This window comes from Protopterus annectens, chromosome 4.part1 (genome assembly GCF_019279795.1).
Source record: "Protopterus annectens isolate FY-2018-M chromosome 4.part1, PAN1.0, whole genome shotgun sequence".
Lineage (NCBI taxonomy): Eukaryota > Metazoa > Chordata > Ceratodontiformes > Protopteridae > Protopterus > Protopterus annectens.
In genome coordinates this window covers 826,006,087-826,150,265 of record NC_056734.1, presented here as the reverse complement: position 1 = coordinate 826,150,265, position 144,179 = coordinate 826,006,087, and positions in this window count along the sequence as shown.

Genomic DNA, 144,179 nt, shown 5'->3' with positions numbered 1-144,179 from the left:
GTGTGTGTGTGTGTGTGTGTGTGTGTGTGTGTGTGTGTGTGTGTGTGTGTGTGTGTGTGTGTGTGTGTGTGTGTGTGTGTGTGAAGGATGACGTGTGTGTGTGTGTGTGTGTGTGTGTGTGTGTGTGTGTGTGTGTGTGTGTGTGTGTGTGTGTGTGTGTGTGTGTGTGTGTGTGTGTGTGTGTGTGTGTGTGTGTGTGTGTGTGTGTGTGTGTGTGTGTGTGTGTGTGTGTGTGTGTGTCTCTGAGGGATGTGTGTGTGTGTGTGTGTGTGTGTGTGTGTGTGTGTAAATGGGTATACTTTTTACATCATTGTGACCTATCATCTTTTATTTCCATATGAGTCCTCCCTTTTGGGTTCTGCTACATTGTCTCCCTTCAGCTGTGCAGGCATGTGGGCTTTTGGAGTTTAGAGCCTTGTCTTGTCTTAGTTATGTAGGTGTTGAGATTTTAGGTTTTGGGATGAATAAGCTAGCTCAAATACCTATACCTGCTGACTCATACCATCAAGGATACTTTTAGTTTAGGTTATGCAGTGATATGCTGAGTAATCAACACCATCCTGAACTATATGATACAGCAGTTGCGTGATAAGACACTCATCATCATCTTGAGATAGAGAAGCCAGAAATGAGTTACTGACCATCTTACAACTTCCTGAACCAAGAGAGCAAGCACCAGGGATACTATAGTGTCGAGAACTGGTAGAGATGACACTGAGCTGTTAAGAAGCCACTGTAATCTGGAGATGCAGAGCTTGCCTTGAGGAATTAGATACCTACCAGCATCTAGAACTGAAAAAACTTTGAGTAAGGAGTTGTTCCTTTGCCAACTTCTGGATGTGTCAAAGCTACTACTGAGAGGCTGCACCCCCATTAACACACTGTAGAAATACAGTTCTCCAAACAAACATCAGCCTAAACTAGGAAAGATGACAGTCACAATGCAAGGTATGCACTGAAATCCTAAACTTGAAAAGATTATTTTTATTTATATTTTGACTTTCTGGTTATATGACTGAGGAGGCCCATTTTAACAGATAGATCCCTCCTGGTGACAATACAGCCATACTGGAAGATATCCTATATTGTATATCCATAACAATTCCACAAGAAAAAAATACTATTAGGTGGTGTGAATGTCAGTTAGTTGGACATAAACTCAACTCCCCTACATCTATCATGAATGTATACGGTTTCACACAACTAATTAATAGCCTCACACATTATAGCAAGAGATCAAATTCACTATTAGACTGGATCTCAGTATCACACCCTAGCAAATACACCACCACAGGTACAATATCAGACTCTTTCAGTGATCATCTCCCAATCTATGCAACTGGACCTCACACATCCACTTAAACCGTTCCAAATTTAACCCAGAAATGTTCATTATTGCTCTATTGTCTATTAACTGGAACTTTCTAAAATCCTCCCCTTTAGATGATGCTGTAAATTAATTCAGTACAACTTTTCTGAATATCCTAAATAGCCTTGCACCTCCTTGAAGGAAAAGGTTAAAAACAAATAATGCAAATTGGCTATCCAAAAAGAGTAGAAGGCTAATGCAGGATAGAGAAAAAGCATGGATAGAATGTCAAAAATATAAAACATCTCAATATCTTGAAAACTACAGAATGATTTGCAATCATAATAAAAAGGCAAATAAATTTAGATAAAAATATAGTATAATAACTTTTGGAATAACTGTAACTACAACCCTAAAAAATTCTGGACAGCCTTTAAAGAAATCTTGCATCTTGGTCAAAAATTTGCATCTTGGCCAAAAATTCAACCCTAATGCCTCTCCCAATAACTCACCACTTGAAACTGCAACACAGTTCAACTCTTATTTTATAGATAGTGTAGCAAGCAACCAAGGTCTCCCCAACATCTTACCCTAACCCTGCCCAACAGCCACATATCACCACATCCACTTTCACCTTCAAACCTGTGCCCATAGACTATATAAAACTACTCCTAAGCAAATTCAAATAATGCCCTGCTTCAGATGGTGACCTTCCAAGCAAGCACCTTAAAACTGAGGCCAATAGCATTGCCTGTCCTCTCTCAATCCTTATAAATAGGTCAATCCAGGAATCCCAAGTTCCATCTCTCTGGAAAAAGTCGCACATTATCCCTTTGCACCAAGGAGAAAATTCAACGGATATTACTAACTTTAGACCTTAGTAATCTTAGCACCCATCTCCAAAATAATTGAGAAATGTGCTCAAAAGCAATTGCTAAATTATCTCCTGCAGGAAGAACTCATATCTCTCAGACAACATGGCTTTCATCATCACCATACTAACACTGCACTTCTAGCCAATACAGATACTGTCAATAAAGCTACAGATAATGGCAAAAGAGTCTCCTAATTATTTCTATACTTGCTTAAAGCTTTCAACACAGTTTGTTGCAGCAAACGTCTACTTCAAATGCCCTCATTAGGTCTCTCTTAGCCCACTCGTCTAGGGTGAAAAACTACCTACCCAATAGTTATCAGTCAGTAAAATGGCACTCCACCCTCTCTCCATACCTCTCAGTCACCACCAGTGTACCACAAGGCTCTATCCTTGGTCCCCTCATCTTTAACATTCTCACCAACACCCTCTACACATCCACACAATAGGCCTTCCTAATACAGTATGCAGATGACGCCGCACTTGTTTGCACATCTGACAACATGGCACATCTCCAGAATAATTACTCAGGAAGCTTTAACAGCCACTGAAACATGGCTTTGTAACTCACAACTCATGTTCAGCCTTAAAAAAAAAACAAAAAAAAAAAACTACTGTTTTTTTTCCCAAAATCCTTCTCTCGTGAAAAAAAACTAAATTTTAAAGTCCTCTGTCTTGATAATACAACCATTGAAGTCATTTCTCACAGCAAATTATTAGGAATGATAGAGGATGATAATCTTAAATTCGACCTGCATATACAAAATTGCATAAAAAAAAAACTAGGGCTGTTTTACAGATCCATTCATTCTCACCAATGCAACTAAAAACTACAATAGCCACTATTTATCTCTTCTTTGTACTTCTTTATAGCTCTCCCTTGCTTAGCCAACCTCCAGGCATCACAAAAATAAAAAAAAAACAATGCTAAATCTGCAGCAAATACCCTTTTCAGAACCCACAACTGTATAGCACTAAAAAGCCTAAATTGGTTAGAACTACCTCATCAACTAACATATACACAGCTTCTTACCACCTATAAAATTATCCAGCATCCATCTGCTTGTCCGGCACTAAATAACATTCTACACAACTATGTTCCCAGTCGGTCATTTTGATCTAATGACCAAAAACTCCTGTCTGTCCACAAATCTATCAAATCTGCTGGGTATTCTCTGTACTTGTAATATGTTGCTAAGGCCTAGAACTCCTCACCTGTATCCATCACGTCAATACCCTGCCTCTTATCCTGTAAAACCATTCCAAAAGACTTCCTAGCCAAAAGCTGGATCTGTTCTTGCACAACACCAGGATAAATTGCATCCCTAAATGTGAACAAGTACCTATTCATACCTCACATCTCCTTACTCTTCCTTCTTCACTCACATCCTTACTTGTATCAGATTCTCTCCTATGTTTTTCTCTAAATAAACCATAAGCTTGCTTTTCTCTCACTTCATATTGCAATTCCTGTTTGTATTATACTAACTTCCCTTTAATTTCTCTATAAACTAGCTCAACTTTCTCTATATATTAAATCTTTGCAATATAACTTGTATCTATTCTTAACCAATGTTTTCAAGTTATTTCTAATTTGGTATAATTTATTTAAACTGTAAATGTTCTTCTATATTATTTCTAAAGATTGTAAAATTATTGTTCTTAAAATGTTTGGTAATGCTTTGGAGCTTTTCTCCTTAGGGATCCGCTGTAAATGGGCTCCTAACCAGTCAAACTTTCCCGGTAATCAAATGTTAATAAATAAATAAACAGAAGCCAGGAAATACACACTCAATGATACAGAAGTAATTGTAATCATACTTAGAATAAATTATTACAGAATAACAACATTCTACACAACCACCCAGTCAGTCATTACGTTTCAGTTACCAAAAACTCCTGTCTGTCCACTAACCTATCAAATCTGCTGGGCACTGTCTGTATTTGTACCAGTTTGCTAAGGCCTGGAACTCCTTATAGATATTGATCAGGTCAATATCCTCCCTCCCATCATTCAAAACCATTCTGAAAGACTTCATAGCCAAGAGTTGGCTCTGTTCTTGTTCAACACCAGCAAAAACTATATCCCTAAATGTGAACATATACCTATTCATACCTTAAATCTCATTTCTCTCCCTTCTTCACTCACTTTGTTACTTCATTCAATTTCTATCACCTGGGTTTTTCTTTAAATACATCATAAGCCTGCCTTTCTCTCACGTCATATTACAATTCCTGTTTGTATTATACTAACTTACCTTTAATTTCTCTATAAACTGGCTAAAATTTCTCAAACTATTAACTCAGTCACTCCAGTGGAGCTCAGGGAGTTTGCAATGTAACCTCCAATGGGCGGAGCCTCAGCCTTTTGACAAAATCAAATTATGTCTTCACATTTCAAACAAATATTCATATTTCTGTAGCCATAAGAGTTATGAAAGAAGTATAAATGGCAAACTCTTCAGCATAAACTATTTTTATAGTGATAGTATTCTTTAGGTTTTAGGTCTTAATTAAATTTTATAAGTCACAGTGAACACAGTAACTATTACATTTGTAATATTTTGTAAACAACCTACAATATCTCAGCAACTACTCAAGTTACACACATACTTTCAGCAGCATTTTATTCCTCTAGCTGAGAGCTTTCATATGAGACTAAGGAGTTATGTCTGTGTTAACTTGTGTTTTGAGATATTTAGAAAAATTTGAAAATTATATCTATATACATTAATATCATAACAACAACAGTTAATATCTATTTACCTGCACTAGACAAAGGTCAAATATTAATGCGGCTGAGTTTGCCATTGTGTAAGCTTTAAGATGAAATCATTTAAAACCTTGTATATAGCATGGTTTTGGATTTATTGATGCAAATATGAACAAGCAATATTTGATGCCTAGAGCCATCAGTAGGAGTTTTTTTTTCAAATTTCGAATTTCTTTTCTCCCATCCAATCATCAAGGTTCCTTTTGAAGAGGGTCAAAGAGGCGCTCTGCTTGACATGTATGGGCAGTCTATTCCAGAGTCTGGGGAGTCTCTGGGTCAGGAACTTATCCCTCCAGCATTTTTTGTTTATTGTGATGACAAGGTTTAGATCTCTGGAGTGTGTGGCTCTGAGGAATTGGGATTTCTTTAAGTGTAGCATGTCCAATAGCTCTGGGTTTGACATGGCCTTGTATGTTAAGCAGAGATTGCCTCGGAGTAGACGATATGCGACAGAGTATAGCTGGAGTTTTGTAAGGCGGTCAGCATAGGGCATCTGATTTAGGCATGTGATTCTTTTAGTGAGGTATTTCTGCAGCCTTTCCAGTTGTTGCAGATGTCTTGAGAGGTACATACCAAATGGAACGTTGTATTCTATAATGGGTCTAATGAGGGATGAGTACAGTGGGACAATGACCTCCTTTTTTCTGGATGAAAAGCCCTTAGTGATGAGGTGTTCCACATAGAAGGATGTCCTGACTGTTGTGGCAATGTGGTTATTGAAGGTGAGACCACTGTCCACCTGTGTACCTAAGTCTCTTATCACACTTTCAGTGTTTAGTGTACTGCCACCTATGTGGTAATTCACGGGTACATGTTTTTTCCCAAAGGGGATAACTATACATTTCTTGGCACTGAGCTTGAGCCCATGGCTCTGGCACAAAGCATCTGTTTCTGTAAGGCCCTTTAGTAGAGTATCGACATATTTTGCTTATTATTTCCATAGTACTTTGAATGGAAGAATGTTCTATCTCACAGTGTTTAGACAGACTTGGCACTGTTATGTATCTTGAAGAAAGAGATCTGAGATTAGTACACTCCAAATGTACAGTGATGAGAGAGGGTGAAAGGGACACAGGGAATACATAGTCACATGAATTGAAAGGGGTAACATTTATAAAGTGTTGAAGGAATTCTCTGGGAAAGTAGAAAAACGCTGCTTGTTTCAGAGATTGAAGCCTTTACCATTTTATCCTCCCCATCACACAAGGTATCCTTACTTTGTGTTCATGAGCAGTCATAATGCTTACACATGACAGTCTGTCTGTGGCCCAGTTTCTTATAGGACAATGTATAGCAGAGAACACCCCTAGGTTATCAGTGACTCTGAATGGAATGAAATTTTACACTCTCGGCATTCTTTTACTATTTTGATGCATGCACATCCAATGTACCTATAACATTAGAAAAAAAAGATAAACAAATTACAAAACGACATTAGTAATAAGATACAACATTTTGCTACATAAGGCCAGTGATGGGTTGGGACAGGACCTGTCACAGCCTTGCACTGTCACATGACAGTAGTCCAAAGATGGAGGACTGTGTTTAAGTAAGACAGTTGTCCAAAGATGGAGGACTGTGTGCCGATGTAAACCATAAGATTTAAAAAAACAAAACAAGTTTGTTTTAGTCTATTACTGGTTTACTGAGTTGCAACTGCCCAGCACAAGCCATGCTGCTTGTTTCAGCCACCCACTGACCTCCTCAAAACTAAATGGACTGGCGGTAAGTTGAGTGTTTCTGTGGGGGTGGGGGAGATATGCCCTCTGCACCCTCAGTGTGCGGACTGAGTTTCCATAGCCCCAATCTCTAAATATACCCTCTTAAAGGCTTAACTCAGAGAAAAGAAAATCAATTTTTTTGTCTTTACTTTGAGGTGGTGTGACCTCAGAGGAAGTATATTTCAGGATTGAGAGTATGGGAGTTCTTTGCTGGATGCATGGACTACAAACTTCCTTCAGGAAACATTTCTGTTTAAAGTTTAATGCTTTAAAGATGACTTGATGTTGAGGTTGCAATACAGTGATGCACAGTATGCTAGTTGTGGCAAGTTGTAAACCAAAGTAAAACTGCTTGTTTTAGTGCTCTGAGCATAATGCTGAGAAGCTGAAGAGATATATAGTGACTGAAGCCCTGGTTGTCGAAGCAGAAATTACTCCAACCCCCCCCCCCCCACTTCCTTTAACTTATTTCTTGCATTAGCACATACATAGTGGGGTAAACTAACTGAGAAGTATAACAAGAATTTAATGACTAAAATCTTTCCTGCTGCTAAGTGAAGTAATATATAATAGCGCTCTGGGTGTGGGTAATGCTGGATTTACCCACGGCTGGTGGCAAACAAAGCCAACCGTGGGTAAATACAGCATTACCCACTGACATTATTTAAGAAAAGAAACTATTACTTTTCTTAAATAATGGCATAATAATGCCTGCTTGCTGCCCTTCCGCAGATGTCTGGCATCCACGGCAGTTCTGATGTACTGCGGCGCCTGCGCAGTACATCAGAGCAATGGAGAAAGCAAGATCTCCGTTTTTTTTTGGTGTTTAAGCTATGTTAAATGGGTTTAACATTGCGAGACAGCTTTAAAATAAGCAACGGAGATGTCCGTTGCTTATTTTAAAACTGTCTCGCTATGTTAAACTCATTTACCATGGCGAACAACAAAAAAAGCAGCGGAGATCTTGTTAAATGGGTTGAGATTTCCATTGCTTATTTTAAAGCTGTCTCACTATGTTAAACCCATTTAACATAGCGAGACAGTGTTTTAAAGAGTTTCCATTAGTATAACTACGCTGGCCAATCAGCGTGCACGTTTTGGAATAATAATGGGGGGGTCATGGTATAATATATAATAGCGCTCTTCCCTGACGTTCTTACACTGCATGTCATGGGGTGGGGAACAAAGTTCTTACACTAACACTACATGTCATGGGGTGGGGAACATCGCTATGCATTGATGGACTATTTTTCAGTCACTCTTGTGACACTTATAATAAGGGACTCATTTTTCATATACCGCCCCCATCGCCAGTGCGCGCATGCACTTACACACACACACACACACACACACACACACACACACACACACACACACACACACACACACACACACATACACACACACAAAACCACACACACACCACCACTTTACTGCATCCCAAATAGTTTGTAAACGCACATCATTTTCAGAAAAGCAGCATACAAGAATTCTTTTTTTAAAGTTTATTATTCTTGACTACTTTAAAAAATTTTGTTTTAATTTTCTGAAATCCATCCATTTTTCTCAGTCACTTGTCTGTCAAGATTCACACTAACTTTTATTTTATAAAATGTGTTAAGCTACTCCAGATCTTTACTACTAGGAACCAAATGGAAACTTGTGTTGTTGCAGCAAAGAACCAAAACATGTAACCAACCAGTATAATGCTCATGTAGTTGTGTATTGCTATCCTCCTTGATTTACAATGAACCATATTTGGATTTTGTGAACACGGATGATCACTTTATTCTACTACCAGAGTTTTTCTAAAGGTTTCACTGCATGAGCATTGTACTGGTTGGGTACGCCAGATCTTTGATTGTTGCCTGAAAACAACTTCTATGTCCACATGAAACACTTGACATGAGGGCTTTGGAGTTTGTACTTGAAACGTTTTATCACGCAGTAGTTACTCATCCATTCATTTTGATTAATTATTTGGCATCTGCTATTTTACTGCTTAACTTGTACTATTTTGCTGCAAACACCAAGACATTCCCAGTATAGTCAGGTTTGCTATTTCATTACTTTGGTTTCACTTCTGGTGTGTATGATTTATAAGTGTCTCACAGAGCAGTCTTCCCCTTGCTTTGTACACTTTTAGAGCTCCTTTTATGTGGACTATTTCATGACCTTTCTGGCCACCTGTGCTGCGACAAACCACACACATTGATTGTCCTCACTAGAGAACAGCTCCGTCACAGCCTTGTGTTTGTTACACATCACTGACCTGTTTTCTAATACTCGGCAACAGTAACTGTGCCACAGTATCAGACCTAATACTTTTACTTTTTAATTCCCTCACAATTCTGCAATGCACTCTCTGCAAAAGTTGAACATGCAAGTGCTAAATGGATTGCTGATAATCTGCAGACGGATCAGTTTGCTGTCCCTGAACAGTACTTGCCATCATAGAAGCAGTCTCAAGAGCCAGGAAGAAAGTTCACGTAGTGCCAAACTGTCTGACAGTCAATGGTTCAGCTGCAAAATAAAAATTCACTCAGGAAAAAAAGTAGTGAACAGGCAACAAAATCATAGATTACTCTAAAACTGTGAGAGAATGTTAGAAAAGAACTGAATCCAGACTGAATGGCAAAATAATAAAGCTTTTATTGTCCATGTAAAAAACATAGAAGTATTACTAATAAATACACTTCATACTTCCTTTGTACTTTCACTTAAATTTGTTGTTGAGTATAGGAAGGCAGAAGCCTGAATTAATTGATGTGTGTTAACCCTTTGTAGAAATTTAATACATTCAACAAATGCAACAAAATGTGAGTATATCTTTTTATGCCATCCACACAAATGAAACATGAAGAAACAGGTTGCTTAGCACTGCTTTTGAACTAGTTTATAACTTGGTCATAACTGGCCTATTCGATATTTGTCTTTATAAAATGTAATATAATGTGTTTCCACATTGAGCAAAAAGGAAATGTGGCAGGAAAGCTTTTCTGTTTAAATGAAGAACATAACTCCTGGATATGTTCTTTTATTCCATCATCTCACAACAGATGTGGTTGCAAATATGTATGAAATGAACTAACATGCAAAAAAAAAAAGTTAGGTAGCCTAGAAGTAATATACTTCAGCACTGACACAAATGACTGTTTTCTTTTTTTTAATCATTTTGGTTTTATTGCGATTAGAGATTTATTTTATCAGGGACATCCTGGAAGTAAATGTAATATCCGTACATGTAAGGATTTGTGAACTGACAGTGCTTGCATAAGAGACAAGAACTGCCATCTGTGTCTCTGTGTGTGCCTGAAAAGGGACAGTTTCTATCAGTCTATTAACCTGGGTGCCAAAGAAATAAATCAAAACTCATAAAGAAATACAGCATAAGAAATTTAAAGGGCTTGCAGGTAGATAGATGTGAATTTAAACTGTTTCTCCGATGTTTGGTCTTTACCAGTGCAATCTTCAAACCTGTTTGTCTAACAGTCAGAATAATTATTTCTAATCCTTTCTAGTAGGATCCTTGTTACATGGATAAAAGGTAGGCTATGATATAGAGCACGTAGCAGTCAGAAAGATAAACTGAATTTGACATGCAATATGCAATATATATGATTATAGTATTCAGATCCTACCATCATGTGCAAATCTAAAAATGCATTCCAAAAAAATCATTGTATCTATAATTTATTTTTATTTTTACTGTTTATTAAATGTAAAACTGAGTTACAAGGCACAAGCACTTCTTTACATTGATAATTCTGGCCAAGTGAATCAGATGATATCTTGCTCAATCTCACATTTTATGTAGACAGACATTTAGAATCAGACCAAGTCTGTCTGTAAAACAAAAACTGGGACAGTAAGCATCTCTTTTTTTAACATTATTACAAACAACACATTTACAGCAGTTCATGTATTTGTCACTGCCATGTTCAATTTATACACCTCCTCTCTGTGTTTCACAACTAATACATCTTACATTATCCACTTACATAAACAAGCTCAAGCACTGAAACATGGCCTTTTTATTACATCCATCTCAGCTATTTGTGTATTACATGCTTCCATTTTCTGTTATCCAGGTATCTGCAGATTATCTATTCCCTTCCATTTTTTTCATCCATGTACCCTTTGTTTCCCTGCTGCCACACTGTTTTCCTAATTATGTATCAGCCTCATTAATCTTTCTGTTTCCTCTACCTGTGGGGGAGGTCTTTTTGCTCCCATTTACATGTTGTTTATTTCTTTATTAAAAGCAAAAGCATAACACCTTATCCTTTCCACTCCATGTAGTATGTCTTGGGGTCCCCAAAAAGAATATCTTTCTGTCTACTGGCCTCTTATTAGGCCATGCATCCTCAATTGTGTCACGCAGATATTGTTTTATTTCAGCTAATTTAGGGTAGCCCCAAAACATATGTAACAATGACCCCAACTCCCATTACCGCAATGCCAGCAGTCACTATTTGTCCCTAGGAATATGTTTATTTGTCTCTCAAGTGTATAAAAATATTTATTTTGGCATTTCCACGCAAATATGTGGAATTTTCTTATTTAGTCACACTCCACAGAAAAACATAAATATCTTTCCAATATCCATTTGTGATCTGTTTTCCCAATTTTTTCCTAACTTTTTTCAAATTTCCTATCCAGAGGTTGCCTTATTTCCTTTATCACCTTGCAGACTTTTCTGTCATCTTTTTTGGTGGTTCTTCTACTTTTTGCAGTTTAAACAGTCTAATCTTTCTGCATTTAGCGGTCTTCTTCTAATTAATATGTGCACACGTTTCAATCTTTTATATATCATAAATACATTTGGGATTTCTAAATAGTCCTTTTTAAATCTCTCCCAAGTTATAAAAGCTTGAACCACCTCCAACTGCTGACAGTATATTATCTCCTGATAGTTCATAAGCCATCTTTGTAGAGTCTATGCTTCTTGCATATCCTATATGATAAATTTTATCAGAGCATAGCTTTGCAAATTATCTATGAGTTCTACCCGATATATCAGCCGACTTGTTCCTCTGATTTCTTTCCAAAAGCCCCTAATTGCATTATCTTGGGTATAACAGAATACAAAGTCTTGGTCATAGGGAACATGCTTTAATTGTAGAATTCCCCAGCTTTACACACCTAGGTTCCCCCTTTCATTTTCCATATCAAGAAAACTTGTGATGCCCTCCAGTATGCCCATAAATCTGGAATTGCCAGTCCTCCATCTTCTCTGGGCTTTGTCATTCTCTCCCAAGAGACTCTAGGCTTAGAATACCCTGATATAAAGCCTGGTAACATGGTTCTGCCATCTCCAAAACAGTGTCTCCCTGAATCTGAGGGGGGTTGAAAATTCTAAAACAGCATTGGCAGATAAACATCTATACTGCTTGTAACTTGTGAATTAACTCTAAATCCAACATCTTCCATTGTTTCAACCACTCCACCAATCTCTGTTTAATTTTACTATTTGCTCGATTGATGCCTTACCGGTTGGTGCTAATTGTACTCCCAGGTTTGTTACTACCTTGGTTTTAAATAATTGCAAGTATTTCCACTTTAAGATTGAGGAAATATAGTTAATGACTATCGCTTAGGTCTTCATTGTGTTGATTTTATAACCAGAGTATTTCCCAAACTCCTCTTTAAGTTGGAATAACTGATTCAATTAAGATTCTGGTTGAGTTAGATAAATTGACAAATCATCTGCATTTAAAGAACATTTTGTTTATTCTGTTCCTAATTTAATTCCTGGAATAACATGATTGTCTTATTTTGATTGCAGTTGGCGCTAGATAAATTGCAAAAAAAATAGAGGATAATGAGCAACCTTGACTGTTTCTCCTTTGACTGCAATTTATTTGAATAGTATCATTAGCGCCTGGGTAAATATCTCTAAATAATGTTATAATGTCTTTGGGGAAACCATTTTTAATGCCCAAAATAGATTATCCCACTTTGGTCTATTATGACTGCCTCCTGATCACTTTGCTGTGCTTCTTGGATTAATAGCAAGGTTTTAATCAAATAATCAAATGTCTGTCTTGGTTTCACAAAATTACATTGATCTTTGGTAATAATTTGTGGGATCATGTGGGATGGTCTTGATGCTAATATAGCCATGAATAGCTGATAATACTGATTTAGGACTGATATTGATCTATTTTGATCTGTATGAATGCAGATAAAAAATATTCTTCCTTAGTTTTAAAATGGCCACATTTACTGTCTCCTTCCATGATGATGGCAGTTTTTGTGCTTCCAATACCTCATTCATTGATTTTAACAGTTTTACCTTTAAATGTCTTGCTTCCTCTAGGTATATTTCTAGGAACTGACCATCTAACCCTGTAGATTTCCCTTTGGATTGTTTCCCATTATCTTGTCCAATTTGTCTAGTGCAATAGGTTGCATTAGTCTGTCGGACTGTTCTTAAATCAGCTCTGGAATGGATCCAAATATTGCTATTTTTCTTCCTTCCTCATCTGTTCTCCTCCTGTTCCAAGTAAAGGTGCTGAAAGTACTTTTAAAAATTGTTGAATACCCATTCCAGGTAATTTATTATTTCCTTATTACTCCTATCTCTTATGCTGAATACCCATCTCTCCACTTTGTTTTGCCAAAGCCTGAGTGCCAGAGTTCTCTTCAGCCTCGGATAGTTCCCTAAAATGTGTTTCTTGATGGCTTTACTTCTCAGCTCCCTTTTTTTTCTAATATCTTTTCTATTTGATCCTGGGACCTCATCATTTTATCTTCTTGCAGATCCCTTATACTTCCAGCTTAATTGTTCTGCAACCGTTCTTTTAACTCTTTCAAACAGAATCCCTCCTCCTCCCTTTTCTTCCTTATGTAATCAGCAAGATTTGGTTTCCATTCCTCTTTCTCTTCCATGTGGGGATTAACCTGTTTATTGTTTGACCGTCCCCTGTCTCCCGAAGTATCTGTTGCCACCATTGTCCAAACTGTGTGGACTTTCCATATATGTCTGGAAATTGCCTTTGCTTATGTTTGATCCTATAATCTGCCGATAAATCTGTTGTCGTTTGGGCATTATCTGATTTATTGTGGCTAAAATTTCTTTCTAGTTTGATAATTAACTATCCTCTCTATTAATGTAGATTCTATCATTTCTGGAGTATTTCTTACTTGCATTGGAGTAGTGTTTATAACATGTATGCTCTGTGTTATTTGTTTCCCAGAGGTCCGCTAGTCCCATTCATTTTGTAAATGTAAGAAAGTATCTCCCTGTACTATAAATTCTTAATGCCATAGGAGCCGCTTGTACATCTCTGTAACTGGTGACCAAATTAAAGTCTCCTGCCCATATTAATAACCCTTCCTGGTAGGCTGCTAACTTAATACAGACATGCTGAAACTTCTCTAGGGAAGTTTTGGTGGTCTGTGAAAACATATAGCTGTAACTGCCATCTCCCACATTCCTTTTAGAGCTACATACCTTCCATATTCATCTAAGTTCTCTGTCAACATGAAAAAATACCTTCTACTTATTAAAATTACCACGCACGCTTTTTAACTCCAGGGAAGGAGAAAGACCACACCTCATACCTATATCTCCATACTCTTTTATGTTGTTCTACATTTAAATGTGTCTCTTGCAGTCGTACTACTTTTGGCTTAATTTTCCTAACATTACTGATCATCTTCTCCCTTTTTATAGGCTGTACCAATCCATTCATGTTCCATGAGTGTATTCTCATTGAACTATTTAATTCACATTTCTTACTTCCCTTAGTAAGCCTTTCACCATCACTTCTCTATAGTAGTGAGGAAATTATTCTATGTTGTGCAACTTATAAACAAAGGTATGCTATCTATGTCCAAGGAAGTCATTGTTCCACTCTATTCAGCATTCATCAGACCTATCATTGAGTACAGTGCCCCCTTTGGTAAGTATACAACAAATGAAATGTCTTCAGAGGTTCCTCACTAAAAGAATACATTTATTTATTTTATTTTATTTATTTATTTCAGTTTGATTACCGGGGAAGTCCACTGGGCCAAGAAGTGCCCATTTTCAGTGGAGGCCCGGGGAGAAAAGCTCCATGAACAATACAATACAATAGGGTTACAGAGTGTTGAAGGTAAGTACAGGAGTAAAATTCATACAATTAGGAATTTCAAAAGCAATACAATACCTTAAGGGTTGTCTAGTGTTTAGGTAAAATGCAGGTATAAAATTCAAACAGTCAGGAAATACAATACATAAATGTACATCATAAACACAGTTAACAGATTTTTTTTTTTTTTTTTTTTACAATGGATACATGGCAATGCTGATATTTACAAAATTTACATACTTGGAGTTAAGTGAGAAATTTGCTTGATCAGGGACAGTCAGCTGAGTCTAATTTGGGAGAATAAAAATAGAAACTTGTGGGAAGAGTGGAGCAGGGAGTATAGAGAGCTCAGTGGGGAAAAAATTCCCTAGGTATTATGTAGGGTGAAAGCAGGAATATTTCCGTTTAGATGACAGGTATGAGAACAGTTGGGTCTTGAAGGATTCTGGGTTAGGTATTATTCTAAGTGAGGGAGGGAGAGAGTTCCATTTTTTACCTAGAGAGAAGGAGAGTAGAAGCTGTCCAGCAGGATGTTTGGGCTTGTGGATGGAGATTAGGTTTTGGTTTTCAGATCTCAGAGATCGATTTGGGATGTACAGTGGAAGGATGTTTGTTAAGGCTGGGCATTTATCTGGGTAGAATATTAGTTTGTGAGCGGTGGTAAGTTGGAGATAGTCTAGGTGGTTGGGGAGCTCTAGCCAGTTCAGGGATTGTAGGGTAAGGCAGTGGTATGTTGAGGTTTTGGATTTGGTGGCAAATTTGGAGATCTTATTATAACAAATTTCAAGTTTTGAGGTGTTGGAAGCAGACAGATAGGTTAGAAGAGGTGCTCCATAAAGTAGAGAAGGTAGAAAGTAGGTAATAGCCAAGGTAAGCCTAGAGGAGTTAGAGAGAAAGCGGTTATTCCTGTAGAGCATACCTAACTTTTGGTGGGTTTTCTTTATGTTTTGTTGTATGTGGATATCGAATTTAAGTTGTTTACCTATGGTTATGCCAAGAAATTTGCAGAAGGGACCACTTCTAAAGCAGTGTTCGCTTGGCTTAGGACTTTGAAAGCATTTCTGTCAAAGGAGAAAGCCCTAGAAGGAGAGAAAAGTAAAATTTAAATTTGTTAGAGTTAAGAGAGAGAGAGATGATTTTGGTGCATCCAGTTCTCCATAGTGGAAAAAGCTAATTGTGTTTTAGTCACAAGTTCAGGAAGGTTAGAGGCGGCACAGACTAAGGTAGAGTTGTCAGCGTATTGGATAACTGTGGTGTCAGGGATGACAGTGTAAGGTTATTAATAAAGATGTTGAAGAGCAAGGGTCCAAGGATAGACCCCTGAGGAACACCGGTGGGTGTTGGCAGGAAGGAGGAGGTAGAGTTCCTCCATCTGACAGCTTGAGAGCTGTCTGATAGGTAACTTGAGAAGGAGGATAGAGTAGAAGGGGCAAGATTAAGATCGGCGAGATGTAAGAGAAGGTGTGTATGGGAGATGGTGTCAAAAGCTTTAGCGAGATCTAGCAGTACTGTGGATACTAGAAGTCCAGAATCTCGGGCTTGATTGACTGTTTCAAGGAAGGATAGTAAGGCAGTTATGGTGCTGTGGCCGGGGTGGAAGCCGTGTTGGGTGGGTGTCAGTAGGTGATTTTGAGTTAAGAAAGGCAGATTTTGGTGGTGAACACATTTTTCTAGAATTTTAGATATTGGAGAGAGTAGGGCAATGGGGTGGAAGTTGGAAATAGTGGTGATTTTGCCTCCTTTGTGGAGAAGTATAATGTAGGCTGAATGCCAAAGTTTGAGTACATACGACTCTTTTAAGGATCTGTTAATTAGGATGCAGATTGGGAGGGCAATACCTTTGGCAGCACATTTGAGGAAGGAGGAGGGTATGTTATCAGGGGCATTAGAGCATGGCTTTAGTTTGGATAAGAGCCTTTTTATAAAAATAATTGAAACAGGTTTGAGCTGGAAATTACAAGGACAGTTATTATGGTTGTTGGGTGTTAAGGAAGGAGAGTTGGATGGATTATCGTTTGGGAAAGTTTTGGTTAGCTTAGCTATGGTTTCAGTAAAGAAAGTGTTGAAGTGAGAGCTCAGCTCCATGTCAGTTAAACTAGGGTCAGGGCAGGGATTATTCCTGGACCCTGGATGGAGAAGGGAGTTAACTGAATTCCAGAACTGTTTAGGGTTCTTATTATTGTTGGACTGGAGTTTATTATAGTAGTTTTTTTTGTCCAAGGTGATTAGTTTTTTTACTTGGTTGTGGAGTTGGGTGTATTGGAGCAAGGTGGAGGACATTTTATTTTTCTGATAAAGCTTCCAGGATTTGTCCCTGTGACGCATGATTTGTTTTGTTTCTTTGGTGAGCCAAGGGGCTGGATTGACTTTGACTCGTTTGTTTCTTGAGTATTTATGAAGACAGAGTTAAAATGTTCTACAGCATTGTCAAGGGGAAGTGTATTTAGGATTTGCCAGTTAATTTGTTTAAAAATGTTTGAGAAAATTGTAGGGTTAAAGTTGGTCAGATTACACATGGTGTACGTAACATGTCCTGTGCAGACCACCTCAAGATCCTATCCCTGCATTCTATCTTCTACAGGCTGTTGAGGGGAGATCTATGCCTGGCACACAAGGAATTGTCAGATCCCCACTCTGATGGACTTCCTGCATATCTACAAAACAAACAGCACCAGAGTTATCCATTCTAAAGACTTAAACCTTGCCTGTGATATAAATAGGACCTGCTAGAGAGACAGATATGTTTTCCAGAGATTACCCCCTTCTCTGGATTAGGCTCCCCATCCATGTAAAGCAGAGTTCCTTCCTAACCCAATTCAAGAATAACTTGGACAATTGGATGGAGAACAGGAAATTCACCCCTGGTTGGGTAGCTATGTCACTAATAGGCACAGACAGCCTGTAAATGGTTCATCTCCCAGGCCCTTTCTTGTAAATATTTAATCTCCCAAGCCCCTGCTTACACTTATCAAGGGTACCAGACCTTATGAAAGATTTGGAATGCATGACTAGGCTTAAAAAGGTCATTGTGGTTGTTAGCCTAGTAAACACCTATTAATGTATGTATTATCTCTTTTTTGACTGCAAACCTTTGCATGTCTTTTAATCAATCTTCAAAGCTGCTATTTACTGTGATTGCTCCAGCTTCCTGTATATGTACTTCTTAGATGCATGTATATCATTGTTAGTAAGTAACACACCAGCTAATATTATAACATTTTTACAACTAAATAACAACAAACTATTTACAATTTGTCCATTATCCACTTCCATGGTTAACTGACCCTCCTTATTTCGGATGTCAGGGTGAGAATCTTCATCACAGAGATACACCTGAGGTGGAGTAGCTTGATTTAAACTACTTCTTTGCTGTTTTTCTATGTATCTCCCCTCTCCTAATAATCAACAGTTATTTTTGTAGAAGATATAGGGGTAAGGCCATGGTGGCCCTGTCTTTCTCCATAGAGAAGTCCATGATATTCCCCCCTTTCCGTCAAGAGTTCAAGACACATATGTCCTTCATTTTTTCTGATTACTTTCTGCCCTAATTAGAATAGCCACATCTCATTTCCTGGTTGGTATTTCCTTCCTGTGCTGTCTAGCTGTGCCTTTAGTCTATCAGTGGTTACCTCCACATCACCTTGCATCTGGTTTACCTCCAGTCTGGTTTCTGTTCTCTAGGCATATTGCACTTATGTTTTGGCACCAGTCATTAAAAAGAATTTGGAGAAAGCAGGATATATCAGTTTAAATTTTAATTTTCCACCTCAGCAAACCCTCTTTGCCAGGATGAATTTATTTCTTTTCCATCTACTCTCGGACTATAATCATGATTCACATATATCCTCACTCTTCCACACAGCAACTCTTTCTCAAGTTGCTGCAGTTTCGATAATAGTTTTTCCTTCATCTCATAAGTTGTCAGCCTTACTATAAACTGTCTTGGGAAATATAATCTATGAATACTTTCCACTGAGGTTTCTTGCAGTACTTGGCCTGTCCATTCTGCCAGTTGTTTTCTGATGAACTCATGAAGATCTGCACATTCTATTTTCACATGGATAACTGAAAATTGTAAATTCTCCCTATGTGCCCTGTCCTCAAAATCTGTAAACATCATGTCCAGTCTTGCTATTGTCTGTCGTATAGGTAACAGTCTGCCTTGTGTCTTCCTACAGCTCAAAAATGACATCAGAATGAAGAGTGAGGGTTTGCTTCATATCCCCCAACATTTGTTTCTGTTTGGGGCACAGAAGTGTTTAGCTTTGCATCTACTGCACACCTCTTATTGAGTATTTGTTAAAGTGGCAGGTCTCCTGTTTTGGCATTGCTTCCATCCTTTTAGATGTTTCAGCCTCCACTACACAAGGGCCAGGACTTACTTGAACAGCCTTCACATCAAATTGCTCTGTTCTTTCTCCTCGCGATTTACTTATTTTTTTTTCCCAGTGCCATTCATCCACTGTTTGTATTAGGAACACAGTGAGCTATTTAAACTCAAAATAAAGTACGTATAACTTTTCTTTATATCGATTTTCGGTACTTACGTATTATCACAACCAGATTTTCGCGGTTGTGAAATTCCGAAAATTCAAGTGAAATGAGGGCATGAAACAGTGTAACATGTTCTTCAAAGTCCTTATTACTGATGAGAAAGTTTGGATTACCTTCAGGACAAACAATTTATAAAATCCTCTGCCTGATTTGGGGAATGTGTAAGTACAGATTGCTCCAGGTTGTAAAAAAGAGTGTAAGAGCCAGTGTTAAAATCCGTCCCTATATTATGTGGCTAAAATTTCACAAACCTGATTTATTAATAGCAAAATGCAGAGCCCAAAGGATGAAAGATGTTACAATGACCTTCTGTTGTTTCCTGGAGTTAGTATTTACCAGGATTTTTTTTTTTTGCTGTTACTTACCGACAGCCGTAGTCGTCCATGAGTCAGAACCATTACTTTTTGTGAAGTCTGGCATACCTTGTGGTCTGTGTTTATTTACTAATACATGACATTTGTTAAATGTAACCAGCACAATATAATAGGGGCACTTTGTCAAACTTGCTGTTACACCTGTTTTGCAGTCCTGCAGAATTCAGCGCGTACTATGCCAGCCCTGACAATTAATGCGTGCATCTGTACAGCACGTAAATCAGGAAGAGGATTTATAAACTTTCTGCTCTTCCTGAAGGTAACCCACACTTTTCCGTCAGCAGTAAGGACTTTCAATAACACTTTACAGTGTTGCATGGCTTCATTTCAGTTGAAGTATGCTGTTTTCGCAGCCGCGAAAATCTGGTTGCAATAATATGTAAGTACCCGATTTTCTTAACAGCAGCAGCTTGATTGCACTATGCTGACTTTGCTAACTGTGTCTTTTTAGGTAACTTTGGTCACATCTTCTGAATAAATGACAATCAGGTTATTAAGTTGCTAAAGCCTGTATATCTAACTGTGTCTTCTGCAAATGACTTCGATGTCTCCTTCCAAATGCTCTGCATTATGTATGACTTCCAAATGATCTTTTATAACTTGTAGTTAGCCCAACTTACACCTGAAAAGGACTGCATGCGACCAATACACAGAACTGCTGTGAAGTCTAATTTAATTAATTAAATGATGAAATATGCCAATCACACTAACGCCTAAGTTATACTGACTGCCACAAGAAAAGACAACCATCATATTGGATCTCACCAATGTCCCACAATCCATAGTAATTTTGTAGTGGAATGTTCCTCTGTTAGTTTGCCCTATGAAATCCATGAGACCCAATCTGCTACTGTGGTCCTCAGCTCACTACCATAGACCCAAGCCTATGGGCTGCAGTCTATTACTTGGCATCATGGCCTGCTATGTATTGTCTGCTCCAGTATCTGTTCCAAACATCCTTGAAACTGTGCACTACTCTGCACTTATCACCTCCACTCATAAATCCAAGTTTTTTTGACTATACTTTTCAAGAACTTTCTATCTGAAGACTCCAGACTGTACTCTCCTGTAGCTGCCATCATATGACCTTTACTTTTAAGCATACCTCAATCTGCAGATCCTTAAAATCTGGATAAGGGCTGTTGGAGTAGTTAGATTCAGTGAAAAATCTGGACAGCTATTATTAGCATAAAATGCACAGACCAAATTGCATAACTTCAACCACGTCCAAGAGGATTATGGGATACATTCCCGCTCAAAAAAACGCAAGTTTTTAAAACGTAACATTGCAATGCGACAGTACATTTTTTTTTTTGCATGGCGAGTCCCTATACTGCTGCTTGCACTGAATGGGGTTCAAACTGCATAAGGAAAATAAATATATACATATATACATACATACATACATACATACATACCTAAATAAGTTAATTAATTCAACCATGCATGTGACACCCTGATAACTGTCCTGGACCACATATCTTATTAACTTAACAACCTTCCTCCCTTGCTGGAGGAAGAAGTGGAAGCTGGACTAACTGTAATCATGTACAGCTGTGGAAGTGTAGCTGACTCAACCAGCACCCAGTATCAGTACCATGAAACAGGTCTCAACTCCATCATCTCTTCAAGTGAAGAGCAAAATAACTACTTTACTATATTAAGCCAATCATTTATTACAGATCCATGCCCCACACCCAAGATATTCCATTGAAGAAAACAAAAATCCCCCCCCCCCTCCTGCCTAGTCATTCAGGTCCAATTTCTGTGTTCTACCACCAACCCCACCCCATTTTATTAAAAAAAATAATAATAATTTCTTCTTCTTGTAAACTGTAACAAACAGTTGCTGCAGTTTATACCCTGCCTGCACTGAGCTCTAGGCATTCATGTTTTACTTAAAAAAAATTTCCATCTAATAAGTTGTAGCAAACACTTACTATGGTTCATACCCTGCCTGCATTGAGTGCTATAGTGCTCAGGTTTCAGTTAAAAACATTTTTTTTTTTTTTTATTTTAAACTGTAGCAGTACAGTTTACCCCACACACAGAGCACTACAGCACTGAATGACTGAAAATGCAATACCACTTTTAAAAAAAAATCCACTCTGATAGAATATGAAAATTCAACTGGCGGGGGAGGTGCAGTCCAGTACACACACACACACACACACACACACACACACACACACACACACACACACACACACACACACACACACAGACACACACACACACTCACAAAACTGTAATGGGATTTATATTACTTGAATATACTGCAAGGATTTACTGTTTGGTGGTAAGATCATTCACTGTCTACCGTAGATGGTGCACTGAAGATCAGTAAGTTAAAGTAAACATGCTTTGAAGCAGAAGCCCTTCCTGCACTCCACAGTGGTGGTGAATTGACCAAATCCCCCACTAATATATCCTTACTCTGAGCCTGCATAACCTCAGAAATCAGCAAAATATATCTGGTCCCACGGAAAATCAAATGTAGCACTATTGTCAAAATTGTATAAACTCCAAGTGAGAATAGAGCTTTAAATGGTTGGAGGGACGGCACAGTCCCAGAAGATGCAAAGAGAGAGAGAGAGACAGGGAGGCATTCCTCCATGTAAGAGCATACTTTTGATATTTGTTCTTTATGCCAGCTCTGACTCTTGTACCTATTTTCTGTACTCACATATATATGCAGGTTTTAATACTTTTTGGCAGTTTCTTATTTGATATTGACTGCATTTTGGGTGTTGTTATTTATCCTTTTTAGTTGACATTTAGCAAAGTGACTTGCATTGTTGCTCCAAGCAAGACATTCTCTGGTTTGACTGTCAGTTGGGATGCCTTCTGTGTGGAATATGATTATCCTCCCTATGTTCACATGGAATTTTTCTGGATACCCTGTTTTCCTCCAGCCTCCTTAAGGCATACAGTGGGAGAATCGGTGGCTCTAAATTGCTACTGAGCATGTGTGTGTGTGTGTGTGAATGTGTGTGTGTGTGTGAGAGAGAGTGATACAGAAACATTGTCTGACAATCTACTTCTATTCCTTTATTCCCTACTTGCCTAGTAAACTCTGTTCATGAGGTCACTAAAGCATGGATGACGTTTTCTCAAGTCACACTGTAGTGCAGTGAGTAACACTGTCAGCTCAAAGTAAGAGTTTCTCCTCTTCAGTTCTTGGCCGTGTTGCCCTCTGTGTGGAGTCTACATGTTCTCCATGTGTTTGTATATTTTTTTCCTCAGGTACTCTGGTTTCCTGCAACCTCCTAAAGACATACAACAGGTTCATTGGCAACTCTAAACTGCCCCAGGTGTGCATGCAGAGTGTGTGTGTGTGTGTGTGTGTGTGTGTGTGTGTGTGTGTGTGTGTGTGTGTGTGTGTGTGTGTGTGTGTGTGTGTGTGTGTTTCTGTGATACAAATGACAATCTACTTCTGTTCCCTACATACCAAGTAAACTCCATGGATAACTATTCACAGGGTTGCTATAAGAGTCAGACATGATTTATAAGGCATGGGTAGATAAAGTCAGTCTTTTTAGATTTATTTAAACAGGGTTTATTGTTTTGAAGTAAACCTATAATCTTTATCTTGTAAAAAATAATCTTTATCTTGTGAAAAAAACCCCAGAAAAAAACAGAAAAAATAGAGATGGATATAGATGCAGTATCCAGGGATAATGGATTACAGGATGTGAATCAGCATGAATGCACAGGAAATTATCATGCTAGGCAAACTTGCTTCATTTCCTTAACTAGATAACATTGCCAAGATATTTATGATACCAAAACCAAACAAGGCTGCCCTTGTCACTAGCTTGGATCACTTCGCAACAAAAAGTAAGGACAGGTATCCAGATATTATTCAAACCAGTCATGTTTTAACAAATACGTTTTTAATAAGCAAAACAACAAAATTAAAAAAAATAAAAAAGTAATAAAACAACCAGCTGCTGACCCACACCATTTTATTAAATTCTCTCATGCCTTGGCCACACAGCCTTCAAGGAGTAAAAAAAATTGTTAGACACAACCTTTACATGTAAAACATAAAATAACAATTATCCAATTAACCAATAAAACAATTAAATCAAATACTTCCAATTAACTTCACAGTTCAAGCCCAAAGGCATGAAAGTATTATATTTCAATATAAAACAGGTTCTTTATAAAGAAGTTTATCCTTAAATGTAAAATTTCCCCCATTACACATGAATCTTTTTCAACAACTGTTCCCTGCAATAACAAATAATCACTACTATGCTTTTCTTTAAAGTGCACAGAACGTTCCATATTTTGTTTTTTAATATCCCTAATATGCTCCTGCAACCTCATTCTGTACATTCTTTTAGTTTCACCAATATAAAATAAGTTGCAGGGGCGCCTGAGGGCATAAACAACAGCATCAGTATTGCATGAAAATATTCTGCTGGATAAAAACTAACTACTAATCTTAAAAGAATGCACAACAAATTGACAAACACCAGAATTATTATATGCAAAAATGCCCAACATAGATGGGCATCTAACAATGCTAAAATCTTGAGAAATAAAATTATCACACACTAACATATGTTTTAAACTACATCCACATTTATATGAGATAAAAGGAACACTGCATTCAATTTTTGACAGTTCCCTATTTCTAATAAGAAATTCTCAACAATATTTTAACATATCCCAAATCTTATTACTTAAAATATTATAAATTGTAACAAAATACATTTTTTCTTTAACACAACTCTTTGTCCTATTATTATTTTCATGAAAACTACTGATATTATTATTTCTTTGATTATTGCCAAGTCCCAGAACTTTTAATCGGGCTTACTAAATCAGAATCCTATCCCCTATTAATAAAAATGCTGACTGTTCTACAAACTTCATCATAAAAATCATTTTCATGACTACCAACTCTGTGCAGCACTGCAGTCTCAATAACTCTCCTTAAGGCAATGAGGAAATTAGATGGGGGGGGGGGGTGAGAGGTCCTCCCATGTAAATATTGGCCCCCATCTAAAAATGTTCCATGTTCAGAAGTATGTGTCTCCCCATTCTCAAGACCCTTTAAATGTAAATCCAAACATACAACTTCATTCATTCAACTTTATTTATTATATCTCTATTTTTATTTGTCAGTTTGAATATGTGATAATTAGCTGGGAAGTGATGTTTATATATTTAAGAGACTCTTTGAAGTTTTTATTTGTCTGATGAAGCATTTAATTTAATGCAAACGCGCTTACCTGTGTAATGTCATTGAATAAACGTATTTCTTTAAAATTTGTTCTATTTTTAGCTGCCATGTAGGTCGCAGTAAGTTGTATTGTTTGATTTTCTGCTTTTTTATGTGTGAGTGTAGCTAGCATGTTATATATGTTTGTTTCTGTTGTATCAGCAATAGCCAAACTGCCTATCCATATTAACAACCTCTCCCTTACTACAGACATTGCCCTACAATATTTCAAGCATTCACTTATAATTCACATTCATAAAAAATCGCCACAACACTCTAATGACTTCAGATGCATTTCCATTCATTGCTCTCAAGTGGAAACATTTGAAAAAAAATCTTACAGTCTCAGACAATCAACATGTTAACAAGTATGGTCTAATAATGAATTCCCAACATAGTTTCAAGGCAAGTAATAATATTCTTACACCAAGAGATAAAGTAAATGGCAAAACATACTTATACATGCAAGGGGATCATCTTAAAGAAGGCATATTTATCAATTTCAAGTTGGTATTCAAATGTGTTGTCACAAAATCCTATGTAAGCTAAAACTCAGCTCAGATATCATTAGATGGTTAAACAATTACCTTAAAACTAGGCCATTCAAAATAAAGAGTGGGACCATAGTCTCTGACATAGGCACCTTCATAGCCAAAGTCTCGCAGAGGCAAGTGCTGGGACCAGTATCTCTACATCTTATTGAGTGAAAATTGGGGGAGGATTTATCTTGAAGAATTCAACTCTCCAGTGCTGAATTCTCCTCTTTGTCTGTTTTGAATAGGAAATTAGTGTTGGATGAATCTGACTGTGCCCCAGCACTTATTCATTTGTTTCCATAACATTGTTTGTGTGTGTGTGTGTGTGTGTGTGTGTGTGTGTGTGTGTGTGTGTGTGTGTGTGTGTGTGTGTATGTGATTAGCTTTGACTGAACCACAAATCCTCGAAAAAATGACTGAAACTACATTTAACTGATGGTACATTTGACTGAATAGCCATTTTGTCAAAAACATTCTAGACAATATATGTTGTGTCTTTTGGCTTATCCTGGTTAGGGATCGCCACAGCGGAACTCCGGTCCACTAATTAGTTTGGTAGTGGATTTTTACGTGCCGAGTTACCAGCCCTGATGCACAGCCTTCAACAAAGGCACGCCCATTCATGCATGCCTCCACACAAAAGACGCTCTAGCTGAGAATCGAACGGGACAACGTCTTGCTGTAAGGCGACAACGCTACCGCAGCACCACTTTTTCAGGTGGGCAAGCCTGCCTGCACACCCCTAGTGGAGGGCTCTGCCCCTGCAACTCCTTTAATTATTTATTCTGACTCCATGGCTGTACATCAGTGAAGAAAAGAAAAGCACTGCAATCAGTGAATCTGTACTGGTGCACAAACCCAAATAGTTACAAATCTAAGAATGTAGGCATTGCTGATCCACACAAAATCTTCTAAATTATGTCCCTTAACAGTTCCAAAACAAAACAAGCCCAGAAATGCCATTTGTACACTTCTACACTTTTTGATACAATGGCTTTTAAGTCAACTGTACCTTGTTTCAAAGGTACTTCATGAGCTGTAATTCAACGTGTCATAGTGGAAGCATTTGGACCTCTCTAATATTCTCTTTTCACCAGTGACATTACTTCAGCCATTCTCCCACCTCTGTTACTCCCTGTGTAGATATTATACTGCACTCAGCTGGTCCATGTCCAGTGGTGTACAAAACCATCTACAAGCCGACTTTTCTAACATATACAGCTGGTTCACTGGAAATAGGCTTATTCTACACATAGCAAAACATCCACAGTGCTTTTTGGATCAAGCCTTAAGTTATAGGATAACAATCTATTAATCATTTATTACCCAACTGAAAGTAAAATCTAACTGCCGCAAAACTTTAAATATATATGAGATCTCTCAGATCCACTCTTTTTTCACCCCTCACAATGAAAAATGTCACAAATCAACTAACAGCACACTACAGCCTGTTATATTATTTCCAATCATCCTTCTCCTAAATCAAGGCCTGACCTTGCCATAAATGTACCTCCTAAGATTAATATGTTCTTCCCATAACTGCAGTAAGTACCATTTATAATAGCACAGTCAGTCAGTCTGACATTAATAAAATATGTACGAACATCTTCCTATCCTCAAGATATGAACATCACTGCTTAACTCTTGAGAGGGCTAAGTGATTACCTGAAATGTGATTGCTGTGCCATTATTCAAACATACTCATTTAAGCTAATAAATAATCACATCTGTTTTCCGTACACCCTTTATCAATACATCCCCATATGATATGTAGAATAGCAATGGCAAATCTCTCAGCTTACTAATCCTCTAGCTTGGGCTAGTCATAGAATAAAAATCTTCAGTTAATTAGTGCCTGCTAACTAAAAACACTTACTCGGAGAAGGTAGACTACCCATTATAAATGCAGCTGTCATGCTGATGATGGCCAATTAGTTGCTACAGATATAGTATTTTTCACTAGTTTCTAATAAACCAACTGCCTCATTATCTGGACCTCACACTAACTGTCAATAGTATTCATAAAGGTTTGACCCAGTTTGAAAGCCTCCTATTTGTAGGTTTTTGTAATGCATTTAGCATGATCAGCTAGTATGCAGAACATTGTTGCTAGCGAGGGGGAAGTGGGTAGAGCATAAAGTAAATAAAAAAATGATGAATACATAGACATGCCGAGCCACTAGGATACTCTTAGTATCCACAATTGACCCCAGCAATGCTAGAGGAGTCCAGGGGGTCAAGGAGATAGCTATTAAACCCAGCGTAGACATGTGCACTAGGGTGTTGAGCTGGTACTAATGATAGAAGAAGGGACAAAAAAATGCATGAAATAGTTCAACGCTAATGCCCTTCTACAAGGGAGTTAAATGAGTCAACAGAAAAACAATACTACTGTTTCATAGTAAGAGACATACTTGTCAGTATTAAGGATGTATGTATTGTTTATTTAGTAGAGCAGTGAGTATATATACTACACAGTAAATGGCCATGGGATGCAGTTGCCTTATCAAGCATGCAGTTAAAGATCATTATGTTCTAACCCAGTCAAATGGAACTGTAGAGGCAATGTGATGCATTATCCTGTGCAAGTCAGAAGTTATGAATTATGCTTTGCCTGTAAATAAGCTTCTGGAACTCTCCTTTTTCTAATTTAATTTATACTGTCAGACTGCGACATTCCTGTCTGATTAATCTCATACTAAACAGCACACTACAAACTGCAACATTAATGGAATAGCCAATCAGGATGTCTGTGGCTAGTTATGAGAGTGAGGTTAGAGAATTTAATGTCTGATAATAATTATCTAAAGGGGGGGGATTACTTGTATACAATTAGTGCCCTATATCAGCTGTGCTTGTAAACTATGTGGTGGTGTTATTTTCTCTGACAATGCTGTTTTCATGATATTTTAAGAATCTGCATTCAGTGTGTTCAAGAGGGTAGCTGAAAAAAATGTTACAACCACTATTTTATTTTAAAAAACCTCGGTAGGGGGAAGTGGGTAGAGCATAAAGTAAATAAAAAAATGATGAATACATAGACATGCCGAGCCACTAGGATACTCTTAGTATCCACAATTGACCCCAGCAATGCTAGAGGAGTCCAGGGGGTCAAGGAGATAGCTATTAAACCCAGCGTAGACATGTGCACTAGGGTGTTGAGCTGGTACTAATGATAGAAGAAGGGACAAAAAAATGCATGAAATAGTTCAACGCTAATGCCCTTCTACAAGGGAGTTAAATGAGTCAACAGAAAAACAATACTACTGTTTCATAGTAAGAGACATACTTGTCAGTATTAAGGATGTATGTATTGTTTATTTAGTAGAGCAGTGAGTATATATACTACACAGTAAATGGCCATGGGATGCAGTTGCCTTATCAAGCATGCAGTTAAAGATCATTATGTTCTAACCCAGTCAAATGGAACTGTAGAGGCAATGTGATGCATTATCCTGTGCAAGTCAGAAGTTATGAATTATGCTTTGCCTGTAAATAAGCTTCTGGAACTCTCCTTTTTCTAATTTAATTTATACTGTCAGACTGCGACATTCCTGTCTGATTAATCTCATACTAAACAGCACACTACAAACTGCAACATTAATGGAATAGCCAATCAGGATGTCTGTGGCTAGTTATGAGAGTGAGGTTAGAGAATTTAATGTCTGATAATAATTATCTAAAGGGGGGGGGTTACTTGTATACAATTAGTGCCCTATATCAGCTGTGCTTGTAAACTATGTGGTGGTGTTATTTTCTCTGACAATGCTGTTTTCATGATATTTTAAGATTCTGCATTCAGTGTGTTCAAGAGGGTAGCTGAAAAAAATGTTACAACCACTATTTTATTTTAAAAAACCTCGGTAGGATGTCAAAGGAAACCGGGCATCAGGATTTGGTTTCTCATTCAACAAATACCATTAAGAAATAGGAGACTGACAGAGATGGTGTTGCTGGAATATTCTAGCAATTCCAATGATCTTGATCCACAATAAGTAACAGAAATTCAACAACATTTTGAACTAAAAGAAAAAAGTTGTATTAAAAAAAAGTATAGCAAGGAATTCAACAGTCAATGGATTTGAGTTAATGCTAACTGCAATGTATACCTTCAAGACTGGCCCTTGGTCACCTCATGCCCTAGGCAAAAGGTCTTCACAGCACCCCCCCAAAACCACCCTGTGCCCCCATCCGGGTTTACCTACACCATCCAGATTACTGGAAAAGTGCCCCTGCTACAGCAGCGTCTTACGTGGGCGCCTATTTGGCCTATGCCTAAGGTCGACTATGTATACCTTACCATGCTAATTAAATCTTAGACAAAGAGAGATTACAACAGCAAAGTTAAAGAAAAATAGATGGCTGATATTCATAGTCACTTGCGCAAATACGACACGGGTATTCCTGATGCTTACAAATAAACGTAGCAAAGGCAAGATTCATAGAGGCCATTTAGGCTAAACTTAGAGACCTTAAAAATAATGAGATGCAAATGAGAAATGCTCAAAAGCTTAATATGTTAATGAGGCAGTTTTGCAATTCATAGTCCAACATCTGTATGGTACACAAATCCATTGGTAAAAGCAATGCTTCACCTTTGAAACTGGAGTTGCAGTCTGTGAACTTGTTTGTCCAAGTATTTACAAGTCCCCCCTCAGCAACCCCTTCATTAGTTTGTATTAAGTATGCACAAGCACTAAAATGACACACAAATTAATTATTTCCCCAAGTGACCCCTTCAGAAGTATGTCCAGGTATGCACAAGCACTGAAATGAAACATTCACCTAAGCAACCCCTTCAGTAACATGCACTAGAATACACAAGCACCAAAATGAAACATTTCCCCAAGCGACCCCATTCAGTAAAATGTCTAGGTGTGCACTAGTATCAACATGAAACATTTACCCAAGCAACCTCTTCAGTAGAATATCAAAGTATACACAAGCACCAACATGAAACCTTTACCCAAGCAACTCATTCAATTAAAATGTCCAGGTATGCAGAAATATCAACTCAACTCCCCTCACATCTCCATATTCTCCCTGAAAAAAAGTTCAGGGCTATTCACAGGCTTAGTATTCAAATGAGCTCATTATAGATTCCTGTCTATGAGTCAAACTCGTACACATGTGTAAATCTCCTTAACAGCATAGGAGCTGCCCCCTATCAGCTTATGTTACAGTTTTGCAATGGGGGTGTGAGTTTGCAGTTACTCCTTCACACCATTATATGCATGCTCGAAGTTTGATATTTGCATATCCAGGTAGCACTGCTCTTCATGGATCAGAACTACGAAAATGCAAAGGCCCGGACTGTGAATACCGCCAGATGTCAGCAGTGATTGGCAATTTTTTCAGCACTAAGACTAGACAGATAGTCAACAGACTAGGTAATCAGGTCTGGTCCACAACTGTGCTACACAAACTGCTAACAATGCAGCACAAGCAATCCATGATGTATCCCCAAAATTAACTTAACTGGAACAGTTAATGCAAATCTGTATTCAAACTCAGATCAAATACAAGTCAGGACAACAAAAATAAGAGATAGTAATTTGCAGACTATATTAATGTGGGTTCATGAGAAAGAATATGAGACAATTATTGGCAACACCAGTGCAGAGGTAACATAATACTATAGAAAAGTGCATATTCAATTATAAATAACATTTTGGGATAGACTCCCTGTAACTGTTCAGGTACAGAGACTGTACATGAGACATTTCAATAACTAATATTGCTGGAAAAGATTTCCAAAATTCTTTTTGCCTCAGACATGGTATTGTTTAGCAACAGTCCTAGTGTACTTGACAGAGAAAAGTTAAGGAGTTTGATCTCAAGTATCAATCAATAATGTAGCAAAGCTTCAAAAACTTAACTGTCCAAGTACTTCAGTGACATAAAAATACATGGCAGACATTTGTGAGCAGATGACAGATATATAAAACCATCTGAAAAAAGATCCGGCATGCCAACCAGTGGTAATGATATATTAAAAAGGAATGTTAACAGAAAGACTGAAGAGATGAATTTTATCCCAATTATTGGCTGTTCTAAATACTTGACATTATGAGGAAAACTGTCCAGAACAACTAAGAAAACAAGCTGGACTATTGGTGTTTTCTTAACAGAACCATAACAGCACAGAACTAAGAATATTCCAACTTGTACATTCTCAAATTGTGCCAGAAGCTGTACGTTCAAAAATCCTGAGACCAAAATCTTGAAAGATCAAAATACTGAAAACTCAAAATCCTGAAAACACACAGGATACCAACACTTACTATATTCCAGCACAAGTACATACAAAAACATATTACCCTGCAACTTAGTGTAGTGAAGTGTAATCTCGAAGTTGATATATTTAAGTAGCAGGAGGTGTGGGGGGCACAGCCTCCCACATGGAGGGTGGGGTGCAGGTGGGCTTGCCCCCCCTGCTTATACTTGGAAAAGAATAATATGGTTTGATTTTATTATGCAGCACCTATCCTAACCCACACTAAAAAAATCTGATCCAGATAAGATAGAAGCATGCTACAACAAAATAGCTAAATTTGCCAATAATTCTCCCTTTAGAACTCATCACTGCCAAGTACTAAAAGAAATTCAATGGCTGGAATTTTCTAACCTACTATCTTACCAACAACTCACCTACGCCTTTAACATCAGAAACCACCCAGACAAAACTCCAGCCCTCAGTCATCTAATAACCTCCCACTCTTCCAGTCGCCCTCAACGCTATTCCAGTAACCCCCCCCCCCCCCAATGCTACTACTGCTAACAACACTGCAGGAAAAGCCCTATATTCCCACATCATAGCCAAAAAATGGAACAATCTCCCCACCAATATAATTTATTTTATTTATTTATTTTACATTTGTTAACTAGGTTAGTCTGGCTGAGCTTTTGGCTCATTTTCAGCAGAGACCCGGGGAGAAAAGCTCCTCAGGACTAGAAAACAATTTATTAAATTTTAGTAACATAGTAGTAACAATCAGCTATAGGATCTTACAAGCAGAGACCTGGAGAGAAAAAAATCTCCTCAGGCAATTCAGTTATACAGGGTATTAACAACTGGCAGACAAGTATGTGAGTTGTTACAAACAAGGTTTTAAACAACTAGCAGAAGAAAATGTGACTAGTTACAATATTATTTAAGCTGCTTAGAGCAAAATGAGTTAATAGTTAGGCAGATGCTTATTTAAAGTGGGTAAGATCTAGTTGTATAGGAGTCTGGAAACAAGAAAGGAAAGTAGGAATGGCTAGTAGGAGATGTAGGGGAGGTAGAGTATAGGAGACGGACTAGACAGGTAGGTTGTTTTGAGACTGTAAGAGTTAAGAGTGGTTGGAGATAGAGGAAGGAAGAGGTAGGAAGAGGCAGGGGAATAGTGTTAGAGATACATTAAGAGTGAGGTGGGGAAATAGGTGAAAGGATAGTGGTTTCAGGGTGGTTGGCTACAGTGGCAAGACCACTTTGTTTTTAAGTATTTCCTTGTGGCTAATTTGAAACTTTTGCTATGCTGGAGGAATTTTATTTCCAAGGGGAGTTGGTTCCAGGATATAGCTGGGTCATAGTTATAGAGAAGGCAGCCTATTTTGGTTTTGGGTTTGTAGATGTCTAATAATTCTTGATTTGAGCTGCGTAGCATCCTAGGAGGGGAATAGCAAGTAGAGTTATTCTCCACAACAACAAATAACATCCACAACAACAAATGCAAACTTCAGTCACTCAAATCTCATCTCAGGACAACTTGGATTTGCCCATATATGACATGACAATCCCTGTACCTTTCTTCTATCTTCTGTCAATCTACTTCCGTCTAAACATCACACTACATCTATGCACATTGAAATACTGACTCATCATATATCATATTGTTCTTTCTGCTCACTTCTATATATACTTACTAAATCTGTAAGCAGTTCTTACTACCTTTGTAAACTATCTAAAACTGTAACTTTTGTCCTGCAAAACCTGGTAACTACTGGAAATCAAACTCTGAATATATCTATCTAAATCCTTTCACTGAACCCTTGTAATATTTCTCAAAACTGTATCTTAGTCCTGCACTGCAAGTTTAACTATAGTTAACAAAGTAAAGAATAACTCTACTTGTAAATATATTTTTCACTACTACCTATTTTGTACGTATATCTCAAATTGTATAAATATATGTATATATGTAATTGTATAAATGTCTTCTTAATTGTGAAGCTTTTCTCCCCGGGCCTCCACTGAAAATATATCTGGTCAAGTTGGATTTTCCCGGTAAACAAATGTAAAATAAATAATAAATAAATAAGTGTTGGTATCCTGTGTGTTTTCAGTATTATGAGATTCAGTATTTTGATCATTCAAGATTTTGGTTTCAGGATTTAGAAGTGAACCCATACATACATATCTATATCCATCTGTCTATACATATATATATACAAAATCTGTATCTATCTATGAAAATATACATACATACATATATATATATATATATATATATATATATATATATATATATATACTCTTCCCCTGGAAATGCTTGCATTAAGGTATTTTATGCAGCTGGGTAATTAGCACAACTGACTCTGTTAATGAACATGACCGATAAGTTGTGGTTCCCCCACACATAATAATTGACACATATACACCGAATGCTGTAAACCACGAATGGCCACGTCTGCAAATTTTTTCCTCGGGAAAAAAATTCAGTTGGCCATTATCGGGAATTGCCCTTTTCTTCAACACAGAGTGATCTCGGAGTTGGTATATTTAGTTAGGGGGTGTGGGAGGGTGAAGCCCCCTAGTTGATTAATGTTTTAAAGTATGTTTTTTATTTTATGGCCACGTGAATTTTTTCCCAAGGACATGGCCATTCGAGGTTTACAGCGTTCGCTGTAGATGTGTCGATTATTATGTGTTTGAAGAATTGACTCTTTGACCACATAATATAGACCCTATTTTTTGTGGTCTGACAGGAGCTGAATGTGTGTAAAAGCATTTGATCATTGGTACAGTGGTGCAATTATTTGGATTGTTATCTTACAGTGAATGGCTCTGACTCAGTTCTTCACTATGGCTGCTTCTGTGGGGAGTCTGCATGCTATCCCTGCCTATATATATAATATATATATATGGGGTCTACTTCATTTGATCGAAAGACCATTTGACCTAAACCCATTTGAAATTTTGTGCGATCCTGGAGTTGGTATATCTAGTTGGGGGGGTATGTGGACGAAGCCCCCCACCTATTTTTGTTTAAAATCTGTACTTTTTGTGTTATTTTCTTCTTTTGAAGGAAACTAGGCTGCAGCCCCCCCTAACTATATATACCAACTCCAGGGTCGCACGACATTGGGTAGGGGGACAAATCCTAGTTTTATGCCTTGAATACTGGTTTTCGATCAAATGAAATTTCGATCAACTGAGTTTACGTCAAATGGTCTTTTGATCAAATGAAGTAGACCCATATATATATATATATATATATATATATATATATATATATATATATATATATATATATATAGTTTATCTATCTGCTGTGGATTCCTCCAAAACTCCAAAGATATGACATAGGTAAAATGGTGTTCCTACAGTTTGGCTGTAGATAATCGTGCATTGTGGATGTGTGCTTCTGCATCTTGTGATAGACTTTACTTGTCAGAGGCAGTATCAGTGTACATTTGGGTTTTTTAAAGTGTATCACAGTTGTTATCTGTGAACATACGCACACAGTATTGCCAGACTTGCACATAAGTGAATCTTGTCACAGGCTTAACAGTGGCCTATGCCCTGAAGCCACCTAATCTAAAACTGGCCATGCTCAGAAGAAGTATACACAAAAGGTCAATGTAGTTTGTCTGGGGGAGCTGGGGATAGTGTGATCACTGGTGTGCGCAGATGGTCATTGTAAAGCTTGTCTATGGGCAGTGCAGCTGGATTTCACAACAAGGATCATTACTTTTTTCACTCTCCTTGCAGTCTAATATCAGATATGTATACAGATGGCTATATGTTTGGGGTTATGAGTAAGAAGGCATGCTGTTTATACAGGTCTGACAGCAACAGTTTCAAATTTGATCTAGTATTCTGTTTGTTCTTTCACTTTCATTCCAGTCTGACATCATAGTTTTACACAGCAGGAGGCTGTCTTTTGGGGGTAGGGGCAAGTAGATATGCTGCATATGACAGCAGCCACTTGAAATATAAATATATGACTGTCGAGATTTGTGCTTTGACATTCACCCAAGTCTAACACCAGAAGAGCAACAGGGAGGCTGGCACTATTCTGAGACATGATTTGTTTATCATCACAAGTATTTGCCTTCTGAGTTTATTGTGAACTACTATTTTGTCAGATATAAGATATTTCTTAATTTAAAGAAAAAATAATATTGAACTTTGCTTCCTTACTCATGACTTTTGTCTGGGCCTTCATAGGAATAAAAGGTTAGAAAAAAAGCTGTAAAATCTGCCTCAGAGCACCCACTGGCTTCTGTGGCTCTAGTGGCTTCAGACTTCTGGCTCACATCAACTATTCATTCCACAGTTATTATACTCTTGGCTAGTTAGGGTGTGTTGAAAGGATGTAGGTAAAAAGGAAAGTTGAACAGTAGGACTAGACTTCTTTCCTTTCATCAATCTTATTCTTGTCATTGGATGAAAAAAGTTGTTAAACAACAAAAAGCTTCTAAAAAGCACCTCAGAGCATCTAGAAACTTCATGGCTTCTGAAGGCCTAGCAGCTCCCAGCTCCCTGCTTAATTCAGTTATTTCTTCTACAGTTAATACTGTGCAGTCTTGGCCAGATATACTGTGTTGAAAAGAAGCAGCGAAAAGCTGAAGAGTAAGGGAAAATGTGAAAAAAAGTTGACAGTATACTGGATATGTGGGAAGGCCAAGATGGAAAGGTTTGTGGGAGGTTACCAGGTGATGTGCACTAGAAAGGTAGCAGTGGGCAACAGGGCACATTTCAACTTAAGCTAGGCCTGGAGCCAGACAGAAACATTTTGAACTACTATGGAGACATGGTCAAAAGATAAGCAATTATCAACAAAATGTAAAAATGAATCCCAGAAAATGTCAAAACCAGGTGTGCAGGACAAAACAAAACTAAGAAGTAGTAGAACACAACACCCAGATTCATGCAAACTATTTCCAAAGAAGTCCTTAAGTCTGGGATGAAAGCACTCTAATTAAAAGTCACTTTATAATACAGTTTGTATGAATGTGTGCGGTGTATTCTACTCATTAAAAACAAGAATACATAAATCCCTTATGACAATGTCTGATTGATGGGGTGAGTCGTCGAAGTGGTATTATACATTTATTATTATTTACCAAAATAAATTATAACATTTTTTTTAAACATTTAGTTCAAGACCCTTGTCCTCGCAACAACTATTAACACAGTAGTTGGTGTAATCGTGAGTCGGAAGAGAAGCCTATAACAGCACCAAATGTACAGTTATCTGCAATCTTAAATAATCATCAACCAGGTGTGTTGCTTGAAGAGGTCCCAAGACTAACCCTATGGTACACCACTTATAAGTTTTTGCTTTCGTAAGTGGCACCTTTCACTCTAACCATATGGGTTCTGTCAGACTAGTTACCTCTCTAATACAGTGTACTATAAGTGGGCATTGGGGTCTACTTCAAAAGGTCAAAATTTCACAACATCAAACCTCTGATCATCGAAGACCAGTTTTTCAAAGTTGTGAAATATCGAACATAAAAAAAAAATTTAACAGGTGAAAGATCTTCTTTCACATTTTTGCAGGGGGCAAGCCCCCCTGCACCCCATATACCCCCTGCTAATTAAATATACCAACTCTGAAATCACACTACAGTGAAGAGAACTGTAAATTTCCCGATTCTCACTGTACGGCAATCTCAGTTCACAACATTCGATATTTCACAACTTTGATCATCTGGTCTTCACTGTTCAGCGGTTCAATGTTGTGAAATTTCGATCCTTTAATGTAGACCTGGGCAGTGACAATGTATTTTTCTGTCTCCCACCATAGCGTTTCACACCATGTCCATCAATAACATGTAGGTCTGATAGGTATGAAAATATAAATAAGAGCAAGAGTGTGTACTGAGTACTGTAAAATAAATTTAAAAAATTGAGGTGGAATCTTTAAATGAAGAAGGAATTAAATGATATGTAGGCTTACTGCATACACATTGGTAGTCAAAAAGATGTGTGATGTGAGAGGTTTGAGTGTATTAAAAATATAAAGAATAACATGAATAAAGAAAATTTATAAAGAAAAATGTATAATGCGTAAAAATGACAATGAAAATTTTCTTGAAATACGAATCTATAAACTGGGTTTGTAGTTCTGGGAAATTCCATGCTGGAAGACAATGGTTATACTAAATGAACCCAGAGTGTCTCTTTGGTTGGTTAATAAGTTCATCTCCCCATTGTTTGCTCATACATCACACCAGAGTTGTTTTGCCTGTGCTGACTTGTAGGTGATCTAAAAAAAGTTGTCCTGAAAAACTACTAAAGCCCTGAATATCACTTTAATTTCTTCCACGTTGATGCACAGTGACTTTTCTTGTTGTTATCTCTTGCACTGACACACTGCTCAGATGAGTTCCTGAAGCAGAATCTTTAGAGTCTGCTGTCGACTGCTGTGTTAACAGAAGAAGGAATCAGATGCATTGCTTTGATACACCACGAGCATCCATCCACCAAAGAAGTTTTTTTCTTGCAAGCTGAGGAAGGTGAATCAAAGTTTCACATGAATCTGAAGCCTGGTTCCAAATGTTCTTGTGGAATTCTCACATGGAGCCTTGGATAATGGTCAATGACAATGCAGGATGCCATATATGTCAGGGATCTTAGATACTACATTGCTGAGGTTGTGTCATTCTGTGAAACTTCTGTCATTACACTCAGGATTTCCATCTGCTTCTCTTAGAGAAAAAATATTCATTTGGCAGAGTCTATTACTGCATCCAGAAATGTTACTAGAGATCAGAGATGATTTCATGTAGTGTATTGTGACCACCCCTCCCTAAAGACTTCATGAATGAAACCATGAGTCTGATGTAGTGAAGCAATACCATCTGTGACTGGCACCATCAAGTTAGGGTACAAACAACGGAAGTCAGTTGCATTTTGTACCCTGAGGTGTGGAAATACTGAAGTTAAACATTTGGTAAATACATTGTTGACATATCAAATGGTAGAGACATAGCTAGGGCAGAGCAATGGGGTGGTTTCCCTGAGTGCAAGGTATTAGAGGGTATGATTTGCAGATGACAGCCGGGCACTACTGCAGTACTGGTATACAGAAGTAAATGTCAGTCTTGCATTTGTGGTTAGGACTTCAGTATTTTGTGTGTGATATTTAGATATGTATCAAACCATATGTTACATTTATAGAAAGCAGTTCATTTGCAATAGAGAAGAGTTTTTTTTTTGTCCTCAACTGAGATAGAGTCTTTTTTGATCTTCAACTTTGAGTTAATGAGGACCCAGATTGCTGAACTGCACAAGGCACCAGAATTGCTATCTGTGGTTCTGTCAAATGATAAAACAAAACAGAAAATGATAACAGGCTATCTGAAACTTGAGATATCTCCTGTGAGATGCCCTTACCAGAGTGTTAAGGTTAGCAACTTCTACGTCCACTCCTTCCTCATAGGATCCCTTCTTTATAAGGCAGTGAAGTCTTTGGTATTAACATCCTGATTTTTTTTTTGCTTGCACCAAAATGTTCAGTGTTCTTGGAATCTGCAATAATCTGGAATAGAAATGTTAGTGACACCCAATGTACTTCCTTACTCAGTGACAACTGCTCCATCAGCCACCATGTCCAATGCCCAGTGTGAGAAAAGTGATAAGACTTGGGTTTCTACATATATTTTACAGCACAGCTTTATACCCATTTGTCCATAGCAATTTTTGATTATATATATAAATTATACTGAAAACTTTATTGCAGGGGTAAAAGTGGCAAAGAAGAACACCAGCATATAGTGACTTGTACAACTGCTGACAGTGTTTCTTCAGAACCTGTAGTTCATAGGTATTGCTTTTCCTTGTATTGAATTTAGCACAAGGTTGCTGGACAGGTCTACCCTTTCTATAAAAAGCCCTTCATTAGCGAAGTTGAAGGATTGGTGTATGTTATATTTCCTTAAATAATAAGCTGTTCTTATACTTGTTTTCCAAGTCAAGAACACAGCTCCATAAGAAAACACTAGACAAATAATCATGGAGACCATAAGATGTGTAGCCATAGAAACGATTAAAAGCTGCTGTTCTCATCCTTTTCAATCACTAAATAGTACTCAGGTACCAAATAAAGCAGGCCTGTACATGATAACCCTGGGATGAATGTGTGTCTACCTATCCAGTTGTCAAGATTACCCATAAAAGTAGATAAAAATAGCACTTTGTTTGACCTGTAATGGCAACTTAACCCATAGACTAGCAACACATTGAGCTAGAAACCATTTCCCTCCAGAAGACTTTTATTGTTGGTGTAGATCTGGGTAATTAATGTGGGTGTTTGTTAGGACTGGGTCTTACATAGCTCAAAAAAATGAGACATAGGCTTCCTCAGAGCAGTTGGTAGGCTACTGAGTTTAAGAAGAGTCATGCTACTCTACTAGAATAGAAGAAAGACTTAAGGTTTTTAATTTATTGGTTAGATATCTTTGAAGTCTTTCCATTTGTATGATATGCTTGAATTTGTATGGACCAAAGCAGGGATATTGTCTTTGTTGATAGGTATGATAAGGGGAGAGTACAACAGTATGAAGACTTCCTTGGATCTTGAGGATAGGTCTTTTAAAATTAACTGGGCCAGACAAAAGGATCATAGGCAGTTACTAGGCTAATGTCCCCAGGGCACTTACAAGCCTACCCAAGTTCAACTCGTGTTTCCAAGGGTGTCTGGTTCAAGTAAACACAAACATCAGTACCTATTGCCCCTGTCCAAGAGGGACATGGGTGGAACCCCCCAGGGTGAATTTCCAGTTACCCATCCAATCATCCAAATTGTGCTTAAATAGGGCCAATGGGATGCTTTGTTTAACATGAATAGGAAGCTTGTTCCAAAGGTGGGGCAACCTCTGTGAGACAAATCTGTCTCTCCAGCAAGTTCTGTTGATGTCCTATACCAGGTTACGGTCCTTTGAGCATGTGACTCATGTGCCATTTGACTTGTGAATGTGCAGCACTTCCATCAAAGGTGGGTCAGAGATTGCTCTATATGCAGGACACAGGTTGCCTCTGTCCATTCTGTATGACACAGAGTAAAGTGACAATGATTTCAGTCTGTCCACATAAGACAAACCTTTGTGGTCTCTCAGGTTGCTGCAGGTGTTTGGAAAGGAACATACCAAAGGGAGCATTGTATTCCATTATTTGCTTGATGAAAGAAGAATACAGGGGGGTTATAACCTCTTTTTTTCTGGAGGTAATGCCCTTACTTATGAGATGAGCAATATAAAATGCCATTCCTACCACTGTAAAGACATGGTGATCGAAGCTAAGGTTGCTGTCAACCTGTGTGCTCAGATCTCTTACCAATCACTGTGTACTTAGGGTATTGCTATCAATGTGGTAGTTTACAGGAATATCACTCTTGCCAAAGGGGATGTACCTACCATAACGTTCCATGTTAGTTGTCCTTCATCTCGCCTTCCTTCTTGCTGTTTGGATTGGAGCCGATCCTAGGCTCCGACTCGGCCTACTTCTATAGCTTGAGAGCTATTTACTGGCTCAAGGCTAACCCTTATCCCAGAATGCCCAGTGTCAGTTACCCAGATCTCATTTGAGATAGTGCACACTAGACATATAAAGTAACCAGTAACCTACTGATTTACCAAAATAAAAGATCAGAGTAAACTGTCATAAAATTACCTGGCAAGTGAACCAAGAAAAAAAGAAATCAGCCAGTGAAACCATAGTGAACTCCTCTCAATCCTCCAGGAAGGGGGAAGGAGGGGGGACGCAAGAAGGAAGGCGAGATGAAGGGCAACTAACATGGAATGTTATGGTAGGTACATAACTTCTTTATGTTATGTTGTCCCATCTCGCCTTCATTATTGCTGTTTGGGACAGCATCCATAGCACCTAAAGACTCATTGGAACAGACTCTTCAGAACAGTGGAACCAAAGGAAGCCCTGTTCCGGGAGACCACATCCACTTTGTAATGAGAGATAAAGGTATGAGGGCAGCTTGCCAAATTGAGTCTGTGGGCAATTTAGACTGAAAGGCTACAGAAGTGGCTAATGCTCTAGTAGAATGGCCTTTCAGTTTTGCTGGCAGATGTTTATGTCTTAACTGATAAATAAAGGCAATGGTGTCAGATAACCATTTGGATAAGGTCACCTTAGAAACTGGAAGGCCTTGCTCATTGTGAGCATAGGAGAGAAATAATTGCTCTGACTTTCTTAGCTCTTTGGTCCTATGGAGGTAAAAACGTAATTGTCTATGCACATCCACTTGGTGAAGACTGTATTCTGCCTTGTTGCTATGATTGGGAAAGAAGATGGTGAGATCAATGAATTGATTTAAATTGCTTTCTGAACAGACTTTTGGTATGAAGGATGGGTTGGTTCTCTGAGAAACTCTATCTTTGTGAAACACCATGTATGGAGGATGAACACAAAGTGCTTGGAGGTCTGAAACACGTCTAGCTGAGGTAATAGCAACCAGAAAAAGTGTTTCCAGGAAAGAAATTTTAAGGGACATGAAGCTGCTGGTTCAAAGGGAGGCAGAATCAAAGAACTCAAAACTAGATTGAAATCCCAAGGAGGTGGTGGATCCCTCACTGGGGGTCTAAGAAGAGATGTTCCTCTCATGAAGGCTTTGCAGAGCTTATGAGACATTATGCTAGAATTAAGAATTCCAATATGAAAATTAGATATGGCAGCCAGTTGTACCCTGATAGTAGCAGGAGCCACACCCGACTGAAAAAGCTCTGCTAGAAATTCTAGAATTTGATGGAATGGGGCTGAAAAGGGGTCTAAGTTTCTAGATTCTGCCCAGTAAGAAAATCTTTTCCATTTGCTAGCATAAGTCTTTCTCATAGTTGACTTATGGGAGGAAACAATAATATCACAAACTGCTGGGGAGATACTTGGAAGCCTGGCTAAGGTAGGAAGTGGAGAAACCAAGCTGTGAACTTGAGAGTCTGAAGGGACTGGTGTAACCTGCCTGACTGATGAATCAACAGATCCGGCACTGGGTCCAGAACCCAAGGCTGGTCTAGAAGGTGGAGGTGCAGGAACTGAAACCATATCTGTCGAGACCAGTAGGATCATTTTGCAACCCAATGATTTTGCTTTCTGTATGAGTCTTGGAATTAGGGGAAGGGGGAAATGCATAAAGGAGTCCCTGAGGCCAATCATGGATTACAGCGTTCCTGGGAGTTTGACCTGGAGGAGGAAGCAGGGAGAAGTAGCTGCTGCATTTTTTGTTGAGGGGGTGGCAAATAGATCGCAGCAAGGCTGGCCCCATTTGCGGAAGATAAGGTCCGCAACTTCCTGATTCAGAGACCACTCATGAGCCATTAGAATAGCCCTGCTGAGCCTGTCCACTATTACGCTGGATTCCCAGGGATGTGCGTTGCTGTCAGAAAACGTTGGGAGGAAATCGCCCATTGCCAATGCCTGAGGGCTTCTCAACACAAGGGGTAGGACCTGGTCCTGCCCTGCTTGTTGTTGTACCACACAACTGACATGTTGTCTGTTTGGATCGCAATAGTCCCAGAAGGAAGAGAGTCTTGAAGAGCTTGCAATGCTAGGAGCACCACTCTCAACTCTAGGACAATGATATGCAGATGGTACTCATGAGGTTGCCACATGCCTTGGACTATCCTGCCTAGATAATGCCCCCCGCCCTATCAGGGAGGCATCTGTGGTCACTGTGGCTACCGGAGGGGGTTGAATGAAAGGTCTTCCCTGAGTCACCAGTGGGGAGACCATCCACCAAGAGAGGTGTCTTTTGCATGTTTCTGTAATCAAGGTCATGTGAGACATGGGTAGTTCCTGGAAGGACCACTGCATGAAGAGAAGCCACTGAAGGAATGGTACAAATGGTGCAAGAAGTATGGCAGCTGCCATGCAGCCTAGAACTTGCAGGACATGTCTGACTTGGATCTTTCTGCTCTGCATTAGAAATGACACTTGTTGGCGAATAGAGAAAACTCTTTCCTGAGGTAATCTTGCAAACTTCTGTTTTGTGTTTAATTCTGCTCCTATATATGTAACAGATTGACAGGGCAACAAGGCAGATTTTTCAAAATTTGCTGTAATGCCTAGTTGGTGCAGGTTGATATTGTATAATCCTGTGCCTCTAAGAGTTGATGCCTGGTGGTAGCAGTTAGGAGCCAGTCATCTAGATAGGGAAACACCTGGAATCCTTGACGTCTCAGGTGAGCTGTGACTACTGCCATACATTTGGTGAACACCCTGGGGACTGTGGTGAGACTAAAGGGCAGAGCTCTGAACTGGTAATGACTGGCCCCTACCCAGAAGTGAAGAAATCTCCTGGAGCGTCTGTCCATTTTGATATGGTAGTACGCATCCTGAAGATCTATGGAGCACATCCAGTTGTCCTGACCCAGAAAAGGGAGAATGGACTGCAGTGTTACCATCCGGAACTTTTCTTTTTGTACAGATTTGTTCAATCTGCTGAGATCCAGTATTGGTCTCCAGTCCCCTGTCTTTTTTGGTACTAAAAAGAATCTTGAGTAAGTTCCGGATCCTAGCTGGTCTGCGGGGTCTTCCTAAATGGCTCTTTTTTCTAGCAGTTTTGAAACTTGAATAACTGCTTGATCCCATAGATTGGTTGGGACATCTGGAATGGACTTTTTTGACTTTAGAGGGGGTTGATGGAAGGGGATTTTGTAACCTCCGGATATGATAGATAGTACCCATTTGTCTCTTGTTATATTTTGCCAGGCTTTTGGGTACAGGGAAAGTCTTCCCCCGACTGCCTCCAAAGGTGAGCAGTCGGGCAACCCATCAGGGATGCTGGAAGGGTTTGGCAGAGAACGTTTCTTTGTCACCCTGATTTTGCGGTCCCGCTCTGCCATGAGGGTGGAGTCTGCTATTGTTGTTGTTCCCCCTCTGCCCCTGGGGGAAAATCACCACATGTGTCAGGCAAGGGTCCCTGGGACTTTCGAAACCACATCTTTCCACCCCTCTCACCTTTGGGATAAGGTCTGTTAGGAATGGAAAAACGGACTCCCATGGCAGAGAGAGTCTTGCCTTCCTGCTCACACCTGGTAAGCGTGTCTTTCAACTGAGGCCCAAAAAAGTGAGGAGCCATCAAAGGGAGTATTTGTGAAGGATGCTTGAAAGGGTTCCACAAATTGACACAGCCACAGCCAAGCATGTCTCCTGAGAGCCACTCCTGTACCTGTGGCTCTGCTCGCTCCATCGGCTGCATAGGAAATCAGCCTCATGGAGGAGTTGACTATTGAATTGAGTCACAAGCTGGGAAGCTATTTTGGCTGATGCTCCCTCAGCTGTAGGATCTTGTAGGGTGTCTCCAAGCACTTTTAGGAGATCCCTTTGAAGTCATGTAAAATGAGAGAGATAATTCAGGGACCTCATGGAGAAGGTCACTGAGGAAAACATTCGCTTCCCATATCAGTCCATCGTCCTAGACTCTTTGTTTAGTGGATGGACAGACGAAGAAGTTTCTGCTAACTCTTTCTTGGTGGGTGCTGCTACCACCATGGCATCAACTGGCACACCTTTAGTGAGAAATTATTTGTCCTGGGGGCTGTTAGAAATTTATTTGGCCTCCTCAGAGTAGTTTCCACAGAATCTGGAGCTGACCAAGCCTTTCGAGCCACTACAGACATGAGTGGATTGAAAGGTGGAGACACCCAGGAGGTGGAGGGTCAGGAAACGAATGCCTCCAGGTATACAGACTCGTCCTCAGTAGGGGCTAGGGAAGACCAGCCACCCCTCTGCCTAAGCATTTCAAGGATGTCTGAAAAGGAAACATCTTCTGAGGGGGACCTGGGGGACCCTTCTGATTCATCCAGGTCTGTATCTGAGGTGACAGACTCAGGGGAGTCTAGGTGCTTCCTCTTGCACTTCTTCCGGGGAGGATCCTCTGAGTGATCAGGGAAGAACTCGGAAGAAGAGGGGTCACCCAATGGAGTGTCCTGGGGCATAGGTTCCCTACACTTCTGGGCCGGAGGAGGAGCAGAGGTTGGCACAGGCACCACAAGAGAAGGAGCCGATGGGGCTGATAGTAGGGCTGTTTCAGGGGACAGCACACTCTGCAGGACCTCGAAGGCATACCGACCCCAAGGCAAAGAAAGCTCCAGCTCCGAAGAGGTGGGAGTCCTTCTCCACATCGAGGGTGATGGCTCCGAGGCCAGTGTGGGAGCAGAGCTCACCTGCGCTGAAGCTTCAAGCGAGAGAGCGGGGTCGGACAAGGGTCTGATGCCACTTCCCCCCTCGGAGCCGACGAGAGAGCTTCGGCACCCAGATCCCTCGATGGATGGAGCAATCAAGGTGATCGGAGCCGACGTCAGAACCGAAGATGAGGTGATCGGAGCAGTTGGTTCTACTATCAGCGCGTCCATGGTCTCTGGCTCCGAACTAAGTGTAGTCGGAGGAGGAATGGAGATGGAGGCAGATGGAGCCGCAACCTGCTAAGGTGGGCTTGAAAGTAATTTTGCAAGGGCCTGAGATTTAAGCAACCTGCTGACTACTCTCTCCATGTCATGATCCGATAACCTAGAGGATCAAGAGGAGTGGGATGAAGAACGATGACTGCGTTCACTATCTAATAAGGGTGACTGTGGCACTGAGCAGATCGGCTCCAATGAAGGAGACCTTGCTTGCTTGTGGCTCTAAGATGGCTCCGAGGTAGCAGTTGGAGCCGAGGGAGGAGTTGACTTGTCGATGCTAGTCGGCACCAACAAACTTGGTTGTTCAAGCCCAGGAATCGGTTCCGAGGATGGAGCCAATGGCTTGACAGACTTAGAGGAATTCACTGGCTGAGGTCCTTTAGCCGGGGATTCGAGATGGGTTATCCTCGAAGGATTAATTTGTTTTTGTGCTCCTGCAGGACCCTTGGACTAAATGCATGACAGATAGAGCAGGAGTCCTGCAGGTGCACAGCCCCTAAACAATAAACACAGCTAGTGTGCCCATCTGTCAGAGACATTTTCTGACAGCATGAGTCACACTTCTAGAAGCCAGAAACTTTGGCCTCTTTAGACATCTTACACTACTAAACTAAGAAACAAACAGTCTTTTTTTTTTTTTTTTACAGTTAAGGAAAGGAAAGGAGAGCCTCTAACTTAAACGGCTGTCCTAAGGGGGGAGGGAGAACTCTCTAATTAAAAATGAGTTCAGGGGAACAGAAAGGCCTGCGAGTATGGAGCTATGGCCAACAAAGCTACAACACACAAGAAAGGCGTAAGGGATAAAGTACGAAATCTAGACAAAAACTTGATAAATTTTGAAGAATAAACAACAATTATAATAATAGAAAAACTATACTAAGCCTGAGACAGTAACAAAGCAACCTCGCAGCTGAAGTGACAAATGAGATCTGGGTAGTTGACGCTGGGCATTCTGGGATAAGGGTTAGCCTCAAGCCAGTAAATAGCTCTGGAGCTATAGAAGTAGGCTGAGTCAGAGCCGAGGATCGGCTCTGAATCCAAACAGCAAGAACGAAGGCGAGATGGGACAAATTAACATTGCATTTTTTTTGCATTAAGTTTAAGACCATCTCTTTGGCACCAGTCATTAGTCTGTGTAAGACTTTCCTGCAGGATGCTGACATCTCTAGGGGTTTCAATGATCACTCCCAGTTTGCAGTCATCAGCAAACTTTGTCAGCCACAGTCCTTTAGTTTTAGCCTGCACTTCAGACAAGTAGATTCCAAACAGTAGGGATCCCAGAACCGATAACTGTGGAACACCACTGGTTACTGGTCTGCTGGAGGAGGTGAAGTCCCCTATTTTGACCATATGTGTTCTGTCAGTGAGCCTGTTCCTAACCCACCTGACAATATATGGGTTGATACCCAGCTGAGTGAGTTTATCAGTGATGCCTGAGTGGGGGATTGTGTCAAAGGCCTTGGCTAAGTTTAAGTAGGCTGTATGCACAAATTTGGCCCATATAAGGCTTTAGTGACTGTCTTGAAGAAGTCCACCAAGTTTAACAGGCATGATCTCCCCTTGACAAAGATAAACTGGGTAGAGTCGAGCATTTGGAGATTTCCTATATTTTTGTTAATAAGGACCATGATGAGATGCAGAAAAGGCTGGTTAAGCTAATGGGTCTATAGTTCCTGGGGTCCATGGATGCACCCACTTTGTGCAAAGGGATGACTGTAGCTGTTTTCCATTCCACTGGGACAAAGCCAGTGCTTAGGCTGTGATTGAAAAGGGTGTTCAATAGTTATGCTAATTCCTGTTTTAACCCATGTAGAACAAAGCCCAGGATGTTGTCTGGTCCTACAGAGGCTGTGTTTTTGACCTTGGAGAGGGCATTTAAGACCTGCTCCTCAGAGATACTAGGTGGGGGACAGAGGTATATTTATTTATTTATTTATTTATTTATTTACATTTGTTGACCGGGAGTGTCCGACTGGACGTAGGTCCATTTTCTGCGGAGGCCCGGGGTGAAAAGCTCCACAGTTAAAATAAACAGACAGTAGTTACATTGGATTACATAGTGATTAACAATTTAACATAGCAATTACTTACAACATATTTACAGATGAAGAACATTGTACATCAGTAGACAACTATAATTTTATCTGTGAAGTACATAACAGACATTAACAAAAGTTACAATAAGAAGTTCCTGCTGTATAATAAGTACTAGGCTTATGAGCATCTGAGCTTGTTATAATCAAGGTAGTTAGTGGAGTGGAAAGAAAGGTAGTGTTTGGATGGGGTGGGTGATATTAGAGTGGGAGTTGCAAGGGCATAGCCAGCATGTTTTTAGGTGCGCTTTTAGTAAAGTTTTGAAGTGGGTGCATGATGGTATGGAGGTAATTGTGGGTGGGAGTGAGTTCCATAATTTGGCTATGGTGCAAGAGAATAGTGCTTCACCAGCAGAGTTATTGGCTTTAGTGATCTGCAAGTGATTTTTGTTGCTGGATCTTAGTGGTCTGGTGGTGCGATAGGGTTGGAGTAGATTCTGGAGGGATGGGACATTTAGTGGATGGTTTACTAGTTTGTGGGCGAGTGAGAGTTGATACCATTGAAGGAGGTGAGGGATTTCAAGCCAGCCCAGTTCAGCAAGTGAAAGACAGTGGTGACTATGGTAGGATGCCCCTGTGGCGAATTTGGCGATTTTGTTGTAGCAGGTCTCTAGCTTGTTTAGATCGCATTGCCTTAGGTTGGTATATATATTGGAGAGGCATAAAGTAGGGTGGAGATAAGGTGGGAATTTGCTATTGAAATCTTTGCTGCTTTGGTGAGAAGTTGCTTATTTCTGTATAACACTTCTAGTTTTTTGTGGACTTTTTCTATGGTCATGGATATGTGAATGTCAAATTTTAGTTTATTGTCTATTTCCACTTCTAGCAATTTGGTGTGTTCAGTTGGGTATATAATGGTGTTGTCTTTTGCTGTGATGTTAAAGTGAGAGTTGTTTTGAGTATGTTTGGTGGGTTGGAAGATGAGTAGTTTAGTTTTGTTTGGGTTGAGTATTAATTGGGCATCGGATAACCAAGTTTCAACAGAGGAAAAGGCTTCCTGTGTGACTTTTTGCAGTTTGGGTAGGGACTGGGCTGAGCAGATGATGGTTGAGTCATCTGCGTATTGTATGAGTGTGCCATGTTTGGTGGCAGAGGCTAGATTATTGGTGAAAACAGAGAAGAGTAGGGGTCCAAGGATGGATCCTTGGGGAACCCCTATGGAGACAGGTAGATGGGGAGATATGTCATTCTGCCATACAACCGATTGTTGGTGGTCAGACAGGTAACTCTGAAACCAGTTGGTGACTGATTGAGAGATGGATAGGTTATTGAGGACAGAGAGGAGTTGTTTGTGTGGGACCATGTCAAATGCTTTAGATAGGTCTAGGAAAGTAGCAGAGGAGAGATAGCCATTGTTTTTATGCTGAAGGATAGTGTTTGTAAAGGAGAGTAAGGCAGTGGTGGTGCTATGGTTTGGTCGGAAACCATGCTGAGTATTGGAAAGGAGGTTGTTAGTAAGGAGGTAGTCTGAGACCTGAGAGTGTATGCATCTCTCTAGTATTTTGGAGAGTGGAGAGAAAATAGCTATGTGGTGGTAATTGGTTAGTTCTGTGGAGGGTCTGCCTTTGTGGAGGGGAATTATATGTGATATTTTCCACAGTGTGGGAATGTAACTTTCTGACAGAGATTGGTTAATCAAGATGGATACTGGGTAGGCCAAAGCATCAGCTGCGATTTGTTGGTATTCACTTGGGAGGTTGTCTGCTGCTAATTTGGTGGGCTTAAGTTTAGTTAAGAGTTTTTTTATGTTGGAGGTAGGTACAGGAGAAAAAGAGAAGGCAGTGGGAAGATTACTAGTTGAAGGTGTGGGTTGGAGGAGAGGGGGGTTGTGTTGTTTAGCTAGTGATAGTATGGTTTGTGTGAAGTGTGTGTTGAATGAGGTAGCAATATTTTCTGAGGAGTGAGGGATGTTAGGAGGAGGGGTACTAACTTTACTTGGGTGGAGGATGGAGTTTATGGAGGACCAGAATTGTTTGGGGCTGTGTTGTGAGGAGTCTAGGGCAGACTGGTAGTATTGGAATTTGTCCTGTTTTATTAGCTTTTTGACTCTATTGCGTAGTTCTAGGAATTTCTGTCTAATTGAGGAGGTTTTGGTTTTGCGCCAGTGCTCCCAGGCTTTATCCCTGTTTTTCCTTTCTGACTTAGTGGTTTTCTGTAGCCATGGGGAGGGTTGTGCTTTGGTTCTGGAAAATCTTATGGGGGCATGGTAATTAAGGATGCTCAGGAAGGTAGCATTAAAAAATTCAACTGCGTCATCAAGACTGAGGTACTTTAGAGGATGCCAGTTACATTCTTTGAGGGATGAGATGAATGTGAGTGGGTTAAAGTTTATTTTTTTACGTAGTTGATGGTAGATGACAGGTTTAGCTTGGTATAGGTATTTTTTGAGTAGGAATGTTGGGGAGTGATCACTGAGGCTATCTGATAAACAGCCTGTTATATATGACTGGGGGCTCTTACTGACTAGTATCCAGTCCAGGGTAGTGTGCTTGCTGGAGTTTTTATTTATCCTGGTTGGCGACTGGACTAGTTGGGTGAAGCCATGAAGGTTTACATGATGGGTTAGATGGTTGCCAGAACAGGATTGCCAGTCAATATTGAAATCACCTAAAATGATAGTTTCTTGGGGGAGATGGTGGGTAGACCAGCTGAGGAGGTTTTCTAGTGGAGGGATGTTTTGGCCAGGTGGGTAGTAGCTTCCAATTATGTTGATGGTTTTGTTTTGGTTTATTTTGAGGTTGGTATATATTATTTCTTCATTGCCTATTTGTGGAGCTGATGATTTTAAGATCTGGATGTTTAGATGCTGTTTAAATATTATAGCTACACCGCCTACTTTCTTGTTTAGCTGGTCTACTTTTAGTATACCATAACCTGTAGGGAGTATTTGCTCACTGGTAATGTGAGGTTTTAGCCAGGGTTCTGTTAGGATGACTATATCTGTGGAGTACAAGTCTATGGTGGCATGGAGTTCATGGACTTTGTTGGATATACTTCTAATATTTAGGCTTAGTAGAAGGAAGTCACTTGGCTTTCTATTGGCTATAATATGGGAGAAGTTGTGGTTTCTAGTCTGATTATGAGGATTGGGGTTGGAGATGGTAGGGCCAGGGTTGGGGTGGATGTCTCCACTTAGGGCTAGTTTTGATATGCATGAGGTTATTAGTTTTCTCAGTTTTTGAATGTGTTTGTTTATAAGGGAAACCTTATGATTGTGCTCTGTGGGTAATAGGTATGGTGGGAGGGTTACTATGTTAAGTTGTAGGGATGCTTTATGTTTGAGTAATATAGTTGGTAGAATATGTAGCGGGTGCATAGGGATGGTTCTTGAGTTGGTGGGAGGGGAGCTGAGTGAGGGTGAGACATGAGTGGTGGTGTGAGTAGTAGTACAGTGGCAGTGGTTGAGTGGGGGAATGATGGAGCTTTGGTAGGATGTAAGATATGCAAGGAGAGTGCATGCAGTGAGCATAGGCAAGGCATGCTTGTACATGTTAGTTGAGTAGGTGTGATAGTAGTGGGAAGATGGAGGAGGTAGTGTTGGGTTAGCACTGTGGTTGGCTATTGGAAAGATGGAGGGGTCTGTGAGTGTAATAAAGGTGGGACCACTGGGGGCGGGAGAGAATAGGGGCAGGGTGGGGAGTGAAGCAGGTAGAGACCCTGTTAGTTGCTCTTATGAGGGGGCTGGAAACAATCAGGTAACAGAGTTAACTGATAAATGAACATATGATAGTGACAAGGGTGGTTGTAGTTTTAAACATGGTGCCTGCCACAGGTAATATTTATTAACTTTGGGATTGTCTTAAGGTAATAAACAGGGAAGGGGGAGGGGAGAACAAGGGTGTGAGCAGGCAGTTCTTTGTACTGCTGCTAATGAGCCAAAGCAAAGACAAGTTTGTGTTTAAGAAACAATCACAATTGACCAAGGACTGCTCTGAAACTGTAAGTAATTTCTTAACCATTTCTCAGGTGGAAAAACAAGATAACCTTGTATCAGTAGGCTACTGCGGTCTTAGTTTAAATTAACAAACACACAGTATTGATCAGTTATGGATACTATTTGCTAACAGAAGGGAATAAGAGAGAAAGTGGAAGATGAGTGTTTGTGTGTGTGTGTGTGTGTGTGTGTGTGTGTGTGTGTGTGTGTGTGTGTGTGTGTGTGTGTGTGTGTGTGTGTGTGGTGGGGGGCTGCTTACAAGCCAAAGCAGAGTGCTTTCCAGGGGAAAATGAATATTGGCTCAAACAGGTAGACACATACTCAAAGTTAACTGTAGCTGTTTGCAGACAGTTCAGACCCGGACTGCGCTGTTCTTATAAGAATGATAAAGGTGGTACCGCAGTCGAATACTTAGAGTGGTGTTAGGTTCAAAGTTAACTGTAGCTGTTTGCAGACACTTCAGACCCGGACTGTGCTTTTCTTATAAAAATGATAAAGGTGGTACTGCAGTTGAATACTTAGAGTGGTGTTAGGTCTAGAAAAGAAGAGTACAGGGAGGAGTAAGCACTTTTGAGATGGTAAATATAAATTATAAAGATTATAAAAAACAAACTGAGCAAATAGCTACCGCATGCAGGACAATGTCTTGAACCAACTATTAATATATGCAGATACTGAGCCAATTGGAAAAACATCAGTTAGAAGAAACCTCAGACAGTTATGCAGTCACAGATAAAAATATAGCGAGCAGCACTCGTGGTTCTCTAATGTGATTCTATCCACCAGTAACAGCACAATTATATAGAAATAATATATATATATATTATATGTGTATGGGTATATGTGGCAGGGACAGGGGAGTGATGTTTTCATTAAACCTGTCAGCCAGCAGGTTTGCTATATCCACAGGTTTTATATGTGTAGTACCATTAACTACAAGTTCAGCGGAGATCTGGGCCTTACCTTTGAGGTTATGGATGTAACTAAAGAACGCCTTGTGGTTATCCTTAGTTAGGGAAACTAATTTGGATTTGTAGTTAGATTTGTTGGACTTCACTAGGAGTCTTATTTGCTTGTTTAAGTTGAGGACGGAGTGTTTCCAGTTTGAGACCTGGGATCATGGGAAATTCATAGAAACTAAGACTTGTGACCATTTAGGCCTTGCCAGTGCCTATATGTTGCACTCCATAATTTGGAGGATGTGTCTATTGTAGAAATGGGGAAGGTGCTATGCAGTGAACTCATCTCTCTCTCTCTCTCTCTCTCTCTAAACAGAAAGTTGCTCCTATTTATTGTGATATGAAGTTCAATAATTTCAGTGTGTGGGTCTCTAGGACTCTATCTAGAGGTGATATGGTCCTTAACAAATATGGAGACACCATCAGAGTTACCTTTGTGTCTAAAGACATGGTAGTTGCAAATCAAGGTATGGAGGGAGTACTTTCTAAACATTTAAACCAAGTTTCAGCAATTTTTAAGACGTATATGAGTTCCAAGTGCAAGGTGAGTAAATTGTTGTTGAGACTTCAGGCATTGAATTTAGCCACCTTAATGTGATCCTGATTTGGATATTATATTTTTATTACATTGGAATGTCCATTAGCTTGTATCTGCATAAAAGCTTTAGCCAGTATGCAGAAGCCTTAGAACAAGAGGTGTAGCCCATCCTTGCAAAATAAGTAGGATTATCAAGCATTTTATCCCATGCTGACACATACTGGACCCCCCAGCATGACACCAACTATTTAGCCAATTATCATTTCTTTGTACTTAGGCATCATTTTTGAAAAAGGAAGAACATATGACTATAGTGTTGCATGGAGAGTTCTGACATGCCTATCTGCATGTCCCTCAGGGTTTTGGGCCTAAGGTCATTCCTCCCATGTTGACCACCACTATGTTTTAGTCATATTTGTTAGGTGAAAGGGTCTTAAGGGCCTTTGAGATACGAGAAATTCTGCCATCTAAAGACAACTCACTGTCACCTTGGCTTTGTCTGACCTAGTGAGAGGAGAATCAGTGTGCCTGACTTCAGAGTCCCTAATCACTAAAAATGTTTATCTGTAGATTGGCCTAGTGTACTGGATGGAAAATAATCAAACTATTGGTGACTCTTTGTTAAGAATGTGCCTAAATGTGATGTGGAGTTGGATTTTTGCCAAGACCTAGTCATTATGAGTATAGGAGGCTTTGGCAATAATTTTTAACAGCCTCAGTGTAAAGCATTTTACTGAGGGTTGGTGTAGAGTGTTGGATGTGTGTTTTGCTCACAGTCTGTGTTTTTTTTTTTTGTGAAAGCCTCCATATTTGTGAAATATTTGTATCTCTCACAAAACAAATTTCTTGTGTTGACTAAGAGTTCATTATCAATGAGCATAAAGCAGTTATTATACTACCTAAGGACACCAAGTGCTATGAGGCTGGAAACAGAAGGGAAACAAGCAGGCTGACCTTCCATCTTGGCCCAGAGATTTTGACAATTAATTAGGTTTGCACAGAGTATTTACATGAAGTTAAAGGACAACAATAGGATTCTATTATTAAATGTTCAACTCCTCTGTCTTTTTTTCCCTACTTACTGTCCCTACTATGAATAAACAACAATATATCATTTAAAATATTTTAAATCAGCTGTTTCTATCCACTAGAACAGTAACTTACTGTACTGTGGTGGTTTCACTTTCAAAAAACTTTTATTCCACCCTGGAAAAGCTTGCTGCAGTCTCAAGTTCATTGATGTCATCAAGGCCACTGAATACGGGAAGTTTTCTGGCCAGTTCCCTCCCCAAACTGACATCACCATGACCATCTAAAAACCCACCTATGCTATGATGTCAAAGCTCTACCCATACAGAAAGTAAAGGCAGAACAAGGAAACAGTACACGAGGCAAGTCTCCTGCTGTGAGCGGTCAATCACAGCAGGTAACAGCTCAAACTGCCCTTAGCACTTTGACAGCTAGCGAAGTTAGGTGTGAAGGGGGATGAGAGATGAGTCAAAGCAGTATAATTTAGGAAGAAACAAAGCAGAGTATGTGGACAAAGGCTGAATATCAGTGAAAGTCAAAATGTCAAAGTAAAACAAAATATCGAGCCGCACAGCACAGGACACAAATTTTATTAACAGAGAGTAAGCACTTTTGCACACTGCTTCTTCAGACTACAACAATGCCTAACAAACTCATATTTAAACTACTATAACCCACCAAGTCGGCAGCTTACTTCAATTAACAATTAACATTCTTAAAGAGACATGTATTCCTTCCATCAAACTATCATATCACTCATACAAAAATGCTAAAAAGCATACAGCAACATAAACTTTAAAAAATATATAAAATATAAATATCAACAATAAATTTTAATGTGGTAACTTGCGTTCAGGTACAAAAGGCTTCAAAGTCACAGGATCATTAATACCAGGTGGTTTATACACTTTAAAATAAATAATCCATTTCTGTTCTGCTGCCTCAGTTTATTCTTAAAGTCACCACCCCTGATACTCTCTAATAAAATCTCTAAAATAAAAAATCTAAATGTAGGTCATGGACCCTCAGCCATCACATGTTTTGCTAAAGCATTACTCTCTTTGGAATTTCTTACATCCCTTAAATGTTCCATAATACGCTCTCTCAGTGAACGATCAGCCTTCCCAATATAGAAGACTGGGCAGTAGCTACAATAACTTAAATATATTACATTTCTCGTTTTACAATCGGCATAGAAGTCACATTCAATAGACACTCCTATACCTGTGTGGGTATAGTTACACCCTGTGTGAATGTATTTGCATGCCACACAACTTCTGCACGAATAAGTACCGTGCATCTGTGAGTCAACTATAGGCTTATGTCCTGAAGGTAAACTGCGAAAACTGCACTCTAAAACCACCAATAAAAGTCAAAAGAGCGCAGAAGGCAAAGAGGGAACACTCCAACCAGTTGAAAGTCACTCGATTTAATAAATAAAAATACGGAACAGCTTCACCAACAGTCAGCAAAAAGCATTAACGCAGTTGAAACACAGTACGCGTTTTCATCCACAAACAGCTTGGACTTCATCAGATAAACACTTAATCACGTTAATTACATCTTAAATAGTTAATAAAAAATATATTAACCAATAAACTTCATTAAAAGGCATTTAAACACACAAATCAGGCTCAACAAAAGGCTCATTAATATTAAATAGTACGTGTAATACAATGTCACAACTATATGTAAATACTAAGTAAAAAAACAGAAAATCCCTTATCACACCTTAAATAAACTATCATAATATACAAATATTAAAAATTGAATATATTCAAACTTAATTTAATAAATTCAACACTATATTAAAATATTTAAAATATAAATATCTGTTATAAGTATATACCAATGCATGCTTACCATGTAAGAATCAATAAATACAAGTAAAATAACGCCATCTGCTGGCATAATTTATCTTAGCACAATTTTACATTTTGGCAGCCCTTAGTTTTAACATGGGTAAAAGTGAAATATATTCATTTAAACCAGGTGTTTTTGCTGCTTCCAGAGTTATCTGCCACCACAGTTCCTTATATTCCAACCATTCTTCCCAAGGGCCACCTCTTATATCTCTCTTTACCTGTTCTAATACAAAAAAAAGGAATTTATACCCTACACAATCTCTAGAATGCTTGTATAGAGCATTTGTTTCTTTACCTTTAGAAATTTCATAAAGATGTTCATAAATACGCCTCCTCAAAACCCTCTCTGTTTTGCCAACATAAAATGATTTACATTTTTGACATACTGCAAGGTAAATTAATCCTTTTGTATCACAACCAAAATTTCCCTTACTTTTGATCCATCTATTTCTACATTCTAAATAGATTTCCCCTTTATTCATAATGTATTCACATTGATGGCAACTTCCGCATTTAAAAGTACCCAGTTTCTTTCTTCCACCAATAGGATACATATTTTCACTATAATTAGTATTACCTACATTACTGTTTGTCTCAAAGATTTTTTTCATATTAAATGAATTTTTATATACTACCTTTGGTTTTAATTTTGATATTTCATCTATGTCTGAAAATGACACAAATCTATCCCATTCCCTCTGAAAAATCTCCCTTACCTTGGAATTTGAAACATTGTATTCCAATACCAAGGCCTGCTGGTATTCATTAAAGGAATCTTTGTTATTTGCATCCCGTAAATCAGGTAATGGTTCCAATGTAACACCCTTGATGGGTCTAAATTTTGAACTTCTACCTTCCTCCACTTCCTTCCTAATATTTTCAACAAAGTTGCTAGGGTAACCTCTTTCCTTAAACATAGTTTCCAAGATGGCACATTCGTTATCAAAATCTGACTCCAAACTAGTCATACGGCAACCCCTCACAAATTGTCCTTTTACTATGTTCTTTTTACTATGTGAGGGATGTGCACTATTGAAATGGAGAAAGGAATTACAGAAGGTAGATTTTCTATAAATTCTAGTTTCAAAATTGTTATTCAATTTATAAATTTCTACATCCAAATATTGTAACATATCATTTGAAGTCTTGTATGTAAATTTAAGAAAATTAGTAGATTTACTAATATATATATTTGTTGAATTTATCATAACCTGCTGTCCAAAAAATTACAATGTCATCCAAAAAGCGACGATATAATGTCCAGCAGGTGTTAAATTTGGAATTTAAAATAAAATTTTCCTCCCAATGTGCCAAAACTAAATTTGCAAACGTAGGGGCACAAGCTGCACCCATAGAGACACCTTGTATCTGTTGGAAATATTCCCCATTAAAAATCAAAAAATTATGTTTAAGGACAATGTCCATAAGACCCATAATAGCAACTTTCTCATATTGGGGTAACTTATTGTCATGAAAGATCATATCCTCAAACATAAGTAAACCCATCTCGTAGGGTATACACGAGAATAAATCAACAATGTCAATAGTGACAAAAATAAGATCTTCAGAAAACAAATCTGGGGTAATAATCCTTAACAAGTCCCATGAATCCTTTAGTATCACCTTATTTTGCATACAAATATGTTTAGTTTTTACATCAATATATTTAGCCAAAGGTAGTGTCTTTGATCCATCTGCCGACACAATAGGTCTAAGGGGTGGGTCTTCAACATTTTTATGTATTTTTGGAATAACAAAAATAATTGGTATTCGAGGTTTAGGTACATGTAAATAATCATAAGTTTTACTATCTATTAATTTTTCATATAGCATATCTTTTAACAACATATCTATTTTATGGTATGCTAAATTAACTTCATTCTTAGACACACATGCGTATTTCACTTCATCCCTAAGAATTTCATTCATTTTACCCTCATAAATAATGTTCTCCATAAAGACAACACCCCCGCCTTTGTCGGGTTTCATAATTCTAACTTCTGCATTCTTTTTTATTGAGTTTAAAATCTCATTTTCAGTTTGACTAAGATTGTTTCTGTATGTTTTCTTCTGTTGTACGTTTCTAATTTCATTCTCAAGAATAATTTCCAAATTCCTAATCTGGGGATGCATGGGTGGGTTGTAAATGGATCTACGTAGCAGAGCCTTGTTGTCATAAGTAGGGTTGGGGGTCTTATTCTTAGCAAACAAAATTTCCAAATTTATTTTTCTTAAAAATAATTTTATATCCAATAAAGTTTTTGTTAGATCCCCTTTAACATAAGGTATATACTTTAAACCTTTGCTTAATAATCTAAAATGTTCCTTTGTCAAGATAGTATCACTAAAATTGTATATAGAGAAATCTTCATAACTGTTCTTAACACCAATAACTGAAATTTCATCATTCAATACATTTGGGGTTAGGTGGTAAAGATCTAAAACCTTCCTCTCCCCATCCCCCCCCCTTCTGAAAATTTCCATTTCTAAAATGTGGTGGATTATTTTCATAATTAATATCCCTATTAAGTGGTGGAAATTCATAATCATAATCATAATAATTCCATCTACTTGCATTTTCATCCTTATTGTTACCAGAGTCTTGTTTTGTATTTTTGTTACCAAAAAAAATCCCATTTCATGTAGGGAGGTTTAGGGTAACTAGTTTTGTTCTGGTATTCAACTAAATCCCTCTTCAGTTTATTCATCTTCCTATTAATTAAATCATTAGACTTTGTCTCAATATCATCCCTAACTTTAAAATACTTATCCTTTTCTTCCCTAATTCCATGTATTAAATCCTCCTTAATATGTACATCCAGTTCATCAATTTCCCCTTTTAACATATCCTGTTTTCAATCATTCTCCTTAATAATGAGCTTTAATATATCAATGCCTGCTTTATTAAATACTTCCAACAATTCTAAATGGAATTCTGAGCCAGCCTGAACATTATTAGGGTATTTCCAAACCCTTAACCCTTTCGGGACAATATTCCTATTAATGCATTCTGATAGATATGCATTTTCAATACTTAATGTTCTGTACTTCAACATCAGTTTATGAATTTTGTCCAGCTTTACAGCATAAGAATCACCATTGGGTATATCTGGATGATTACCCTTATCAAAATGAAAGCAAAAAGTTGCTTTCAACCATTCACTAGTGTCTTGATTATGTGAGGTAAATGGACCAGTACCTGGAAGTGCTGGAGCGCGGGTAAGCACTTTAGCTTTGTTACCATTGTCAGTACCACCAGTCTCTTCAACCTCGTTCCGTACATGTTCCTCAACAAAAATTCTTGGTGTGGCAGCCAGATTGAATGTACCACCATTCGGTTCGTTTACATCCCCTGTATCATAAAGTTCGTGAAGCATGCCTCTTTTTCTTTTGTGTGCACCAAACCCTTCGGTTCCACTTCGTTTTTCATGGCACATATTCCCGTTACTCGCAACCATAGAGTGACAAAGCGGAGTAAGAAGGTCAATGAGCTCAGTGAGTTGGCCAATCAATTTGCGTGATTGGCCAACCTCTTCCTGTCCTTTGAGACCCACCGGAGAAGCTCCCTCCATAGCCAGATCCACACAAATGCAACAACTCGGTAAACTGCGAAAACTGCACTCTAAAACCACCAATGTCCTGAAGACTTATAACACAATTGTCTCTTAAGAGACATTATTCTTAAAAGAAAAATAGGGTCTATCACCTACTATTCCCATAAGTTCCTCAGAATTCTTTTAAGAACAATATGTCTCTTAAGAGACAGTTGTGTTATAAATCTTCATGAATGAGGTTTATGAGAAGGCAAGAATTGCGGTGGTGGTGCTGCGACTGCGGTGGTGGCGCTGCAGTAGCGTTATAGCCTCACAGTTAGACGTTGCCCGTTCGATTCTCAGTTAGAGCGTCTTCTGTGTAGAGACATGCATGAATGGGCATTCCTTCGTTGAAGGTTGTACTTTAGGCCCAGCAAGCCAGTACGTAAAAATCTACTGCCAATCATTAGCGGACCGGAGTTCTGCTGTGGCGACCCCTAACCGGGAAAAGCCGAAAGACACAAACAAATGTAATGTTGCATTCATTATATTGTATAGAAGGATATATGTAATTATAAGGTTTGTCAATGTGAACTTGCTAATATTGTTTATTTACTTTTATATAAATATAAGTTTGCCTGTGCCACAAGTGATAATTCAATAAAGGTGTTTAAAAAAGAAACAATTATTGCTGTTCAAGATTTCATAATATAATTACATAAGTAAATATAAGACTTTGGAATATAATTACACATGCTTACATATACCTTTTCATATATGCTCCCCGACAAGCTACTGACTAATTTGTGATTAACTCACAGAAATATGATTACACAGCAAAAACTCCACAATGCAAAGAGCGTATGAAACCAAAAAAGACATAAAAGCACTTTTGTAGTAAGCAAGCTCTCCCCTGCATCCCTGATGTTATGTGGCAACCCATTCACATCCCTACTACTTATGAGATTTCACCAGCACAGGTAAAGTGGAAATCTTCAGCCTTCTACCGAAAATACTGGCATTTGCACACTATTGATCTCAGAACTGAGTGTAGATCAATAACCTTTCGTGGACATGTCTGGCCAAGGTTCAAATGACATATATATGTAAGTTCACATTCATATGTTCATATAAATCTATTCATAGGTTTGCCAGTACACACAAACTTTCACTTGTGTGTGGGTAAATGTGCATATACATACAAACACATAAGCATGTATCACCTGAAAATCACTATTTTGGTTATATCACTGAAGTTTTCACACATCAGTACTGCAAACACAGCTGCTAACATTTTATTGGAAATGTATCAGGTTTCAGCAAATCCCTGTAAGTAATAGCTGCAGTGTCTTAGTATTTAGAAAAAGGTGAAATCTTTTATTGAGACAAATCTGTTTTATACAAATCACCTCAGTCCTGTTCAATGTACAATTTATTGAAGTACAGTATTGTAAAAGGATATGTATAAACATCATTAGTAGCGGGAGTCTGATAATACAGCAATAATAAAATTCACAGTAAGCCAGGTCTATAAAATGAAGGTGTTATTGTAACTTTTTACTGCACAAAATATAAATGAGAATGACATTTCTTCAGGTACAGAATTCTTGAGAAAAAAGTGACAATATGATTTGCTATGGTAAAATATTAGATAATAAGATTTAAGAATATTTACTGTAATGCAGTGTTATTAGGATACATAATCAGCATTAGATACAACTTATAAATATTCACTTGTTTCAATACTGCCTGCACAAAATCAAACACAGGCACACTGTAGCATTTCACAAATTGATTGCAAACTATGGAGACATGAGGTAAACATTGATTTATTTATTGTACATTTGTTTACCGGGGAAGTCATGACTGACACATGGTTACAGGGCTGACTACACAGGGCCTATACCGCTCTTTTCTCCATGTATGTATCAGTCTCACTTCCTAAAGCATATCCGCTAATGCCGTAGTGTGTCCACAAGGCAAAAATTTTATATCATTTTTCAAAGGCATTTCTTTTTATGTGAAATTCCAATGCTGGAGAAGTTGCAGAATACAAAATCTTCAAGACTATCTGGAAACTATAATTGTCCTATGGAAAAAACTCATGTGATTCTGTCAAAGGACGAGCCACACTCTGGAAAGCCCACTGGAAGATTCCATCAATGGAACTCTGGAAAAGAAAGTTGGAACAGATTATAGATATATTTACAAAATCGTATGCAAAGCAATTTGGCACCACAAAGGGGGTGATAAATTGTACTAGTAACATCCAGGTAAATTCCGATACTGAAATTAAATTAGATTATATTGAAAAAGAACTATGCAAACTATCCAAATAAAGCACATGGAGGAGACAGAATTAGTAATAATGAGCAGACAACTCTCTGGGATGAAATTACAGTACCATTTTATTTATTCACTACATACCTCTCAACCTCTTAGAGCAAGAAATGTGGACAAAGCCATAAATATTTGGGGACAAAGGCCCCAATTTTTTTAAATATTGCTTTCCCAAACTTAGAAAGTTGATAGAATAACAAGTTTTGCATTAGCCTGAATTTTCTCAAGGGTATTAAGTCTGAAGCTCAAATGTCTGTCATTATTTTCTGACTTCAGTCTTTAATGATTAGCCAATGATTTGCAAGAAAACAGCACTTTTATGAAAAAAAGACCAAAAATATGAGGCAAAAATCTGGACAGGGTGGGAGGTTGGCATAATGGTTAAGGTGTTTACCTTACAAACATAAGGTGCAGGGTTTGATTCTCACATGGGGTAATTGGCTAGGCTGAAAATGGCCCACAAGGGCAGTTAGCCTAGTACTAATCTATGAATCTAATCTAAAAATTATCCTGTGATGTAATTTATGTAGATGCAACTTTAGCATTTGATAAGGCCCTACACAAAACATTGTTCAATAAATTAGAACAACTATTTATTGATGTAGTCTTGATAAGATAGATAGCTGCATGGCTTACAAATAGGACATGACAAGTATCATACAGTAATTGGACAAATGAAATTCTGGGTTGTAGTCAGGGTGTCACACAAGGCTCTGTCCTAAACTCATATTTCTTTAAGTTATATCTTTCAGATCTATTATTTTCATCTGAGGTGTTTTATAGTCTGTCTAAAGATAACTTGAAACTGGGTAAAATTATTACACGTGTTACAGACAATCATGTCTGCAAAATAACTTGACTAAATTGACCATTTGGGCACAGGAGAATAATATGTGATAAATACATTAAAAACTAAGCATGTGAGATTTGGGAGACATAGATTGAAATGTGAATATTTAATACAGCATACAGTGATTGAAACCACAGATTCATTAAAGGAACATAATATATGGGTAGACACAGCTTTGAGTTTTTCTAATCATATCAACCAATTGATTATACAATTATACAGGTCATTTAGAGACAACTACAACTGGGAATGTTTTGGGTTTTCTAAAAGTAGTAAAGAATCATCAGACAACCTATGCAGAATATTCTGTAGGAATTAGAAATGTACTAATTGGTTCTCTGACAGAGCAGCTAATGCATGGAACAGATTACCAAATTATATTAAAGTAAGTACTAGTTTAGGTATTTTTAAGAACAACCTTGACATTTATTATAGGAATAACTGTTTTGGCTTATTTGTAGACTAGAAGGGCATTATTGACCATGTCTGAAATATTTACATTTATGTATATATGCATGCATGTAAAAATTGTTATCAGCAAAAGCAGCCTAGCTGAAGAGCTCCATGAAGCCTCTCCCAATGACCACTAGTCCTTCCGGAAGCACACACAAATACACACACACACACACTTACTTGGTATCTACCCCAGTCTTTGCTCATCCCACATTTTAATGTTCAGATTTTTCATGCTAAAACTGGCCAAGACTACAATATAATAACTATGACATAAACAAATGAGTTAAGCTGGGGATCTGAGGGCTTGGTTGCCACAGAATCCATGTTTTTCTACATGCTCTGGAAGTGCTTTTTAGATTATTTCATTAACAACCATTTCAATCAATGATGCTGTGAACAAAAAGCATGACCATAGAAAGAAATTCCATTTTTCCTAAATCTTTTTAACCAACCCTCACTGACCAAGAGGGTACTGTAACAACTGTGGGATGAATAAATGAATTAAGCCATGGATATGGGGACTACCAGGCCCCATAAGTCATTGGGTTATATATGCTCTGAGATTTATTTTAAAGCTTTTTCCCCAACCTTTTGATCCAGTAATGACCCGAACAAATTATATGAGTACATAAAGAAATGTATTCTTAGTTTTATCTTTTAATGAAGAAATAAGTTGGGTCTGACAAAAGGCAGTTCACAATAAAATGAGAAAACTGAGGATACATAAATTTTATTTAGGAATAGTGCATATCTCCTTACTCCACACCCCCAGCACCACCACCAAAAAATAGTCACCTTCTGTGTACTCCTCTGCTGTTAGACTGGGATGAATATTAATACACAAAAGGCCTCATATATTTCAAGTGGCTGCCATCAAACATCTGTATAGCATCTTTCCTTGCCCCATCCCCAAAAGACAGCCATCTTCTGTGAAAGAAATAATAACCACACCACCCCCAGCCCCCCGTTAGAAGGTACATCAACCTTCTGTGCATACCTCTAACAGCTGTAAATCAGGTGGAGTTCAGGACAGAGGCCCTTACTAAATATGTGTCAAAATCCACTTATACAGCCTGGCCTGTGGGCGTCCCTTAGACTGTCTAAGAGTCTGTTATATGATGCAGTTAATGCCTCATTTTTGAAAAAATAATGACTAACTGTTCATTTTTATCTGCTACCCAGAATAATTATGTATATGTCCATCATTACTGTGTGGCTAAAGATAATAATGGTGATATTACACAGTCAACAACTCAACCAGAGACAAGTTGTATGAGATGGGAACACTACTCACAGCACCACTTTACTAATGACCAGTTGCTTTTCTACACATCCTGCTCTTGCCAGACCAACAAAGATAGCCATTTATCATGTGAAATGATGATGTTTGTGATGGAAAGTAAAATAAATTACAGCCAGCTTGTTACTCTTAAATACACTGCAATCCACAGACATATAGAAACCTACAATACCAGTTTTACATTCGTTTTAGCAGATATGTATGAGAGACTATGTCTGCCATACAAGATCAATGACTGTTGATATTAACAGTGATCAAAGAACAGCAGGAGAATGTCACTTTTATCTAGAGATGCCACCCTACCTACCACATGCAGCCACTATATTGACATTGTGTACCTCAAATATCTGAGGTAAAGAAGAACAAAACAAAAAAATGATAAAAGTCCCAACCACTGTAACATACTTTGCACAATGTATTCCAACTTATGTCACGCAAATTCACACTAGTTCTGCAAAGCCAAATTAGTAACTAGTCATGCAAAGCCAAATTAGTAAGTGTTTAATTCAGAAAACAATAAGAGAGTATGTTATTTTCATCTACAGACAGCCCTCATCTCACCCAGCAGTTATAGTCATTTTTGTATACACTTAATACATTTGATTACAATAAAAATGCTGACTGTGTAATGTATTTCATCTTTCTTCCATACAAATGGCAGCCACACACTAAAGTCCTGAAAATCACATCAGTCTTGAAAAGCTACAATAATGAGCAAACAGCAGTTATTTTCCTCCACAGACAACCCCAGCAATTTTAAAATTTGCATATATCTCAGATGTCGGGCTCTTATATCTGAAACAAAACTAAGCTAAACTAAATTAAATAACAGGCCACAGAGTGACATAACGGATTTATGTACTTTAAATCAAATAGCAAGTTCTGCATTTTCTGAAAGGTATGAAGTTTGAAATTCAAATGTCTGTCATTACTTTTCTGACTGCACTCTAGAAAACAACAAAATATACAACAAACAAAGCAAACAAAATATGCAGCAAAATCATCTTGAAAAACTCAGAGACATGAATATCTGAAGTACCTCTCAATTTCATTGCCCTAGCATCAGGGAAAAGGCTAAAAATCAAGGAGAATAAAATACCAAAATCAGGGATTGCATCCAGCACATTAGGAAGCTAGGGACAAAAAAACTAAATCTTGGAGTAACATATATGATGCTTGCTGTGCCTGAGCTCCTCTTCAGTTTCCTCTAAGTGACACCAACCTCACTATCACCATGGTAGATGAAGAGCTAATGATCTGTTACTGAAGCAATTTTGACCCAATGACAGGTGTAGACCTAAAGGAATAGGAATAAGGAAAAACACCAGGTGGTTGATGGGCAAGCTGACTTGGTATGAAAAACATAATGAAAAAGAAAGTAAACAAATACTACATATTTACCTCACGAAACACCAGACAAACAAAAATAGCCATAAAAAGACAAAATAATAAAAAATGAATGGCTAACAACACAAAATGACTTTATTACATAAAAATCCAACTGGTAGGTGCTTTCATTCCCTTCATGGAACTTCTTCAGACCAAGCTGTATAATGAACAAACTTATTTAAATACTTAATAACAATAACGTGTGACCCAAAGCACTTAATGCCTTAACCCTTTCCTTCTAAGAACAACTTTAATGTTTTCCCTATCATTTAAATCAGGGTATACACATGCATTCAGCCTGATTTGCCAGCAATATTCTCCAATCCAGTTCATCTTCTGCATCAAACCTATGATCAAAACCATTGACTTCATCAATTATTACAAATTTGAAGCATGCCTTATTTTTTTCTAGAAATGTTTTTGCTTAACATGTTTTGCCAAGGCATTGCTTACATCAATCTTGTCTACTGCTCTTTATGTTCCTTCACTCGCATGTAGAATTCTGTAATGGTTCTTCCTATATAAAATGCTGGAAATAATTCACACAAAGCCATGTATACCACATATTTGGACCTGCAATTATACAAATTATTCAACCTAATTTCAAAGCTTCTTGCTGTCACTACAAAATTCTTGACTTCTTTCATAGCTTGACATAACTTACAGCTGTTACATCTTTTCATCCCCACTTCCAAAACATCAGGCATACTTGAGCATAAATTCCTTTTCTTAAAAAAGTCTTTTAAACTCTTTCCTCTTTTAGAGACAAAGACAGGGTCTCCCCCATAACATTTTTAATTTCTTGAACATTCATTAAGAATCTCCAATTATTCTTGATTATTCATTTGAATTTACTTTCATCTACTGAATTTTCTAAAACACATGCTAAGGAAAAATCCTTTTCATTTTATTTTGACTTGCTATTTACATTTGCTACCTTATGTTCCCTTACATTTTTTACTTCCATCCAGGAATTGTTAATGATGTCCTTGGGGTACCCTCTTTCTTGAAATTTCCTTTTGAGTTCTTCACATTCTTTTTCAAAAAATCTTGCCTCATCTGTTAACCTGCTTATTCTAGTGAATTGCCCCTTCACTATGTTTTTTTCAGGCTAAACATATGCATGCTATTGTAGTGGAGATAGCTGTTACTTTGCACTTCCTTTTATAAGTCTTAACTTTTAAAGCAATGCTAGATCTGTACACATTCAGATCCAAAAAATTAATGTTGTCCTTCCTATAATTAAATGTCAGCCAAAGGTAACTCATGGATTTATTCACGTTTAATAAAATCTAAGAGTTCTTTTTCAGAACCTTCCCGAATAAAAAACAAATCATCAATAAAACATTTGTACGTGATGATATGTTTTGCAAAAACTGATTCTAAAATAACTTCTTTTTCCCAGTTCATCAGGACTATATTTGCATAGCTGGGGGCCATAGCAGCCCCCATAGCTACACCATTTTTCTGTCTATTTTATCATTATACTCAAAATAATTATATGATAAAATAACATACAACATTTCTGTGAACAACCTCACTTGTCTAGTGTTAAATAATCCTGAAATATGAAGCTCCCGGTTCACCATTTCCAACCCTTCTACATTTGGTATAACTGTATATAATGAGGCAATATCTGCTGTAACCAACCATATGGAATCATCTATTTTCACATTCTTCACTAAAGTTTTAAATTCAAAGGAATCTTTAATATAAGATGTACTATAAGATGTAGTTTGTTCATAGGTTCATAGGTGTGTACTAGGCTAATGGCCCTGGAGCCTTTACAAGCCTAACCAATAGGATTACCCTGGCATCGTGCCACCCAACCTTAGTTCCCAGTGTCTCTGTCGAGTAGAGCCACTGGAGTGATCCCCGAGGTGAATTTTCTGTTTCCCATCCACTCATTAAAATTTCTGTTGAAGAGAGCCAGTGAGGTACTCTGTTTCACATATATGAGAAGTCTATTCCATAGCGTGGGCAGTCTCTGGGTTATGACCCTGTCCTTCCAGCATGTTCTGTTGATTGTGGTAATGAGGTAGAGGTCTCTGGATCGTGTGGTGTGGATGGATCGGGATTTCTTTAGATGTAGCATTTCTAACAGAGCTGGGTCAGGCATGGCTTCGTAAGTCAACCAAAGATTGCCTCTAAGCAGGCGATATGAGACAGAGAACAGTTGGAGATTTTTGAGTCTGTACTTTTGCGGCCTCTCCAGTTGTTGCAGGTGTATAGTGAGGTACATGCCAAATGGGGCAATGTACTCGATGATTGGCCTAATGAGGGAACAGTAGAGGGAGACAATGACCTCTTTCTAACTGGATGCAAAACCCTTAGTAATGAGATGTACAACATAGAAGGACTTTCTGACCACAGTGGCAATATGGTGGTCAAAAGAGAGGTTGCTGTCAACCTGTGTTCCCAGATCTCTTATAACGCCTTCTGTGCTCAGTGGACTACCATCGATGTGGTAATTTATGGGAACTGGGTTTTTCCCAAAGGGGATGAAGACACATTTTTTGGCATTGAGCTTAAGGCCATGGTTCTGACATCAGTTGTTGGTCTCAGTGAGGCCTTTCTGTAGGATATCAACATCACTTGGGGAGTTAATAATAGCTCCCAACTTGCAATCGTCTGTGAACTTTGTCAGCCAGAGTCCCTTCATGCTGACCTAGACTTCAGAGAAGCAGATACCAAACAGGAGTGGACCCAGGACTGAACCCTGTGGGACTCCACTCATGACTGGTCAGCAGTCTGACATGGAGTCAGCTACTTTCACACTGTGGGTTTTATCTGTGAGCCAGTTTGCAACCCACCTAGTGATATACAGGTTGATGCCTAGCTTAGTGAGTTTTTCTATGATTCCTGAGTGTGGGAATGGTATCAAAGGCCTTGGCCAGATCAAAGTAGGCTGTATGAACCACCTTGCCTTCATCCACAGCTCTGGTGACTGATTCAAAGAAGTCAATCAGGTTGAGCAGGCATGATCTATCCTTCACAAAACCAAACTGCGTGGGATCCAGAGTTTGGAGATTCCCTAAATCCTTGTTTATTAGGTCCATGATGATGCATTCCATAGCTTAGCATATCAGATTCATCAGGCTAATGGGTCGATAGTTCACATTCTCTGTAATCATTCCTCCTTTGTGGAGATGGATGACTGTAGCAGTGCTCCATTCAGTAGGGACAAAGCCTGAGGTGAGGCTGTGGTTAAACAGGACACACAGGTGAGGTGCCAGTTCGCTCTGTAGTTCATGTAGGACACAGCCAGGGATATTGTCAGGTCTCATAGAAGCTGTATTCTTGGCCTCGGACAGTGCTGTTTTAATCTGTGCAGTAGTAATACTGGGTGCCTGGCAATCTACTGTTATTGTGATTGGTCCTTTGGGGAGAGAGAAGGGTAAGGTTGGCATTGAATCTATTGGCAATATCTGTTGGCTCGGTATAGGAGATACCATTGTGCAGTAGCTCAGAGCAAATCTGGGTATTGCCATGGAGATTCTTTATATAACTATAGAAGGCCTTGTGGTTGTCTTTACTATCTGCTGCAATCCTGTTTTCATAGCTAGCTTTAGAGGATTTGATTAGGGATCTCAACTTTTTGTTGAGGCTGATAAGAGAGGTTTTCCAGTCTTGGGACTTCACCTTATTCCGCATCAGTTTCCTCCTTCTGTTGTAGAGTTTGTTTATGGCAGGGGACCACCAGATTAACTTCCGTTTTTTGGAGGAGAACATCTTGGTTCTATTGGGTATGGCGAGATCCATGCATTTGTGTACGTGTTCATACAGTGCATTGGTGTATGATTCGGTGGTCATGCAACTATTCTCCATTTGCATGGGTGCCGTGAAGTTAGCCACCTCTATTTTTAGGAGCCCAAAGTTAGCTTTGGAGAAGTTTTTCATGGTGGTTACCTTTGCGGGGGGTGGGAGGTATTTGTATTTCCAAGGTGATTAGTTTGTGGTTGGATCTAATCAGGGAGGAGTTGACGATTGGTGTAGAGCAATGGTTCCTCATGTTAGTTATGACCAGGTCAAGGATGTAGCTACCTCTAGTGGGGGTAAGAGTGAGCTGGTCAAGGGCATAAGAATTAATGAGTTCCAGGAAACGTTGGAGAAGTGTATCGGTACATGAGCATTTTTCCCAGTTAATGGAGGGGTAGTTGAAGTCATCCAGTATGACAGCATTAGGTTGGACCCTAATATTCACCAGGGTGCTTAGGAATGTGGAGTGTGAGTCTTGGGACATGGTTGGGGACCTATAGCAGGCTACAACCTGAATCGCTGTCTTACCCAATGTTAGCTGTACCTAAAGTATTTCTGATTTGTTACATTGGGCTACCAGTCTGGAGGTGTGCATATCCTTTATGAATATAGAGACACCACCACCTTTGGAGCTTCAGTCCAAGTTCTGGGGCCAAAAGGTGTGGAATGAGTTATAGCCTGGTAGTGCAGGAATGCTTTCTGCTGCTTTAAACCAGGTCTCTGTTACAGCACAAATGTCGATGTTCTCCATTTTGAGGAGTGCTTTGAGCGAGTGCATTTTGAGATTTAGACTTCTAGCATTGAGCAGCATGACCCTCAGATTGCATTTATTTGTAGCTGTTATGGTGGTAATTTGGTCTTTGGAACACTGCCTAAAAAAGGGGTGGCAAGAGCCTTGGCCAGTATCCAGTAGCCCAGGGGTGACAGATGCAGGGCATCTCTGGCAAAGCATCGAGGTCTGTCAATCAGTATACTTGTTTTCCCACCTTTCTAAGCTAGTATAGTCCAGTTTTCAGGTTAGTGCTGAATTCAGAGATGTGTTACAAGTTTCTGTGTTTGCCCATATCTTAATTGGATAGAAGGAAGTTTCTCTGTTCACCTGTGAGAAAGGGGAGCTTTGAGCAGCATATCTGTCACTGGAGGAGTGGTTTCAGCCCAAAAATTAGTAGTTTATTGCCCATTTTGGGCTAATTTCTATCTCTTTCATTTCCCTGCCATAAAACCCACATTAATGCAGTTTTGCGCGCCGGGCAGGGCCGGTTAGCTAGGGTATAACTATTCCCAGCTCCTCAAAGTCTACTCTTCAATTTTCCCCTTGGAACTAGACAAACTTTCAACTTAAGCATTCAAACCATTCACTTCTCAGCCCGGCACTACATAGCAAGCACTAATAAACCTTAGCACTAGACCCTCCCTATACTGTAGAGAAGGACTAGGCTCTCTATTCAAACTTACCAGCCAATCAGTAAAACAGTTCACTGCACCTATCCAGGCATGTCCAAAGGGCAGTTTCAGGTGTACTCTCTGGTCCAACTGGTGAATCTGGGCATTTTGAGGCAATGTTACAACTGCCTCATGTTCACAGACAATCCTCTCCTCCTACACCAAACACTAATACATGCGAGAGATGCAATTATACAGCCAAACTGGAGGCTAAGCTCTCTCAACCCAAGACTGGACCAGGCAGTCAACAGGATAAGGCAATTACTTGCATCACACCACCAGTCTCACATAGACCTATGAAACCAGCACCGTAAAAGCAACAGAGACCTCCAGAGCAGACATCCAAGCAACCTCCACCCCCCAACACAAACCAGGAAACATATACTTCACAAAACCAGTGTGCCACGCAATCACAGCCCTTAAGGCAAAATAACATACTCAACACACTAGTAATAGGTGACTCTATAGTCAGGCACACTGACGTCCCACTCACTAGGCTGAACAAGGAGAAGGTTACTGTTAGCTGCCTGTCGGGTGCCAGGATCCGCCACATAACACAAGCACTCAGGTCACTCCAGAACAAGTACAAATACGACTGTCATTGTCCATGTTGGTGTGAATGACCTGAGCCAAACTTCCCTGGACTACATGAAAAGAGACATGGAGGAGCTCTCTGATCATGTAGTCCAGGCCGGTATGACCCTGACCCTGAGTAGCATCCTGCCCTCACCAATAATGATACCATGGTATAAAGAAATAATTATCAATTTCAACAATTGGTTAAGCTTCTGGTGTTGTTCAAAGGGGATCCAGTGTCTGTCAGCCTGGGATGACATGCTCAACATGCCACACTGCTTCACTAGAGATGGCTTGCACTTGTCACCCTTAGGCTTTTGAATACTGGCCAAGGCTCTTGCCACCCCCATAATGCCTTTTTCAGGCAAGGCTCAAAAGACAAACCCACCACCGTAAATAGCACAAGTAACAAAAAACTGAGGGCAATGCTACTCAATGCCAGAAGTCTAAACCTCAAAATGCACACACTCAAGGCACTTCTCAGTATGGAGAAAATTGATACATGTGCAGTAACAGAAACCTGGTTTAAGGCTCCAGAGAGCACCCCAGCACTACCAGGCTACAGCTCATACCACCCATTTTGGCCACAAAACCCAGACCAAAATACAAAAGGCAGGGGCGTATCCATATTCATCAAGGATACCCACACCTCCAGGTTAGTGGCACAGCACGATGCTTCAGAGATCATCCACGTGCAACTAACAACGGGAAAAACTGCAATTCAAATTGTAGCTTGCTACAGATCACCCACCATGTCCCAGGACCCCCACTCCACATTTCTAGAAACTCTGGGAAATATAAAGGTCCTACCAAACACCCTGATTTTGGGTGATTTCAATTACCCAAACATTAACTGGGAGAACTACTCGAGTACTAACTCCCTTGCTTAACATTTCCTAGAATTTATAAACTCAAATGCCCGGGATCAACTGGTCAACACCCCCACCAGAGGTGACAACATATTGGACCCAGTCATCACCAACATGGACGACCGGTGTTCCACACCGGAGGTCAACCCCTTGCTGGTTAGATCTGACCATAAACTAATCACTTGGATATCCACATTCTGCCCCCATCCCCAGTCAAAGGAAACCACCATGAAAAACTTTTCAAAAGCAAACTTCACGTTACTTAAGACCGAGGTGGAAAGTTTCAAAGCCCCCATGCTAAAGGATAATGCTGTCCAAGCTGCAAAATCCTTTACTAATGCACTCTACAGGCACCTACAAGAATGCATGGATCGTGCTAACCCAAGCAAAACCAAGACTCACTCCTCCAAGAAAAGAAAAGAAAACTGGTCTGGTGGACCCCTGCCATAAACAAGCTATACAATAGAAGGAGGAAACTAGTTCAGAAAAGAGTAAAATCTGAAGAAGGGAAGACATCTCTGATCAGTATCAACAAGAAACTATGATCCCTCATAAAATCATCCAAGGCTAGCTTCGAAAGAAAAATTGCTAAGGACTCCAAAGATAACCACAAGGCATTCTTTAGCTATGTCAAGAATCTAAGTGGCAATCCTCAGATCTGCTTGGTGTTAGTGCAGAATGGCACAAAATACATTGAACCAACCGATATAGCCAACATCCTGGCAGACAGGTTCAGTGCAAACTTCACCCCCCTATCACTCCCAAAAGGGCCCATAACTATACCAGAAGAATGTAATGCCCCTGAAATCACAGACACTCAGGTTAAAACAGCCCTATCCAAAGCCAAAAACACAGAATCAATGGGACTGGACGGTGTCCCAGGCTGCATCCTACATGAGCTCAAAGATAAACTAACCCCTCACCTAAACACACTGTTTAAACTCAGCCTCTCCACAGACTACATGCCCATAGAGTGGTTCACAGCAATGGTTATTCCACTTCACAAAGGTGGAGCCACAACAGATCCAGGGAACTATCGCCCTATAAGCCTGACTAACTTGGTCTGCAAGGCTATGGAGCACATCATCATGGATCTCATTAACAGAGACATTGGGAACCTCCAAACACTGGACCCTACCCAGTTCAGCTTTGTTAAGGCAGATCATTCCTCCTAAACCTGGTGGACGTCTTTGAGACAGTTACCAAGGCTATAGATGAGGGAAAGGTGGTCCACACAGCCTACCTAGACCTTGCAAAGGCCTTCAACACCATTCCCCATTCAGGTATTATAGACAAGCTCACCAACCTGAATATAACCCCCTACATCATGAGATGGGTTGCCAACTGGCACACGCACACAACCCACATGGTAAGAGTTGCGGGAGCTAGGTCTGACTCTAAACCGGTTACAAGTGGAGTTCCCTAGGGCTCAGTCCTAGGAACCCTCCTGTTCGGCATATAATTCTCAGAAGTACAGGCAAGCACAGGAGGACTATGACTGACCAAGTTTGCAGACGACTGCAAACTAGGGTCTATAATTGACTCTCTGGCTGACACAGACATCCTCTAAAAGGGTCTCACTGAGACAGATACCTGGTGTCAAAACCTTGGCCTCAAGCTAAATGCCAAAATGTGCATAGTCATCCCCTTTGGAAAAAGCAAAGTACATACTAACTACCACATAGGTGGTAGCCCCCTAAATACGGAAGACATAATAAGGGATCTGGGGACCCAAGTAGATAGTAACCTCTCCTTTGATAATCACATTGCCAAAGTGGTTAGAAAATCCTTCTATGTGGCCCACCTAATCACAAAAGGGTTTGCATCCAGATCAAAAGAGGTCATTGTGCCCCTCTATGCATCACTCATCAGACCCATCATAGAGTACAATGCCCCATTTGGGATGTACCTTACAAGACACCTGCAACAGCTGGAAAGACCACAGAAGTACCTCACCAAGAGGATCACTGGCCTCAAACAGATGCCCTATGCAGCTCGATTGAAGAAACTCCAGCTGTACTTGGTTGCATACTGGCTACTCAGAGGTGATCTCTGCCTGACATACAAGGCCATGTCCAACCCAGAATTGATGGACATGCTCCACCTAAAGAAAATCATATCCCCTCGAGCCACATGCTCTAAGGATCTAAACCTCACCACAACAATAAATAGGACGTGCTGGAGGGATAGATTCCTGTCCCAGAGACTTCCCATACTCTGGAACAAGATTCCAATCTACATTAGGCAGAGCTCCTCGCTAACCCTCTTCAAGAGAAACCCTGACGAGTGGATGGGAAACAGAAAGTTTACCCTGGGCATCACTTCAATGGCTCTGCTGGACAGAGGCACAAGGAACTAATCTAAGGGGGCAGCGAAAGCCAACACATTCTGGCTAGGCTTATAAATGCCTTCGGGCAGCTAGCCTAGTACCTACCTATGAACCTATGAACCTATGTCATCCCAGGCAGACAGATATTGGATCCCCTTAGAATGACACCAAAAACTTAGCCATTTGTTGAAATCAATAATTTTCTGCTTGTACTGTGGTATCATTCTGGGTGATGGTAGGATGCTGCTCAGGGCTAGGGTCATACCTGCCTGGGCTACATAATCCGAGAGCTCCTCTATGTCTCTTTTCATATAGTCCAGGGAGGTATGTCTCAGGTCATTCACACCCACATGTACAATGATAGAGTCATATTTGTACCTGTTGTTGAGGGACCTGAGTGCGTGCTTTATGTGGCCGATCCTGGCACCTGACAGGCAGCTGACTGTTACTTTATCCTTCAGCCTAGTGAGTGGGACATCAGTGTGCCTCACTATGGAGTCACCTATGACTAGTGTGATGAGCATGCTGTTTTGCCTTAGGGGCTTTGGTTGAGTGGCACACTGTTTAGGAGGGTTATGTGTCTCATGATTAGTGTTGTGTTGTGGTGGTTGAGTGCATTTCTGCCCTGGAGGTCTCTGCTGTTTGGGTAGATTTTTATTGAGAGCTTCCACAAAGGTGGGTGTGTGGTTTGTGTTTTTATGTAAAGACAGTGTTGGTGTGTATTCTGGAGGGCTATGTATTCCATGTGGTATGGTGTAAGTGCTGACCTTCTCCTCTTGACCAGCTATTCCATTCTTGGCTGGAGAGTGCGTGGATATATAAGTGCATCTCTCACAAGTCTGAGTGTTGGGAGGTAAGAGGAGAAGGTAGTCAGTGTATATGAGGCAGTTGCTACATTGCCTCAGGGTGCCCAAGTTCACTAGGTCAATAGGAGAAAACACAGGGAACTGACCTTTAGAAATGCCTGGAGGGGTGGGCATTAATAATAAGTACTGGACCTGTTTCCTTGTAGAACATTTAGTGCTGGTAGCACTTTGTGTGCTACATTAATTGCTACAAGAAGTCTCGTAAAGTGCTAGACTAATAATCTAGTAAAAGTGCTGTTAACAGGATTCACCCTTTCAGACTGGGGAGCCACTTTTTCCACCAAACCTCTGCCATTGTCCAACAATGAATCCTTAGTTGTGTCATGTAGAGTAAATACTGATGGTACCAGCAAAAAACATGAATTTAACTCAGATTGGAGAGCCAAATCTTTGTTTGTAAAAGCCATAAAATTCAATAATACCTCACGAAACTCCAAACAAACAAATAAAAATAGCAGGGTGGGTGCTCCTGGATATTCGAATTTGGGTGCTATTCCGAAAAGATTTAATAGCACTACAGCTGCATCTGAACCCAACATGTTGTTTGATTGTCTCAAAAGACCAGACAATCCATTTTTATTGGAACCTAATTTGCTGAATAACACTGCTGCTATTGAATTGTCAGTAGGTGATAAATTCAACACATTAGAAAAAATATGTGTTGAAATATGAGGGACTACAGTGCGACACTTTATTTTTGAAGCCTGTTTATCATCAAATAGTGTACGTAGGAGCTTAAGAGTAAAGTGTGCACCTTCAGGAGACAATTTTTCTAAAGAGCCCTTAGATGCTTGGCAAGCCCTGAATCAAAGTACAGGGCTTCACTATTTGAGGCTATTGTTGGAAGAAAACACAAAAAACTATGAATGCATTGAATAATATTATTATTTTGAGCTATAATAGGCTAAAAAATACTATTTCAGTCAGCAACTTTGAAGTTAAATGGTATAAGGTTCTAGATAAACTTTCAGCTGAAAATGAGAATCAAAAGAAACGTAAAATGAAAAAATTTGCTAGAGGCAGAAAGGATTATGAAGAAGGGGTGAACTGTTTCTTTAACAATAGCAATGAGTGTCCTGAATCTGCTGCCATTCAAACTAATGAAGAGAAGTAAGTGGGCAGGACCGAAGGAAGTGACAATGATGTTGCTAGGCAGAATAGCACAGCAAAATGCATGAGAATGAGCTCTGAAGTGGAGTCAGTGGATTATGTGACTGAAAACAGAGGAAAACTATTTGTAAAAGAAAGACAAGGAAATAATTATTATTGAAATACTAGCACCAAGTCCAACAAAGGAAATGTTCAAACGGTGGATGTATATCAAGATGGAGGGACAGGTATGAAATCATGGGCTCAGGTAGCAGCCCAGAAACTACAGCAACAAGGGGGGAATCAATCAACAAAAGGAAATTTCTTCTGGAAAAAAAAGAAGATGACAAGAGGGATTTCAGGGCAAAAAGAATTACAAAGGAAAGAAGTGGAACAACAATTACAACCATTGAACCAAGGTACTATGACTGACTCATTAAAAATTATTAATTTGTCAAATGTGGTATTAAACAAACACCATATTATGGTATTAAGCAGGGGACTGACTTTTGTGCCTTCTGCTAGGACTGACTTGATAAATACCATAAATGCACTTAGAGTTTGTAAGAAAATTAAATTTAAAATGCTTATTTAAAGACTGTAACAACTCAAATAAGGTTCAGGAAAAAGCATTATTTAGTAAACCTAGTATGTTTAATCCAATTCTCAGGCCAGAACTGGAAGCTTTTTTTGGTAATGTGAGAAAGATATGAGAAAATTATTGTATGACAAAAGTAAATCTGTATTTTATAATTTAAACAAAGAAGAAAAAAATGCATTGTTTGAGTTAAAAAAATGACACTACGCTGTATATTACAAAAGGAGATAAAGGCAATGCAGTTGTGGCGCTTAATACAATATTTTATGCAGAAAAAATGACCTCGATGCTAAATGATGACAAGTTTTACCAAATAACAACGTGGGCATCTGTTAAAAAACATATGGAGTTGTTGATGCTTATATAGAAGAATGTTTTTTAGATAATTTAATTGACAAAGAAACAGTGGAGTTTTTTAGAGTAGAAAAACCCAAACTGGAAAGGTTTTTTGGACTTCCTAAAATCCATAAAAACCTGAATTGCCCTAATTTTAGACCGGTAGTAGCCAGAGAAGGCAGTAAGGCAGAACCTCTAGCCATCTTTGTAGATAAATATTTACAGAAGTTGATCATACAAACTACATCTTATATTAAAGATTCCTTTGAATTTAAAAGTTTAGTGAAGAATGTCAAAATAGATGATTCTATGTGGTTGGTTACAGCAGATATTGGCTCATTATATACAGCAATACCAAATGCAGTAGGGTTGGAAATGGTGAATAGAGAGCTTTGTACTTCAGGATTATTTAACACTAGGCAAGTGAGGGTGCTCACAGAAATGTGTCCTGTTATTTTATCATATAATTTTTTTTAGTATAATGATGAAATATACAGACAGAAAAATGGTGTAGCTGTGGGGGCTGCTATGGCCTCCAGCTATGCAAATATAGACCTGATGAACTGGGAAAAAGAAGATATTTTAGAGTCAGTTTATGCAAAACATATCATCATGTACAGATGTTTTATTGATGATTTGTTTTTATTTGGAGGGTTCCGAAAAAGAACTCTTAGATTTTTATTAAACGTGAATGAATCCATGAGTTATCCTCGGTTAACATTTAATTATAGGAAGGAGAACATTAATTTTTTGGACCTGAATGTGTACAGATCTAGCATTGCTTTAAAAGTTAAGATTTATAAAAAGGAAGTGCAAAGTAACAGCTATCTCTACTACTTTATAAAAGGAAGTGCAAAGTAACAGCTATCTCCACTACAATAGCATACATACGTTTAGCCTGAAAAAACAGTGAAGGGGCAATTCACTAGAATAAGCAGATTAACAAATGAGGCAGTTCTTTTTGAAAAACAATGTGAAGAACTCAAAAGGAAATTTCAAGAAAGAGGGTACCCCAAGGACATCATTAACAATTCCTGGATGGAAGTAAAAAATGTAAGGGAACATAAGGTAGCAAATGTAAATAGCAAGTCAAAAGAAAATGAAAAGGATTTTTCCTTAGCATGTGTTTTAGACAATTCAGTAGATGAAAATAAAATCAAATGAATAATCAAGAATAATTGGAGATTCTTAATGAATGTTCAAGAAATTAAAAATGTTATGGGGGAGACCCTGTCTTTGTCTCTAAAAGAGGAAAGAGTTTAAAAGACTTTTTTAAGAAAAGGAATTTATGCCCAAGTATGCCTGATGTTTTGGAAGTGGGGATGAAAAGATGTAACAGTTGTAAGTTATGTCAAGCTATGAAAGAAGTCAAGAATTTTGTATTGATAGCAAGAAGCTTTGAAATTAGGCTGAATAATCTGTATAATTGCAGGTACAAATATGTGGTATACATGGCTCTGTGTGAATTATGTCCAGCATTATATATAGGAAGAACCATTACAGAATTCTACATGCGAGTGAAGGAACATAAAGAGCAGTAGACAAGATTGATGTAAGCAATGCCTTGGCAAAACATGTTAAGCAAAAACATTTGTTAGAAATAAATAAGGCATGCTTCAAATTTGTAATAATTGATAAAGTCAATGGTTTTGAACATAGGTCTGATGCAGAAGATGAACTGGATTGGAGAATATTGCTGGCAAATCAGGCTGAATGCATGTGTATACCCTGATTTAAATGATAGGGAAAACTTTAAAGTTATTCTTAGAAGGAAAGGGCTAAGGCATTAAGTGCTTTGGGTCACATGTTATTGTTATTAAGTATTTAAATAAGTTTGTTCATTATACAGCTTGGTCTGAAGAAGTTCCATGAAGGGAATGAAAGCACCTACCAGTTGGATTTTTATGTAATAAAGTCATTTTGTGTTTTTAGCTGTTCATTTTTTATTAAATATTACATATTTGATAACAAGCAACACACAATGGACATAAAACTGAAAGATAAGAATCAAAGGTAACAAAGGGAAAAAAGATGAATTTGTAAGGTTTGTGGAGTATAATGTGGATTAAGAAATATGGGCCACAGAAATTAGCAAGTGATGCAGCTGAATAGATCATGAGAAGTTTATTCAAATGAGAGAATTGTGAAAAGGTTTAGGCCATTAAATAAAGCTGGTGCTGTATAAGTCAGAGGAAAGAGGAAATAAGAGGAACTACCATACATTTTACTGTGATGATATTCTTTAAACATACCTCTCATCCCCTTTTTTCTCAATAATTCAGGGCTACACCAAAGCCCCAAAATAAAGGACAGTTCATAAATAGTATTGTAATGTACTTTAAATGTTAATAGAATGACAGGTTTTGCATTAACAGTAATTTCTGGAATAATAAAACATGGTTCTTGTAAACATGGAAGTTATGTCATGCCATTATAATAGCAACTATATAAATATATAAGCCATTACTATCAGGACACATTAATGACTAAAAAAACACAATGTTATCTAACTTCCTCCAAAATCTGCATTGCAAAAATAAAGCACATTGTAAGGTAATGACTTTTGTAGATACACAAAGGTGTTCATACTGCACGTTGTTGATATTGTTTCTTGTTGCATAATTCATCAAATAACAGGTAAAATAAGTCTTTATACTGGCTCACTCATTTTATGGTTGTTATACAGTGCAATGAAGTTCTGTCACTAATGAGAAGTGCACTGTGCAAGGGAATTACTTTTACAGAACTGGCTTTATAAACGTGTTCTACACATAACATTTAAGCATGTGCTATATTAGAAAATAAGAAAACATTTTAATGTGGTCTGCAGGAATGGGCCATTATGAGTTAGTCAACATATCTCTTTATGTGGTTGTACTATAAAGTACAGCTAATAAATTCCATACAGCCACTAAGTAGTGTCAACCCGTAGCAATAATTGCACAATGTTGTATCAGGAATGAGTGATCGTATTATATTTTACCATTCATTGCTGCTTGGTTTGGGTAGTTTTTTCCTACCAAAAGAGAGAGAGGGAAGGAGGGAGAGACAGAGAGAGAGAGAGAGAGAGAGAGAGAGAGAGAGAGAGATCTGTAGTAGGTTTGATGAGAAATCAGAGGAGGCTCTCTCTCAGTGAGGCTTAGTATGACACCTCAGTAAATGAGGCAGCCCTTTGACAGCAGCTATCTCCTACAAAATTGTAGGAGACCTAGGCAGCCCTATATAGGAGTTTGGGAACATGTTTACTTGTTAGCTACTGTGCACCCACCTGCCCGAGCACCATGAGGACACAGAGCACCAGCAGCCTATCAAACAGGCTCCTTCTGGGATACATAAACAGTCTAAGCAAGCTCTGAGAAAGGAACTGCAGGAGATGCTGGATCTGGAAGTAATTCAGAAGTCTAACAGTCCCTGGCCCCTACTGGTGGTACTGATGCCAAAGAAAGATGGTAGCATCAGGGTCTGTGTAGAATGTAGGAATGAACAGTCACACATAATGAGATGCTTAAGCCTTGTCCAGGATAGATGAAGCCTTAGAGCAGCTGGGTACGGCCAAACATCTAACTATTACTACTACTACTACTAACCTAAGTGTTACTGCCAAATACCCCTATTGCCTACAGTTAGGGAGAGGTGGATTTTGTGGCTTCTTTAGGGTTGTATGAATTCATCAAGGTGTCTTTTGAGATGAAGAATGTTCCTGCAACCTTCAAGAGGTTAGTAGACCACATTCTGGCAAAAGATAGGAACTATGCTGTTATTTCCCTGGCTGAGATTGCAATCTACAGCTGATTCTAGCAGGACATGTTCAATACATTAGGAAGATAATGGGCAGACTAAAAAAGGCAGGGTTAACTATTAAGGCCAACAAGTGACAGGAAGGAATGGCAGGGAAATTTTATCTGGGTCATAGTGTGGGTGGTGGTAAGATTCAACCAACGGCTGCCAAAGGAGGATGCCATTCTGCATGAATTACTGTACTACTAAAAACATGTTAGAGCATTCCTTGGGTCAGCAGGGTAACAGAGGAAGTTTGCTTCCAAATATAGTATGATAGCCACTCTCCTTACAAACTTTACAAGGAAAAAAATAGACCAGATGAAGGTTGTCAAGGACTGCACCTATGAGCAACCATTTAAAAAAATTAAAAAGGCTTTGAGTGATCCCCCAGTGTCAGTTCTGACTACAATCAGAAATTTATTGTGCAGGTAGATGCTTCAAATAATAGTGTTTAACAGGGTTTCCTTAAAGGAACAAGAGCACCCTATAGTGTATCTCAGCTGCAGACTTCAGCCCAGGGAAGAATCCTGTACTGTAGAAAAGGAGTGTTTGGGACATAGTTTCTGCTGTGCAAAAGATTTAGCCCTACTGCTGTATGGCAGAAAGTTCAAAATGGTTACAGACAACAATCTTTTTAAGTGGTTATACAGAGCAAACTGGTAAAGTGAAAACTTGTTAGAGATTTTAGCTTTGCAGTCCTAGAATACGACTATTTTGCACAGTAATAGTCTTGCTAATGGCAATGTATATGTTCTGTCAAGAATGGAAAAAAGGCATTTTCCCCAAAAGAGTCCACTCTTATCTCAAGCATCTTTTATGAGTATGCCCCAGTAAAACTTGATTGATTTATAGACAATGGGAAAAGATGTGATGTGTATGAATAAATCTGCCATTTACATCGCAGTGTAACAGATATGTGGGCTGCACTTAACCCTATAAAACCTGCAGCAGGTAAACTTAAGAACATGTGAGAACTTGTTATTGTATTTCAATGCAGTGTATATCTGGAATATGTATGGTTTTCAGTACCATGCAGAGATATGTGAACATGTGATCTTTTTCTGTGAAATGGATAAAAAAATATGAAGTCTGTAACTGAAGTCTGCATTCCAATTTGAAATGCGGTAATTTTACATGGGATGTGAACTGTAAGGCAGATGTGTCAAACAGGAATTGTAAGTGTTCAGCTTTTTGATTTCAGCTGCTGTGAATATTCTTACACTGGGAAGCTAAAGAGCTATAAAAGAAGGAGACAGCCAGCCAAAACTAGGTACACAAACTCAAAAGCATGTAAATGTGAAAGTTTGATTAACTTCATCTGTTGTTTCTGTACGGACAATACATAAACAGAATAGCTGAATGAACTACATTTGCAAGAAATATGAGAAAGATTATAAGAAACAGAAGAAAATTACCCTATATATATATACCAGGTATTAACTAGAATAAGCTGGGTCTGTAGGGCACAGATAACAGAAGGGCCGAGACTTAGCAATTGCACTCAATTTTCAGTTGTCTGCAAATCTAGTTAGACATATGTCCAAGTTAACAATTTGGAGGTCAGAAAAGTAAAGGTCAAAAAGGAGAGGGTTTAGCATAGACCCTGCGAGACTCCACTGGTTATATTACAGCATTATTTGAAGAGGCATTTGCCACATGAACTATGTGGGTTCTGTGTCTTAGCCAATTTGCTTTTTGTCTTATCACATATCTGTTTATTTATTTATTGACCTTTGATTTCTAGGAAAGTCCAACTGGGTAGGTACTTATTTTCACTGGAGGTCTGAGGAGAAAATCTCCAAAGTATTACAAAAACATTTTAAGAACAATAATTTTAGAATTTTCAAAAATAATACAAAAACAACTACAGTATAAATAATTACACCAAACTGGGCATAATGTGAAAACATTTAATTAAGAACAGATACAACTTATATGACAAAGATTTAATATTTGGAGAAATGTTAGCCACTTTAAAGAGAAATTAAATGTAAGTTAGCATAATACAAATAGGAATTATTATATGAAGAGAGAAAAACAGGCTAATGGCATATTTATTAAGATAGTCAGAGGAGAGAAATAGACTGAACTAAGGAAGTGAGTGAAGAAGGGAAAGTAAGGAGGTGTAAAGTATGCATAGATGCTTGTTTGTATTTAGGGATGTAGTTTATCCTGGGGTTAAGCAAGAACAGAGACATATATTGGCTAGGAAGTCTTTCAGAATGGTTTTAAAGGACTGGAGGGAGGGTATTGACCTGATGGATATAGATAAGGTGTTCTAAGCCTTAGCAACATGGTATGAGTACAGACCATGCCCAGCAGAATTCATAGGTCTGTGGACACAGAGGAATTTTTGGACATTGGATTTCAATGACCAATTGGAAACCTGTAGAATGGTATTTACTGCTGGATAAGCAGATGGTTGCTGGATAATATTATAGGTCTTAAGAAGCTGTGTATTTGTTAGATGATGGGGTAGTTCTAACCAATTTAGGCTTTTTACTGCTTATATAGTTGTGGGTTCTGAAAGAGGTATTTGCTGCAAACTTCACCACTTTATTATAGCATTGTTCACTTTTTGATCTTTGTGATACTTGGAGGTCAGTAAGGATGGGATTCCTTAAAGTACTGAAGGTAGAAGGTAATTAGTGGCGAGTGTAGTTTTAGCGTTGGTCAGGAAGTTTTTGGATCTGTAAAACAGCTGTAGTTTTTGGTGATTTTTTTTATAAATGCAATATTGTATATGCTGGTCAAATTTAACATTATTAAACACCATCATTCCTAATAATCTGCTATGAGAAGTGACTTCAATGGTTGTATTATTAACAGTGAGGATTTTAAATTTTGCTTTTTCGTGACAGACAGAGATTTGGAAAAAAAAGAAGCAGTTTTTTTGAGGGGTTCAGCATCCGTTGCAAGTTACAAAGCCATGTTTCTTAAGTAATTTTTTGGAGATGTGCCAAGTTGTCTGATATGCATATGAGTGGAGTAATTTGTGTATTGTATTAAGGAGGCCTGTTGTATGAATGTCTGAAGGGTGTTGGTAAGAATGTTAAAGAGGAGGAGACCAAGGATAGAGCCTTGTGGTACCCCGGTGGTGATTGGGAGATATGGAGAGAGGGTGAAGTGCCATTTTACTGGCTGATACCTATTGGACAAGTAGCTCTTGAACCATAGAATGGTGGGCTTGTTTATAGAAGAGGGAAAATTTAAAAAAATATATCTTGAACAAGGAGTTTGTAGGGACAACAGTAACAGAACAAAGAAAGTTATGTTTAAATGTGGCTGATGTCTCCGACGTAAATACATTTTTCAAGGAAATCAGGTATTAATAAATCAGAAGGATTTGATTACAAGTAATAGTTATTATGCATGTCTATCTAGGGGTGTAGTATATCTGGTTATTTGTCTGCTGGGTGGTTAGCCAGTACTAAAAATGTTAAATAACTAACAAGTTATCTCTTTCCTAACTGCCCTACTTGACTAGTCTAGTATCCTTAACTTCATACTCAGCCTAAATACTCTATCACCTATATAAAAATAGCTACATTTATTTATTTATTTGTTTGTTTGCTTTATATTTGATTGACCATATTAACCCTACTAGACCAGTGGCCTATTTTCAGGGGAACCTGAGGAGTTATTCACAGCGACTCAGGATAATTTGTCCAAGACACCAGGTAAATTCCCCTACTCTTTCGAGCAGTGTCACTGGATTTTTTCCATCAACTTGTGCTACCAACAACTCAGGCAGATGAGACCTCAGTTTAACATCTCATTGAAAGGATGGCACACTCAGTACTGCATCACTCCGTTATGCTGAACTACAGTATCAGGTTCATTAATGGAAAACTAATCTAGACCTGGTGTGAGAGACAGAACCCAAAATCTTCTAATCTGTAAGCATCAAGGAAGTACGTGCAGAGTATAGCAGCTGAGAAATCATTGTAAATAATAAATTCTTCAAGGAGTAGATTAATGAAATTGCATTGGATGGATTAGACACAGCAGTACTAATGATGAATGAACTAGCTGAAAACAAGGTGATCCTGTGGAGTGAGGAGGTACACAGGTACCTCAGTGAAATAAAGATTCATACAAAAGGTGAGTCATTAGTTATTGGAGATGAAAGGATGGAAGAGAAGTATGAATATAGACTTCATGGAGAAACCATGCTCAACCAGTGAAGTAGGTGGGTGTAAGGGCTAAAAGCAACAAAGATGACTTTTCAGAGAAAGTAAGAAGAAAAAGCACGGACAAAGAGACTGTACCGCAGCAGGAATATTTGTATGCAGAAGCTATTAAAATGAGATTGACTAAAACCAAGGAAATCATAACAGATGAAGACAGATAGAAAGAACAACCTGGGGAAACACTATAGTTTCACAAAGGACCAGTGATTTATTTATTTATTTATTATTTTATTTTACATTTGTTAACTGGTAAAGTCCAACTGGATATAGGTCCATTTTCAGCAGAGGCCCGGGGAGAAAAACTCCAGACATACATTACATGGATACATAAGTGAAATATTACAAAGTGGACATTTGTTCAACAGTAAATACACACATATTCAAGATTTTCTAGAATACACACAGGAAATATTTAGAAATTATTAACTTTTAAGGGAGAACACATACATTATTAGTAGTTAACATAGATTTTGGTAGTACATGGTTCTGCCACGTTATCATTCTTACCTTAGTACTTTCCAGTAGGTAAGAGACATGTAATCAGTTTTTGACTCAGTTAATGAATCAGAGTAATACAATGAAAGTTTCTACATGTACTGAGGTTTTCATTTATAGATAGTATTTTGAGGCGGGATTAGTCAGGGTTTGTACAGGGACAAAGCCAATGTGTTTTTAGGTGTTTCTTAAGAGATATTTTGAATTGGGTTAAGGAGGGAACTGTAGTAAGTTCCGCAGGAAGTAGGTTCCAGGTTTTGCCAACAGAGTTGATAAATAGTGATTCACCAGCTGAATTGTTGGATTTAACAGTTTGTACTAGCATTCTGTTAGATGAGCAGAGTGTTTTGATGTTACTGGGTGATAATATTTTTCAGTATGGGTGTGCTGTCTGGTTGGTAGAGAACTTTGTGAACAACTATTAATTGGTTATATTGAAGTTGGTAGGGTAGTTCTAGCCAGTCTAGCGATTTAAGGTTTAGACAGTGATGTGTTCTATATGTTGATCCTCTGGTGAATCTGGCAATATTATTGTAGCAGCTAGTAAGTTTATTGAGGTCATATTTGCTTAGGTTTGCAAAGATGGGTGGAAAATAAAGAAGGGTTGATAGCAAATGTGTCCGGGCAATCACAGTTCTAGCTGATGGGGTTAGGAATTGTTTAAATTTTTATAAAGAGCCTAGTTTCTAATTAACCGTTTTAATAGTTTTGTCGATGTGAGCATCAAATTTAAGGTTGTTGTCGATTATTAATCCTAGTAATTTAGTACTTGGTTCTGGGAAAATTATGGTCCCATTGTTAGATGTTATGGTGAGAGATGGTAAAGGGACCTTATGCGTGGGGGTGAAGAGTAACAGCTTAGTTTCATTTGGTGACCAGTGAGCCAGTTCTCTACTTTGTTGAAGGTGTTTTGGGATAAAGATTGTAAGTCTGTGGGGGAGGTGGCAGCACAGGTTAGGGTCAAGTCATCTGCATACTGAATACAAGTTGCATCTGGGATGACTTTATGCAGATCATTAATGAAGATGGAGAATAGGACAGGGCCTAATATAGACCCCTGGGGGACTCCAAGGGTGATTGGTAATAGGGAAGATAAGTTATCTTAAGTTATCTTTCCATAGTATAGCTTGTTGTCAGCCACTTAGATAGGAATGAAACCAGCTAATTACAAGGTTATATGTGGAGAGTGCCTTTAGTGTCCCTAAGAGTATCTGGTGGTTTACCATGTCGAATGCCTTGGAAAGGTCTAGAAAGAGGGCTGAGGAGAGCTTGTTGTTATCACGGTTTTGATTTATTGTGTGAAAGAAGGATAGAAGGGCTGAGGTTACACTGTGGCAAGGTCTAAATCCATGCTGGGAGGGGGCTAGGAGATTGTTCAGATTAAGATAGGCTAGGAGTTGTTTATGGAGACATTTTTCCATAATTTTAGCCAAGGGAGACAGAATGGCTATAGGCCTATAATTTGAGTGTTCAGTGGAATTTCCCCCTTTATGGAGAGGAATAACATGGGAGATTTTCCAGATAGAGGGGATATAAGCTTCAACAATGGATCTGTTTATTAGTATTGAAATAGGATAAGCTATTTCATCAGTTAGATGAGAGGTGGGGTAGTAGCTGATTAAAGTTATTTGTTAGATTAGAACTGCTGGTTTTGGATTTGGGGTAGTGAGAGCCTGGGAGGTATTGATATTCATAGGCTGTGAGAACATAGAGAATTATCAGTGGGGGTATTAGGCAGTAAAAAGGTTTTGATTTTGGAGGTGTGATGGAACTTTGTGGAGGCATTGTAGGGGTATTTAAGTAATGCTTGTTTAAAAATAGAGTTGGGGTGCTAGTATACTATCTTTTAATATTGTACTATATAAGAATTAAATCTAAAAAAGAAATAACTGCTGATTATATACTGGACAATATTATCTTGCCTTTCGGGATTAGTATAACAGACTACAGAGCCTTAATACATTTAAGAAATGAACTATTTTGTGAAGTCACTTGTGAATATTTTTATTATCTAAAAATCATATAAAAGATTATTAGTCCATGGAAATATTACATGTTCAGAATTTACATATGCAGTTAAAAAGGAAAATGTTGGTGCAATTTAGAATTACTGAAATACAGGAATGGGAACAAAAATGTTTTTGAAAATGATTGTGAAAATCATTGTGAAAAGGTGCATGATATTAAAAGAGTTATGGATAAGAGAAACATTTGGGCAGGAGCATGAAAGTATGGATTACTGTGAATGTTAAAACAAACATATAAAAGATTATTAGTCCATGGAAATATTACATGTATAGAATTTACATATGCAGTTAAAAAGGAAAATGTTGGTGCAATTTAGAATTACTGAAATACAGGAATGGGAACAAAAATGTTTTTGAAAATGATTGTGAAAATCATTGTGAAAAGGTGCATGATATTAAAAGAGTTATGGATGAGAGAAACATATGGGCAGGAGCATGAAAGTATGGATTACTGTGAATGTTAAAACAAGTAAAATACAATGTATCTCAAATGTAGTAATGGTTATCTGAAAGAAAGGAAATCTTAGACACTCAGTTCAACCCAAAGGTTTTTTTTGTCTTGGGGTGATAGGTTGCACCTAGTACAGGAATATAATCAAAGAAGGTGTGGGCATTGTGTAGAATGTGTCCATTCTTGACAAACCTGTAAACCAATATGTAGGAAGCATAAGTCCACTACAGTTGTTCATACTCTATTAGCTCTTGGTACACATGCTCGCTGACACTTGCTCGAACAAGCAACTGTTTTAACTCCAACTAGCCCAGTCTCCTGTTTCTACATGTCCCTCACAACACCCAGTCTTGTAAACTATATAGAACCTCCAGAACATAGACACATAACCTAAAATTCCCACCCAGTTCCTAACTTGACTTCATAGGACCTTATCCTAAAATTCACTTCCTCCTCCCTAACCATAAAGTCCACGATTGCTTCCTAAACCTAAATTCTCCTGATTGCTCCCTTAACCTAAAACTCTCTTCTCATTCCCTAAACCTAAAACTCCAACTCCCCTCCCTAAACCTAAAACTTCCTTTCCACTCCCTAATCCTAAAACTCACTTCCCACTCCCTCACCCTAAAATTTCCCTCTCACTCCTGCTCCCTATTCCTAACCCCCTACCCTGTCCTTCCCCACAGCTGCTTATTGATCTCATATTTTCTTTTTCAAACACCTTTATTGAATTATCACTTGCGACATAGACAAATCTGCATTCATATAAGAGTAATCAAACTATATTAACATAACAAGCATTATACTTCACATATATCGCTATATATATATATATATATATATATATATATATATATATATATATATCATATAACCTAAGCAACATTACATACATTATTCAATTCCTGCCTTTTTTTTAAGCAAGAAACATCTTTATTAAACCAACATTTACTACATAGGCAATCATATATTTATATAAATAAAAACAAACCCCACCGACACACTAATAGGTGCAAGCATTTCACATCACTTATAATCTACCCAATCTTTCTCACTCAAACATTACATAGCTCATTTAAGTCCTGCTGCCTTTTAAACTTCATTCCTCTCTTGTATGTGTTGTCTCCACAATTCCCATTTTTTCCGTATGTGGTTTGCTCCTACCCGTTTCTGAAGCTCTCAAGTTCCAGTTGTTTTATCTTTGTTACTATATTCAGTACTTCCAGTTTAGTTGGTTTAGATTTGATTTCCATTTTCTAATAATTGCATTTTTGGCAGCCACCATTATTAGACACAGCAAGGCCTTAACATGCCTAGGCAATTCTGATTCTGTATCATAGCTCAGAAAAATCATCTCCCTTGTCAGACCAGTCTGCTTATATATCATCTCCGACAATGCGTCCCGCAGGCAGGGGCGGCCTGTGCTATTGGACTGCCGGACTGCAGCCCCCCCCCCCCAGCTGTAAAACAGAAAGAAAATAAAATAAAACAGAAAAGAAGAAGAAAAAAATAAAAAAAGATCGTACATAGCGGACCTTCACGCATGCGCACTAGCAGCATTTCCGATACCCGGACTGCTGTTGACACAGTCTGGAGCATGCGCAGACTGTCTCAGCAGCAGTCTGGATTAGGAAACATTCAAGAGCAGAGATCCCAGAAGTCTATGCAGTTGTAACTGCATAGACTGTCACTGGAAAGGGATCGGACTTGGACTGCAATGTCGGCAGGCTGGGAGTTTCATCGGGGGAAGAACATCCCCTGGGCTGTGGTGGATTTAATGCTCCAACGGACGTAGGGAAGATGTAGTGTGTGGGCAGGCTTGTAGTGCTCCAACGGCTGTGGATTTAATGCTGCTCCAGCAAAGGGATCTACATCTATCCAGGTAGTGTGCGTGTGTGTGTGTGTGTGTGTGTGTGTGTGTGTAAAATGCCCCAGGTGGTGGGTAGAGAATAAGACTTGAACCCTGCACCTTGGGCCCAGGTGGCAAGAGCTTGAATTCACTATCCACCACCATTTGTAAAAATGTTGCAGATTTTTTCCCTCATACCTGTTCTGTTCCTCATAAAATCTGTGGTTTCTGTATTTTTGTGTCCTTGCAAAGCCAGCAGTGCATTGGTGCAGTGGTAGCATTGTTGCCTGACAGATACATGTTTTCTGGTTTGATTCTTGGCTGGGGTACCTTACCTTCTCTGTGGAGTCTGTATGCCCTCCCTGTTTTTGTTTCCTGTAGTGTCCTCCCATCTTACAAAGACATGTCTCTGTCTGGAGTGTTTCTCCCTGGGCCTCTGCTAAAAATTAGCTTTTGTTCCAAGTCAGACTTTCCTGGTTAACAAATGTTAAAAATGACACGCATTTGAATATCAGACTTCATATTCTTCAGAAAGTGCATGGTAACACAAAAGCTTTAATTCTAGCAATTTTCTAAGTGTATAAGATGGATATTTGAAATTTGTCCCTATTTTTGGGACTGTATTCCCCCATTATTGGCTTCATCCAGGTTTTGTGCTAAGGTTGAGAGCTATGGTAAGAACTGAATTCACTGAATATGTTTGGGGGCTATATTCCCCCATTACTGGCTTTGTCCAGGTGTTTTTGCTAATAGGTTGAGAGCTATGGTGAGAACTGAATTCACTGAATGTTTGGGGGCTGTATTCACCCATTAGTGGCTTTGTTCAGGTGTTTTGTGCTAAGAGATTGACAGCTGTGCTATGGTGAGAACTGAATTCACTAAATGGTAGCCATTTAAGTTTCCGTCTTCCTCTTTCACAAAACAGCTGATTTGGCATAGTGGTATGTTGCTCTGACTGTTTTGCACAGGGTCCCCTGGGTTCAAGATGTGCAGTGAAATGTATGATGGTAACACAGTATTTTATTCTAGCAACTTTCCAACATTATACAAGCAATGTTTAAAATTTATCCCTGGTTTTTGACCTTTTGTCCCCCCCCCAATAAATTTTGGCTTTTTCCAGATTTCTTGTGCTGCAAAGTTCAGAGATACAGCTGAGTGTCGAGTAGATTTTACAAGGAGCTGAGAGCTGCAGGGGAACAAAAGTTTAGTGCTGCTTATGCTAAGTCTGCTTGCATTGTTAATAGCACAACAGGTAGTGTACTTGCTTTTGATGCAGAAGACTGTGGGTTCTACTCCCACAGTAGGAAGATGCTTTGCTGATACTGTACTGTGTTGTAAAGGGGGTGGATGCTGCAGTCTTTTTTGGCAAAGATACCTAATAACTATGAACCTGTTATCAGTTTGCTATCCATTCCCTATTGCGGTATTACTAGCTTATCATTTTTTAAATGCATGCAACATAGACAATTTATTCTTCAAGGGCAACAGGCACTTTATTTGTAGATGAAACAATGACATATAAAGTTGTTTGCTAGCAGCAGCCTCTTTATTAGTTACAGATTTCTTTAATGTGGATTTTACTACTTCAGAGATTGTGTATGTTTACTGATACTGGTGGATTATAGAAGGTTGAGCAGACTTTTTATGATGGAAATGTACTGAATTGGGCAGTTTTGTCATTGGTGTATGCATTTTGTTTCATTGTTTACTGTAAAAATGTTCAAAACAATAAATTTAAAATGTCCTTTAACAACTGTACTGTATTGTACAAGGAATATAATATAATACAGTCAGGAAGGTGTATCAGAGAGCATGTGTATGTTTCATGTTCAAGGGGCCTATGATTTTGAAAACAGTCCAGAGTTAATCTTTATCTGCCACTGGAAAAATGTATTTTCTTTGAATGTGGGTTTCAATGCTGTTTCAATGCATGTGAGTTTCAAGGGCAGAGAAGTTTTAATGCCATGTCTATTTTCATTGTGAGACTGCATTGCTTTGTTTAACAGATATCTATTAGAGTTTGTGCTATAAAATGCTAAATAAAACTTTCAAATGAAATCTAAATCATCGCAGAAGTAAAGCAGTATGCACATTACAGTGTTTATGGTAAATGGGGCAAAATAACCAAGGAATGGGACATTGGAATAGCTGCAGGGGGGAGGCTCCATTCGACTATGATTTTGTGAGGGGGGGGGTAGCAAACTCAGACAGCTCCAGTTGAACTATACCCCTCAGTTGTCCATATGTTTGCAGATTGAATAGATATTTGCTTCTTATTTTTGGTTTGTTCCTCATAAAATTTGTGGTTTTCTAGCAAATCATTTAGGAATTAAGTCACTAAATGACAGACATTGAGTTTCAGACGTCATAACCTTCAGAAAAATGCATGCTAATGCAAGACCTGTTATTCTATCAACTGTCTTAAGTTTATACAAGAGCAATTTTTAGTAGTGTTTGTATGTTCCCCAATATATTTGGCCTTGTCCAGATTTCCTGCATTAAGAGGTTGAGAGGTATGTGCAAATTGTTTTGTAGAATTAGGAATATCCAAACCTCTGCATTGTCCCCAATTTTGGCTCAAAATGTTGCTCTCCCCTAATAATCATAGGTTAGTACAAGGCTAATTGCCCTTGCGAGCCATTTTAAGCCTAGCCAATTATCCCCTGTGAGATTCAAACCCTGTACCTTGTGTTTGTAAGGCAAACACTTTAACCATTAGGCCACCCTCAATGGCAAATTTGGAAGAAAACGTGGAGGGTTTACAATTATATATAACTGTAATGATCAGAGTTATAGATTACTTTTATTTCAGAAATGCATGTAGATGCTCTTATTTTGCTAGCTGCTCAAGTTAACAGTGTTAATATTAAAAAGGTGTCCCTTTTTTGACAGGTTCCCAGCTGTATTGTGTGGCAACTTTATATTTTTGCATCACATTTTGGTCTGTAAAATTGTGGTTTTCTGGCAAATTAGTGGCAAGTCATTAAAGATTGAAGTTAGAAAATAATGACAGATATTTGAGTTTCAGATTTCATACCCTTCAGAAAATTCGTACTAATGCAAGACTTACTACTGTTCTATTATCTAAGTTAATAAGAGCAATATTTAAAAATTGTCCTTATTTTTGTGCCTGTGTCCCACTTCTAGTTCTATGTATGGCTTTGTCCAGATTTCTTGCTCTGAAGTTGAGAGGTATGAGTGTCAGAGCCATCACTGTCAACCAGAGACATTTCAAATTGTGACATACTTGTTGCACCCCACGCCCCATTGTAGTGGCTCTGGATGTGTCCAAGGAAGGCAAGGAGCAGTTATGCAGTGTAAGTGTGCAGAGTATTCCCCCATCCAAGGTAGACCACAAATACGACCATGGCTTTTCATCTGTCCTTGATTTTGCAGAATGTTCTGGTTTTCTGTCAGATTTTTATACTTCTTATTATTCAGGAAATGCATGCTGTCACAGTGTCCTGTTGCTCTGTTTAAGTAGCAATGATTTAATGACCATCAGGTAAGCTTGTCGGAGATTGTAAGATGCAAGTAAGCTTTAATAAGCATACTGTTAAAGAATTACCAGCATTGAAAGCCTTTTCGTTGTTGCCATGCTGAGAATATTTACATAATTAGATAATGTATAAGCCTTGGGTATTGAAATGCATATGACAGTATTTGTAATAAAAGGACAGGATTACAGTATTTTCAGAAGCTCATTACATTTGTTGGAGACTTGCAGTCATCTTTTGTTGGAGACTTGCAGTCATCTTTGCAGGCTTACCCGTAAACTAAACAGAATGCCAATCTATCATGTGTAGTCCATAACTTGTGCAGGAATCCTTTAAGCAATTTATCTTGAGCTTGTTTCTTGTTTGCTGTTCATTTTTTACTTTGATCATGTCTTCCCCATGAAACAAGTAGATAGTTGTGTCAGGCAGCAGGTCTTTTGGATAAGAAACATTTTTACAAGTGGGGGTATCACAGAGATTGCTACTTTCAGCATGTTACTTGGTAATTTTATAAAGCTGAATAAAAATTATAATTAGAACTGCAGTGCAAGGAGTAGTGGTTTAAGTTGAGTGCTGCTTGTTTTTTTTATACTTTATTTTGACTGGCATTCCAGTAATGTATTTAAAAAGTAATTTATTTTTTCATGCCTCACAACCTGTTTCCATCTGGATATTAAGTAAGTTGTCATGTAGCCAATGCATTGAAATATTTTTTTTCTACACTTCATTTTGTCTTGATTGGACTCTCATAATGACTGTTTGGCACCCAGGGCAGTGTATTTAATTAAAGTTCCAGTTGTTGTAGTTTTGAGCATAGCTCCACCCCCTTTCTAATTGACCACACCCCTCCCAATTGGCCCCACCCATTCAGCTGTCTCCTGCAGCCCGCCTTTAATTTGAAGTCACCAGCCGCCACTGCCCGCAGGGAATACTTAAAGTCCACCAACTCACCACTCCCCCCAGAAAATATGTTCCTAATTACCTCTTTGTTCCCCTTCACACTTCCAGCATTTGCTGTCTGCCTGAGGAAAAATTCTCTGGAGTCGACTTGGGGTATAAAAATATTTATGCAAACATTTCCAGGCAAAAATCCTAAATCTTCTAGATTTTGTTCCATGTTTGGGAGGCATGCATATGTCCTCCCATATTTTCGTTGTGAAATTCTTATCCAGGCTCTCTTCCCAATCCTTTCTAACTTCCACTGATTGATTCTTATAGTTATTGTGCAATATTTTATATGCTAATTAATCCTTTTTTAATGGCACCTTCTGTTCTAGATTCTATTAAAAACTCTACCAGTGCTGGTCTTTCACTTAGGACCCTCCTATTTCTTTCTCTTTGCCTATACTCTGATATTAATCCCTGATAGGAAGGCAATGTCTAATCTGCAGTCCAAATAAATTCTTGGTGTCTTCCCATTCTATTTTTCCCTCTCTAGCTATTTACTCCCAATACCTTGGTTCTCTTGCCATTTTTCTCCAATAAATTCCAGCACCCTCTTGCCTACTGTCTGTATCCCTAATTTCAATCATTCCTATTGGCAGAATTTTATTTCTCCATTCCTGTTTTGGTTTAGTTCTTAGAATACTTTCTGCTACTTTATGGATATATTATTCTGTATGATTATTGTTATTCTCCTTAAAGGCCTGCATCCAAAATCCCAGTCTCTCCTTGTTTCTTGGGCTTCCCCCTGTCTCATCATCATCCCTTTCCATTTTGAATTACAATCTTCTGCTTGTGATATGTATAGGAGTCCAAGCTCTGTAGCTCTGAAGTACCCCTTCAAATTAGGTAATTCCAATCCACCCTGTTCTACTGGAAGAATCAGCTTATCCCACTTGACTTTTGCCATCTTCCCCTCCTAGATAATGTCCTTTAGGTGTTTATTAATTGCTATCCACAATGTCTCCTCTGGTTGATAAAAATATGCATGACCTTTGCATAAGACTAATGGGACTAAAAACATTTTAACTGCTTGTATCTTACTATCTATATCCCTATAACAAAGCTTCCATTTTCACAGTTTTTGTATTATCTTTTTAGTCTCTTCCCACATATCCTTAACTGCCACACTAAACTCATTTTAATCCACACTCCAGAATACTTCATTTTATCATATCCTCATAAATATGGATATTCCTGAACCAGTTCATGTGTGGGTACATCATTTACTGCTAATGCCTTTGTTTTAGCTTCATTGATTTTTGTATCCCAAAAAGATCTGAAACTGTCTCACAATCTTCCACAACACTGTAATGTGTTTTTCTGGTTTTGTCAGGTGAGGGAACAAGGACACCCCTGCCTGGTTCCTCTCCTCAAGCAGAAATTATCTGAGAGGACACCATCCACTTTAATTTTTGACTCCGATCCTTCATATATACTTCTAATCAACCTTGTAATTTTTTCAGGAAATGTAAATGCTTCCATTGACCTGCTCATAAAGTCCCAACTTACTCTGTCAAATGCTTTCTCTGCATCAAGACCTACCAATAACAGTGGTATTTTCTTGCATTCTGCTTCCCTCTGGATAATCAATGTTCTGTTAATGTTGTCAAATGCTTGCCTCCCCTCCACAAAACCGCATTGATCCACATCTATCAGTTTTGGCATTACTTTTGCCATTCTTTTAGCCATTATAGACATGAACACTTTATAATTATGGCTTAGTATTGAAATGGGCCTGTATGAAGCTGGATCTGATGGATCTTTATCCTCTTTAGGTATTACAGTTACCTCTGCTTTCTTCCAGGATGGTGGTACTTCTCCTCTTAAGATACTGTTAAACAAAACCTTCTAGATCTTTATCAATTTTCCTCCTAGTTTCCAAACTTCCACATGAATACCTTCTATTCCTGGGGACCTTCCTGTAGATTGGTTATGCATCACAATTTTTATCTCATCTCCTCCTATCCTAACTGTTAGTAATTGAGTCTCATCTACCTCTAATCTTGGCATATTTAATTCTTCCATAAACATTTCCATTTGTATCTTTTCTTGGTTTTCATATTTCTCTGCTTTATAGACACTCTCATAGAATTTCCAAAATATTTCTAATACCTCTACAGGATCTCTTGTTACCTTCCATGTTACAGGCTCCCTAAGGTTGATGGCAGCCCTTTCTACTTTCTGTTGCCTGAGTCATTGTGCTAAAAATTTTTGTGCTCTAGTGTTATTATCAAAAAAGAGTTGCTTAACAGCAATCTTTCTACGCTTGTGCATATGATTGAAGTAATCCCTTATTTTCTGCCTAGCATTCTGCAGTTGAGTCTCTTCTTGTTCTGTGAGATTCTTCCTATTCTGCAATACTTTAACATTTGTCAGTTCTTCTAAATAATTCTTGTTACTTCTTAAGCATAGCTCCCTTTCTTTTATTTCCACCCTATTGTGAAACTCCACCTTAAGTTTATCCTGCTCCCTAGCTATATTTTCAGAAGAAATTTCTGTCCTCTCTAAGAGCTCCTAAATAATCTGCACTACCTATTCCTTAAATTCCTCTCTTTTCAACAGATAGGTGGGAAAGCACCAATATCTCATTTTTATTTAATTACCGTGTTTCTATTTTAGCTATTATTGGTGCATGATCTGAAATAGTTATTGGGTGAGTATCAAGACCTTCAATTAAATGCACATGTTCCTGTGAAATGTAAATTCTGTCTAGCCTAGCCAATTTTTTATATCTTGGGGAATAATGCTTACCGATCTCATATCAGTTCCTGGCTTTGATACAGTGGTTTTCAAGAGCTTGGGACTTGAACACCTGTAGTAAACCCAGTGTGGTACTGATAGACATTTTGGTTTGGCTACTCATTACTAATGGAAGAAAGGTTGGACAGTGAAGAGGATAATTTGGAAAAGGGAAGACGTGAACAGAATGAAACAGATAATTTAGTGAGAGACAAAGGACAGGAAGGCAAGTGCAAAATTGGGGGAATGAAGATTTGGTAGAAAATACACATTGAGGAGAAGTATATGAAGGAATGCAAGGGGAAAAGGAGATGGTTAGGAGGGAAGATGAGATAGGGGATCAGTAGGAAAAAGGGTTTGTGTTAGAAACTGAAGTAGAAAAAAGAAGGTGAGGAAAGTACAGTATATGAAAAAGAGATGTATAAATTTAGGGATTGATGAAAAAAGATGCAAAAAAGGAAATGGCTGAAATTAATGTGATACTTTAAATATTAATTTCATAAAGAATGTTGTGAGAAGAATGATTGTGTTTGACTTATATAAAAGAATGACTGTCGATATATTTTGTTTATTGGATACCAGATGTGTAGAAAAACAGAACAGGGAAAGTTTTAAAGTGTTGCAAAAGTAGGAAATAATGTGGAAGATGGAAAAGTACACATGTTCTGGAATTGCAGTATAACTAAAAAAATGTAGACATTAAGATACTAGATGTTATAGTAGTAGTGTTGGGAAGGATGCGGGTCTGTGTGATGGAAGAAAGAAAGAGAAGTGAATCAGATTAATTGCGATTTGCATATATACAAATATTGGGGACAAGAAAATAATAATAGAGAAAGTAAAAAAGTATATAATAATCAATATGGACATTAGTTATATTATTATGATCTGAAATCTAAACTGCAGTTTAAGAAAGGAAAAAGTAAATATACAGGAAGTAAACATAATGAAAGAAGCGACAAGGTATGAGAAGTTAAAAATAGGGAAAAAGAGAATATCATTTATAAAAGAATTTGAAGTCAGAGACACATTTTATTTTGTTTCCACGGGATGTGAAAGAAATACTGGTGAGGTGGATAAAGAGGTAGAGTTCTCTGATCATGTCGCAGTGTGGGCAAGAATGGGAGAAAATTAGGAGGTTACTAATAAAGGTAGTGATATAAGGAGAATAGTAGGTGGAACAGGTGAAAGAAAAGGCAAATATGGGAGGATCATTTATGAATGGAACCATTTTATAGAAATAGAACATAGTGGTGAGAGGGAAGACAGAAAAAATTAAAATTCAAAAAATTGCTGAAGCCAGGAAGGAAACAGTTTTGAGGAAGAAATGGAATATATGATTGCAATAGGGAAAGATTGAAAATGATATTTAAACAAAAATTCGTTCTGAAAGAAAAAACGTTTCACGTTTTTAGGGAAAGAATTTGTGAAGGTGGAAAGTATAATGAAAGGCATGGTATATGGTTCTATAAGAATATGAATACATTTGAGAATGAATGGTTTTGGAAAGTATTGAATGAATGGATGAAAGAGGGGATGAAAGAAGAGGAAATATGTAATGAATTAGTTATATTTTTATGGAATAAAAGGGAAAGAAAAGAAATACAGTACTGGAAGCCAATACCATTGGAGAATACAGATTATAAAATATTCATGAACGTTATTCAGAAAAGATTGCAAAAGGTGATAGTAGAGGTGCCATACAAAGGTATAAATGGTTTGAAGAATATATGGGTTAATGAAATGCTTATTGTGGTTAAATATCAGATGTATAATATAACAAGAGAAGAAGATGATGGAAAAATGGTGGCATATAGTATTGAAAAGTATTTGATAAGATAAATTAAAAAGAAATGTGGGAAATGTTGGAAAAAGTATATGATTTAAAAGAATGGTATAAGAACAGTAGATGAGAAGCTGTGGGTATCAGTAACAGTTAATAGATGGGTACGAAAAAAGAATAGATTGAGAAAGGATAAAATAAGGATGTCCACTAAATATGTGGTTATTTGTATGATGATGGTGATTATGATGAATGCATTTCTGCAAACACTTCTGAATTATTTGGAAGAAACAGAATGGGAAATAAAAAGTGATGTGATGTTACCTTTAATTCACTTATATATAGATGACATGCTACTGATAGTAAAGAATGGGATATGAATTTGTGTAGTACTAAAGTCAGAAAGCTCACTGGAAACTGTATTTGCAACTGCATTAACAGAAAAGTAAAGGGTTTTGGGAGATAGTTAAAATAATTTGAATTTACTTTACAAAAATGAAATAAGCATGTTAGGAATCATCTTTTGGCTGTTCCCGTTAGGGGTCGCCACAGCGGATCATCTGTTTCCATTTCTTCCTGTCCTCTGCATCTTGCTCTGTCACACCAACCACCTGCATGTCCTCCCTCACCACATCCATCAACCTTATCTTAGGCCTTCCTCTTTTCCTGTTACCTGGCAGCTTCATCCTTAGCATCTTTTTCCCAATATACTCAGCATCCCTCCTCAGCACATGTCCAAACCAATGTAATCTTGCCTCTCTGGCTTTGTCTCTAAACCTTCCAACCTGGACTGATGCTCTAATATACTTATTCCTAATCCTGTCCACCCTCATCACACCCAGTGCAAATCTTAACATCTTTAACTCTGCCACATCAAGCTCTGACTCTTGTCTTTTTGTCAATGCCACTGTCTCCAACCCATATAACATAGCTGGTCTCACTACCCTCTTGTAGACCTTCCCTTTCACTCTTACTGGTATAAATAAGCATGTTAGGAATACGGTTTGGAAAATATCAAGTGACAGTTGAGGGAATGATGTGGAAAAGAAAAAGGCTGACAGAATAAAACGTATATATGTTGTATACCAATGTATAAACAAAAAATGGCTTATTTAGGAGGGACTGTTATGTTTCAGGTTGTGATAAATAAGGAATTATTAGAATTGTTTACATCTCTTTGGGGTACAAGACCAACCCTTGTTAAAAGAGGAGTGGTATAAATGATAAGGAAAATGTGGTGATGAAATCCTATACTCTTTAATGTCTTAGTTCATTTGTTTTGGGTAATAAATGTAACAAAAGAACAATAACAGGAATTCTGTTGTTTAAGAAGTATAAAGAAGTTTGGAAACAGACAGCTGTAAGAAAAAGAGAAGATCAAAGCAATGAAGTAAGGCAATATAAAGAGAAATGGGGTTATGGGAAAAATGCGGATGAGGTAAAATGAGAAATAAATGTTTGGTATAAAATAATGATGGCAGAATGTCATGTTTATTGATGAGAAGAATTAGTGAAATATGTTAACACAGCAATCTAATGGAGACATAAGAGATTTGAGTATTTTCATGATGGTGGTAATTCTTTAATGGTGTGTGCAGCTGGATAAATTACCTGTCAAAAGGAATACAAGACTCAAGATGATAGAAGAAAGAATGTGCAATATTCACAACTTGGAGAAAACATCTCAACATACATTTTTTGACCTAAGATACTCTGACCTACTTTCAAAGCAAAATACAAATGGAATGTGTTTTAAAGAAATTGATATAACTATGATACTAAATGGGAAACACAAAGGAGGTAGTAGACTAGAAGATGAAAATTGGATAAAGTGTTCCTTATTTCAATGCTGTGTTTATGGACAAGAATATGTGATGACTCATTGTATAATGAATAAGTGGAGATGATATAATATCAGAAATAAAGAATTGGTTCTGGCAGAAAGAGTAGGGTGGATAAAGAGATGATTGTAAACAGAGTAATTGTTAAAATGTAAAATGTGTATGAAAGAAGTATAAATAATGGAAAATGTATAAATATGACTATAAAAATATGTAAACAGAACAAGCTCCACTCTTTTTGACAAGTTCCATGGAATCGTTTACATACACCCGAACTACCACCAGCAATGACAGATGAGATCTTGGTTTGATGTCTCATCCGAAGGATGGCACACTCAGAAGTGCAATATCCCCTCATATTGCACTGTAGTATCAATCTCGGTATTGTAAAATTAATTCAGGCACCTGGTGTGGGAAACAGAACTCACAGTCTACTGATCTTAATTCATCAAAGGTAAGTGTGCTACCTGTTTATCCAGTGACACATAATATTTCTTCCTAACTTCACCTTTTCTTATTAAATAATTATGAAAACTCTGTGTAAGTCATTGCTTCCGGTTTTATCATGTCTAAAACCTAACCAAGGAAGGTATACTGTATCTATAACCAATAACTAATGAATAAAGATTGCACTCTTTTTGACTGCATGCTATTTAATACATTGCATTCTTAACCCTTAATATTTTGCACAACTGCACCACAAAAATATAACTTTTGTGTTGTATTTATATATCTTGATGTATTGTACAAATGTACCCAGGCTGTGGCTGAAAAAGATGTTTGGACCTGCCCACCTACCCAGTTAAAAAATGTAGAAGGAAAAATTTAATATATCTCTCTATAGATCTATGTATATATAGATATATCTATATATAAATAGATCTATAGATAGATACGTGTGTGTGTGTGTGTGTGTGTGTGTGTGTGTGTGTGTGTGTGTGTGTGTGTGTGTGTATGTTTGTGTTTCATGACAAATATAGAATGCTGTGAATTGATTCCCTTTAGCAAAACCTTCCACTGACTATGCATGAAAGTACCAAACTCCTTCTAGATAGTTACCAGGGATGTCCAGATGTTCCCATTCTGTGAAAGAATTACTGTACCTCTCCAAGCAGTATGTCCAGTTCATCTTTATTAAGCATTAGCTCCCCTACCGAAGTACTTGGCTGAGAAGAATTTTCAGAAGTTGCTACCTATTGGAAAGACATCTGTGTTATAAAGTATCATGCACAATTTTACTTGAAATATATAACATAGAAATGGTTTACCTGCATTACAAATTTTCTCTAAACATTCTGAAAATTGTACACTGGTTATGATAAAGTCAAGGAAAATGCTCTAAAGATGAATAAACTTGTGTAGTCTAAAACTGACCCCAAAGCCTCTGATATTAGGATCTATATTAGAACAGCGAAGGCTTAGCTTGTCACACACCTAAATGTTGACAGCTAAACAGGGAAAGCTTAAAACCGTGAACTGACACTTCCAGGAATTTTTTCACAGGGAAAAAAATCTGCTTCGCTGTTACTGGAAATTTACCTTTTTCCCCAATGTAGAGCAATCTTAGAGTTGGTATATTTAGTTGGGGGGTGTGTGGGGGGCATAGCCCCCCACATTGGGGGTGTGGGGGTGAAGCCTCCCCCCCTTAATTAGGGTTTGAAAGTTTGTTTTAGTGCTGCATGGCCAAACAAATTGTTTCCCTATGAAAAAATTTGCCAAAGTGACCGTTCACGGTTTTAAGCTTTCACTATTTAGCTGTCGACGTTTAGGTGTTTGACAAGCTAATTGTTTGAGTATATAATATAGACCCATAATCATGGGAAGGAAAGCCACAATGTAGCCTTTCCCATCAGTTTGGATTGGTTCAAGTACATCTTTTATTTACTGAAATCTCACAGAGTGCTGTGACGTACCTTAGTACAAAGTAACCTAAGTCTCTCTTCCTATATTCTTAGGAGTCAAGACTGGCTGGGCTCATCTCAGTATCTAGAACTTTCCTAGGCTACTAAACTTCTCCTCTTTACCCAAAGTTCTGAATGGAGAAGGACCCCTGTCCACATCTCTGTAAGCCTGTAATAACATTACAAGGCTCTCAGAGAACTTCCTGACTACCTGAAAAGACCAGGGGAAAGGTGGGAGGGCTGTAGAGGAAGAACAGCCTGGTTCTACATATTTATTATTACAATAAGCACATAACTTACTTATGCTCTACTCATAGAATACAGTCCTAACCTTATCATGATGGGTGGCTCCTAATAACAAATACCTCCAAAGGTACTATTTACAAGTATAAGTAGAAGTGGAGATCACTGGAAGGTATTGAGGGACATGTCTGACTCTTGATAATAATAATAGGACTAACTATTCTTATTACTATTGTTATAGTTATGACAGGAGATCTGCCTGTAGATTATATTTCTCATTACTGCAGCTTAGGAAGAGAAATTACATCAGAGATGGAATCCACACTAGACAAGATGTATGAGTGTGGAGCACTGTCCATTTGACAAAAAAAATAGTATTGCATGCAGTGCCACAGCTAGGTGCTTTGGCATCTCTTCTACCCAAAGCTGAGAACCAAAAGAAAGTTCTTTGGAAGTTAAAAGACCAAACTATCATTTTTGCAGCTGTGGTATCATCCACATCTCCTGAAATGAATATATGAATCCTGACACTTCGCTCACACCTAATGAACCATTCTTCAGCATTGTCAATCATGGCCTGACAGTTTGGCCCTAGTAATCACTTTCTTTGCATCAAGCCTACCCGTGGTTTTGACTGAATGAGGCCAAGATGAGAAACAACTGGAAGCAATGGGAGCAAATGGCTGATTAAACAAGCTGTACTGTTCATTTCCTAATAAATAAATAAACTGCAAAATAGAACAGAGTAAGGACTGAAGTACAACTAGACAGCTAAATTTCAATAAAGCTGAGATGTAGGCAAACTCTTTATTGATAATCACAATACGTGTTCTAATCCTAAAATGGACTTCTTCAGAATGTGAAGATATTACATAAAGTACTGTTGAAATAACCTCCCTGTGATACAAATAACCAATAAGTTAAAGTTGACCACCTGTGAAGTACATACATCATGTTTATTTTGTCATCTGTAATCTCTCAGATGTAAAATATTCTGATAAAACCTCCAACCTTCCATTATTTCTACTTCATTACAGCAAACAGGATTTAATTCTCTTATAATATACTGGATGGGACCTTATCCTTGCTCTGCCTTATTATACTTTACGTAATATAGTGTTGGCTTACATTTCTTGAAGGCCCTGTAATGCCCACTTTCCTTATGGACACCAAGGCTCTGTTGTTTTCAGAACATGACTTCAACTCTTCAAGATGAACTCACAGGAGTAGCTTTTTCTGGTCTGTCAATGCTCAGACTGAAGGAAATTGTACTATATAAAAATAGCAATAAACTATATGAAAATGAGCAAAAACTCAAACCAAAGAAAGACTGACATTACAAAGAGACAAAAACTAATACCAAACAATGACCATAATAGCAAAATCAGCAACACAGAGATCTCACAATGCCAATGGGAGTGGAGCACATATTGTTTTAGTGTCATAAAGCTGACATTAAACCAAAGTCAGACGATCAAATCCTTAAGGATCAAGGGGAACCATACTCGACAAAAATGACTATGGAAAATGATAATGGAGAGAAGGAGGGCACATGAAATTTTAGACTTGGTTTGTTCCAAAATCCAGGGACACTAGAACATAAGAAGAAAACATGCTAGTGAGTCTGAAAGGTATAACACTCTGGACAACTTTATAACATCTCCTGCAGAGGATGGAACTTAAGATATGCTTTGACAGGCAGTTTTTGCAGTGAGAATCTCCAAAGAAAGTCAGACCATTCAACCACGGCATGATATGCACAGGACCTCTCCCGTAACCAGACCAGCTGCCATCAGGAATGCTCAATGCATCAATCGTCTATATAGAAGGTGAATACCAATGGTTGGCTGGAATGGATCCCAATGAAGTACACCAATACAATAACTTGTTCTGCACCTCCAGGAGTTTCAAAGAGGGCAAGCATAAAGTGTGGTTACCCCTGAGACAGCTGTCCCCAAATTCAAGGCAGACTTGATACACCAAATGCCCCAAAAGTGAAAAAGACTAGACCTAATGTGGCTCAAAACACAGTGGAGATACAGTAAGTGTTGGAAAGTCCCAGGATGAGAAATACCCACTTCACTCCTGTTCCTGGAGTTATAAAGAATTGAGCAATGAATAGAGTTAAGTTTGGAATCTCAAAATTGGCAGTAAGAGATGATATGGGAAAAATGCTAGGACTGTATCAATAAAATGAGAGAAAGGGAATGTAGTCCTAGGTCAACAGCAGACAGTATGGAAAAAGGAAACAACTAGCTTGTGTATGCAGAGATAGACGAGAAGCAAAAAAAAAATTAAATGAAGACACAAAGAAGGTGAGAAGTGGTGGAGATATTAAGAAAAAGCCTACATGAAGAGCAGAAAAAAGCAGTAAATAACATCTTACAGATTAATGTAAACCATGGCCAGCTAACTGAAGAAAGAGTATAATTAATTTTTTCAGATGCAGAAGAAATGAAAGTGACATTGAGTTTGCTAGAAAGATTGTGATTGTGAATATCAGAGATAATTCAGATGCAAAGGTTTAATTCTTCAGTGCAGGTTTATAGGTTAACTCTAGATTATTGATCCAGGTGACCTTTAGTTGCTTAGCCACAATATTCCAAATTGTACATACCCATTGGCATGACTAATTTTTACATAGTTCTGACCCCTTCCAATGAGGCTTTGAGGTATCAGCCCAGGGCATATTTATAATTGACTACCCTCACCAGCAGTTCCTTTTTTTTGTTTTTGGTGAAAGTTAAGATGTCTTCAGCAGGTGTTTAGGGTGTTATTGGTTTTATGGATGTGCAGGAGGTTGCATACGACTGGGTCCTTTCAGGCTTTATTAGCTAAAAACAGGTCACCTCTCAAGAGTATGAAGGAAATAGAAAAGGGGGGAGAAATCACTTTAAAATGGCATAGGTAGCTCAAGAAAAACACAATCTTAATTATTTTAGTAAGAAAACACTGCAGACTCTTGAGCTTGGTCATATGCTTAGATAAGTACATACCAAAGAGGTCATTGTACTCTATTATGGGCCTAATGAGGGAAGAGTAGATAGGGGTGATAACTTCTTTACATCTGGAAGAAATACCCCTAGTAATTAGTCTGGTTAGGAAAAAGGATGTACTAACAAAAGTGAGTACATGATGATCAAGGAATAGTTCATTATCAATGAAAGTGCCCAGGTCTCTTTCACTGAGTTAACTTTCAAAGGGATGCCCAGATCCCTTTACTGAGTCAGCCGTGAAAGGGGTGTCACCTATGTAGCAGGTTCATGGGTGCTCATGTTCACCATAGGACACAATGCTGCACTTCTTCACATTTAGTTTTAGATTGTGGTCCAGGCACTACTTATCAATGATTGTTAGTAGTCCCTCCTGAAGAATCTAGAAGTCAAATGGGGAGTTAATGACAGGTCCAAGTTTATAGTAATCTGAAGATTATGGTAGCCACAGGGCTTTGATGTCAGCCTTGACATCATAGAAGTTAAAAAACAATAAGAAGTGGTCGTAGTGCCAATCCCTGGGGGTCATTGCTGGTTACTACTCTTTTCAAATACAGAAAGTGTCTCCAACACTAACAGACTAGCTTCTGCTCATTATCCAGTTTAATGTCCAACAGGTAACATGGGGGTTTACATTTAGTTTGATTAGCTTAGATGGATGGTATCAAAGGCCTTGGCCAGGTCCAGGTAGGCAGTGTGAACTGATTTGCCCAAGTCTAATGCATCAGTGACTTGTTGAAAGAAGCCCAACTCATTCAGGAGGCAAGATCTGTCTTTAAGAAACCCAAACTGGTTTGGGACCAGGATTTGTATTCTACCTATGTCCTTGTTAATAATGTCCATATTTTTATATTCCACTGCTTTGCAGATAAGACTGGTGAAGCTTATAGGTTTATAGTTTCCTGGATCAGTAGTGGATTCCCCCTTGTGGAGCAGAATGACTACCGCAGTTTGTCATCCCTCTGACATGAATCCAGTAATGAGTCTGATGTTAAATAGGTTTAGTAGTAAGTCTAACAAAAAATGTTTGGTGCTGACAAAAAAGCAGTCTGGCATATTAGGAATTACTGAGCTAGTGTTTTTACACTTGAAAAGAGCATTCAGGACTTATTTGGAGATAATTAGAGGGGGTGGCAGGAGTGTGCTAATAACTTTGGAGAAAGTTGGAGATAGTGGAGTAAATTTACAGTCAAATTCCAGAAGAATGCTAAGGTAGTGTAGTGTAAGAATATGGGAATGTAGGACAGATACAGATGGGATCATATTGGAAGATGGGTGAGGAATTAATGGGAACCTTCTCTGTTTCTCGAAGACTTTCACATGAAACATATAGAGATATATATATATATATATATATATATATATATATATATATATATATATATATATATATATATATATATGTATATTCAGACCCTCTGTGTCCCTGCTGGCCCTTTAACTCTCAGTGTAGTATTCAGTGGCAGCCAGACTGCCTTGTAAACCTTACCCAAACCAGTGCCTTTTTGTAGAACAGGTCCAAGGTTATTTTACAATGTACTCTCCTTAAACTCATCAGCCATGATAACAGACACATCTAGACCTCCTGTGGTATATGAATTCTGCTCTGGGAAGAATGTTTCAGTTTCTGTATAACAGAATTTCTTTTTGTCCTTACTATTGATCACTCAGCAATGTGCCTTCATACCAAGCAGACAATACAGTCCCCTCAGTTTTAGTTTCTTGGGCTGTTAGACATGATTATGCCTCAGCCTGGCACAGCTGTTTCGATCTATAATAGCCCTACTTTTCCTTTAGTATCTTTGTTTTTGCTTATATGCCTATCTTTTCCCTTATTTTTGTGGACAGGTCATTTCCTGTACAGATGCATACTTACTTGGGTATTGACTTTTTTTTTCAGTTTGATCCTTTCAAAGGATAAATATGTGTTTTTTGCCTTGGAAAAAATACCCACATTATAATTAAAGCTTCTTCTCAGGGACTTAGTACCCATGACCTTGTCAGGCCAAGTCAGTTACAGCTCTTACACCTGACTAGGTTACGTATTAAGTGACTCTGATCTTTTCTTCTCACTTTATTAGTCTGAAGGCTGCATTATCCTTCCTTTATTTACTTTCCTCCAGCCCTTCCTTCAGATTAAGCCTGGAAGTGAAATCCTACTTCATTTGTGCTTGAAATGAAATAGTATCTTTAGGATCTTTGAAGGTCTGCATGTAGTTCTGGCCATATGTCAATGTCTGTGGAGTCACAGGCATAGCTTTTAGCATATTTTAAAAGGTGAGTCAAAGAAATGGAAAAGATCCTTATTTCTTCTGGAAACATAATGACTGCAGCCTAACATTCATATAGATGAAAAACACATGCTGAACTCTCACAATCTGCCAGAGACTCCACACAAGAATACAGACGATCCTTAGGTTAACTACTAATAGTTTGTATTTGATAGCCCCACTCCTAAATGCCTTTGCCATTCAAACAGGGAGAAAGCTGAGGTCCAGTTCTTAGGTCTGAAGAATGCAGTGCAGAAAAAACTGACACCGTCCCGTATTCCTCTGTATCTGGATCAGAAAAGGAGGTAAAGTGATATGCAAACTAGCACAAGTTTGATAGGTAAATTCCATCTGCCATTAGGATAGCAAAAGAAGACAGAGGACATGATGAAGGATAGAACAATGCCAGGGGTATCAAATAAGTGCAGGCATCTAGGAATGTTTGTAAAGACATTCATCTGGGGGAAGAAATGTTCATTCATTAAAAAGTTAGTAAGTAAACACTAGAGGTTAGTCTGTGCAATATTTGTTTTTTTCCCTTATATTATTCAGTCTTTCATTTGGGTAGTTATCCTACTTCTGACAATCTTTCCACTCTGAAATATGCCCCCTTTTTAAAATGAACAGTCTAACGCAATCAAAAATTTATTATACACTCTGTTCTGGGAAAACAGTTTCCAAATCTCAAGTCCTTACACACTCCATGACTCAAAAATTTCAAAGAAATCATCTTCAAGATTTAGATCTTTTTAATTTTGGTAGCTGTCCACTCATTTCTGAATCTTCTATTTGATTGCATCCTGAGGCGCTGAATTTATCTTAATTAAAAGAGAACATAGACTAGCATGTTCCATATTACCCTATTCCTGCCAACTTCTATGTTCATAGTGGAATATTAAACTTTATTATGTATGGTGTCCACAAAGCTTCTTAGTGTCTTATACATAACTTTAGACTATGTGTTTGTGTGTGTGTGTGTGTGTGTGTGTGTGTGTGTGTGTGTGTGTGTGTGTGTGTGTGTGTGTGTCTAAATAAATAAAAGCACAGGCACCAAACTTCAGCCATTTTCTCTCCTTTTGTATCTCCTATCAACCTTCAGTGAAATTTTGCCTAAGATATCCAATGCCATACTTTGAGGGACATGCCAACAGCTATCAGCTGGCCAATAGTTCATACATTACAGTGTGGTCTCACAAAGGGATCTATTACTGAGAATATAAGACTGGGACTATATTTTATTCACTGGCTCTTTCTTGTTTGTAGGGTAATAGTTTAAGTGAATCATACATCTGATCCTCAGAAGGGCATTCACATGTTGCCATTCCTGCTGGGCCCGTTACATCTGAAATGAATACAAAGCACAAGTGATGTCAAACAGTCTCTAGAAGCCCACCACTCTGATGATTACTTGGGCCCATTGCTGGAATCCAGTTTTTTAATTCTGACAGGAGTTTTTACTGTAGTCATTCACATGGTACTTCTTCCTCAGGAACTACATACAACATTTTCATGTACTTCTGTGGCAGATCCTAGTAGATCCACTGATATATCTCCTCAAGCTCAACACTTTATATTGCTCCATAGGCAGTTTTCTGCAGTCTCATTTGTTCCGTCTCAATACATCATGATTTTTATTATGAAACTGAAAATACAAACAGGAGGTCCTCCACCAAGGTAAATTGCTCACACAAAGCACAAATCCAATGAAAAAAAGCAGTTACCAAATAATATGGAAATAATTTATTCTTCAGATAAATACAATGGCAGGTAAAAAAACAAAATAAAATCCAAACACTGTATTGTAAGCACTTTCGGGTGACTACCCTTCTTCAGACAGATGAAGATACAAACAAAAAGCATTTTAAACTATAATTAACCAATCAGTGTTCAGTATTGAACCTGCCTTTTCTTTAAGGCTGGCTTAAGAGCAATGACTTCATTGAGACCAGGCTGTCTATGTGCTGTCAATTCTATAATCCATTTAGCCTCTTCCCATTCTGTTCTGTTAACAGTGTCGTACCCTTTGTTTCCTTGAGGTATGAGGCTACATTCTAGCTGCTTCAGGACATGCATTTAAATTTCAGGTTACATTCTAGCTACTTCAGGACATGCATTTAAATTTCAGGTTATTAGCCTTATACCTCAAGGAAATAGAGGGGGCGACACTGTTAATAGAACAGAATGTGAAGAGGAAAATGGATTATATATTTGCACATACACAGACAGGTCCTGGTCTCAATGAAAGTCATCCTTAATAAGTTTTTAAAGAAAAGGCGGGTTCAATACTGAACACTGATTGGTTAATTATAGTTTAAAATGCTTTTTGTTTGTATCTTCATCTGTCTTAAGAAGGGTAGTCACACGAAAGTGATTACAATACAGTGTTTGGATTTTATTTTGTTTTTTACCTGCCATCGTATTTATCTGAAGAATAATTATTTCCATATTATATGATTTTTATTATGTATTTTTTCTGTTAACAACAATCGCTAACACAACAGTCCACCCTTCCACCAGAAAGGTGTTTAACTGGATCTGACACTAAAGCTCACACACATCTGTATGACACTTGACTTATCTTTTTTTATTTTATTTTTTTTTTTATAAATTGCTCCTTATCCTTTTTGGGACTAAATTTATCAGTGGTAACATACAGCAAATGAAACACTGTATGCCAGTCATCTGCTGTTTTACAAAAAATACTTCAGTAAAACACTGCAGTGTCTGTCATACACATTAAGTGCTTACTGATTTAATATTTGGTGGCCAAAGTAATTTTTTCAAGACAACTGTTTAGAGCAAAAACTACACATGAAACTATTATATCCTGCAGATTTAACATGTTTGCATCTACACACACAAGCACACGCATGTGGGTGCATGCCCACACAGGCACACCCAAACACTTCCCCTATAGTCTCATAGATTCATTTTATTACCATCAGGTAACTCTTATTGCTTAGTAATGTCCTTGACTATAAGTGGCATTTCAAAATAGGCCCCTTTTGTACTACCCATCTCTTCCAGTCTAGTAATACATGCAGGTACCATTATTGTCCTAACTAATAGGAAGTATATACCTAGGTTAATCTACATAGTTCTTCACTGCAATGTATTCATACTTTTTTATGCACCAGTATCCTGTAAATTAAAGCTGCCAACTAATCTAAGAAACAATTTAGACTTAAACTAAAATTTAATTATCAGTAGTTTGATATCTTGTGTCTCATAAAATCTATCAAATATACAACTTTTCAAATCCAGGTCACTGTCCTTCTAACTCCTATCAAATCATTTCTACATTGTAGTCTATATTGTAGGGATGACCCATATGACTCATATATTTCTAGTCTAAGCAAAACACCATCATTAAGTCTGGTATGTTTTTAATAACTGCATTCTTAGCACCATGCTTTTCTAATAAGAGATTTTAAAACTGCCCCTCTTATTACATTTCTATTAGAACACATGCAGCCTCAGTGTAGTGCTAGAATTAAATGCTCCTAAAGCCACACAAATTAATTTGCTAGTATGCAGGACAAGAAAAATCTATGTAACATATATGTTTCCCATCTCTTAGACAGATGCAGCCTTCAAGCAGAAAAACATTGCCTTAGGCCAGTGGCATAGCAGATAGCACTGTCACCTCACAACAAGAGGTTTCCAAGTTTGATTCTCGGCTAGGAGTGCCTTGTGTGTGGAGTCTACATGTCTTCCCTGTTTGTGTGGCTTTCCTCCAGGTACTCTAGTTTCCTCCCACATCCCAAAGACGTAGTAGGTGGATTGGACACTCTAAATTGTCCATAGGTGCAAGTGTGGTGTGGAAGAACTACCGCAGCAGGGCTAGCCACCCGGCGGTGTAAACCTTGGCTCTAGATGATTGTCACTTTTGAAGTGACACCCCAATCCTATGTGCAGAAATGGATAAAATGGTTTTGGATGGATGGATCTAACTATTTCTATTAGAAGCAGGTAGAATTTCACTTATAAATTGGCATTTGCAACTTTTCAAAATGAACTAAATAAAACTAAACTAATAACACTAAATAAAAACACATTTTATTTGTTCTGTGCCTTGAACACATATTTCTAAGCATACTTTTGCAAAATATTCAAAATGCAGGCTAGGGTAGAGGGTGAATGAGGGTTCTTCATGGGAAATCATAGGAGTACTGGTTTTGGTTAATAAGGGAGTAAATGTGCAAATAGGGGAGATGTTTGAAGACTGTAATGTAAGGTATGTGAGCATCAAAGTTAAGAAAATGGGTAGAAAGATAAAGATAACCACATTATATATACCACCTCACACCATAAATGGGACACTTAGGGATGCTCTAACAATTTATTGAGAGGATGAGCTTAATAGTAGGAGACTGGAATGTTATCTGTAGAAAGACAGATGTTGATATTGGTCCAGGAGGCTATGAATACAAAAAAAGGTAGATATCTGAGAAAATATTTCAAAAATAGATAGAGTCAGAGGACACCTGGACAATAACAGAAGGATGGTGTGAGGATCCAGGCTATACATATTTCTCTACTATGTACAAAATACGATTGAGATTAGACAGGGGTGTATCAATGTAGATAATAGGGATTGTATTAAAAAAGTGGAAAAAAGCCCTTAACTTTTTCTGATTATGTGTTAGTAACAATAACAGCATGTTTGCAATGGAGGGTAAACTTGCTGCAACATTGGGGGTATCCAGTTTAGTGGTCAGATCAAAAAGATAAAGATAATTGGCATTTTTAACCTTTTATGTAATAGAAGATGGGAAGGATTGGGAACGTTTAAAATGGAAACTGAAGGAAGAGATTCAGGAAAGGGAACAACAGAAGGAGAAGAGCAAAGAAATAGCTTGGGCTGCAATGAGACAGGAGTTAATTAAGCTATAAATGAAGAGAAAGAAGATTGAAGGATCGGCAAAAGTAAGGGAGAAAGTTAATGAAATAAATTCAGAAATGGGCAGATGATAAAATATGGGGAAGAAGAGAAGGATTTAACATTTTGTACTTTGCACACATGACTCAGGGGATTAGGTCATTAGCAGCCCATTTAAGTCAGAGGGAAATATAAAGGGGAACATTTTGACTAAGACAGGAAGGAACAAGCAGGATACTACAAAAACAAAAAGCGATATTAAAGGAAATGCAGAAATGTTACATCAGGCTTTACAGGTCAGAGGAAGACATATTTTCAGTTGAAAGTCAGGATGAGATATGATGGGAAGAACTATAACTACTGGACACAAGAGACCATAGTAGGAAGGAGCTTGAAAGGGAAATAACTAAGGAGGAGGTCAAAGACACTATGTAAGGAATAAAGAAGAGTAAATAACCAGGTACAGATGGATTTCCTGTGGAAGTATGAGAGATGGCAGGGCTGGGTTTAGTAAAGGATGGACAACGCTGTTAACAATTTACTGAACAAAATGTACCCACCAGCCTCATAAACAGAAGCAACCATAACCGTTATTGGCAAAGAAGGAAAGGCTCTGGTGTCCCCCACCTCATACAGACCATTTTTTTAACTATGATTATAAATGTTGTATGTCATTAACAGCTGGTAGAGTGGCAAAAGTGATTCTTTCTATTATACAACCAGATCAAATGGGCTTTGCCATGTGGGTGAGGAATATTGGATAACCTACTGAAAGCCTTGATGCTCATGAGGGATGCATAAGAATCTGGAGAAAAGTTAGCCATCATTTCACTGGATATGGAGAAGACATATTAGAATCCAGTGGGGTTTCTTGTTTAGAACATAGCAGTTTTGTACAGAATCTATAGGGGTGCAAGGCCAAGGGTAAAGGTTTATTTCTAGGCTTTCAATGAAGTTGACTTTAGAAGTGGATAGGAGACAGGGTTGCCTGCTGTCCCCTTTATTCTTTGCCATATATTTGGAAACCCTAGCAATCAGTTTGAGAAGGGAAGAAATACAAGGTTACAAGTGTCCTGGCAGGCAACAGAAGCTCTCTCATGTGCAGATGATATTTTGCTTATGTTAACCAATCCAAAGATGGATTTGCAACAGAAGTGGGACATAATTTGTAGCTTTGGCAGAGTTTCAGGGTATAAGCTAAATCAAGAGAAAATGCAGCCTATCTCATTAAATATGAGTCCAGGAAAACAGTACAGGATAGAGAGAAAGGAGATGTGGAAAGATGAAATAAAATATTTGGGTCTCTGGCTGAGGAAAATGGAGAGGGTTTGGCATTATGATTTAGGCTTACCTCACAGTTAGAAGATATGAGGTTTGATTCTGGACTCTGTTTATTCGTTAGGCTTGTAACAGTCTGCAGACTGAAAACGTAATATTTGCCTATAAACCTGTGAACAAATCCTGCTTAACCAATAGCTTATTTTTGTTGGGAGTTTGTATACTCGTTAAAGTGCTTACCTCAAAGACAAAGGGTACATTATTTGATTCTCACATCTGAAAGAGAAATTGGCTAGGCTTAAAATGTCCCAAAAGGACAGCTAGCCTAGTTAACTACCTTTGAACCTATGAACCTGTTAAGACAAGGGCTACCACTTATGAGAAGGAATTAACAAAGATTAAGAAGTATATAAATAAATAATGGAAAGATGGAAACAAATTAAATTGGATATGGACCATGGACCAGGGTAGAGGTGATTCAGTTGTACCTTTTACTCCAAATCTTCTATAAACCCTGGACAAATATTTTGGAACAGCTTGAAGACTACTTACCTAGGAAATTAATGAGCTACTGTCTTTAGGAGAGAAGGAAGACAAGAGTAACTATCTCAAAGGAATAGGGAGGCCTGGGAGTGCCAGGGTTCAAAAAATACTTGAAAGCATGTCAGTTAGCAAATATTCTGAGGATATCAGACTCAGGTTATCAAGCTGATTGGAAAAGTATAATTTGGGAAAAATCAGAAAAAAGTACAGAAGGGGATGGACTTGTGGGAATATTTTTAGAATGTTATGAGTTCCAGGGGGAATTGTCAATATTAAAAGGAAAGACAGAATTTGAGAAGGGTATGTTTAAGGAGAGACAGTGATAGCTAGCTGACAAATGGATGCAGTACCCATAGGAAGTAGGAGGGAAAATAAACAATACAGTTCTCTACTGTGGGGATGGTAAAGAAGGAACTTGTGTTGGTTGTTGCAGGGGACTCAGTGAAACCATGGGCGATGGGTGTTAATGGAAGATTTTTTTCTACCAAATGAAATGGAATGGGAATAGTAAGTATTTACAGGGAGATTAGACAAAATGAAAAGAGAAGAAACAGAGATATGTCTGAGCTAGGGATATTACAAAAAATAAATAAGATAAAACATAGGGACTGGACAGGGACATATTAATATAAAAAGAACTAGCAATATTTTAAGATACAAGAAGAAAGGACTTTACAGAACCTAAAGGTAACATGGGAAAAATAGCTACTCGAGACAGTGCTACAGGAAGTGTATGCTGAAATTATAACAATACAAAAATATGCAAATAGGGCAAGAAAATTTAAAAATATTTGCTTGGCAATGTCTGCACCAATAGTTTTACATTCCAGCCAGGTTGAGTAAGATTTTACCTGCAACCTGGGATACATGTTGGAGGTGGGTCTATGTTTAGCTACCAAAAAGGATAAACTTCGAATGGCTAAATTTCGAATGGGCCACAGTGAAAAGGAAAATTAGTGAACAATGAGAACACAGAAAATAAATGCATCGAATGGCCAAAGTTGGCCAACAACCAGGAAGTAACACAATGTATAAGGTAAGTAAAGCTTATAAATTTGTCCTGTTCCCCACTGTAGTGCGATCTTGGAATTGGTATATATAGTTAACTGGGTTGGGGGTGCAGTCTCCCCACATTGGGGGGTGTGGGAGTGAAGCACCCACATAGGTTGGTTGTGTTTGTGATGTTGGCTGACTATGGCCATTCAGTGCATTTATTTTCGATGTTCTCGTTGTTCATTAATTTTCTGTTTTGCTCTATCCTATTCAAAAATTAGCTTTTCGAGGTTTATCCTTTTTGGTAGCCGAACATAGACCTGTTGGAGGTATGAAACTGGAGTGTAAAGAACATGGTTGATCATATTTTGGGAATTCCAAGTGTGATCCCAGTTTAATGAATATCAAGAAAAGTTATTGAAGGCAATAGTTTGAGGAGAAATAAAGCTAACCAAGCAACTGCTTTGCTGGGAACTGATGAACAAGAGGTAGGACCACACATGAACTTAATATCTGTCATAATGATAAAATGTAAGAAGGCTACCAAAATTTGAACACAAAAACAGCCTCCATCAATAAAAGCACTCAAGAACTTAGTAATGTGCATAGGACAAATGTAAACTGAAGTACCAAGACAAATAAAGTCAGTCTGAAACTAATGGAAACATTGTGTGTGTGTATGGGGGGGGGGGGGCAGGAGACTAATAAAATAGAATTTGGCCAATAACGTAGGGGGAAAGGATAAGTTACTGTGGCTTAGATTTCTACCGTTTAAATAATTGTAAATTGAGTATTGTATTGTAGTGGAATGTTTAAAAACAATGTGCATCATTTTGGATGGGGTCCCATATCTAAGATGTTAATATAGATGAGCAGACTCATCTCTGACGTTACTAAGTACAGCATATGTGAGAGGTGCACAAACTTTTAAAATTTAAACAAAGCAAAAGGAATAGAAACACCACCAAAAAATGAAGAAATTTACATGCTTTGGAGAAATACATTTGAATGCCTTGTAGAATATAACAAAGATGTTGAATTGATAGAAGTAAAAGAAATAGTGCGAAGTTAAAATGTAAAGAATAAGAAATGGGATGAAAGAACACCCAGAGCAATTGAAACAAAATTAAAAAAGCTCTTAAATGGAAAACCCAAGGCCCCAATGCAGTACCTAACTTCTGGCTAAAAGTGATAACATTTTTATAAGATTTGGCCCTGAGTAAGAACTACTTGTATGCACACCCCGAACAGACACCAGCCTTGTTAACAACAGGAAAAATGATACTTCCCGTTAAGAGTGAACCTGCAAGCTATTCTAAAAGCTATAGACCAATACCTTGCCTTCCAACGATGTAGAAACTATATACTAGAACTGATGCTAACAGAGTTTATAGTCATTTAGATGAAAGCTCAATCATGACAATAGAGCAAAAGGGTAACAAAAGAAAGTCAATGGAACAAAGGATCATTTGTTGTTAAATAACGTCACCATGAAGAATTGTAAAAAGGGGAAGAAACTAAGTATGGCAAGTATAGACTACAAAAAAGCATTTGACAGTATCCCACTTTCATGAAAAAAGCAGAAAAGGCAACCAAGCACAGCCAAAGTACATATGTTTATTAAAAAGTGGTAAGCGCTTTCATGCACGAACTCTGCACTTCATGCCATACAAAGAATTGAAAACATTTATTTCTTAAATAGTATACCCAATATACAACCATTTAACCAATTAATGTCAGTGAGATCCTCTGCGATACAATGATGTCTTCTTCTGTTTCCTGCCCCTGCTCCAAGACTGCCCCTCCTTAGGCATGTCTAAATGTAAGACTGGAAAAGGGGTGATAGGTCCTGGTTACATTTATCGTAATGTAGTCAAAGGTCAGGCATATAGGATTTCTAGGCTCCAAAATAATAAGTCATTTCAACATGCAGTAATTCAATTACATGATGATTTTAAGGCCAGAGGTTATTTCACTAGGGAAGTAGTGTCTTATATGGGTGATTTGATGGCTGCACGTGGAGATAGGGCTAAACCATTTTATTCAGATAAGCGTACTATGAGACCTAAGAGAGTTGGTACCTCTGACAGGAGTAGGGGCATTTTGACTTATACAAATGATGCTAATAGAATTTATAATATTATATGCAAGAACTGGTCAGTATTGTTAGCTGATGATGATATTAGGGCTACTGTGGGCCGTCTCCCTGCCTTTAATTTTAAGAATAGTAGATTATTGAAGAGGCAATTATGTTATAGCCATCAGAAGACAAATGTTAGTTGTCCATCTGATAGGTTAGGTAACTATCCCTGTAGGATTTGTAGAGTGTGTAAGTTTAATTCTGAAGAAAAGGTTTTTGTTCATCCAGTTAGTGGTTTTCAATTTGTTCATAGGTTTTATGCAGACTGTACAAGTTCTTGCTTGGTGTACTTGGTTCGATGCAAAGATTGCTCCTGTTTTTATATTGGAAAGATGTGTCGCTCTCTAAAGGACTGTATTTTAGAACATATAGGCTACATTCATAATAAGGATCTTACTAGTGCCCTTTATAAGCATATACAGGAATTTAAAAGACATACTTTTAGTTTTTTTGTACTTCAGCTGATTCGATTTGAGAGGTGGTGATGTTGATAATAAAGTGGAGTTATTTAGACAAAATGGATTATTAGCATTTCTGCACTCAGAGCCCCAGGCTTGAATGGTTATATGCCTTTAAAGCCACTGCTTAAGGCTCGTGTGCTTTCTCATTAAAGTCAATTGGTCAAATGGTTGTATATTGGATATACTATTTAAGTGGTAAATGATTTTAATTCTCTGTATGGTCTGAAGAAGTGCAGATTCCTTGCATGAAAGTGCTTACTACTTTTTAATAAACATATGTACCTTGGCTGTGTTTGGTTGCCTTTTCTGCTTTTTTCATTGCATTTTGTTTATTGGACTAAGGCAGCCTTCATTCATTTGGTTTGTTTGCTTTTGGTGAGTGCTTAAAATGTATAAGATACACCCTACATTAATCAATTACACTGCAGTGACCACGAAACAGTGGCAAACCACTTTGCAGCTAAGCCATGATAAAGGACAAATTATTATCCCAGAGATAAAAATTCAAAGGTGGATATTCCAGGGTGATTCTTTGTCATCGCTGCTTTTTTTGTCTTGCCCTTTAACCCATTCAACTGGCCACTTAGCAGATTAGGTCATGGTTGCAATTTGGATCCCAAACAGCAATAAAGTGTAAAGACTTCTCATCTTCTTTTTGTGGATGATTTAAAATTGTATAGCTCATCAAATAATGAGATGAAAGCACAACTGGAAGTTGTCAAAACCTTTTCAGATGATATAGGAATGTAATTTGGTCTTGATAAATGTGCAAAAGCAACATTTAAAGCACAGAAATTTCAGTCTGGGGCAGGAATGTGATATACAGGAACTGGAGCATGAAGAAGTATATAAATATATAAATATTTGGGAATTGATGAAGGATTGACGATAAAACATGACCAAATGCGAACAAAACTCAGTCAGGAACATTTTACAAGAGTAAAATTAAAACTGAAAACGTCCATTACATGTAGGAACAAACTCCAAATTATAAACCAATTTGCTCTTCCTTTTCTAACTTACAGTTTTGGGTAATTGACTGGCACCAAAAGGTACTGGATCGGCTAGACAGGAAAACAAGAAAAATGCTTCGTGTTTATCAAATGATACATAAAAATCAGTGCATACCAAGATTATAAATTGCTCATTCTGAAGGGGGTATGAGCCTCCTCGAAATTGATTACATGCAGTTGCAGGACTACATACAGATCTGCTAACTTCATCAGATCCAAACACAGTGAAAAGTTTTGAAACATGAATAGAACAAATAAGATTGCTTCCTTGTTACGTTTAGCAAAAGCATATTGTGTCAAGCGGGAATGGAAACCAAACCAGAAGTAGACAAAAATCAGACAGCAACTGTATGTGCCAAAAAACAAAAGAAATAATATAAAGAGAAGAATCAGCTGAGAAGGAAAGAAATTTGGGAAAGGCATAAATACAGTTGCAAGTACAGAAATCACCTAGAACAACCTCATATTGATTACGATCTCATGCTGGAATGGTTAAGGAGAGGTGAATTTAAACCAAAAGATGGAAGGTTAATGTTAGCTGTCCAGGATAGTGGACTATGTACATATTGGTTTACACAATCCATTGAACATGTGGGAGAAACAGGCAAATGCAGGTTATGTAAAACTGATCTGGAAACAGTCAGACATCTTGTTGCTGGGTGTAATACACTAATGGCACTGGGCCCGTATACTGCTGCGTTGGCAAATGTGCAAACATTACAATTTTGAAGTAGCTGAGAAGCAGTGTAAACATGAGCCAAAAAGCAATGTGAAAAATGATGGAGTTTATATCACATGGGATTACTCATTACCAGCAGTTCAAAAACTGATGTGAGAAAACCAGATATAGTAGTCCATGAAAAGAAGACAAAGGTAGCATTGATCATTGAAATTGCTATACACAGTGATTATATACAGAGAGACACAAAGTCATAAAATACCAGGATTTACAGGCAGAAACAAGGGCAAAGTGGAAGGAAGATACCCAGACAGTTCCAATAGTAGTAGTAGCAGCGATGGGCCTCATAAAAAAGAATGTACAGTCTTATTTAGATATGCTACATGTAACTCTGTATCAATTGCAGGAGTCAGTTCTGGGCACACGGAGGGTGCTGTAAAGACCACTTTTGGCTTACATCAGAGATTGAAACAATTTCATGAACTTTAATCATACTTTGACTTAGGAATCGGGTTCATTCCCATCATGGTATTAGAAACCCAAGACTTGCAGAAATTAAACCATGAAAATTGCACAATATTGTAATGAGAAGGATGATGTAATAAAAGTCCAATTCTCTTAAAACAACTGTCAATGCATTTAAACTGCAAATGGATGGTCACTGCCCCACAAAACAAGTTAGTGAAGAAAAGGGTTACATCCTGGGATTTGTAGACATGTGCTGATGTCTGATACCTTTCAATAAGGGTGGCACCTTTATGCCTGTGGATCATTACAGGCTGTCTTTTTATTAAGCACACATTTGTTAATGTACTAGCGCACTTTGACTCTGTTATGCAAGGTCATGAGACAGACTGAGGCTGCATCAGTGCCTCAGATTTTATCTATAATTCACCTAAGAAAAGTCAACCTAAGGGCTCATTTATCAGATATCTCTACAACACTATAGCCTCTGATTTTCTGAGCCATGACTTCCTGCTATAGAAGCTACTCTGAATCCCAGTGTCTCAAGTCCATGCCATGTCTACCAGCATATTCCTGTTTCCCCCAGACTTGTTGCTGGGGCCAGACAGGGATCTTGGGGATGTCCTGCAGAATCAGCCATCTATGCTCTTGACTAGTGTTTTTTGTTTAATTATATGCCCTACCCACTATCCCTCTTTCTGACCTTGCATGCTCATTGGTTATATTTGAGAGTGACCCCCCCCTCTTTGGATCACTAATTCCCTTAGGGAGCATCACCAACAAGCACACTAACCCCCCCCCCCCAAGATGGACAAGCCCATCCCTCTAGCGTGAAAGTGATTATAATGTTTTGAGATATATTATTTATTGGATTTTATTTTTAACTAGTATCTTGTGTAAAAGGAAATTTCATTTTTTTTTATATTTTAGATAGGGATCATGCTTCACACAAAAATACTTTTATTTCAAATCAGAGATTGCATTGTAAAAGGATGACTTGTTGGCTGGGTGAGCACTAAGTGCCATTTGACATGAAAAAAAGGTAAAAAGGACACCAAGTCTTTCTGGAAATGTAAAACATGAAAAGGGCTACCACCAAACACTAGCTCAGCTGAAATCCAGCAGACCTGGGATTTCCCTCTGTGTAACAATTTAAATACTGTAGCAGTCATTGGATGTTTACTATATAAGATTGCTAGACTATCAGGATTGAATGAAGATGCCAATGAATTTGTTACTGACATGAGTCTTTGTCGCATGACCTTAGTACTGCCTAATTTGTAGCATAGTTTATACTCAGGCCATAGATCTAGGGATGAGATCCAGAGTAGCATACTTTTTGGCCTTGTGTTTAATCCTGCAGCCATTACAGACTACAGGCTGGAAATACAACAGGTGCTCATATACTAACTTTGAATTTATGCTTTTACATAGTATTAAGTGAGGTTATCTCAAGGACCCCTGGTGCAGACAGTCTCTGAACACTTTCAGATCAGTTTCCATGGCTAACATCTGTATATTTACCTGCAGCTTGGCTTGAGATGGAAACCATAAGCCCTGCACTTTTACAGATTCCAGATAAAATTCCTCATCCAAAGCTTAAAGCCTCCCTCTTAAAAATCTAGGAAGACTGTCAAAGAAAAAAAGTTTTTTGTAAGATAATATGCTTAAATTTATTCATGTGAGGTCCTGCCTGCAGTACCATTGCAGTATTTACAGACATGTGACCTTAATGTAAAAGATGAACTTTGTTACCAAGACATCATTTGCCTGCTGTCAGCCGGAACAGTGACATTGCCAGCATCTTCTGAATCTGTCTGGGTACAGAAAAATGCTTGTTGAGATGTGTGCCCAATACCATCCCAAGAAACAGTTTTTCTTGAGATGTATAAAATTTGATTTTATCCTATTGAGGCAGTGGAGTACTTTTCATTGGATGGTGTCATCTTAGGCCTAACATGACTCTACAAGGTTGCCATTAACATTTGCCATCCTACTGTTAAGGCAGTTTGCAAGCTTTATTAAAAAACAAAAATGCAATTTCCATAATTCTGCAAATATATCTAAAATAAATATGTTATGAAGTGCAATTAATCTTAAAAATTTCACTAGTGATGTCTCCTGGCATAGTGACTTCATTATGTCACATAAAAGTGGCAATAAATTAAGTATCTGAACTCATCATAACTCACATAGGCCTATATACATGAATATTAATGAAGGCATTTAGCTTATAGTTGAGTATTTTGTAATAAATCTGAATGTGAGGTTATTTATTATATAACACAGACAGATTTTAAGAGGCACAATGGATGGTAGTTAAGATCTAATAACTTTACTTTTCAGCCTTTGAAGGGAAAATGTTGCTGTTTTCTGTGCAAGTAAACTGAGGATGCAAAATCAGCTCGGAGAAACATCAAAAATGTAATCTGTTTTCATCAACCTCGGAATAAATAAAAGTATGCCAGAAGACATCCCCTTGACAATGCTGTACCTTTTAGATATCTGCAAACATTGTTTCCAGTAGATAGTACTTTCACTTCATAATGTTGTCATTATAGAATCTTATGAAACCTGTGTATTTGGCAGCATTAGTGATCACTGTTATGCTAGCTAAACTTAACATTGGTCAGCCCATTAAGTTAATAAAAGTATGTTATTGAAACTCTAAATCTCTCTCGATCTTAGTCTGTAGAGAATGTAACGTAACAGATTTGAAAATCCCAGTAATACTTGCAAGTGTAACAGTGACAGTGACTTACCTTTGGGATACTTCCTTTAGAAGATTCCTTCAATAAAGATGTACCTGTTGAACTCTTTCCAGCATACCTGACACAGGATTTGCAGCTAAGAGTGCCACTATAACAAAAGAGATAAATGAGGAAGGAATACACATGCAAGGATAGCAAAATGTCAGCATTTTGGGTGCGTTTTACTAGCTGGTTTCCTCCATAGCTAATGATTTTCATTTTCATTTGAAAAATGGTCAAATAACAGCCAGTTTTGTACCATATGACTTTTGTTTGAGCTGTCTTACAATGTGAATCAGACTACATTTATTTATGGCCTAGAAAGTACCTTAAACTTTCAGAAATGGCAAAATATACACTCCTTTAATTATACCCCCTTATGCTTTGTTTCAGAGCTTCAGCTAAGTTACTTGGTTTGTGCCTGCTGTTTTATTCATTTATCTGTCTCTGTAATTAGCCCATCTTAACACATGGGAGGAGTCCTTGGGCAATGACAGTTTGCCCTGTAAACCAAATAAACCAATACACAATAGTAAAACAGGAAAATACAAGTTGTGTGATGACTCACCAAAACAGCAAATGCAAAATAATATGATCGTTATTGCAATAGTCATATACACAGTGGAATACTAACTAAACATGGACATCAATCTTTGACCAGACCTTTTCAGCAGTCAGTCAGACATCAACACTTGCAGTCTCAAAATGTAACTGTTAGAGGCCAGCCTGGATATAAAAGGAAGCTGTGACTATTTCTATTTCCCCTCCAAAGTGGTGGTTTTATCTGCTTCTCCTTTAGAGTTGTGTTTCAGGTTCTGGTTGTCTCTTTGCTTTGATATACCAGAGAAAAGCTTAAACCACTGGACAGATTCCTCTCCTTTTATTTTCCTTCAGTACGAGACTCATCTGCCTCCTTCCTGTATTCTGATTTTTATATTTAATGCATTCTTAATTAGGGACTGTTTTCTGACAGTTTCTACGCTGATTTATTTTATCACTTTAACTGTTGGAGTCTTTTGGTAAAACTCGCATTCTCCCTCGTTCCCTGACTTCCATCACTTTTCTAACAGGAGCCCTTTGACAAGATTCAGTGTTAGATTTATCTAACCCTTCCACCCAGAGCCACATCTTAGCTCTTTTTATATATTCTAGTCCTGTATTTTGTCTTTACTAAGACTATATATATGTGGCATTATATCAGGCTGAACTTTTCCCCATAACTTCCACAGTTTTTTAGACTGAGGAAAATCTTTACCAATAATTATGTCACGTGACAAATTAGGCACCAGGAATACAGGATGCAACAGATGGTCTGCACTTCTATTTGTGTTACAAGGTGTTCCATCTTGTCCATGTGTACAAATACCACTTCAAGTTTCTGTTTACTAGCTGTTTCATGCTTACAAACATATTGTAATATAACCAGTGTAATCATGGTTCCTGAATCTAACAATTCTAGATAATTTCTCTTCCAGTATAGCAGTGTATTTCATAGATTTTATGATAGCACAATGACAAAATTCAGATTTACTTGAAAAAAAATTAAGAGTTTAGCATTATTACATTCCGCTTTCTGGCATAATTTGTCTAATACCATGCTAATAAGTATCAACCATTTTTACAAGTATAATATTTCTGTCAGCTATGCAGTGCTTGGTTATATGTTATTTGAACATTTAAGAGATAACGGTTCTAATAATGTTAGTTACAGGTAAAAAAACATACTAAGATGAAGACTTACTGTTAGCTCTTCATGCCTACAAGTCTGAATTTGTATTTATAACTTTAATAGTAAGAAACATTTCATTAAAACTTGATAACTGTTCAAAACATTTAGAGTCACCCTGAAATAGTTAATTCCTTAAGTTACTAGGGAATGCTCTTTTAAATTTGGCTAGAAGCGAAATTTCTAGAATTTTACTTGCATTTTATACATGTCTCTAACCATGGTTTCAAAGCACACAGTGACTCGGCCATATGTCCTCTTACCAGTCTGCTTACACAAACTGCTCAGTTTTGAAATTTATAGGATTGCATTTTAGTTGAAGCTCCTGTCCTTAATAAAAATCTCTTGTGTCAGTTTTAGTAGTCAAGTGCATCTGTCTCAAATTCATGTATGTTTTCAGTGCCTCTTCAGTTAGGTGGGACAATAAAATTCTAGCCCATTCTATCTAGGGCCACTTTTCCCTAGATGCATACCACTCAAAAGTAATTAATTAAGCCTCTATGTCAGTCTCTGTTCCAAACTTTGTCAGGGCTGAACTAAATTTTTCTACCCGCAATAGGTGGAATGTTGGTTTACAAGGATAGAATTCTACAGGTGTTGATCTGTGGCAGCACATCTCTCCTGAAGACTAATAAGATGCTGTTTAATTGTATTTTGAAAGCTAACCATTCACTGATCAGAGACTACACATCTCTCCTGAACACTGACTGCTCGTTGTTCGTTTGCTGCACTTCTCTCTTAAAGGGTAGTAGTTGAGCTCTGAAATGCTGCAGCAGATTATAAGAGTTTTTCAAAGCCTAAATGAACTTTTCAGTTTTTCTTCAAGAACTCAGTAGCTACTAAAGACATTTATACACAACAGCTGGTCTCACCACAAAACCATTTACATCTGGTGGAATTAACAAGCTACGTAATATAGCTCAGATTCTTCTGTAATTTGGCAGTATATAAAATAATTCTAATGAGGAATATTATTTGTCTAAAGCAGGAAGCTTTGGAAAAGTCACTATATATGACGATTGCAGTTTTTCCTAGCTGAAAATACTAATGAAGCAGTTGGTTTTATTAGTAACCAAATGATCTTTCCTCCAAAGATAACATGACATAACCATGTAAATCTATTATCAAACTCAGTGTACAAAGATACAAACACAGTAAGAAACAGAACTGTAATTGTGTGCTACTTCATTTAGGTTACTGGTGAGCTTTGGGAGGAACGTCTTTTTCTATTTTTGGTTTTATTTGTAACAAATAAATCAGTCACTGAAGCCAGCTGCCCAGTATGGAGTTTGTCTATTTATTTACAAGAAACTTCACCAAAAAAATGAAAAAAAATAATTTACAAAGGTACTCCAGTTTGCTTTACTCAGCTGCAATGCCAAATAAAACTGCATGCTTTGCACAGTTCAGGAGACAAGCAGTGTTTCTTTACAATCAGATGTAGCATTCTCTTCACTCATACGTCTAGCACAATAGCTGGTTAAAACAAATGAACAGTATTTACACAGACCTCACAAGTCTCAGCTATACTCCAGTGGTTTTCTCTTTATACTTTCTCATATCCAAGGATATCCTGAACTCCCTTTTCTTTACAGTTTATCACATGCAGGGATAACCTAGTATGTATTTCCCTTCCTTTTCCTGAAAATCAAGAATGCATCCAGTGTCCTCTGTTTCAAAAGGTATCCACTTCTTTACCTCAGATAAACACTCTCAAGATTGCCAGTGCTCTAGTACATGCCACTCTTTATACAGCCCCCTGTACCCTATTTAGACTCAAAGGTTATGAATCTGTTTACAGGCAGGGTACTGGGTCTTACACGGTCTTGTTTGCAGCTGTATATAAACTGCAACATAGGCTACTGGCAATAAAACTTTACTACAGGTCTAGCACCTCAGAAAAGTCATGTTTTCCAAGACCCAGGTTTTCATAGCTGATTAACATTTTACTACCTGCCTATCTCTAAGTTAACGCATTTAAATGGACCAGCCACCACAATGCCACAACATATTACTAATCTGAAATCCTAGTCCAGAAACATAGAAATGTAGGCATTCATTGATAAGTCATCCTGTCTATTGGAATATCACTTATTAAGGGAATATAACGAGAAGAGGAACTGATTTTATAGATTACAATGTCTTCTCCTTCTCCCCATGGCTTTGCCATATTCAAGATAATATATATAAGTAGCAGGGAGTATGGAGGGTACACCCCCTTGCACAGGGCACAGGAAGGCTTGTCTGCTATAAAAAACATCATACCATTTTGTTCTTAGTGTTTGCATTGTATAGATTATAGTTGGCTTTCATGTGTGATGAAAGCTAGCATTCATTATGTTAGACTTAAAGTGAGATGGTGAACATAGTATTTAGGTTTTGTTGAAGGGGGGATTCAGTGAGTGGTCCTATAATGAGAGATAGTAGACCCATATAAGAATAAAAAAACAGTTATATTTGTAAGGTATAAACTACCTAGAAGAAAACAAAAAGAGGCTAGACAAAACAAGAAGTTATGTACTCACGATAATGTTCCATCTCTTTGTCCATTTTCATTCTTCCTTAACCATTGTGTTTAGATTCAGTCCTGAGATCTGACTCAACCATTATTTTCAGCTTGTGGCCACTGACAAATTTTCAAGCTCCTCCCTTACCCATAATGCTCTCTCCCCTAATATACCTCAGATCTTGTTTGCCAGCTTATAGTATAAAGGGAAAAAATATCAACATGATAACAGAAATCCTTATCTAGAACTCAGCATAAGGAACAGTGGTTCCTTTACAAGGTCTCGTTCTTCCAGAAGTTATTAGTTCAAAGGTAGGGGTTGATGGGAGGGAAGATGAGGAAGAATGAAAATAGACAACACAGATGGAAAGTTATGGTGAGTACATAACTTCTTTATCTGATATCAATTTTCATTCATTCCTCAACCATTGGGACAGAGTCCCCAGCTATGTAAAATCCCAGGAGGACTCTAAGGAAGAATATTCCTGAGCATATTTGAACTGAAGGCTGCTCTTCCCCTTGAGACCAGATCCAATTTGTAATGACTAATAAAGGTATGATGATTAGCCCAAACAGCAACCGTGCATATATTGTCCATGAATGCACTGGATAAAAATACTGAAGATGTTGCCATGGACCTGGTTGAATGTGCAGACAATAGTTTTGGTAATGGAAGGCCTAATTTGGTAAAGCCACCCTATCCTTATGAAATATTAAGTAAGGAGGTTTAGAAGACAGTGCTTGAAGTTCTGACAGTCTTCTAGCAGAAGTGAAGGCTGCCAAAAATGTAGTTTTCCATGTCAGAAATTTTAACTCGCATTTATCTGCTGGTTTGAAAGGTGAATGAATTAAGGACTGTAATACCAAATTTAAATCCTATGGCTGAGTTGGATCTTTATAAAGGGGTCTCGAAAAAAGTGTACCTTTCAAAAAGGCTTTACAAAGCTTAGATGAAGCCATGGGGGAGTTTTCAATCCCAACATGAAAATTAGAAATGACCTCTTGGATGACTTTTTTTTTTCTAGCAGATTTTGTTTCCTCTGACTGGGTGGAACATGCCACTGCCACTTCCTGCCACCAGCAGCGCCATTTTTGAATTGCACCTATCTATCCCCTCCACACACATTAAGCCGACAGCATCCACATGGATACTGTGCTCACCAGCTGTCTCCCCTGTTTCTGCATCCTAACACTGAATCCCAGACCAAGGCTCTGATAGTTTTCTGCTAAAAACAGGAACCTGACATACCTATATGAAAAGCAAATCTCGGGAGACTGGAAAAAAAGTATGATTATCACCCCCTCTGTACATGTGTTGTTATTAATCTGAACTCCTTTCTGTACACATTTACCTTATTCCTCCCTGGAATATAGGTATCTGTAACCAGTGTGAGCACAGTACCACGGGAACCTGAGGCCCTGTACTGACCCCTGCACCCCTCTCTTAATTACACCTTAGCTAGCTCTCTACCTCTATATAATACTACCTTGCTAACTCCCTGCAACTTAACTGAAACTTTTAATTTTTTGCAGAAATCCTGACCCATTCTGGCTTAGGGCTGATGGATATTTTTTTTTTTAAATTCAGCAGCTACTCGGTAGGGCCCCACTCCATTTGCCCTCGCTACTCTTGGGCTCACTTCGCTCACCTCCCACCCCCATATCATTTCCTTTATACTTATCCACACCTCTTATAACTCCTCCCCAGCCCCTCCTAACTACTTCTTTTACCAACACACCTCTTTCCCTCCTAACTACTTCCTTACTGACACACCTCTTCCCCTATAGCATCCTCCCACACTCCACTGCTTATCTCTTACCCCCCCCACTGTTTACACATGCTCTGCCTTTATATCATGCCTTTCAAACCACAAACATTACTCCTGATACCTATACTCTGCTTTTTCTACCTCCTCACTTCCTATCACACACATGTACTCCCACCCTACTTCCACCCAACAAACTGGACTCTAAATCTAAATACTAAACCCCAGGCTCCTCAGCACACCTATCCTTCCTTCCCAAACAATACTTCTCTCCTTCCTAAAATAAAATTATCTCCCCCTCTCCCAACCTACTCTAAGCAGAAAGAAATGCCTCCTCACTTAAACAATTACTCTACTTCAAACCACTACTTCTATCAGGAGACATCCATCCTAACCCAGGCCCCTCCCACCCTAGCCTGAACAATAATCCTCCTGTACAAAACTCAACGAACCTCACTCCCTCTAAAAAGCATATATATTTCTACTCTATCAACCTTAGGAGTATAGCAAATAAAATTAAGAACCTCCATGGCTGGTTAGCTAATTATACACCAGACATAGTCACCCTAACTGAAACATGGCTGAAACCATACATTCAAGATAGTGAAATTACCCTACCTGGCTATAACATCCTTAGACTTGACAGACAGAAGAAGAGAGGAGGAGGGGTATCCATTTTATACCCTGATCACCTCTCTATAACTAGTCCAATACTCCCTCTACCCTCTTTCTCTACTGCTGAACTCCTACTTGCTAATGTTAAACTTAACAACTTTACCATCATTACTGTTGTCGCAATTTATATCCCTCCTGGAGACAATCTTAGCATACTTGAGAACATCCTAGCCCACCTCTCTCAGACCATCCATAATGAAACCATCATACTAGGGGATGTAAACATAGATTGGCTCTCAATACAAACTCCAAATACTACCTCCTGTATCAACTTACATAGTTTGAGCAGCTAATCACTACCCCCACCCATATTAACAAATCACACCTTCCACAGTCTCTTCTGGACTGGATTTTGGTGTCTCATCCCAAAAACTACCATAACCCTCACACTCTACCAAATGTCCTTAGTGACCACTGCCCTATCTCAGTAACCAGATATACTCCCCATTTCACCAGACGTTTCAAGTTCATTACTTTCCGTAAAACCTCATCTTTCAGTTCCGACTCTTTCACTGACCAACTCTCTAGAATTAACTGGTCTCATCTCACCACTCTTCCCTTAGATGAGGCTGCCCACACTTTCAACTCTGCCTTTCTTAACATCCATGACTCCCTTGCTCCTCTCCATACAATAGGAATCAAAATTAACTCTGCTCCTTGGCTGACCAAATCTACTCATACCCCGATGAAAAACCGTGATAGGATATGGAAATTATGGACTAAAACTAAGACCACTTCTCTCCTACAGACCTATAAAGAACTTAGGAATCAAATAAAGAAAATTATCAACAAAGACAAGGATAACTTCTACACAAATCCTCTCACTAACCTACAATCAGACCCCAAAAAATTCTGGAACACAGTCAACCATATAATACATCCAGGAAACCCCTCCCCTCCTAACCCATGCCCAAATAAAGCTGCAGAAGAAACTGCCACTATAGTTAACAATCACTTTATTGACTCAATAACTACCATTATAAATGCACTTCCCACTAGGAAATACACTAACTCCACAATCCCTACCTCCCCCCATCCTTCTAACTCATTTTCCCTGAAACCTGTCCCAACAAACTATATTAAATCCTTACTCTCTAAACTCAAACCTTGCTCCCCCTCAGCTGATAATTTACCTTCCTATTTCCTACAGATTGCAGCCGAACCACTAGCCCATCCGGTTTCCATCCTGATTAACGATCCATCTCAGAATCATATGTCCCAGCTATATGAAAAACATTCTTCACATTACCTATACACAAAGGCGGAAATTCTTCTGATATATCAAACTTAAGGGCAATTGCTATACTGTCTCCCCTCTCTAAGATTCTAGAGAAATGCATTCACAAGCAGATAATGCAGTACCTTCTACAAGAGAGCCTTCTAACACACACACATCATGGTTACCATCCCAAATGCAGTACCACAACTGCACTAATATCCTTCATCAATACTGTATCACTGGCCCGTGACAACAATGAAGTAGTCTCATGTCTGTTCCTCAACCTCTCCAAAGCCTTTGACACTGTCTCCCATCCCTTCCTCTTGGACAAACTCTCCCATTTAAAATTCTCTCCTCCCACCATATCCTGGTTTTCTAGCTATCTCTCTAACCACCAGCAAGCTGTAAAATGGCATTCTGCACTATCCCCTCCCTTATTGTCTCAATGGGAGTCCCCCAAGGATCCATACTTGGGCCACTGCTCTTTAATATTTTCACTAACCTACTTCACATCTCTTGTCCCCCCTCTACACTTGTACATTATGCAGACAGTGCTACTGTCATTACCATTGCAGACAATCCAACTGACCTCCACTCTGCTACCCAAGCATCATTCAATAGCATAGATACATGGCTTTGTGACAGCAAATTAATTCTCAACTCTAAGAAAACTAAGCTTCAACTCTTCCTCCCCAAAAACCTTATCAATCTCAAAACTACGTTTTCTATCATATCAAGCAATAACACTACTATTACTGTTGAACCCAGTACTAAACTGCTGGGAGTCATAATAGATGACCAGCTTAAATTTGATCTCCAAGTCACTAATGCTATCAAAAAGACTCACCAGAAACTTGGACTCCTTTATCGAAACAAGATACATTTAACCAACACAGCCAGAATAACTCTCTCCCGTGCATTTCTTCTTCCCATCCTTCTTTATAGCTGTCAGTTATTCACTAACCTGAACACCACACTCATTACAAAACTGGAAGTGGCCAGATTTGCTGCAAACCAAACCTATAAATCTCACCATTCCTTATCCCTTAAACAATTGGACTGACTTGAATTCCCTCATGTGCTCCTACTACATCAACTACAAATGATCCACTCTGTCATCTATCTACCATCTTTCTGTCCTAGCCTTCTATCTACTATATCTAAATACACTCCAACCAGGACACTACGTAGCTCAGACCAAGGCTTGCTTCAGATTTATAAACCCAAAACCAAAACAGGATGTTTATTCTATAACTATAACCCTGCTGCAACTTGGAACCAACTCCCCCAAGAAATGAGGTCCCTTGACCATACCAAGCATTTCAACCTAGCCACTCGAAGATACCTAACAAACAAATGGTCCTGTCACTGTAGTCATCCTCCCTGAAACTACCCTACCCCCTATTTCTAATACCTCCCCCACTATCAGCCCTCTCCTTTCTATATTGACCATTTTCTCCCTCTATATGTTTCCCTTCTATTCTTTCTCCCTCTTTTTCCTGTCCTCCCCTGCCTATCATAATTAACTTCTACTCCTCTGTCCCACTGTATAAGCACCTCATCCCTCCCTGTCTATCATAATTAACTTCTACCCCTCTGTCCCACTGTATAAGCACCTCATCCCTCCCTGTCTATCATAATTAACTTCTACCCCTCTGTCCCACTGTATAAGCACCTCATCCCTCCCTATCATAATTAACTTCTACCCCTCTGTCCCACTGTATAAGCACCTCATCCCTCCCTGTCTATCATAATTAACTTCTACTCCACTGTCCCACTGTATAAGCACCTCATCCCTCCCTGTCTATCATAATTAACTTCTACTCCTCTGTCCCACTGTATAAGCACCTTATCCCTCCCTGTCTATCATAATTAACTTCTACTCCTCTGTCCCACTGTATAAGCACCTTATCCCTCCCTGTCTATCATAATTAACTTCTACCCCTCTGTCCCACTGTATAAGCACCTCATCCCTCCCTGTCTATCATAATTAACTTCTACTCCTCTGTCCCACTGTATAAGCACCTTATCCCTCCCTGTCTATCATAATTAACTTCTACTTCTCTGTCCCACTGTATAAGCACCTCATCCCTCCCTGTCTATCATAATTAACTTCTACTCCTCTGTCCCACTGTATAAGCACCTTATCCCTCCCTGTCTATCATAATTAACTTCTACTCCTCTGTCCCACTGTATAAGCACCTCATCCCTCCCTGTCTATCATAATTAACTTCTACTCCTCTGTCCCACTGTATAAGCACCTTATCCCTCCCTGTCTATCATAATTAACTTCTACCCCTCTGTCCCACTGTATAAGCACCTTATCCCTCCCTGTCTATCATAATTAACTTCTACCCCTCTGTCCCACTGTATAAGCACCTTATCCCTCCCCTGTCTATCATAATTAACTTCTACCCCTCTGTCCCACTGTATAAGCACCTCATCCCCTTGCTATTTCTTTTGTACTTACACTGTATATAACCTAACAGGAATTATGAATGCATTATTCCTTGATGACATTACATCTGAGTGTTTCACTGTAAGATTTATTGTAAATGTTATCTTATAACTGTTTGCTTAGTTGCAAGTATGAATTCTTAACTGTCATATGTAAAATTTATAAACTCACTGTGGAGCTTTTCTCCTCAGGTCTCCACTGAAAATGAGCCAAATGCTCAGTTGTACTAACCCGGTCAACAAATGTAAAATAAATAAATAAATGAATAAAAACATTGGAAATTTTGCATAGAGGTCAAGGTGGTACGGAAAAGGGAATTATAAAACCTCTGGAAATAATCCTCTGCACCCATGTATCTTTTGTAATGTCTATCCAGGCTCTCTGGTGCAGGGATAAATGACCACAATCACCTCCAGATGTGGAAAATAAGGTCTCCTTTCAGGACTGCTGGTAGGGTCTGTTGGAGAAGTAATCTCTGGACCCCTGTTTCAGTGGGCCTCCTCTGCTGCATGGGTGGTGTCTCCCATTCAAGCCACCCCTGCCCCTGAAAGAGGTATCTCCATGGGGATCTTGGAAAGGACACTGGGACTTTCTGAACCACAATTTATGACCTCCTTGTTGATTCCTGGAAAAGGTCCTTTGAGGGGTCAAAAAACGTACTCCCATTGCAGAGAGGGTCTTTCCATCTTGCTCATACCTTTAGAGTATGTCCTTTACTTTATGGCTGAACAAAGAGCTTCCATCAAAAGGTGCATTGATAAAAGAGGACTTGAAGTGCCCCACACAAGGACATCCAGGCATGCTTCCTAATGGAAATGCCTGAACCCGCCACCCTTGAGGTACATTCAGCCACATGGGAAATAAGCCTCATGGACGAGTTTGCACTCAATAGTAGGTTAATCAAAGGTGAGGCCACAGAAGACTAAGCCTCAGAAATATGGGTCTCAGAGAAGGAATTTGAAAGTTCTTTAATCAGATCCCTCTGTAATCTTGCGAAGTGTGCCAAATAATTCAGTGATCTGAGTGCAAAGGTCACTGAAGCATACACATGCTTTCCAAATCTCTTCAACGCCCTTGACTCCCTTTTAGGGAGATGGACATAAGAACTCTGCTCAATGAGTTCTTTCTTGGAGGCTGCCACCACAACCATAGCTTTCACTGGTACTTCCTTGCTCCAAAACTCCCTTCCTACAGGTGGTGTCAAAATCCGATCTGGTCTTCTGAGACTTGGTTCAAATGTGTCTGGTTACTTCAATGCCTGCTTACAGAGCAAGTTGCTGAGCTTGTCAGAAGGCAGAGTCACCCAGGAGGTAGACAGGCCAGACCCAAAGGCTTCTAGGAATTCCGATTCCTCTTTGGAAAGGCTATCAGTAGACCAACCACTCCTCTGCTTAAGGATCTCTAGGATGTCCCAAAGTGTGATGTCTTCAGGTGGAGATCTTGGAGACCCTTCCCTGTCATTGAAATCGGTATCTTCAGTGTTGGATTCCTGGGAGGGGCTTCAGGTGCTTCCTCTTGCACTTTCTCTTCCTTGGGACTTCTTTGGTGGGTTGTTCCTGAGAAATATCAGAAGAAATAGTAAAACCTTTCTGGGTAGCCTGGAGACTTTGGGCTGGCTGTCCTTGTGGAGTGGATTGAGGAGGCTCAAGGCACAGAGACATATGCGATTCAGAGGGGAGATCTGAGGGGGAAGGAACCATCCATCCTGCAGAAGCACAGAATACTCTCTCCACCACCTCAAAGGTAGAATTCCCCTGAGAGAAAGAAGTTGGTGGAGCTGAGAAGCGAAGCTTCTGTGCTCCCTCTGCCCTGAAGGCAATCCATCTGAGGCACAGGTTGGAGCTGAGCTATACAATACCAAAGCTCCGAGAGGCTGAGGTAGTTCCAACAACTTCAGAGCTGACTCCAACAGCTCAGATCTGATAGAGATGGTTCGGCTCCAAGAGTCGTCCAGCTCTGAAACACTCAGAGCCGGTGCCTTCAGAGAAAGCCTCGGATCCAAAGATACTATGATCTTTGGATCCAATCCAGATGGTCCCAGGAGACTCAGATCCAAGTGCTCCAAAATGAGAAGTGTGATCAGAGAAGGAGCTGAGATTGGTAGTGTAGTAATAGTAAGGGTTTCCTGACCTAAAGGGTAGAAGCCAGAAGTACTCCCATCTGAATCTGAGCCAAGAGAAACTTACTCATCATTCTACACATATCAGCCTTGGTCAGGCTTCTGGAAGAATAAGATGGTGTCATGGAGGGAGACCTGAAGTGCCAGCAGGATTCCAAAAAAAGGAGATGGTACCCGAGAGGTATTGAATCTATGGTGGGGGAGTAATAAATCCTAGGTAATGGCTTGAGATCCAAAAGGATAGGATACAAGGAAGCCAATTTACTTTCCAACACCAGCTTCAGGGAAGGAACAGGCATCAGATCCGATGTCTTACTTTTTTTTCTTAGTGGGTTCCATCGTTGGATCCGAAGATGGGGTTGAGGATCCAGATGGACCCAAATGCTTACCATAAAGCTCCTTCTGTTTAGGTTTGGGGGGTGGAGCCCCAGATACAGCTATAGAGAATGAGGCTGGAAGCAAGCTTTTTAAAGTTAGCTTGTTCTTCCTGTCAGTAATGGCCTGAGGTTTAATGGACTTGCAAGTTTTGCAATTTGTTTGAAGATATTCTGGGCCTGGACAATACATACTTAAGGCTTGAGAGTCAGAAAGCGGTAATTTGTGACTGCATTTCTAACACTTTTTAAATTTTAAATCCTCATGGCTTTTCAGACATTATTAACAATCCCAAAAAATCAGGAAAATAACAAATAAACTTTTTTTGTTGTTGTTTTTATATATTTATTCAAATAAAGAAAGAGAAAGGGAGAGGGATATTAACAATGGTATCAAGAATATGCACAATATGTATAAAGGGGGAAGAAAGGTCTACCAGCTATGGTAATAAGAAATGCACAAAAGTGTAGGAAAGGGAGGTAAAGTAGAAACTATAATAAAGGAAGTAATATATGAAAAAATATAAAATATGAAAAAGGTAAATACAATAAAATTGGACTTATCTCTGAAAAAACTACACTAAACTCAGGAGCTCACAGCGACCACATCCGAACATGAAAGCAGCAAATGAGATCTGAGGTAGGTCAGGGGATACAGCATTATGGGTAAAGGATGAACTCAAGAGTTTGTTAGTGGCCATGAGCTGCAAATAATAGCCGAGTCAGATCCAATTGTTGGATCAGAACCCAATGGTTTGGGAATGAATGAAAACTGACAATATCAGATCATATATCTAACAGATACTAGCCACTAGTTCCTCTATGGACAGTGTACCAAAACAAAAAGGAGGGAAGACTGTGCTAAACAAGGATATTATTTTTACATTTGCCATTATGGTGGGTTCACACACATCTGTAGTAAATCTGTTGTTATGTTGAGTTCACATAGAGAGGTACTATGTACATGATAAGAATTACTGCTTTAAGATTCTTACACACATAACAGAAGCCTTCAAAGCAGTTCAGCTTACTGGTTCCACAAAGGTGGTTGGAGTACAGCATTCACAGCAGAAAAACTGAAGCAAAACCTCTTTTCCCATGACAGGATAGCAAGTTTGTAATGTTCTTGAGGAGCTGTAAAAGGAAATCTGTGAAGCAGCTCCAGTAATCCTCTGCATAGCAATATTCCTAAAGAAGGTTGCAGTCGTAACTGTTGACTTGGTAGTGAGAACCCAAAACTCTCCAGAGTCTTGTTGTGTTTACCATAAAACAAATCAATGAAATGTGTTAACCTTTAGGAAAGGTACTAGAAGACCCTTCCTCCCCTCATAGAAGAAACAGTCACTCTATATAACGAGTGTTGTCTTCCAAATATGGTATGTCAGTGGACTGTGTACATCCTTGCAGTAGAATGTTCCTTCCCCTGTATTTTCATGCTTGGCTCAAAAAAGAGCTGGGAAAGAAACAGCTTTATTTCAAGTAAATTTGGAAACACATTAGGACTAAATGAGAGATTCTGTCAGCAAAATAATGAGAGTAGTATTGATGAAACTGAATTCATCCTCAAGCCTTGATGAGCACCTTTAAGTGATCAACACTGATACACAGACTATTCCTTATGCATCAATAAGAACAGTAGGTTTAAAAATAAATGAAGACTGGGCGCCCAGAGTCCCAGGAGTAAAAAATACCCAACTGTAATAGACACTGGTGCCAGGTCTAGGAAAAAGACAGTATGGAATCCTAAGAATATGGAAGCATTCATACCACGGAGCTAGGCCATGCTCAGCGAAGTGTCCATGCAGTAGAAGGAAGAATCATAAAAACAAAAAAAAATGTCAGGCTATGCAACAGGCATAAAAGCAGTAAAGCAAACAATTGAGGATAATAAATAACTTATGTTTTGTTATTATTATGCAACAAACCCATGATTTCCATATAGCGGATAAGTTTATTTTACTTTATTTTGTTTTGAATTTGTTAACTGGTGTAGAGCGCTGATCCCATTGGACCTATTTTAGTCTTATCCTGAGAGTAAACATAATAGATAGTTGACATGATATATAGAGTGAATGAAAAAATGCACTACCTACATGTATTGTATACAAAGTGAGTATCATGGTTGGCTTGAGGGTGCAAATACAATAGATACATGACGTTATATACAGAGTACCTGACAGAACGTAGTATATATTACATTATATACAGAGTACCTGACAGAACGTAGTATATATTACATTATATACAGAGTACCTGACAGAACGTAGTATATATTACATTATATACAGAGTACCTGACAGAACGTAGTATATATTACATTATATGCAGAGTACCTGACAGAACATAGTATATATTACATTATATATAGAGTGGATATCAGAGACAACATGCTGAAAGAATCACAATGAAAAGCAGAGTCAGACGAAGCTAAGTAGAGGGAAGTAGGGTATATGACCAGAGGGAGAGCATTTGCAATTTCCTTGAATCTTGCAATGTGCTTTTAGTTCTGATCAGAAAAATGGGTACGAGAGATGATCTTTAAGAAAAGAAGAGAGAGATTCCCACAGTTTGGATGAAAGGACAGAGAAAGCATAGCTTGTGAACTGATGCCTAATGCATATTTAGCAAGAATAAGAAAGAAATTAGAGGAAAGGAAAATACTTGCACAAGTATAACTGTTAAAAGCTACAGATAATAATAGCATTCCTAGAGATTGCTAATTACCAGAAAGCCTGATAATTACTTATTAGGAACCAGCTTGTGATTAATTCTACTTCTTTGCATCTATTGAGAGATGGAGCAGAGGGACATTGATTCCTGCTGGTCTGTGATCTGGTAGCAATTTTGGTAAGGACCTCTTCAGGGCCTTTGTGCAGCTTGGCTGTCTGTTGCATGCAGCTGCCATAGGTTCTAGCCAGGGTATTTATTAAGAAAAGACTATAGGAGGTGTACCAAACACAGCAACATCTGGATCAACACTGCTTCTCAGAGAGCAGCTTGGCATTAATGCTACCGTTTAGCTTCTGGTGAGACAAGGTGCTGAGGATCATTGATTCCTACCTGCATGCAGCCATAATGAAACCAACACCAACTCCACAGCCAGACATATAACACCTCCAGTCATCACCTCAAACCTTATAGGTGCTACTATCCCTTCAGCTCACAGTAAGCACTTGCAACCATGGGTTTACACTTAACCAATGCCAGTCTGGTTGAATGAGCTTCCTGAGACAATGTGTTTACTGACAACTGCCTGTTACTTACACAAACTGACAGAGTGTGCAAGAGTTATAGTTGTTAAATGCTATCGCAGGCAAAGTTCTAACATGAATACACCACTAATAAAAAGCATGTTGTCAGCAACACAAAACACCATACAAAACGTATCACACACTGATTGCACCAAACACATTAACCTATATATATTGAGGCTCTTAATAGCATCCTACCTAAGCCTCAAAGGCTTCCTAAATGCAACCTATGAAACAACACAGGCAGCACCCACCTTGAAATATACAGAGTCACAGTGTTTCAGTTCAAAGAACATAAGGCAAACCTCCACATAAAGCAACATCCTAGTCGTAAGTGACACCATTCTGAGACACACTGATACACCACTTACCAGGCTGTTCAAGGAGAGGGTCATAGTCAGTTGTGTGTCAGGTGTCAGGATTTGCTAAATCACTGAGACACTCAAGTCCTTGCACCACAAGTACACATATAACACTGTCAAGGGATGTGTGGGTATAAACAACTCAAGATGTACCTCCCTGGATTACATGAAAAAGTAGAGTACAAAGGATTAGTCCAGATAAAATCACTTTAGCTAACAGATCTTGGAGACTCTCTCTCTGATGCTATCCCTGTGGGAGTAATAAAAATGCCTTGTTGAAGTTTTCAAATAGTTTATTCAGTTAAGTAGGCTGATGGACAAGTGTTTTTGTTCTAAGGACTAGTCCTTTGTACTGTTTCTTGTTAATCCTGTCATCCTCTGGGTCACATGTGGGATACCAGACCCAACTCAAACTTTCTGGATTACCTCTGTGGACTAGATGTAGACAGACATGATGGTGCTTTTGCAATATGTGCCCAAGACAGGTATGAACCTATCCTTGAGCAGCATTGTACTATCACCAAGAATGATGTTGCAATACAAAAAACAGATTATTGACTTCAGCAATTGGCTTAACTTCTGGTGTCATTCAAAGGGGGTACAATATATATCAGCTTGGGAAGCGATATAGACAGTCCTATCTGCTAGGCATGGCCTGCACCTATCCACCAAGGCATTTGTACTTTTGTTGAAGCTTTGTCCACTGTCATAGTGCCTTTTTAAGGCAACATCAGTCCTCAAAATATACCAATGTAACAACAAAAATGTAACATAAACATAATGCTGTTCAACACTAAGAGCCTTAACAAAAAACAAACAACAAAAAAAATCACCCCCTACAAGTATGCCTTACAGTAGAAAACATAAATACATGCATTGTTACAGAGACCTGTTTCAAGACCATTGAGATCGTCCCTTCAGTCCAGGGTTTCAATTCCTATCATATATTTTGGCCCAACTCACTAGATGAAGGCACTAAAGGTGCCAGTCTCTCTCTCTCTCTCTATATATATATATATATATACATATGTATGTATATATATATATGTGTATGTATGTATGTGTATACCTATACAATTCCTTCTATGTCCCCTTCAGCCCATAACTCACACCTAACTAGTATGGAGCCCCTAAGAAAACACAATTCTCTTAGGGGACTTTAACTACTCCACCATTAACTGGAGGACATATACATCCTCTGTCGTGTTTTACCAGAAATTTCCGGACTTCATCAATACAAACTTTCTACACTTCAACGACAGGCTATAAAATCCTAAACTTGTTCCTCATCAATACGGAATAGCTCTGCTCCCTATGAAATGTAACTCCCCTCCCCCGGTCAAATTGGATCCCAAATCATTCACACTCACCTTAAGACTGAAGCCAGGAGCATTTTCCAATACCTTGTCTTCAGTAATTATGCCAAGTTTAATCTACAGAAACTGATTGATGGCCTGGCTAAATTCAGCATCCCCTTCCAACTCGATGACTCCACTAAGTATGTGGAATTCTTTACTACAAAATTCTATGGACACGTGAATAGCTGCTTCGATGTATATGTCCCCTCAGAAATAAATATAACATCAAATTCAAAAATAAACCTATGTGGTAGAATGCATGTATAAACTGCCTCTATAATAAAAGACAAAAAAATCATTGCATGTAAAAAAGGTAACTCTCAAGAGACACACACACAAAAAAAACCTCTTGCTATATTTAACATTGAACTCATGACCCTGATCAAATAAACTAAAGATTGATAGGAGGCAAAAATTGGCACTCAAGCACAATACAACCACAGAGTTTTGTTAACTGTGTTATAAACCTCAGAAACAATGCCCAGCACTGTGCAGAGCTAACAGTAAATTATATCACATACTCGGGTACAGAGGACATAGGCAAAATTATATCACAGAGTTAGGCCCAGAGGACATAGCCAATCTATTAGCAGCTACATTTAGCTCTAACTTCACCCTCTGCCCCCTTCTACAGTCTCAGATTTGATAACCACATCTACACCCCCTTCAAATCTCCTATGAACATGTCCTCAGTGCACTATCCAAGGCCAAGAGCATTGCTTCTGTGGGGCCAGAACCATATAGAGCTGCTTACTGGCCAGCCTGAAACAGGATCTGTCAGACCTCTTGCAAATGCTATTCAGTATCGGCCTCCAAACAGGCTTTGTGCCTGTGGAATGGATTACATCAACTGTCTTCCCTTTGTACAAAGGTGGAGCATCAACAGACCCAGGATATTATAGATCCATAGCACACTTTTTACTCAAGCCAGTTCAGATTTGTTAATGACAGATCTTACCCACTTGACCTTGCTAATTTCTTCGAGCAGGTGAATGAAGGAATGGATAAGGACAAATCAGTACACACTGCATAACTAGTCCTCACAAAGGCATTTGACACCATCCCACAGCAAGGTATCATAGACATACTATCCCAACTAAATACTAATCTCAATATAATTTGTTGGATAGCAAACTGGCTTACATATGGAACCTTGGAAATTAGGATGGGTGGTGTTCCTCCTCCAATAGACTCATCAATAGTAGAGTACCTCAAGATTCAGTGTTTGGGCCACTCTGCTTTGGCATTTACATATTTTAGGTCAAAGCTTCCATTAAGGGTTTATGACTGACCATACCTCTCAACCTGGAATCATAAAAAATCTGGACAGAGACCCATGAAAAATAGGTACAACTGGCCAAAAATCTGTATGCTGACTAACATAAAATTTGCGTAAATAGTTATGTAACCCCACCCACTCCAATGGAATTGTGGAATATTAACTTTTAAATGCAGACTGAAGAACAGACAAAATATGATGAAACACAAAATAAACAGAACAATTATGTTTGATTTATATTAATATTTAAAATTGTATCAAACTTTGATCTTGTACAAAGCTAAAATACAATTTTCTTTTATAAAAATAAAATTAACTGCTTCTACACTAATATTAAATAACACAAATTATACCATGACCCCCCATTAATATTCCAAAACGTGCACGCTGATTGGTCAGCGTGCACGTTGTAAATCGACTTATACTAATGGAAAAAGGTCCGGTTGCCCGGACTTTTTCCATTAGTATAAGTCTTTTTTAAAACACTGTCTCGCTATGTTAAAGGAGTTTAACATAGCGAGACAGGTTTAAAAAAAGCAACGGAGATCTCCGTTGCTTTTTTTAAAGCTGTCTCACTATGTTAAACTCCTTTAACATAGCGAGACAGTGTGTAAAAAGCAACGGAGAGCTTGCTTTCT